Below are 144,179 nucleotides of genomic sequence, written 5' to 3' on the forward strand. Positions count from 1 at the left end.
CAGCCCTTAAAATATACCATCTACAATTCTACATCAAAACGAAATATTAACACACACACACACACACACACACACACAGACAGACAGGACCTATTACAACACCCTGCCAGTTATTGCGGAAAAGTAAATTGCCAAAAGAGAAAACATTGATTGATTGATTGATTGAAGAATTTATTAACAGTTTTCAGAATTTACAGTACATTTCAAGCACAAACTCAATACAAAGGCTGTTAACTGTGAGTGGACGACCCAATTAAGCATTACACTTGTTTCCAACAGGGTCCACCATGTTCAAATCATCAAAACATTTGTACAAATAGACACTTCTATAGACAGAACAGGAATTCATCAAAAAGGAGGTAAAAAGGGAAAAGAAATATATACAGTGAGGGGAAAAAAGGGGGGGGGCGGGGGGGATTCAGATTTTACGGGGGCCAGTTTCGAAATGCAGCCATCCGTAGGTGCCCTTTGAGAGCGGTTTTGAAGGAGTCAAGGGATTCGCATGTCTTAATGACAGTTGGTAGGGCGTTCCACATTTTGGTGGCATAGGAGCGAAAAGAATTTAGTCCCTTGTTTGTGCCGAATCTGGGTTGTACATGGTTCGTTGCACTCCCTCTGGTGTTGTGGGTGTGGACTTCGTTAACATTAAGGAAGTATCTAGACAGGTACATGGGTATCTTGGTGGTGTATCGAATCTTGTGGACCAGACCCATTGCAAGTTGCTGTACTCTGTCGTCGACCCTAAGCCATTCCAGCCTGTCGAAGTGGGCAGGGGTGAGGTGGGTTCGGGGGGCTAGATCAAGTAGGAGCCTGACCAGTTTGTTTTGGGAAGTCTGGAGCCTGGTTTTAAGGGCCTTTGAGGTGCTGTGGTACCAGGAGGTGCATGCATAGTCAAAGAAACCCTGTACAAGGGCTCCTGTTAAGGTCTTCAAGGTGTTTTTGTTGACCAGTGAGGAGATCCTGTAGAGGAATCTTGTTCTATGGTTGACTTTTTTGATTACGTTGGTGGCCATTTTATCACCGGAAAGATTAGCCTCCAGGATGGAACCTAGGTAGGTAATTTCATCTTTACGTGTGATAACATTGTCACCCACTCTAACCAAGAAGCCATTTGCCTTGCTGAGATTACTAATAGAGCCAAAGAGAATGGATTCAGTTTTTCCCAGGTGTAAAGATAGTTTGTTATCAGCGAGCCAGGTGCAGATTCTACCGAGTTCAGAGCTGAGGGCATTTTCAACCTGCAGTTTGTCCCTGTCCGAGACCAGCAGTGCTGAGTCATCTGCGAACAGGAACAAGTTGCAGTCACAGGCTGAAGTCATGTCGTTTACATATATTAGGAACAGTAGAGGCCCTAGTATGCTTCCTTGTGGAACGCCACAGCTCACTGGGAGGGGGGGGGACAGTGTTCCGTTCACTTCCACCATCTGTTCTCTCCCCTCCAGGTAGGATTGCATCCAGCTCACTGATGTGCTATCGAAACCAATTGCTTTTAGCTTGTTAACCAGTATGGAGTGGTTCACTGTGTCAAAAGCCTTTTGGAGGTCCAGCATGACCATGCCGCAGTATTTGCCAGCGTCCACCTCTTGTTTGATGTGGTCGCTCAAATAGAGAAGGCATGTGTCAGTGGAGTGGGATGTTCTGAAGCCAGATTGGAACTCGTACAATAATTTATTAGTGGCAAGATACTTTTCAACCTGTTCATAGACTATTTTTTCCATCACTTTCGAGATGGAACTAAGAATAGAAATAGGGCGGTAGTTGCCGGGGTCTAATTTACTCCCTTTCTTGTGCAAGGGGGTTACATATCTTCTAAACATACAAGGGGAAGGAAAACAAAAACTATGTTTCCGTTTGATGCCACATCAACTTTTACATGTTTCTGTCCAGTACTACCAGAGGTGCCCAAAGTTCAAACCAGCTCAACAAAATCTACCCAACGAAAAAAAATATTAAATTGTTGAAAATAGTTTAAATATGTACCCGAGGGGGCTTTGGAATAGTGGCACTGGCATAACATATAAGACAAATGCACTTGAAATGGTAAATTAGAGGGGGAGAAATGGAATAGGCAGGGTTTTTTACTTTAGTATTTAATTTGTAATGCTACCTACGTTTGTGCAGCTCTTTTTGATGTCAATCAATCAGGTCCCCTTAATTCAAGTTGCAGATGCCAAAAAGTTTATTTTAATATTTAAATTAAAGATTATTTAGGGGCATGTCATGTGATCTACCTGCACAGCCTTTGTGATTTACTGGTAGATCACGATCTAACTTTTGGGCACCCCTGGTCTACACTGTTAAGATTTTGAAATATGAAATAGGAGAGCTACACTGCCAGTCTTAACATGGGTCTGGAGACTAGTATTCTGGTGTAATTAATAAAGAATACAACTTGCACACAATATTTCTCAATTGCAGATTTAATGTGTATTGCTAAGCTTTTTATCAGACACCGGTTCAGACTCTGAGCATTAGAAATCTTTGAAAAACAATGAAACACAATATTCACATGTACAGTCATACAGTATAATATACAGTATATATACCGATGTCATCGCTAGGGACACATGCATCAGTAAGCAGGAACTGGGGATGGTAATGAAGTCTGGCGTGGCATTGTGAAATCCATGATCTCGACCGCTGTCGAAAAATGATGATGATATATACCGCATGGGGCAGGACTTAGTCTACTTCCAACTGCTGACAGGTCTGTGTTCTTAGGATCTTTAAAATGTACTGTTCCTTTGCTGCTAGCTGCTTCCGTAGCCACTCAGAGTTGCGTCTAAACTGAGACCCCCATAAAGTGTAACCGGAGCCTCTATGGTTACACTTTACTTGGGTCTCAGTTTCCTTTCTAACATACTTCAGCTGCTCCTTTAGCCAGAAGAAAGGACCCACTTTTCCTACTGGAAGAAGACCAGGGGTATAGGAATGTATATGTGGAATGTAGTCAGGGCACCCTGAGTCTCCTTCCAACTGCTGTCCTTGTATGCTTCTCTGACTTCCTATTTGTCCTTCCTTTTGTTCCGATTTAGTGACAGTATTGACGGCCATTTCTGTCCATTTCTGTCCAGTTTGGCCTTCACTCAGTGACAGGTCTGCGTTCGGATTTAGGATCATTAAAATGTACTGTTCCTTTGCTGCTAGCTGCTTCCGTAGCCACTCAGGATTGTGTTTAGGGAGGTCACAGTTTGCTAGAGCTATTCTAACACACTTCAGCTCGTCCTTTAGCAAAGTATAACCTTGGTCTATTCCTACTGGAAGAAGACAACGAATATAGTCTATTTCCATCACAAGTCTTTGTATGCTTATATAGCTTTCTTTTTGTCCTTCCTTTTTTTCTGCCATTTTCTTTTCTTCCATTTGGAATTCCGCTTTGGTGACCGTATTGACGGCAGATTGCTGTCCAGTTTGGCCTTCACTCAGTGAGTGAGAGTTCTGCTCTAGTCTCTTTAAAATATACTGTAGCTGCTTCTGTAGCCACTCAAAGTTGTTTTTAGGGCTACACTTTGCTTTGGTCTCAGCATGCTTTCTAACATACTTCAGTTGCTCCTTTAGCCAAAAGAAAGGACTCTGACTTTCTATTTGTCCTTCCTTTTGTTCTGCTTTGGTGACAGTATTGGCGGTGGATTGCTGTCCAGTTTGGCCTTCACTCAGCGACAGGTTTGAGTTACTTGGTGTTCGCTCCACTCCTGCTTGCTTTTCTCCTGTGATTTGATCGGAGGAAACCGGTTTGTTTACTCGAGCTATTAGCTTTCTAGCTTTATCCTTTTGCGAAATATGTTGATACCGCCTTTGCAGAAAATTAATGACGTGGATGGCTGATTTCTGTCCAGTTTGGCCCTCAGTCTCGGTCAGTGACAGATCTGTGTTGAAGTAAGAATGTCCAAGTGCAGTGTTGCAACCGGCAGGTGGATATGGATGAATATATGTATGAGGGTAAACATGGACATCCAAGGCTCCAGTGTCAGCAGAGGGACATAAAGGAGTCATTGAATCATTACAAAAAGCAGGGGGATAGGAGGACGAAGGTGGTGGGATGTCATTGGACCCATAGTTCAAGGAAACACAGTTGCTAGTGTCACTGTGGTAGGCACTGTACTCGGAGTGCTGGACTGAAGTATATGATGGAATTGCAGAAGTAGCATCGGAATTGTACATTGGTATTGCACATGCAGCATCAGGATAGGTAACAATATATTCTGGGTTCTCTAGATACTGATGGCGACCAGTAGAGCCATCTCTGGAAGCAATTATATTCTTTTCTCCATCTCGTTTTCTCCTTTGCTCTCTACTTCCTCTCTCTCTGCTTCTCTGTCTAAAGTGTAGACCGTATTCAGAACATTGTGTTTGTTTCCTGCTATCCCTGGAGGTTTTGCTGGGGGAATGCTGATGACGGGAGGGACTAGAACTAGGCCTGTCAGACACTGATGAAGAGGAACGACTGTGATCACTTCGTACATGCTGCTGACTTCTTTTGCTCAGAGCTGTCGCGTCCGACCTCAGTTCGGTTTCATTCTTCATACCATAGAGCCTCTTCTGTGTACGTTCTTCTAGTTTGCACATGTCATCTGCATCCATACTAAAACCAATTGCCTTCAGAATGTTCTGGAGATCTCCCTGATGCTGCTCCAGTTTGGGTTTCTTCTCTTCCACCACTGGGGGAGACATGGATCTACGACTAGAGACAAAATGGTAGTCGCCTCCGTTGTCACTCTGGGCGGATTTCTCCTCACGCTGGATGTTTCTTTTACATGCCTCGTTGGAAATATGTTGATTGAGCAGTTCAGTCGTCCTCTCTGCACTGCCAGACCGACGGTCCCTCTGCCCAGCTCCACATTGTAATCGTTGGCTGTCACTCTCGCACACACCTGACTTTTCCTTCACAACTGGGGTATGACTCTGCAGAAGACCCTGACCAGTAGGAGGATGCTCATTGTCATCAATGAGTATTCTATTCAGCATCTCAATGTCCACCCCTTTATTAAGTACACTGAGGAAACGCTGGAATCCTTCGACAGTCGAGTTCTTTTCCTCAACTGTGGTAGTAGGGCTCTGGCTGGGAGGTTGTGGTTTAACAGGGATCTGCCAAAGGGCACATGTAAGAAAACATCATTATCTGTTAAAGAGTGCAGCATGCATCAGGGAATTAAAACGTTGAGTGAGCTTCTCAGTACTTCAAAAGCTTAGTAATTTATTTTACATTTTCAAGAAATTGTTAGACATTATAGTTGCATGCCATGGCTGAGTATACGATTATGTTAATTGATGTTATGTTATGTCCTAATAAAGTGGCTGGTGAGTGTATAATATATTAATTGCGAATACATGCGTGGAGGTCAATAATTGTACAATAGTTAAGTGATAGTTTGATAAGTGTTCAACAAAGCTACAAACCTCCCCATGTGAATCCAATAAACCAGAATCACGGTGCCTGTTCATCAAAGCTTTCACTCTGAGTTTTAGAGGATGGTCATCTTTGTTCAGGGTTGACGAACTTGTCTTCTCCACAGGATTAGGTGGTGGAAGGTGGTCAGTTGGAGTGGAGAAGGCCTGGGCAGTTGGAAGGAAAATAGTTTGTTACACCATCAGATGCACATATACGGACATCTACACCACTAGATAACGTATGGTATGTAGGTGTAGGTCAAATATTAATAAAAAAAACACACCCGTGTGAAGTAAGTGGTGCAACTCCGTGTGGGGGTCCCCCAGGGGGGGTGGGGGTTCCAGACCCACAGGAACGCACCCAGGGTGCCGGCCCGACCCCAACCCGCCCGCGTGCGAAACGGTTGAGAAATGACAAAGTTACCGTGTGGGGGTCCCTCTACTGTACCATCTACTGTACTGTACTGTCACTGTACTATACTGGCACACCCAAAATCACCATATATACAGTTAATATATGCGTGTGTGTTTGTGTGTGTGTTAGGTTGCGCACAGGTGGTGAAAAACAACCATGCTGTTTTCGTGCTCAGACGCACCCAGCCAGCCACCCATCCACCCACCCACCCAGCCAGCCACACACATAGTCACTTAAGGAAGTGGTTGCACCACTTAAAAAATAAAAATAGATAATTCCTCAGTCCTCATAGTTGGAGACAATTAATAACACAAATGTTTTGGCTATGGAGCCTTCATCAGGGTCATAGCCGAAACACTGCATGATTAAATGTCACTATCTATGAGGACGGGGGGCAGACGTTAGTCCGACACACCAACTGTCCGACATGGGTGGCCACTGGCCAGTTAAGACTCACCCGTGGCTTCCAACTTTTGTGGACAGTTGAGACACAATTCTGTTTCTATAGACACAGTATGTCAGATAAATCAACCGTCCACTTAGCCGCAATTTGCAACACTAGATTATTTTTATAATGGGATGAATCTAGAGTTGCAAGACCATCCATTGACAGCCCATTCATCCAAATTGCATTTGCGATCTAAAATTGTACTTAGTTACTGTAGTACTTGAGTATTTATTCATTTATTTGACAGGGACAATGCACATTAATCAACACGTCATTTTTCAATTCCATGAAAATGGGGCAGAGTTCGCTAATTTTCATCTGTAGTCCGTGAGCAGGTTCTTAAAAGTGATGATAAAACTATCTATACAAAAAGCACATACAATACAATACAATACAATACAATACTACATTACAAAGACAAATAAACATGATACAGGGGACAGAAGAACCACCGTGGGATGTGAGAAATCAGAAATGACACCAGTGACAAATGGAGCTGATGATTACTCATGATCAGCGGGGTCGAGTCCGGGGGTGCTTGAGGGCTGAAGCACCCACTGACACAGTGGGCGCGTTCGGAAATAGCGCACTGAGCGCACTGTGCAATGCAAACTAATAGGCGAGTGCGCTCCCGCACTGGGGTGCGGGGCGGGGGGGCAACCACTGCCGTTATAAGAACTTTCCGTGCCTGCTCATGATTACAGAATACAGATTTGATTTGCTTTTAGCCAACTCTTAACACTCCCAACGCGGATCGCGTATCAATACGTTATCAATTAATCAAACGTCGGGTGCGGATCACGTATCAATACGTTTCAATCACTTTTTTATAGCATACTTTCATTCATCTTTTTACCCACCCGGACAATGAAGAACCATCGCCCTATCATTGTTGCTTAGTCCCGCTCACGTGATCAGAAAAAAAACCAAAAAAAAAAACCCCCCTCCCATCCTGAAAACAGGAGGGCGGGCCGCTTTACGTGTAGAAGCCACTAAGCCAGTCTAAAATGGGCGCGCCCATGGAATGATCCAGTCGGTGTATGAAAAGAATCAAATTTCACCTAACCTCGCCTCACCAGGCTTTCCTCCAGCTATTGGCTTTCACACAACACTATACTACTCGATTCCCCCCTCCCCTCCTGTTTCTCCTGCAGGAGGAGCCTTGCGACATGGGGGCTCTGTCCTGGCTGGCTCTGTCTCTCGGAAAAAAACAACCGATCGGCATTGCATTGCGTCTGCAACACACATGGACAGATGCATGTTTCCTTCTTCATACTGTAGCGAGCAAACGATCCCCGAGCCTACAATACTACGAACTAACCACCGTATCGACGGGCCGCCACGACAAGACAGTGTGCCGTTGGTGGATCACGTATCGCCATGCAGAACCGTCATAATCGGAGATCGCTCGGACGTGTGATTGTAACGCTTTTTTATTCATTATAATTGTAGTGATAAGACCGCAATGAACGCATCGGGGACGTAATCGACCCGGGTGTAATGTATAACGAACTTTTCCGCGTCCTAAACCGTGGTGTTGTGATCCGTTGTCGTTGACATCACAGCCGGGGGAATCTTTTTTTTTCCTCCATCGCCTCCAACCTGCATGCCCAGGCATGTTCTCTTGTTAGTAAATATACTTCACTAGCTTGAAAAACATAATCAGCTGATGATGACAACGCGTCTCACCGTTATACTATAGTTCTGAACCGAACGGTGAAATGGGACTTTTTATAGCCGTACGGATCAAGACTTTTGCTGCCCAATGTGCCCATGACCCCCCCCCCCCAATGTTACTGCGATCAAAACAATGAAAGCAGTGAGATAGATTAGGCGAGGCGGCAATCATCATCAAAAAGAAAGCATAGTTATGAAGGTTTATAGTCAGACATTGACAGGCAGATATAACAATAAACACAATAAATATGCTATACATCCTATACATCGAATGAAAGCCCTGAATGTGTACTTTTACGAGGAAAAGAGTAAACATTGATCCCATGTACAGTTTGTCATAAATTGGATACTGGGTGGATGCACATTGCGCCCACCAGATATAACTGCAGAGAAGACATGGACCCTAACTCAATATTCACAAAATAAGGCCTATAGCGACATATAAATACTATATACCGTATGAAACAGAAGACTCTCTGCTTTCATAAGAAAAAAACTTCTACTGTAGTAATAATAAAAATCACACCCATGTGAAGTGAGTGGTGCAATATGGGACAGAGTTGCACCGCTCACTTCACAGGGGTGTGATTTTTATTATTACTACAGTAGAAGTTTTTTTCTTATGAAAGCAGAGAGTCTTCTGTTTCATACGGTATATAGTATTTATATGTCGCTATAGGCCTTATTTTGTGAATATTGAGGAGTTCACGTCCATGTCTTCTCTGAAGTTATCTGGTGGGCACAAGCTGCATTCAATAACCAATTACTGTCTAACTGTAGATGGGATCAATGTTTACTGTTTTCCTCGTAAAAGTACACATTCAGGGCTTTCATTCGGTGTATAGGATGTATAGGATATTTATTGGGTTCAATTTTATATCTGCCTGTCAATGTCTCTGACTTTAAACCATCCATAACTCTGCTCGCTGTTCAAGATAACCACTTCCAGGCAAATGCAGGTGTTGCAAAAAGGTCAATATCTCCAGAATGGAACATGGTAAAATCAAAATGTATTTTTTTAATTGAAGTGGACAAGTTCAGCTTTCTTTTGATGTAGGCGTGTGATTCTCGCTATAAGAGAACATTTTACTGTGGGCCCCCGAACAAGGCCTTTGTGCAATGTTAAATGGCAGCAACATCCAAATAGGCCTGTTGAGATCTTCCAGCAATCAAAGTGTTAAGGTTGAATTTGAAGGTCAGATAGTTGGAGGCCTCTCTTACTTCTGTAGGGAGACTGTTCCAGTGATGGGAGGCACTAACAGAGAAGACTGTTTTACCAAACACACTACATCTGGTTGGCACTTCGCAGTCAGTATATATATGTAACTTAACACAGTATACATGTACTTACAGTAGTTGCTTTGCGCCACTGACCATCGGGCAACCTTCGTTGCATGATCCCATTCACCCTCTCTTTCAGTGGTCTGTTGATGTTGTTGTAGGCTGAAGAGCATTTAGTGCTGCTGGGGAAACCTACATCCTTTTCTCCTGTATTCATAAAGGGCAGAGTATTTCTCACGGAATACATGTCCACTTTGCCAGAGAGATCCCTGGAATCAGTCCTCCGTCTTGGGCTTTTCCATTGTATCTGGTGAGTGTATTGCCAGTCTGTAGGATCCATGTTTAAGTCTGTTCCAGACTGCCCAGGGATTATTACTGCATAACAAAACAAGGGGAAAACGTGAGGTTTAATCAGCAAACGTCCAACATAACAAACAACACACACAAAAACAACCAGAGTGTTAAATAATCTGCTAAAGGAGAATTCCATACTAAAAGGCTTTCTTACCTTTCTTTGTAGTTGTTACGTCCCCACCAAAGAGGCCCTTTTGTTACTTTGTGCAAAAGCTCCTTATTGGCTATTTCCCCTACCATAAGCCCTAAATGAATTGCATTGAATGGGAATTGAATGGGGCTATGGGGTGTTGTGCTAATTCGCTTATTTCCATCGCTCAAAATTATTATTTTGTATATATATCCTCTCTTCATAATGTAAATAATATCCCAAGCGGCACACTTTACTACTTATTTCGATGGAAATAAGCGAATTAGCACAACACCCCATAGCCCCATTCAATTCAATGCAATTAATTGAGGGCTTATGGTAGGGGAAATAGCCAATAAGGAGTTTTTGCACAAAAAAACACCTGGACCTCTTTGGTGGGGACGTAACGACTACAAAGAAAGGTAAGAAAGCCTTCTAGCATGGTATTCTCCTTTAAGTACTATAGACGAATAACAGTTTAAATCCAAATTGTATTCTGACCCCTCCACGTTAAGGCCTAGTTGTCCTGACCCCTTAGTGGGGACTTAAACTGTTATCTGTCTATAGTATTCATTGATCCTTTTGTAACTTTGAGAGAAACAAACCCAATTTGACTCCTATTTGTACACTTTCCTAGAGTTCTGATCAATTGAAAATTGTGTGCGTGTGTGTGTGTGGTAACAGTCAGTATGCAGTGCCAGTTGGTGCCACAGGGTGGTGCACTGCTCCCTTTTGTTTTGCTGTGTGTAGAAGATCTGACGTCACTTCCACTACATGCGTGTACTATGTTCAAGGATAGTCTAAGAAGGATGAGACGCGAAGACCGTACGGGCGACGCCATGTTGCTTTGGAAGGAAAGAAACATGCGCAGTTGTGCATGTCCAACTTCCTGGTCTCAACTGCGCATGTTTCTTTCCTTCCAAAGCAACATGGCGTCGCCCGTACGGTCTTCGCGTCTCATCCTTCTTAGACTATCCTTGACTATGTTAGCGCGCAGTGTGACTGTAGGCTCCGTTCACTTTTGTTTATGATATCCGTGCTGTCTGCCGTGAGACCTGGCTTAATATGGTCAATACTGAGTCAATGCTCTATTAGTTGGCTGCCAAATAAACCAGCTAGTGACATGCATCTGTGTCTGTGTGAATACCTGGACGACTGACATCTATTCTGCTGTATCCAGCCCACCATAGTCTACTCCCTGCTCAACACGTCACAATGTGTGTGTGTGTGTGTGTGTGTGTGTGTGTGTGTGTGTGTGTGTGCGCAGAGCTTGCATGTAATACCCTCCTCTGTCCCCAGATAACCAAGTTGCCAACCATTTGAAATGAAATTATTACTATATTTACCCAGGGTATCTGGGCTAAGCTCAATAACTTGTTTCCAGCCAGGCCCTGCTCATAGAACACATTTCATTCGTAGTGGTTCAATGCCTTGTTCAAGGGCACTTCAGCGGTGGTAATTCTAACGTGTCGGACCGCTGATTCGAACTGGCGACCTTCCGGTATCAAGACCGCTCCGCAATCCGTTCGGCCACCGCTGCCACGATTTGCTTACTGTAGCCCCTAATAAAAATACACAGGGGTCTTTCAACACAAAGGATCTCTAGAGAGGATAAAGGACAGGATCATCATCTCACACCTGGCTGGCCCTGGTATAGCCTCTTAGGGGCCATCCAGATGAGGACGATTTCGGTGTTTCTCGGGCAAGTAATTAGCCAGTAAATCAGTCCGAGTCTAAACAAGCATTGTTTAGGTTTAAAGGAATTCAGACCCTGACTCCCATTTGGCCACGTCAGTCACTCAGCTTGGCCATGCTTGAATTATCCTCGTTCAATCTACCGTGCTTTTGTTTCATAAAAATCCACCATAGACATGTTATGAGAGCTTCTGTCAAGACATTCTGTGCAGGTGATTCTTTTTCTAAGTGTTGGAGTTTGGAAGCACTCGTCGAAGTCACTGAACGTTATGCGTACGTACCCTACCACCTGTTTCGAATTTGCACATAATGCAGGAGGCAGCAGCGCGACCCGATAATAAAAACGAGTGTCTGATACTGTTAATAAATACTAATACTCAATCAATCAAATAATAAACAACTCACAGCTGTCTCCACTCTCCACTGAAGCGTCAATGCGTCGTGTCCATTTCACTTGACTTGTATCAAACAGTGACATTTAGCGGTTACAGGCAAATATACACTTCCACGGACGGTGCTTGTAAAAACTATTAATCTTTACCTTTAACGACCACGTTGACCATAAAAAGATTGACAAGAGGAAGAGAATTCTAAAAGCTTAGCCATTAGCACGACCCAACTTACTCTATGCGGTGTTTATAGGACAGTATACAGACAGACTGCAAATACGACGCCACCATGTGGACAATTTTACATCAAAATTCGTCCTACCAGGCTACCAAACATAAAAACTCATTATGCAGAATGGCCCATATTTCACAATAATTTGAATCATATATTATTGTAAATTGAATGTGTTCATTACTTTAATTGAATTGTATTTCATTTGAAAAGCAATAACCACAGGCTAGTACAACAAGGACTCAAGGAGGATTTAAGACATAATAAAGTGACATGTTAATGAAGGAATACAACTTAAAATATACCAGCATCTTATACTGGAACCTTTTCCAATAGCCAAGATTTTAATAAATGTTTGGTAGGCTATTTTAATTCCAATTTAATTGACAAACGCTGAGGAAGGCCATACAGGCCGAAACACGTCCGTTTTTCAGTCTCAGAGGTAAATAAAATCATTCCAAACACTTCATTTTAACATCTCCTCAGGCTTTTGTGTGAACGCAAGACAGTTTTTAAGTTGCTTAATGTAATATTTAGATATTTGATACTCAGTCAGATCCCCCCAACCTCCATTTTAACCATGATATTGTCCTAATGCGTGAAGGGGGACTTTATTTATTTGTTTTTTTCAATTACGGTTTTCTTTTATTTCATAGGCCTATAGACAATATATTTTCCAGTGAAGCAAAATGTGGCATCTGGCTATGAGGGAGGCAAACTCAACTAAATCTGCCTGAAATTGCCCACCACGGGAGACACGCCAAAAATAGCGACTAGGACTAAGTGGGTCCTCGGACCCCCAGGGGTCCTTTAGGGAGTTCCAGGGGGTCCCTAGCCGCAATTTGCAACGCTAGATTTTTTTATAATGGGATGAATCTAGAGTTGCAATACCCTCCATTGACTCCCCACTCATCCAATTTGGTTTGCGATCTGCTTGTCTTAAACGACGTTAAACTCACCAACATTGCAGCTGTAGTCCAAGCTTGAATTATCCTCTTTCAATCTGCCGAGCTTGTTTTTCATAAAAATCCACCGTAGACATGTTATGAGCTACTTTCTGTCAAGACATCCTCTGCAGGTGATTCTTTTTCTAAGTGTTGCAGTTTGGAAGCACTCGTTTTTGTTAACGGGTCGCGCTGCTGCCTCCTGCATTATGTGCAAATTCGAAACAGGTCGTACACAGGGCCGTTCAGTGACTTACGACGAGTGCTTCCAAACTCCAACACTTAGAAAAATCACCTGCACAGAATTTCTTGACAGATTTTTATGAAAAACAAGCTCGGCAGATTGAAAGAGGATAATTCAAGCTTGGACTACAGCTGCAATGTTGGTGAGTTTAACGTCGTTTAAGACAAGCAGATCGCAAACGCAATTGGATGAGTGGGGAGTCAATGGAGGGTATTGCAACTCTAGATTCATCCCATTGTAAAAAAATCTAGAGTTGCAAATTGCGGCTAGGGGGTCCCCAGCTAAATGATAGTTTGGAACCGAATGGACCCTTATGGAGCTGTAACTCTGAGTGTACAAATGGGGTTCAAAACTTTTGTTTGAACCAAAAGATATCAGGTACCCTAGCTTAATTAATATTCTGTGTAAGTGTGACATATTAATGTGACAAAGCCCTCGCTACTCTCACTGATGTTGAACTCCAGGCTGTCACCATCAGAGACCTTCACATTCCATCACCACACCACACAAGGTTACGACAGTGTACAAATGGAACCAAATAGAGTTAAATTAACATTGATTTTACAATATACATTGGGGTCCCAGAGATAGAAATGCCATTAAATAGGGGTCCTTAGCCTATTGCATATCAAACTGGGGGTCCTTGAAATGAAAATGGTAGAGAATCACTACTAAAGTCTTCTCTTATAGGGGTCCCTGGCATATCTTTTCAAATGGGGGTCCACGGGCTAATTAATTAGTGTCAAATCTGGGGGTCCTTGAAATGAAAACGTTGGAAAACCACTGGATAAGGGACATGGAGGTACCGGAAAGCCAAAAAAAAGTATTTCAAAAAGCGACAAATTTACAAACACAGACAGACAGGACAGGACCTATTACAACACCCTGCCATTTATTGCTGCAGAAAAGTAAAGTTCCAAAAGAGAAAACAGATCTTCTAAACATACAAGTTATTAGCCAGTAGCCACCTCAACTTTTACATAATGTTTCTGTCCAGTCAGTTCAAGATTTTGAAATATGAAATAATCTTTGAAAAACAATTTCCAATATTTTATACAGTATATACAATTATACAGTAACAGACCATAACATGGCATGGTCATAACAAATGCAAAACCAAACAGAAAAAAGACCAGCTCAGCTACTGTAAGTGTAAAACCATGTATACCACAAACATACTCTCCATCAACACTGAGCACTGTTTTAGGTTTTGTAACATAATGCAATGAATAACACAATTTACCTGTAATATAACATGTTAAGATCATCACCCTTCAATAAATAAATAAAAGGATGAATCACTATTGAATCTCTGGGCAAATTCATTTAAATTAAATGAATAAGTCCATAAACGTCCAGGGATATGACATACCCAACCTCCCTCGGCTCCCGCCTTATTTTCAATATTGATTACAAAAGATGTCATTTTTTTTTACACTGTACAAAACAAATATAGAAAACTTTACAATGCACTTGACCCTGACATACTTGGCCTAATTAACATACATACAGTAGTATGTTTTTTTTTGGTGCCACCACAATAACTGGTGGTGAACTAAGGCTCCTCTAAATACCTCTCAGTGAGGGAGTAAGGTCCTGGCCTGCCCCAGTAGTCCACAGCTCGAACCCTATAAACACCACCAACGTCCTTGTTGACTAGAAAATAAAACGCATTATAAAGAGTTAACATTACGTCCAAAGTAAACCATGCATAATGTCATGTTATTATCCCATGATGGTCCTTTCAAACTTGCAGCGATGAACAACATTTCAGCCAATCAGGAGAGAGTACCCATTTATCAGCTTCATTTTTTATAGTGTTTCCAAAATTGTCTGCTCATTTCTTTGTGTCATCACTTTCAAGTTCCCTTGTTTAAATCTGATGAGTTTAAAATTGGTATCCTGACCTGAAAATGCCTTTTCTGTTTCTGGAGAGAGATGGAGACTAGTCCTGTTACTGAACAAACACTCAATAGCAATAGAGCACCGAAGTCCTGACGTCACTGTCAGTAGAGGGCGTCAATCCACAGGTTTGTGTACTTTTTATTTGAATTGTAATCTCCATAGGGGGATTTTAGATCGCCTCATATAAGAACTGTGTTTGAAAAATATTCATATGGATATGAAGTATCGACTGAAGGTGGAAATGTACAAATATACCCAAAGAGTAACAAAATAAGCGTTAGAATCGAGTCAAACAACCCAGAGACTACATTTCCGGGTAGGCGGGTGGCTGCATCTGCCCGTCGCACAACAGAAACTGAATGTTAATTACGTGTATTTTTATTTTATTGATATTTAATGTTTCGTGGTTAGTACGAGTCGAGTCACCACCAGCTGAGCTTACGTCAACGAGGAATCTCAGGAACACAATGTGTTGACAGCTGGGCGTGACGTATATTAGCAGCGACATTGCCTTCATATGTAGTTTCAAGGCTTTTGCGGCCACATTAATTCCATTTTCTCCAGAAACTGGCTGTATTAAATATGAATGGACATCATTAACGACGCACAGCCACACCCTGACAGAAAGGCTGGGGCGGTCGGATTATTTTTCAAACACAGTTCTTATATGAAGCGACCTAAAATCCCCCTATGGGGATTACAATGCAAATAAAAAAATACATGAACCTGTGTATTGGCGCCCTCTACTGAAAGTGACGTCAGACTTCGGTGCTCTATGAGTACTATCAGAATATAAGAGCTATTTAACACTTATTTTAACCAAAGAGAGTCACTCACCCAACCTTTGATGCCAATATCTTCATTCAATTTTCCAACACACATTTTAAATTTTGTTCAAAGTTCTTACCAGGCGAGTAGACATAGGAAGTGAAAATGGTATTCCGGATGTTGATCCTGTGGTATTCCTTTTCCTCGTTGGCAAACTCCACTTCAAATGTCTTGATGCATCTATAGAGGCAAATTGACATTCTTATTTTTGCACATAAAACCTCATTCTTCCAAAAGCTTTCATTTCTCCAGAATATTTCATTGTGAAAGCAGTGAAAAAAACAAGTAGATTCACCCCCCCCCCCCCCCTCAAAAAACAAAAACAAAAAAAACAAGTATATTCTGTACACCTACTTGGAATCAACACAGTGGTCTGACCAGACAACCAACACTTGGCCCTTGGTGATCCTGATGAAGCGTAATCCATTGACCTGATGAAAGTATAAATAAATAAAATGAAATCTCCGTCATCAGCCCTTATCAAGACCATGCCGTAAAGCCAGTATGGACATTTCCGACATATTGACGTTGTCGTCAGCCATTGTCCGACGTGGCGTTGGTCGCGTTGTCCGACTATTACTAACCATATCCCTAACCCTCAGGGTTTCATTCGAAGGGAAATGACAGACTCAATCAAGCCCCTGTAGAACAAATTCATCAATGCTGACCTGTGTTGTTTTTGGCAGCAAATTTCTATTTTAGTTTTAGTCATAGTCTTTGGAATGAAACTTAATTTAGTTTTAGTCACATTTTGGTCACTTGGAATGTTTTAGTGTTAGTCTAGTTTTAGTCGACGAAATCTACAGTTGATTTAGTCGACTAAAATGTATTTTGGCGGGCCTTGATGCCGTCGTAATGACTGATTTTACACTTGCTGAAAATAGCAGATCTACAAGCTTACGTGTCACACTGCGACGCGAGAAACCAAGTGTAAAATGACTTGTCTTTTATTTATACTGGATCTCTTGTCCACTATAGTCCCTTCCTAACATTTTAGCCTAGTTTTTATTTGTTGACGAAATTGTCCATATATTTAGTCTTACCTTTAGTCATCATAGCTTAGTTTTCATTTAGTTTCAAGGTTAGTTTTCGCCAGTGGAAAAAGGTAGTCGACGAACATTGTTCGTCTTAGTATTGGTCGACGAAAACAACACTGCTGCTGACCTGGTCAGGTGGGGCGCTGGGCCGGGCACACACACGATGATAACACTGACCTGGTCAGGTGGGGCGCTGGGCCGGGCACACACACGATGATAACACTGACCTGGTCAGGTGGGGCGCTGGGCCGGGCACACACACGATGATAACACTGACCTGGTCAGGTGGGGCGCTGGGCCGGGCACACACACGATGATAACACTGACCTGGTCAGGTGGGGCGCTGGGCCGGGCACACACACGATGATAACACTGACCTGGTCAGGTGGGGCGCTGGGCCGGGCACACACACGATGATAACACTGACCTGGTCAGGTGGGGGCGCTGGGCCGGGCACACACACGATGATAACACTGACCTGGTCAGGTGGGGCGCTGGGCCGGGCACACACACACGATGATAACACTGACCTGGTCAGGTGGGGCGCTGGGCCGGGCACACACACAGGATGATAACACTGACCTGGTCAGGTGGGGCGCTGGGCCGGGCACACACACGATGATAACACTGACCTGGTCAGGTGGGGCGCTGGGCCGGGCACACACACGATGATAACACTGACCTGGTCAGGTGGGGGCGCTGGGCCGGGCACACACACGATGATAACACTGACCTGGTCAGGTGGGGCGCTGGGCCGGGCACACACACGATGATAACACTGACCTGGTCAGGTGGGGCGCTGGGCCGGGCACACACAAGATGATAACACTGACCTGGTCAGGTGGGGCGCTGGGCCGGGCACACACATGATGATAACACTGACCTGGTCAGGTGGGGCGCTGGGCCGGGCACACACACACGATGATAACACTGACCTGGTCAGGTGGGGCGCTGGGCCGGGCACACACACGATGATAACACTGACCTGGTCAGGTGGGGCGCTGGGCCGGGCACACACACACGATGATAACACTGACCTGGTCAGGTGGGGCGCTGGGCCGGGCACACACACGATGATAACACTGACCTGGTCAGGTGGGGCGCTGGGCCGGGCACACACACGATGATAACACTGACCTGGTCAGGTGGGGCGCTGGGCCGGGCACACACACGATGATAACACTGACCTGGTCAGGTGGGGCGCTGGGCCGGGCACACACACGATGATAACACTGACCTGGTCAGGTGGGGCGCTGGGCCGGGCACACACACGATGATAACACTGACCTGGTCAGGTGGGGCGCTGGGCCGGGCACACACACACGATAACACTGACCTGGTCAGGTGGGGCGCTGGGCCGGGCACACACACGATGATAACACTGACCTGGTCAGGTGGGGCGCTGGGCCGGGCACACACACGATGATAACACTGACCTGGTCAGGTGGGGCGCTGGGCCGGGCACACACACACGATAACACTGACCTGGTCAGGTGGGGCGATGGGCCGGGCACACACACGATGATAACACTGACCTGGTCAGGTGGGGCGCTGGGCCGGGCACACACACACGATAACACTGACCTGGTCAGGTGGGGCGCTGGGCCAGGCACACACACGATGATAACACTGACCTGGTCAGGTGGGGCGCTGGGCCGGGCACACACACGATGATAACACTGACCTGGTCAGGTGGGGCGCTGGGCCGGGCACACACACGATGATAACACTGACCTGGTCAGGTGGGGGCGCTGGGCCAGGCACACACACGATGATAACACTGACCTGGTCAGGTGGGGCGCTGGGCCGGGCACACACACGATGATAACACTGACCTGGTCAGGTGGGGCGCTGGGCCGGGCACACACACAGGATGATAACACTGACCTGGTCAGGTGGGGCGCTGGGCCGGGCACACACACACGATAACACTGACCTGGTCAGGTGGGGCGCTGGGCCGGGCACACACACGATGATAACACTGACCTGGTCAGGTGGGGCGCTGGGCCGGGCACACACACGATGATAACACTGACCTGGTCAGGTGGGGCGCTGGGCCGGGCACACACACGATGATAACACTGACCTGGTCAGGTGGGGCGCTGGGCCGGGCACACACACGATGATAACACTGACCTGGTCAGGTGGGGCGCTGGGCCAGGCACACACACGATGATAACACTGACCTGGTCAGGTGGGGCGCTGGGCCGGGCACACACATGGACGAGGAGGATGGAGGGCACAGGGAGCCGGGCCTTCAGCGTCAGAGTGTCCCCTGCAGGAACCGCTGAGGGGCCGTCAACCTGAGGGTCCTAATGACGACAACAACAACAACATTAGGCACTTAAACCAGTGGTCCCAGGGGACCACCAGTGGTCCTTGAGGGGGTTCCAGGCGGTCCCCAACTAAATGATGGAGAGTTGGTAACCAAATTACAGATCTTTAACTCTTGAGAGTGTAAAATGAAACCAAATGTTGGTTTCATTTTACACTCTCAGGAGTTAAATTATTGTTCAACATCTGCATTACTTAATTTACATGAAGTCTCCACAAATAGGGCATGTAGAAGAATTGTTATTTTTTATCAACGTTTGCCTGTTATCTCTCCTAATGGTACCAACATCAATACAGAATGGAATTGTAGACAACATCTTATGCAACAATAACAAAATAGTCTTTAGTTTGGGGTCCGAGAGGCTAAATGTCATCAAACGGTGGTCTGTGCTGAATAAATAATGGACCTCGACATGAAAAGGGTTGAAAACCACTGATTTAAACCCTATATACGTCATTGACTGGGCTCTCCCAGGGGTCCATTCAACACATGGACCACTCCTCTTTTCCTTCCAAATCTATTCACCGAAAAATAGCCGATCTACAAGCTCACGAATCTGTGAGATACTGTACCATTTTCACAGAATATTCACCTTTGTTACGACATGCCCAGAATAAGACGCGTTTATAAAGAGACTTCTGAACTGAGCCTTCAGTGTAACTGATATCTAGTAGTAGGTCTGCACAACAGTTCAGGCCATATGAAAATATTGCATTTAATTTCACGTAGAATACTCAATGTATTTGAATTAATATCAATAGGGATGAGAGATGTTAGCTGATTACATTATAGAGTTTGTCTGAAAAGAATCACACCCGTGTGAAGTGAGGGGCGCTGATATATTAAAGTCTAACTCATGTTGATTATAGGTGATGTAATGGTGATGTAAAACAAACGGTGCCAACACAAACATTAAATTCTCTTTATTGTTAATGGCATTTAATGTTTGTGTTAGCGACAAGATGACGTACATTTTCCCTTCATTGTCAATGGCGTTTTTAAAACAAACTAAAAACAAACATTAAACCTGTATATAGGAGGGGCTAGCGCCCCTCAAAAATAAAATACCTCTTTAGTCCTGAGCAGCCTGAACTGCTCTGCAGAAGGGTAGTCTGGACTGCCCATACTTTGCCACAGCTGATATGGGTTGGTTACGTTATTGTCCAGGTAATATGTGACATACACAAGCCCTAGGTGGTCAAAGACAACATGATCGAATGATACGTTTATTATTATTATTATTATTATTATTATTACTATTATTATTACTATGCCAAATGGGAGGACCTAATAGTGAAGGAAACTGCAGACCCATTCGCTGGTTGTGTTAAAAACTAAAAAGTTGTGATTCACCATTCATTTCCCCAAAATGGACACTTTTTGATTATGCATTAAACTCTTTGTCATGTGAGTTTAAACACATGAGTAAGATAGCGCACACAGACATTTTAATCTTACAACTTCATCTTTGATTGTACTTGTTTATAAAGCTCTCAATGTCCTCAATCTCTAAGATTATTAGTTATATTATATTATTAAAAGAGTATCATCATAAAAAGTACTCCAGTCCCATTTTGACCAATCCAGCCCGCAACCTAAGTGAGTGACTAAATGAGTTCGACACACCCAGCCTTAAACCAACCCTTCAGTCCCGCCAGTCCCGTCAGTGAGACGGTGATGTCGTCGGTCTGCGCGGAGGTGTGGTTGTCGTCACTGTTGTACACCAACACGGCGGCCTGCCAGCTGTCCGAGGTGCCTGCTACCGCAGGCCTGTGAGTAGAGGTGTAACGATACAGTAAGTAAGTAAGTAGCCTTGCCGAGCCATGAGGCCCATAGGGCAGGAGCCTATCTCCTGTTTCTGTAGCGTGAGGCAGCTTGATGTACAAGTACACCCCCTGGACATGACGCTAGTATGTCGCAGGGACATACCCCCAATCCAAACCATGCTGTCAAGCAGGGAGGCACTGGGTCCCATTTTTTAGAGTCTTTGGTATGACCCGGCCGGGGATTGAACCCCGACCTCCCAGTCTCAGGGCGGACACTCTAACCACACGGCCACTGAGCTGGTAACGATACAGTAACTGCATTGAAAACATTTAGATTTTTAACACTTTGTGTCGGGGGATTTTTCCGAATAAAAAACTGGGAGGTGAAATCTTCCCATTACTACATCGCGCTAATAAGTCTGATCTCTCTTTAGAAGCGCTAATATTCTAAACGAGAGGCACGAAGAAGTCAGAAGTTAGGACCGGACATCGGCGTTCTGATCAAAACCACGGACTAGATTAGATTCAGAGTAAATGAGGAAGATTGTCGGCCCGAAGACCAGGAAGTGAATGGCTGCGTGCGCAAGCAAAACAGCTCCGGGACGGACGGACACGGCGTTGCCTAGCAACGCTTTGAATGGATACAAATTGATTTTTAGCGATCGCATTTTTATATATTTTATATAATTAAAAAGGACTTAAAGACGTGTCCACATGTCCTAGGCGTCCTACGGGTGTAATTATGAAGACGTGTGGACATGTCCTGGGCATCAGAAGTATATCGAAATGTAAACTGCAACATTTACTTTGTATCGTATCGCAATGCAAATAATCTGTATTGAATGGTTTTGCAAATGCAAATATTCGATTGTATCAATACCAAGTTCTTGTTCGTTGTATTTGGCAATTTCAAGAAGAAAAAAGAAAAAGAGGGGTTTCATTACCTTTCCATTCAATATAGCTACACTTGGTCTATCGATAAATGTGTGTATTCTCTGTGTTCATGTCAAGGTTTGTCCATGTGTTCAAAAAATAATGTCTATGTATTTGCCACAGAATCACTGTGTTTACGTATTTAAATCCATATTCATACATTTTCCCCTAAAAAAAACCTGCAGTGTTTCACACAGATTGAATTTCTTTGCTAAATAGTTAATGTATCGATTTAAATCATTGAATCGGATCGCCATGAATGAACCAATATCGTCCATGGGTATCCGGAGAACTCGCCGGTTTACCAACTCGCCCGCAGGGAAAATTATTCATCCATGTCTTCATCGTTATGCTGACATGCTGTCTTCATCAGTGTAGTGTGTCAAAAACACAGATGTTATAGTTAATTTCCAAAGTGATCAAATTATTTTGTGCAATTAAATGGTCAGCTAGATCAGGGGTTCTCAACCCGTGGGTCGCGACCCCTCGGGGGGTCGCCAAATTATTTTAGGGGGTCCCCAAATTATTTTCGAAAAAAAATAATAATTATTTTCAAAAATAGCAGACCTACAAGAAAAAAGTTGTCTAAATCATGACAATTTTCGGAAAGATTTGAGGCACATTTTAACGATTTAAAAAACATAGCAGATCTACAAGCTCATAGCGCGCCACTCGGTGGCGCGCTATGAGCTTGTAGATCTGCTATTTTTCAATAGCTAAATTATAACAATGCTTAAAACACCAAAAGGGGTTCCCGCCCAAAATGGTTTAAGGTTATTGTAGCAGTCAATTTATATTGGGGGTCGGGAGGGGGCGGGGCGGGGGTCCCGAGACATTGCCAAAGCATTTCCGGGGGTCCCCGGCCAAAAACGTTGAGAACCCCTGAGCTAGATAATGATACAAAGTTGAGTATGTGAATACCAATGATAGTAGGCCTACCAATTCAGGATATTGTTTACTAATTGTTTCGGTACTTTGGTGTTTAGCATTCCCACTTCATCTAGTGTAAACTCTAAACAACTATCCTCTCTCTCTCACTCGATTCAATGCAATTTAAATGAAGGCGAAGTCAAACTAAATTGCACTAAACCGCGGCGAGTCGGCAAACTGGCGAGTTCTCCGGTATCCCGTCCATGTATCGTATCGTCAACCATGTATTGTGATACGCGTCGTATCGCTGTTAAAATGCATCGTTGCACGCGGCGGTGGCTCAGGGGTAGAGTGGCTGGATGGTAACCGCAAGGTTGCCAGTTCGAACCCGGGCTCCCCCAGAGTTAGTGTCGAAGTGTCCTTGAGCAAGACACTGAACCCCAAATTGCTCCCGATGTGCTGGCTAGTGCCTTGCATGGTTTCTGCCGCCATCGGTGTATGCATGTGTGTGTGAATGGGTGAATTGATGCACAATCTATGTAAAGCGCCTTGGATAAAGGCGCTATATAAATGCACCATTTTACGCCTAGTCGCCTACCTGTGAGCGCTGGCCAGAACTCCCACTGTGCTGCTGTTGCTGCCGGCTCCTCTTGAGTCGGAGTCCAGTACCTCAGCCTGCACCTGGGTTTCACCTTCAATGTGGATAGAGTCACACGGGGGGGGGGGCAGTGGGTTCATGGGTGCAAACCGGTCATAATTCATTTCAGTAGTAATCATTTAAACCAAAAACCGGCAGACAGAACCTCCCAAAGACAGAACGTCAGAACACGTCCCAAGTTAACCCATTCTGGGCAGGAACCCCTTTTGGTTTTTTAACTAAGCGTTATGTTATACTTTAGCTATTGAAAAATAGCAGATCTACAAGCTCATAGCGCGCCACCGAGTGGCGCGCTACGAGCTGGTAGGTCTGCTATTTTTGAAAAATCGTGAAAATGCGGCACAAATCTTTGAATATATATTCTTTCAGGGCGAAAGTTTTTTTTATTTCGACGTCAGGCCTAAAGTCAAAGGAGTTTGATTTGGTGGCAGACGGTGACATGCTCTTATTAGGAAATAAAACGTCTGGGTTTGCGAGGCTATGCTGTTATAGGCTGAAGGCCACTTTGGATGGATATCATGTCCAAAAGCACTCGTCTCGCACACACGTTGACACGTTCACTCTCACTCACTCACACTCGCACTCACAAACCACACGCTCATCTCCAAAAGTGTGTAACTATGCATATACCGAGCGCATAACCCAAAAGCCTGCGTAGTAGCTATGGACTAGTTTGCTACATTATAAAATAAACTGTAACTCGCGCCAAGACTTGTGACTGATAAATGTAATCTATCTCAGTGGTTTTCAACCAGTGGTTGAATTGCAGTGGTCCTGTAGGAGGTTCCAGGTGGTCCCCACAGCTACATGATGGAGAGTTGCTAACCAAATGGACCCTTGTAGATCTTTAACTCTTGAGAGCGTATAGAATGAAACCAACTGGACCCGTACGGGTCCATTTGGTTTCATTTTACGCTCTCAAGAAGTTACATTATTGTTAAAAGTCTGCATTACTTAATTTACAAGAAGTCTACACATGTAATTAGTGCATGTAGGCTACTGTAGAATAATTGTTATTTTGATCAAGGTTTGCCTGTTATCTCTCCTAATGGTACCAACATCAATACAGCAAAATCTTAATCCATCAATGAAATCTTATCCATTTACAACAAAATATTCCACGTTTTGGGTCCGAGAGGCGAATATCACCAAATGGTGGCCCGTGGCTCAAATGCCGAACAAATGATGGACCGTCCTTGACGTGAAAAGGGTTGAAAACCACTGATCTATTTAACCCATTCAGGCCTGACGTCGAAATTTAAAAAAAAAAAGTTTTCTAAATCATGACAATTTTCGGAAAGATTTGAGGCACATTTTAACGATTTTTCAAAAATAGCAGACCTACAAGTTCATAGCGCGCCACTCGGTGGCGCGCTATGAGCTTGTAGATCTGCTATTTTTCAATAGCTAAATTATAACAATGTTTAAAATACCAAAAGGGGTTCCCACCCCAAAATGGGTTAATGGTTAATGTGGTTAAACGCTAACGTGACATGGATGTGTTCCAGGTCTCAATGGATTAACCCATTTTGGGCGGGAACCCCTTTGTGTTTTAAGCATTGTTATACTTTAGCCATTGAAAAATAGCAGATCTACAAGCTCATAGCGCGGCACCGAGGCCTGACGTCAAAATTTAAAAATAAAAAAAGTCTTCTGAAAGAATATATATTCAAAGATTTGTGCCTCATTTTCACGATATTTCAAAAATAGCAGACCTACAAGCTCGTAGCGCGCCACTCGGTGGCGCGCTATGAGCTTGTAGATCTGCTATTTTAATAGCTAAAGTACAACATAATGCTTAGTTAAAACACCAAAAGGGGTTCCCGTCCAGCATGGGTTAAATGCTATGCATATGTACAGTATGTGACTTTGTTATAAACCGAAGGTACATTATGTCAGGAGATGTATAGTTCGCCCTTGGGTGTTTTAATATGTTCTAAGTTCTAACATGGCCCCCTTTGAAAAACATTTGGTCACCCCTGCCCTACACGGGGAGGACCCCACTAATTGACACCATTTGAAAACGGTATGCCAGGGACCCCCATGAGAGAAGATTTCTACGGCTCTAGCAGTGATTCTAAACCCGTTTAATTTCAAGGACCCCCCACTTTGACATGCATTAGTCTACAGACCCCCCCATTTAATGGCATTTCTATCTCTGAGACCCTCATTTAATATTGTCAAATCAATGTTAATTTAACTCTGAGAGTGTACAAATGGAACCAAATGGAACCACATTTGGTTCCATTTGTATGACTCTCAGAGTTACAGACCAATCAGGGTCCATTTGGACTCCCTCATGGACCCCTGGGGGTCCCCGGACAGTCCATGGCTCCTCACCTAGCAGAGCCAGCAGACCCATGGCGGTCAGGACAGGCTTTCTGATCAGCTGAACGTGCGGAGGGTGGCTGTTGTTGACCTGGAAGTAGGGATGCAAGTCATCGATTAATTCACAAATTGATCATTGATAACCTCGATCGATCGATTAACCGGTTAGTTGATAAGCTGCAGGGGTTTTTTTTCTTTCTTTTTTTAATTATCTGTGAATCTTAATTTCCTTCGATAATGTAACGTAAAAATCTACATTTTGCTGAACACTAAAGGCATATTATATTCCTTAATCAAATATGTATTTGACCATTTGAGATACAGGGCAAGGCAATGGCATCTTTAAAATTAAATGAAAAGTCTTGTCTGTCACGTCACAACCACAGACGTTTCTGTGGCTACCAAGGTGTGGGGGGGGGGGGGGGGGGGGGGGGGGGGGTTACCAGCCCACATGTGCGTTCCTTGACCGCAGACAGCATTGGGGTGGCTGTGGCTCAGGAGGTAGAGCAGGTCGTCCAAATATCCGTTGGTCGGCGGTTTGAATCCCGGCTCCTCCTCCTGTCCACATGTCGAAGTGTCCTTGGGCAAGACACACTGAACCCCTACATTGCCTCCAGTGGTTGCCACCATTGGTGTGTGAATGTGGGAAGTGAGGACGCAGGCGTTGACTGTTCGCCGCTTCACCTCCCAATGTATGGATGAATGGACCATTGTAAGCGCTTTGAGTAGGCATGTAGTTCATAGAAAAGTTTCAATTAATTGTTAACTGTTACGTTTAATTGAATACGGCGATTCATCGATTTTAGATTGGGTGCTGGGGAATCCCAATTTTTCCGAGAGTGCCAAACAGATGAGGGAGATTTTTTTTTATATGTTTATTTTGTGGCTTTCGCCTTTATTTTATGGATTTTTTAATGGAGGGACAGACAGTAGGCCGACAGGAAATGGGGAGAGGGATGGGGGGTGGTGACATGCAGTAAAGGCCGTCGGGATCGGGAGTCGAACCCGCGGCACACTGCCAGACTGGATTACCAGCCAAGGTGCCTGGACCGCTGAGCCACGGCCCAGGCCCAGATGAGGGCGATTTTACTTATTAACTTACGAAATTACTAAATTACGGATCTCGGACAAATTAAAGAATAAATAACCGTGGGCGCATCCACGTGCACGATATCGTGTGCACGTCAGATTAAAAGAAAAAAAGAAAAAAGGTTTTTTATTTTATTTTGTTTACGTCTTGGCACAGGTAGTACCCGCTGCTTAAAACGTAACCTAACGTTCCTGGCACAGATTGGGTTAATATTCTAAAAGAGATGCATGTGATTTTAGCGATCCCGTTTTATATCGATAAAAAAAGCCCTTAAGACGAGTCCACACGTCCCAGACACCCCACGGTTTTATTTGATAGGACCTGTGTGGACGTCCTGGCGTCAATGGGCATCATAAGTGCTAACATCCGTACCTGGAAGCGTGCGGTCAGGGTGCGCTGGGTGAAGGGGTACGGGTACCTGGAAGCGTGCGGTCAGGGTGCGCTGGGTGAAGGGGTACGGGTGGTAGCTGAGGAAGGCATTGTCGTTGCTCAGCAGCGTGTAGTTGACGCTCACGTCGGTGCTGCTGCGGTCGGCCATCAGCAACTCCTGGTGCTGGGAGATCACCTTCGGACAGAGAAATATACTGCTACTTAATGTCATATTGTCTCCTGGTGCTGGGAGATCACCTTCGGACAGATAAATATACTGCTACTTAATGTCATATTGTCTCCTGGTGCTGGGAGATCACCTTCGGACAGAGAAATATACTCCTACTTAATGTCATATTGTCTCCTGGTGCTGGGAGATCACCTTCGGACAGAGAAATATACTGCTACTTAATGTCATATTGTCTCCTGGTGCTGGGAGATCACCTTCGGACAGAGAAATATACTGCTACTTAATGTCATATTGTCTCCTGGTGCTGGGAGATCACCTTCTCGGACAGAGAAATACACTCCTACTTAATGTCATATTGTCTCCTGGTGCTGGGAGATCACCTTCTCGGACAGAGAAATACACTCCTACTTAATGTCATATTGTCTCCTGGTGCTGGGAGATCACCTTCTCGGACAGAGAAATATACTCCTACTTAATGTCATATTGTCAAAAGTGGGATAAGTACGGTGGCAGCCATGATGGCACCAAATGGGCTAAGCGTTATATATTGACTGACACTGACACGGCAAGGGTAAGGGAGTTGATTCACTGACTATATAAGCATTTCATGCTACACACGCTAACAATGTATATCCTGGGTCCACCCCATAGAACAGTTCCTATCAATAGTGAATGACTAATAGGGGTACTATCACAAAAAAGGATCCATCTGTAGCACTGTTGAGTTTTAACCCATTTAGGCCTGACGTCGACATTTTTTCAAATGTCTTTTTAAAATGCCTTTTTTTTCTGAGAAACCTCATGTTTCTATATCAGTGGATCTCAATATTTCATGTCAAGGACCCCAAAAATTCCGACCCCCCCATCTGAAAATATGTTGTTCCAGGGACCCCCCCCCCCCCCCCAGAAGCAAAGATTTGAGTTAAAAACTGAAACTCTGAAAGAATATTCGAAGATTTGAGGCACATTTTCACGACTTTTCAAAAATAGCAGACCTACAAGTTCATAGCGCGGCACTCGGTGCCGCGCTATGAGCTTGTAGATCTGCTATTTTCCAATAGCTAAAGCATAACATAATGCTTAAAACACCAAAATGGTTTAAATATATATAGCACCGAACATGTCAGCATAATCCTCTATGGTAAATGGTGCATTTATATAGCGCCTTTATCCAAGGCGCTTTACATAGATTGTGCATTACATTCACCCATTCATACACCGATTGCGGCGGAAGCCATGCAAGGTAGTAAGGTACCAACCAGCACATCGGGAGCAATTTGGGGTTCAGTGTCTTGCCCAAGGACACTTCGACATGTAGACAGGAGGAGCCGGGATTCGAACCGCCGACCCATGGATCATTGGACGACCTGCTCTACCTCCTGAGCCACAGTCGCCCCACACTGGCTCCCAAAGTGGGGTCCGGGGACCCCCCCAGGGGTCCTTGAGGGAGTACCAGGGGGTCCATCACCTGATGAAGGCCGCCTGCGGTCGAAACGTTGTGTCTTAACTATGGTGTTTCAATAAAAGAACACCATTGGAGCAATCCTGTGTGCGGACTCTCTTCTTTCCACAGTTCCAGGGGGTCCCCCAGCTGAATGATAGTTTGGAACCAAATGGACCCTTATGGGTCTGTAACTCTGAGAGTGCACAAATGGAACCAAATGGACCCTTATGGGTCTGTAACTCTGAGAGTGCACAAATGGAACCAAATGGACCCTTATGGGTCTGTAACTCTGAGAGTGCACAAATGGAACCAAATGGACCCTTATGGGTCTGTAACTCTGAGAGTGCACAAATGGAACCAAATGGACCCTTATGGGTCTGTAACTCTGAGAGTGCACAACTGGAACCAAATGGACCCTTATGGGTCTGTAACTCTGAGAGTGCACAAATGGAACCAAATGGACCCTTATGGGTCTGTAACTCTGAGAGTGCACAAATGGAACCAAATGGACCCTTATGGGTCTGTAACTGTGAGAGTGCACAAATGGAACCAAATTGACCCTTATGGGTCTGTAACTCTGAGAGTGTACAAATGGAACCAAATTGACCCTTATGGGTCTGTAACTCTGAGAGTGCACAAATGGAACCAAATGGACCCTTATGGGTCTGTAACTCTGAGAGTGCACAACTGGAACCAAATGGACCCTTATGGGTCTGTAACTCTGAGAGTGCACAACTGGAACCAAATGGACCCTTATGGGTCTGTAACTCTGAGAGTGCACAAATGGAACCAAATGGACCCTTATGGGTCTGTAACTCTGAGAGTGTACAAATGGAACCAAATGGACCCTTATGGGTCTGTAACTCTGAGAGTGCACAAATGGAACCAAATGGACCCTTATGGGTCTGTAACTCTGAGAGTGCACAAATGGAACCAAATGGACCCTTATGGGTCTGTAACTCTGAGAGTGCACAAATGGAACCAAATGGACCCTTATGGGTCTGTAACTCTGAGAGTGCACAAATGGAACCAAATGGACCCTTATGGGTCTGTAACTCTGAGAGTGCACAAATGGAACCAAATGGACCCTTATGGGTCTGTAACTCTGAGAGTGCACAAATGGAACCAAATGGACCCTTATGGGTCTGTAACTCTGAGAGTGCACAAATGGAACCAAATGGACCCTTATGGGTCTGTAACTCTGAGAGTGCACAAATGGAACCAAATGGACCCTTATGGGTCTGTAACTCTGAGAGTGCACAAATGGAACCAAATGGACCCTTATGGGTCTGTAACTCTGAGAGTGCACAAATGGAACCAAATGGACCCGTTACTCTCAGAGTTAAATTAACTTTGATTTTTACCAGACTGGAGAGGTGCCCGTGGGGACTCTACGGGGGTGCCCGTTGGGCACTGTGCCTACTTGGAATGCTGCCAGGTGGAAATGCAATGCCCCCACGCACCCAGTTATGTCCGTGTCCCTTTTATGGAGTTCTGTGTCAGCCATGCCCAAATATGGAGGGTTGGGATGTCAGAACAGGCCAGCTTGTGGAGTTCTGTGTCCAGGCATGCCCAAATATGTCCGTGGGGTAACGGTTCTCGAGTTGCATGGATTACAATACGTACGTACGTACGTACATACATACATACGTACGTACATACAGAGACTTGGTGCATTTATAGATAGATAGATACATTGGGGTTCCAGAGATATAAATGACATTAATTAATTAATGACATTAACCCATTCTGGGCGGGAAACCCTTTTGGTCTTAGCATTATGTTATGCTTTAGCTATTGAAAAATAGCAGATCTACAAGCTCGTAGCGCGCCACCGAGTGGCGCGCTACGAGCTTGTAGGTCTGCTATTTTTTTTAAAATCAAAGAACGACCGACATAGAAACGTAGCTTTTTCAGAAAACTGTCAGGATGTAGAAGACATTATTTTTTAGAATCTGATCTCAGGTCAAAATGGGTTAAATAGGGGGCCGTAGCCTAATTCAGGTCAAACCTGGGGGGTCCTTGAAATGAAAATGGTTGAGAATCACTGCCAGAGCCGTAAAAACCTTCTCTTATGGGGGTCCCCGGCATATCTTTTCAAATGGGGGGGGGTCCGCGGGCTAATTAGTGTCAATTTGGGGGTGGGGGGGGGGGGGGGGGTCCTTGACATGAACATTTTGGGAACCACTGCTCTACAGTGAAAAGTATTACGCGTTCGTAGTGCGTCCCGTTGCTGAAGCCCTACCTTCACCACCATGGCTGCATAGGTGACATCAGCTCTCCACGTGTGCGGCGTGGACCAGCCCACCAACGGGTCGGCCTCGTCGTTGTAGACGGGGAGGCTCCGGAAGAGAGGGAAGCGCTCCTGGATCTCCCTCACCGTCTGCACCTCCTGCTGCAGGATGGGCAGAGAGCATCCACCCCCCTGGAAGACAAGAAGCAAGGTTTTTACTCATATATATCATGACAGTACTGACCCGACGTCGAAATCTAGAAAATGTCTTATGAATCCCGACAGCTTTCTGAAATACCTATGTTTTCTATGTCAGTGGTGCTCAATATTTCATGTCAAGGACCCCCAGAATTATCTGTATTTGGCTGCGGACCCCCATCTGAAAATATGTTGTTCCAGGGACGCCCCGAGAAGCAAAGATTTGAGTTAAAAACCTGCGCTCTGAAAGAATATTTGCGCCACATTTTAACGATTTTTCAAATATAGCAGGCCTACAAGCTCATAGGCCTACAAGTTCATAGCGCGGCACTAAGTTGAGCTTGTAGATCTGCTATTTTTTTTTTTAAATTTGATGAGTTTAATAAAAAAAATCTCTTAAAACTTCTATTTTTATACACAGGTTTAATGTTTGTCTTTAGTTCAATGTTTGTTTTGTAAACGCCATTGACAATGAAGGGAATCTTTACGACGTCATAATGTACCTCATTACGTCTTATTGTCTCTTTATTGTTAATGGCGTTTAATGTTTGTGTTGGCACCCATGGTTTTACATCACCATTTACATCACCTAATCAACATGAGTTACTTTAATATATTAGCGCCCCTCACTTCACACGGGTGTGATTTAAAAAAAAATATATATATATATTTTTTTTTTTACATACTTTATTTAGACTTGTTTTATCAAATACAAGACACAACACAACAATACAATGGCACGCTTCCAGGTACCCGTACCCCTTCACCCAGCGCACCCTGACCGCACGCTTCCAGACAGAAAAGTAAGATTAACACTACATACAAGAGACACACACAAAAACAAAAAAACAAGGGGGACACATGGGTGGGATTGATGGCCATCAGAAAGCAGGGATAGCGCTGCAAGGAATATGGCATCCCCATTTTCTGGAACCTAGTTTGTGTATCCTGTCCTCCTGGCATGACGGATTTGTTCCAGCTCAGCAATGGAGAGCCACGAGGCAGAGAGCAAATCCTCTTTCTATTCTCCCCAGGAAGAACATAATTATCATCTAACAGTTTACATGAAGGCTGTGCTCTGGAGAGAAGCAGAGATGGGAGTGAGGTTTGAGGAGACTGCCGTTGATTCAATCTTTAACCAGAGGGGGGCATCAGAGGACCAGTCATCACCAGGAAAGGCCCTCTGCCAGGGCCCTTGCATTTGCAGCCCAATAGTGACTGGTTATAATTTAGCTATTGAAAAATAGCAGATCTACAAGCCTACATAGCGCGCCTCTCGGTGGCGCGCTATGTAGGTCTGCTATTTTTGAAAAATCGTTAAAATGTGCCTCAAATCATTCAGAAAATTGTCATAATTTAGAAAACTTTTTTTTTTAATTTCGACGTCAGGCCTGAATGGGTTAAATGTGACTCAGAGACAGTCATGGTGGCAAGACTAATTCAGGATAAGATGAGTTAATAGCACAGGCAGACTCTTCACATACTAGAGCATGTCTGAAATAAATGTCAGAGCTGAAATCGACATGTAAATATGAAATAAATGCTTAAACATGTATGTTAGAGTCCACAGAAGTGAACCTGTCAAGCCCGTTTTCTGAACTCGCTGTTTTCTGCAAGACATTACTCTATAAGCCATATCTCAATTTGAAGCTATGATTCTCTGCTTCCACATGACGTGAAAAAACGAAAATTTTAAAGAATTCAATGACTTAGCCTCGGTCAGAAACTCTCACAAATATTGGGAGGCCAATAAGGCCTCCTTCGCTACATCCTTCTGTAAGTGAGTTTTGGAAATGTGAGGCGTTTTATCCACCCATAAACATGAAGTAACTATCAAATCCAGTCGTTAAAAAAAGAAAAAGAGACAAAAGCAAAAAAGGGAGAATTTGGAACCGGTATTAAAAACCTTGACAGTGAAACCATCTTTATGGCATTGATGCGACCAATCATTGATAAAGGCAATAACTTCCAGTTTCTAATATTGCTTATTAAACTACCTCCCCCTGGCCAGCAGGCGGCGCCTGATGGAGGGGAAAGGAACTGGTCGGCATAACGTGTTCCCTCCACGCGCTACGTCCGGCCGGGGAAACTCTCCCCTGCCGGGTGAAAAGAATCAGCTTGGACTCCATGCATAGAAGGAAGCATGAGGTCAGTCCGCTGCCCTCCCCAGGTTGGCAGAGGAAGTGTAGCGCCCAGGATTACATTAGATAATTGACACTGGGTGAAAAAAAATGGGTTGCAAAATCGTGGGATAAACATTATATAAAGTAAATAAATATATATATTGCTTTTTAGCTTGTCTATCATGCCCAGGAAATGCACTCTCACCTTCTTATGCAGGGCGATATAGTCGAGGCGGACGCCCGTCTCTGCAGTGAAATAGTTGGTGCCGTTGTAGCAGTGCTGGAGCATGGCCCAGCAGTACGGTGAGTGGGGGGGGGAATGGCACGAGTCTCCCGGACCCCCAAACCTCAGAGCACTGCTGGCTGCCCGCAGGCCCTCTGAACACGCATCGTAGTAGTTCAAGAACCCTGCAAATCATGCCCAGTGTGCGTTTCATATTATACGGTATAGGTCAAAGAATTACTGGAACAAGCCATGGCATTTGGGTTTCCGGACAGCTCTGTAGACAGAGCTAACCTGACTCCGCCACATGGGGCAGCAGAGAGTACACTGGGTTCCCACCTCCTGCTCCCATCTGGGAACTCTCAGGCAGACTTGATGCCCGGCCACAAAACGGCCTGGCCAATCAGCAGCAGCTTCTAGCAGCTTCTAGCAGCAACAAAACGGCCTGGCCAATCAGCAGCAGCTAGAAGCTAGAAGCTGCTGCGTTTTGTGGCCGGGCATCAAGTCTGCCTGAGAGTTCCCAGATGGGAGCAGGAGGGGGGAACCCAGTGTACTCTCTGCTGCCCCATCTGGCGGAGTCAGGTTAAGACAGAGCAGTGGCTCACGAAAACGGCACTTTTTTGTTGTTGTTTTTCTTCTTTGTAATTATTCGTTTGGTCCAAAATATTGTGTTTGTTTTGTCGCTCTATACGATAAAAGACAGCCTCGTCGAGACGGCAGTTCTGCGCTCACCTTGAATTGACATGGTGATGTTGTCAAAATCATGGTTGTTGGGCTCATTCCAGGTCTCAAAATTCCACCGAGACACACTGCCCAGGCCATATCTGTCTGTGAAGTAGAATCAATCAAAGTAATGCTACGAAATACCAAGACAACATTCACACCCATACGACACTGATGATGCCTTCGACCCCCCGAAACATCTGTTATTGTTAATACTTTTCTCTTTGCTAGATATAATATTTTCAATTTGTGGTAATAATTACATGGTCCAGGTTTCATCCACTACATTTCGTTTTGGAATCGTAAACATGTAGTGCAAGTCATTGAATATAAATTATTTCAGGCCTGACGTCGAAATTAAAATAAATGTCTTCTAAATCTTTTCTATTTTCTATTCTAGTTTCTATATCAGTGTTGCTCAATATTTCATGTCAAGGACCCCAAAAATTATATGTAATTGGCCTCCGACCCCCATCTGAAAATATGTAGTTCCTGGGACCCCCCCAGAAGCGAAGATTTGAGTTAAAAATTTAAAATGCGCCAAATTTGCGCCACATTTTCACGATTTTTCAAAAATAGCAGACCTACAAGCTCGTAGCGCGCCACTCGGTGGCACGCTATGAGCTTGTACATCTGCTATTTTTCAATAGCTACATTATAACAATGTTTAACACCAAAAGGGGTTCCCGCCCAAAATGGGTTAACTCAAATCTTTGCTTCTAGTTTCGCAGGAAACAGCACATGCTTCTCGCCAGTTGTACTCACCAATGTACCTCCTGGCTGTGAGGTAGACCAGGTTCCTCCACTCAGTCACCTGTTGTTTGGACTCCAAGTTGGTGAAGTAGTTGGAGACGCTGCCCATGAGCTCAAAGCCTGCAGAGAAAGAAGTGGTTCATTTGCCAGGAACAGATGTGTTTTTTTCCCCTTCCTCTTTATGTGAATCACACATCATGAAAAACACAACTTTTCTTGGAAGGATTTTCAACCATGAAATAACAAAAAAACGGCAATCGTTTAGAATGGATCATTTTGAATTAAAGTCAAACTATGACTAGTAGTAGTACTAGTTGATTGCTATAAATGTATTGCATCTGTATAGTACTGTATACCAGTGGTTCCCAAAGTGGGGTCCGGGGACCCCCAGGGGTCCTTGAGGGAGTTCCAGGGGGTCCCCAGCTAAATGATAGTCTGAAACCAAATGGACCCTTATGGGTCTGTAACTCTGAGAGTGTACAAATGGAACCAAATGGACCCGTCCATAACTCTCAGAGTTAAATTAACATTGATTTTACAATATAAATTGGGGGTCCAAGAGATAGAAATGCCATTTAACACCCCGAACGCCCGGGGTTATTTAATCCATTAAATCATAGCGCCCAGCGATTTATAGCAGGAGAGCACATTTAGCGACGGACCGGATGCTATCCCGGATGTGGCTGAAGTGTAGCTGAAGTAGCCAAAACACTCTCGATGCGATCTTTTCTTAGAATTGGACGGAATGATTTAGATCAAGAGTTATTCACGTTTTAAGATTTTCGATCTCGTCGGCTAAAATGGGGGGGGGGGGACATTTTCGATGAACATCGAATGTTGCACAACAGACGCTCCCAGCCTGTGGAGCGATGCGATCGGTTTTGATATCAATAATCTCCGTCCTTTTGATCAATCTCCGTCCTGAGCGCTGGGCGTTACTAATTGATAGGGCGGGGAACTTTGTCCTTGCCGCTCAGGGTGTTAATGGGGGTCTGTAGACTAATGGATGTCAAACTGAGGGGTCCTTGAAATTAAAAGGGTTGAGAATCACTGCTAGAGCCGTAAAAATCTTCTCTTATGAGGGGTAAATCTGGCAAATCGTTTCAAATGGTGGTCCGCGGGCTAATTAGTGTCAGTCTGGGGGTCCTCGACATGAAAAACTTTGGGAACAACTGCTGTATACAATTACCGTCATAAACTTGAAAATAGGGGTGGGTTCAATTAATCAATACGGTAATAACCGCTTGCCGGTAATTGTATCGATACAGAGACTACCATGTCGATACAGCAGGAAATGCTGTATGTGACACGGCTTCAGTTTCTGCCCGACAGCTACGATATAATATATCGTAGCTGTCGGGCTACTATTATGATTAAAATCATTTGCATTTATCCATCAAAATATATAAATATTTTGTATTTCTTTACTTGCTTTTTGTTAAAGATTTCAGACAATATAATGTTTGTCAAAACATCGGCAATCAGTGGTCTAGGAATCTGCAAAATTCCTAGATTTAGTAGGAACATTATTCGAAACATTATTCGAAATCAACGCGGATCGTGATGCATATCGTATCGTGGCCTCTGTACCGTGATACATATCACAGTCGTTCCCAAACCTTTTCATGCCAAGGACCCTCAAATTGACACTAATTAATTAGTCTGCGGACGCCCATAAGAGAAGATTTTTACGGCTCTAGCAGTGATTCTCAACCCGTTTAATTTCAAGGATCCCCCAGTTTGACATTTGCATTAGTCTACGGAGCCCCATTTAATGGCATTTTCAATGACTTGAAAATCATGTTTTGAATGACCATAGCACTCAGAACAGTAAGTACTGTACCTGGCCGTAGGCCATTGACCCACAGGAGCTCAATCAGCTCATCCAGCTTAGTGAAATCGTACTGGACTCTTCCCTCCACATCTCTACAACAGTCACACAAACAAAGCAACACCTCAAAATGTATGCTACAGTCAAACATATACCGTCTCCTTGCTTCAAGTTCTAAATCAAATGCCACACCCTTGTAGACAGATTACAGCCGTAGTATTACGTTTGTCAGAGAATGCATGCAAATAATGATTGCTTATTTCTATAATGCCTTTTGTAGACGTTATAAAGGGTACCGTAGGTAGGCCTACAGACCATTAACCCATTCTGACCTGAGATCAGATTCTAAAAATGTCTTCTACATCCTGACAGTTTTCTGAAAAAGCCATGTTTCTATGTCAGTCGTTCTTCAATTTTTCAAAAATAGCAGACCTACAAGCTCGTAGCGCGCCACTCGGTGGCGCGCTATGAGCTTGTAGATCTGACATAGAAACATAGCTTTTTCAGAAAACTGTCAGGATGTAGAAGACATTTTTAGAATCTGATCTCAGGTCAAAATGGGTTAAACAAAAGAAGCCTGTCGGCTGCCGGACTATTCCCGGTACACGGAGTTCAGTACTTACTGTGCAGAGTTCAGTACTTACTGTGCAGAGTTCAGTACTTACTGTGCAGAGACCAGCTCCAGTTCAGTACTTACTGTGCAGAGTTCAGTACTTACTGTGCCGAGACCAGCTCCAGTTCAGTACTTACTGTGCAGAGTTCAGTACTTAGTGTGCAGAGTTCAGTACTTACTGTGCAGAGACCAGCTCCAACAGCCAGTGGATCCTGACCTGCTGGATGCCTTGGTGGGGAACTGAACCCACGTAGGCCAAGTTCAACTCCTGGTCCCTGCTCAGGTCAAACAGGTGAGCCTGGGTGTGTGGGAGCGGGGGGCTGGGAGAGGCCAGGAGACATGATGATGTTTTTCATTTACAATTTTTACAATATAGGCATTTAGCAGACATACAGTAAGCAAGAACAAAAAAAACATCAGATACATAAAATAAATAGTCATCATGAATCATACGTAAGCTAAGAACCTAACAGTGGAATGTCTATATAATGAAACTATACGTATATACTATATACAGCAGTGGTTCCCACCAAACCTTTTCATGTCAAGGACCCCCCAAATTGACACCAATTAGCCCGCAGACCCCCATTTGAAGAGATAAGCCAGGGACCCCCATAAGAGAAGATCTTTACGGCTCTAGCAGTGATTCTCAACCTGTTTAATTAAGGACCCCCAGTTTGACATGCATTAGTCTACGGACCGCCCATTTAATGGCATTTCTATTTCTGGGACCGTTAGAAGAAAAAAAGTCCTTATGCACACCTACAGCGGACAGGTGTGTTGGAAAACTGGAACTGGAGAGGTAGGGAAAAAAAAGGGATCCCGCACACAGTCTTCACTTACAGCAGGATTGGGCAACTTTGACGATGGAGAAGGCCACTATATTTCCACACTCACTCCAGAGGGCCACAGTGCATATTTATGTCGTAGCAAAAAATAGCCGATCTACAAGCTCAAAATGTGTCGCAATGCGACGCGTTTTGAGCTTGTAAATCGGATATTTTTGCTATATTTGAATTGAAAACCTGAATGTTTTTGCTATTTTTGAATTGGAATCCTGAAAAGTAACCTTTTTATTGAATTTCAAATGCATTTAGTTATAGTTATGTTAACTTTATGAACTGTTAACATAACTACATTACACAAACAGACAATGACATTTTAATACTAGTCATTAAGTACTAGTCATTTAATACTAGTCATGAAGTAATTAAAGCGGGTTTGGAATTGTAACAGCTGAAATCAATACTATATAAGTAGTCTGATATTAACATGCGGGCCGCATTAAGACTTACAGCATTAATTTGATTGAGCAACATTTGGGTCGTTCAGACCTTCATCAGGCATGAAGAAGAACTGACAGTCAGTCACTATAAGTACAACTCTGGGATCAGCGATCGGGCCAATCGGGTGACCCCAATTTATATTGTAAAATCAATGTTGATTCAACTCTGAGTGTACAAATGGAACTTCCACATTTACACTCTCAGAGTTACAGACCCATAAGGGTCCATTTGGTTCCTAACTATCATTTAGCTGGGGACCCCCTGGAACTCCCTCAAGGACCCCTGGGGGTCCCCGACTCCCACTTTGAGAACCACTGCTATAGAGTGCTATCTTAAAGGGATAGTTCAGATTTTTTTAACTTAAGTTGTATGAAATACTTGCCATTAATATAGTGGTTGCAACTGTATTAATTGATTGCCCGAGTCCCATGGTGGGAGTTCTGCTCTGGTTTTGGTGAAATATCAAGTAGTTCCGGTCATTTTGTGGGGGGCACTGGGGGCCACGCAGTAAAAGTAAATTAATCCACAAAACTAACGTAATTTGTATTGTTGACCTATTTCTAAAATATTAGTGCAACTTTCGTTCTTTTTTTACCCCTCTATCACACAGAACTATGTTTTTTGTGTCCATATCACTACGCCCAAAAAATAGTTCCATGTGATAGAGGGGTCAAAGTTGAACGAAAGTCGCGCTAATATTTTAGAAATAGGTCAACAATACAAATTACGTTCGTTTTGTGGATTAATTTACTTTTACTGCGTGGCCCCAGTGCCCCCCACAAAATGACCGGAACTACTTAATATTGACCAAAACCAGAGCAGAACTCCAACCACGGGACTCGGGCAATCAATTAATACAGTTGCAACCACTATATTAATGGCAAGTATTTCATACAACTTAAGTTCAAAAAATCTGAACTATCCCTTTAAGTTACAGAAGTTGAGCCTTTGCATACTCGCCTCGCCTGTAAGGCCGTCGAGGCTAGGGCAAGTGTTACGGGCTAAGATGGAGTCTGAAGAAGAGGTGGGTTTTCAGATTACGGCGGATCTGAAATCTGAAAACCCACCTCTTCAGACTCCCATTGCAATCAGAACCGCAGACTCACTCCTAATTTGGTGAGTGAGTCTGCGGTTCTGATTCTGATTGCAATGGGAAGTGCATTCCACAGTTTTGGAGCCAGAAGGGAGAACAGTGTGGAGCGTTGTTCCTTGCGTTTTTAGGGAAGGTACTTCCAGCTTCCCTGCGTTGGCTGGTCTGAGCGTGCGGGATTGTAGGGTTCGATTTGATATGGGGGTGCCCCCATACCTTTGGTTGCTTTGAATGCCAGCATTGATGGTTTAACGGTTAAACCATCAATGCTGGCATTCAAAGCAACCAAAGGTATGGGGGTTCCTGCCCAAAATGGGTTAACTTAACCCATTTTGGGCAGGAACCCCTTTTGGTGTTTTAAGCATTCTGTTATACTTTAGCTATTGAAAAATAGCAGATCTACAAGCTCATAGCGCGGCACTCAGTGCCGTGCTACGAGCTTGTAGGTCTGCTATTTTTGAAAAATCGTGAAAATCTTTGAATATTTATATTCATTCAGAGCCATGTTTCTAGCACAAATCTTTGCTTCTGGGGGGTCCCTTCCCTGGAAAAACATAATGCAGATGGGGGTCGGTAGCCAATTACATATACTTTTTGGGATCCTTGACATGAAATAATGAGCACCACTGATATAGAAACATAGGTATTTAAGAAAACTGTCAAGATTTAGAAGACATTTTTTTAAGTTTCAACGTCCAGGTGGTCCCAAGCTAAATGATGTAGAGTTGGTAACCAAATGGACCTTTGTAGATCTTTAACTCTTGAGAGCGTAATTTTACGCTCTCAAGTATTGTTAAATATCTCAATTACTACATTTACAAGAAGTCTACACAATTAGACAATGTAGAATAATTGTTCATTTGATCAACGTTTGCCAGTTTGTCATCTCTCCTAATGCAGGGGTTGCCCAACCCGTGGGTCGCGACCCCTCGGGGGGTCGCCAAATTATTTTAGGGGGTCCCCAAATTATTTTCAAAAAAATACGATTTTTCAAAAATAGCAGACCTACAAGCTCGTAGCTTGTAGATCTGCTATTTTTCAATAGCTAAATTATAACAATGCTTAAAACACCAAAAGGGGTTCCCGCCCAAAATGGTTTAAGGTTATTGTAGCAGTCAATTTATATTGGGGGTCGGGAGGGGGCGGGGCGGGGGTCCCGAGACATTGCCAAAGCATTTCCGGGGTCCCCGGCCAAAAACGTTGAGAACCCCTGTCCTAATGTACCAACATCAATTCAATAGGCCTACGCTATACACAGCACAGAATAACTTAAAATAGAGGGTATGCGCAGATCGAGTGGCAAAAAGTGAGTGACAAAGAGAAGTCAATGTTGTTTAAAGACATTTAATGCAATAAAATAGGACTTTTCTGTTTAGATGTATGAGTGTCAAGGCCAGAAAGACGTTTTTTTTGCCACCCTCTATAGTGGACATATAATCGTATACAACTGCTGAACTGCAACAAAATAGCTTTGGGTCTGAGAGGCTAAATGTTATCAAATGGCGATCCGTACGTGGCTTGCTGAATAAACAATGGACCTTGATATGAAACCATTCATTCATTCATTCGGTTAGGGGAAAAAAACTTTAAAAACTACACCACCACAAAACTACACCACCACACTGACGTATGCCGCTGACGTATTTCCTTTTTTGGGCTATATAGAAGTGTATATTCGTACGTCTCTAAATGTTTTGATGAATTGAAAATGGTGGACCCTCTTGTAAACAAGTGTAATGCTTCATGGTGTCGTCCACTCACAGTTAAACCGTGTTTGTATTGAGTTGTACTTGAAATGTACTGTAATTCTGCAAACTGTTAATAAATCAATCAATCAATGACCACAGTAAAAGTTCGAGTAGGATTGAATAAAGCACCCACCAGAAGCCTGTGCTGCTCCAGAAGTGTTTCAGCTCCCTCAGTGGTCTTCCGACATCTACTCTAATAACATGCGAGGATGCTAAAGTGCTGCTAATAATATATCCCAATAGCACTAAGAAAGTGACCGCTACATGCTTACACGGGAGCATGTTTTGAAATGGTTCCCCTCCTCGTCAGCTAGAAAAGAAAACGGAGCGAAATAAATTGTATAAACTGCAATGAAGTTGAATCGCAAAACATTCGCCTGCAATCATAGTGTCTCCAACTATGTGTCAATAGTATCGTTGTAATGTTCATAACTTTAAACATGGCATAGCTCGCCTCGGTTCAATAAAACAAAAACAACTTTAGTGAGTCAGCTGAGCTGAGCGCAATGATGATGTCATGGACACGCGTCAATAGGGCATAGCCTAGTGGGCGTGGTTTTCTGGTTCCACTGAAAAAATCGGCCATTCCCATAGAGATTTACAAAAATATTCAATATCGAGTTTAAGCCTAGAATCAATTAAGTTATCCAGGATCCTGGTGAATCATGACCATAAAATCTTTGATTCTGTGAAAAAAAGAAAAGAAAACTGCTAAAGGGTATTTATTATAGTATTATTTATTATATGTATAGTATATCATTAGGCTACCATTATCAGTAGCCTACCATTAAAAACCTATAAGGGAAAAAAAATAAAAATAATAATAATAATATTATGCTTTGAGAAGCATGTAGTGTGTCAAACTAGGGTTTTTTTATGATTCTGAATCCATTCCAAGCATTAGTTTTGCACAAAAACACTCATTGGGCTAAATATGGCCATAGCCCAAATGTGCTGACCTCATCATATTTGTCAAGACGGTTATGGCCATTTTTAGCCCAAGGAGTGCAAAACTAATGCTTGGAATGGATTCAGAATCATGAAAACCCCCTAGTTTGACACGTCACACATGCTGCTTAAAGAATGATGAAATTTAGAAAATATTTGCCTAATATAGGATGTCAATGGTGGCCATGCCGTACATGCCATTTTCTAAACTTTCCCCTCAGACAATTCCAGGCAACTTATTTTCTTTTATTCAGGATATATTGAAGTTTCAAAATCAGCTGAGTTTGGTTTTTTTGCAATTTGTTTGAGGTCAAATTACATTATTACTGGACTATATAGGCCTATATGGACAGGTCTTCCCCACCCGTCCTTCCTGTTCTGACATTCCATATGTTGATCTGACCTCATCAAAGCCTGTACACTCAAGACACGCTCCATATATGTTTTTGGTTTAAAGTGTTACATAGAAGTGTATTTGTACGTCTCTAAATGTTCTGATGAATTGATGGTGGACCCTGTTGTAAACAAGTGTAATGCTTTATGGTGTCGTCCACAGTTAACAGTTTTTGTATTGAGTTGTGCTTGAAATGTAATTGTAATGTAAATAAATACATCAATCAATCAATCAATCAATCAATCAATCAATATATTATGGCCAGTACAGAATTCATTCCATATGTTGATCTGACCCACTATGCCAGCAGTCTACCGCCAGTGCCCGTCACCCAGGCGGATGTGTGCAACGACCATTGGCCATTGGCCAAAGGGTGGCGCTATAGCACTCAATTGAAAATGCAAACGTTGAACAGGCATATCTCATGAACAGTTTGACCGTCAGCAATAAAACTTTGATACGCATATGCGTCTCCTCATGCCGAACAACTTTCGTGTTCTGACTTTTGACCTCTGACCTTTAGATCACCCACCATTTTGAATTATATGAAAAACAGATCAAATCTATCTTCTCCCGGGATCTTTGATCAAAATGCATGGAAATTGTGAACTTTGGACCTATATCGACAGAAATTCGGGAGTACAACCTCTTTAACCCTCTTATGGCCACCCTAATTAACAGTGGATTTTGCCTTCTACCTGCACTATTCATATTTGTAATTAATAATTTGAATGCCAATAGAAAAATCTGTGGCATACACACTATATCTCATTTATCTCATATATCGACACAAATTCGGGAGTACAATTTTTTTAAGTGAAAAATTAAGGTTTTACCATTTTTACCCTTTCGTGAATCAGCATGAAGGCCTTATACGGCCGTTTGTTTCTTTGCTGCTGGGGGAAATAAACAAGAATCCTATTGGATATAATGTGAGTGCTGGTATTCTTTTCTATGGACTGTTTCTACCAGAACCGTGCACCCGATACATTACTTTGAATTACTCAACTGACTCCTGAGTCTGTGTGTGTGTGTGTGTGTGTGTGTGTGTGTGTGTGTGTGTGTGTGTGTGTGTGTGTGTGTGTGTGTGTGTGTGTGTGTGTGTGTGTGTGTGTGTAAAAATAACCTCTTAACTCAATGTTAAAAATGTTAAAATGTATTCAATTTATACACACAAAGAAACATTCAAAACAAAAACAAGATCAGTGTTTCTTTCTACGTTGAGAACACTTATAGAAACAAATCCAAACGTGATTTCAACTAGCTTTTTAATTTTGTATTAGCAGTTTAAAAAAAAGTAGGCTACACCAGGGATTATTGCTTTTTGTTGCATCAATTGAAATCAAACAGCAGCACATTCCAATCCACTTTAAGCACATTTCTTAAGGTTTACAAAGTGCTGTACAGAGACTAAATACACTGTAAATCTAAAACACAAGAAAAGATCACACAGTATAAAAAAGAACATGCCACAACAAAGCCACGCAAAAACATAGACCTGCACAGAAACTCTCAAACGGAATTAAAAGCCAAGGTGTAAAGGTGGGTCTTAAGGCGCGATGGTGGGAGCCAGTTTGACATGGGAGGGATGGGGAGTTCCCATTCCCAACAGCCGCTTGGGCCTGGCCCTCCATGCAGCTGCTGGTGTCACAGCTCTGAAGCGTGGCTCTGCCTGGGGGGACATTACTCATGAGCAGTGGGTTGGCTCCCAGGAGCAGAGTAGGCCGGGGGTGATGGGTGGCCCTCTAATGCCGCTGGTGGCACGGCTTCTGGCTCCTCCTGCAGTGCCTCTTCTTCTTGGCCATCATCTGCTTGGTAATGCAGTGGAACGGAATGCACGGGGGACATGCCAATGCCAATGGTTTGGTGGGGAGGAGCCTGCAGGCCCTGGGCTGGACCAGCTGCGACATTATAGCAGACAAGCTGGCCCTGCTGGGAGGGACTTCTAGCCGAAGCAGAGTGCGTAGGCTGCTGGCCCTGGGTTTGACCAGTTGGAACATTAAAGCAGATAAGCTGGCCCTGGGATGGAACCGCCGAAGCAGAGTGGGTAGGCTGGCCCTGGGGTTGGCCTGGGTAGGTAGGCTGTCCCTGGGGTTGGCCAGGGTAGGTAGGCTGGCCCTGGGGTTGGCCAGGGTAGCGAGGCTGGCCCTGGGGTTGGCCAGGGTAGGTAGGCTGTCCCTGGGGTTGGCCAGGGTAGGTAGGCTGGCCCTGGGGTTGGCCAGGGTAGCGAGGCTGTCCCTGGGGTTGGCCAGGGTAGCGAGGCTGGCCCTGGGGTTGGCCAGGGTAGCGAGGCTGGCCCTGGGGTTGGCCAGGGTAGGTAGGCTGTCCCTGGGGTTGGCCAGAGTAGGTAGGCTGTCCCTGGGGTTGGCCAGGGTAGGTAGGCTGTCCCTGGGGTTGACCAGGGTACTGGCGGGGCACCTCTCGCTGGGGGTTTTGTTGTGGCACAGCTGGCTGGGGTAAGGGGAGAGGTTGTCCTTGCTGAAGAATTCCCACAGGCATGGTGGCTGGCTGAGGTAAAGCGTAGGCAGGCGTGTGGGAGTTGGCAGGGCCTGACACTCCAACAATGATGTCCTGGTGTGACTGCTGCTGCTGCTGTGGAGGCATGTGGTTGTTGGTGTCGATGTGGTTGTTTAAATAGATGTTGATCTGGGGGCCGGTAGGGGAGGACAAAGTCAGGGTTGGTGTCATTGGTATAGAACTAAAGACTGGTTGAAAGGAAAGTGAATCAACAGAGGGGATCACGTCTGGATCTGCAAAGACCTGAGAGTTGTCTGCTGATTGTGGTTGTGGTTGGTTTTTGATCGTGGCCAGAATCTGCTTAATCACGAGGCGTAGATTCTGCAATTGACCAAATAAACGAGAATAGTGCACATTAGAATAAGAACAATGGATATGCTTGTTTGTGTACTTTTAATGCAATTCATTACCTCTATACTAAATCAAGAAAGGTGCATTTTAAGCCACGGCATTTTCTATAAATGTATTTGAAAGATTTGGTGTAGAGGCGAAAAGGAGAGGTGTTACAGGGGCTTAAGATCATTATGTTTACAGCAGACTATGTACATTTAATGATTGTCGTGATTTGGAGTGAATTCTATTGAAACATCCATCACTCACCACCCTTAGGCCACTCCCCCCCCCCCCCCCCCCCCCCCCCAATCTAATTTTGAACCAAACAAATCCCCAAATCCCTAAAAGTTGTTTTTTTCGGAACTGGAACCAAAAAAATACATCTTCTTGCCCTGAAGTGCGAACCAAAGTGGGCGTGTCTGTCACTATTCAGGCTGGAAGATGCAGGTTGTGATATTATATATAAAACCATCATGAAAAATAAAGAACAGAACCAGTTCGAGAACCTATACGTTCTTTTGGTGGAAAAGGGGCCTTTGTTAGAGGGAGACTCTGAGGCCTCATTCACACGTACCAAACACCAATCAAGCAATGTTTGGTCGTTGTTTTGTTTTTTTGGGCCATGGCAATGCTTTTCCAATGGGAGTCACATGGTTTGATCAAACATTTGTGTTTGATTGCTGATTGCTCCCCCCTCATCAAACAAAAATGTTTGGTCAAACCATGTGACTCCCATTGAAAATGGATCGGAGCAGCAATTAAACAGCAATCAGACATCACACATGGACCGAACATTTGTTGTGTAGGTGTGTACGAAGCCTCAGGTTAGGTTTAGGGTGAGGGTTTGAGATAGGTCGTAGTTGTAGGACTAATGACTGGTCTAACCCAATGACTAGTCTAAACCAAAAACTGTCTAAACTAAGTACTGCACCCGCTTACATACATCGCACATCATTAGAGTACAAAACATGATGATTGTAATCACCTCTTCAGCGTCACTGGGGGTCCACGTAGGGGACAGCGTCAGGTCTGGTTCAGTGGTGCTATAATCTGCAGAGGGGATGACCTCTGGAACCGAGCTGGTACTATAGACTGCTGGAGAGTCAGAGTGAGAGGGGATGACCTCTGGAACCGAGCTGGTACTATAGACTGCTGGAGAGTCAGAGTGAGAGGGGATGACCTCTGGAACCGAGCTGGTAGGCCTACTATAGACTGCTGTAGAGTCAGAGTGAGAGGGGATGACCTCTGGAACCTTAGCAGAGCTGGTACTAGAGACTGCTGGAGAGGTAAGTGCATGAACGGAGGACAGAGATGCAGAGACCTGAGCGTTTTGTGTTGGGTTGGGTCTTGGTTGTTGTCTGTTGATCCGTTGCATCTCCGTCATGATGAGACGTAGCAACTGCAAAGCGACCACAATTATAGAAACACGCAGACGAGAAACACATTAGAATTAGAATAATATATATTCTCACATAATGAGCAGCAGGAAAGGTGTGTGATAAAGTATATAGCATTTTCCATAATTGTATTGGACAGGGTAATTTATTTTTAAGAGGAAATAATTGAATCGCTTGAACCCTTATTGGGTCCCTGCTTTTGGGAACGTCTGGTGAACATAGCAGATCTACAAAGCTCACAGCATATTGTGCTGCCATGTGGTGTGAGCTTGTAGAATTGGTGTAGAGCAGGGGTAACCAACCAGGGGTTCGGGAGCTACCAGTAGCTCGCACGAGCCATTCAAGTAGATCCCGGAGTGAGCGGGTGTAAGACTGACAGGCAAGCCAGCCATCACTACCAATACACAGAATGTGGATTTTGAATAGCTCGCAGTGATGGCCCCAGACATGTGTATCGAGTCATCAACTGCAGAGTTTGTTTGTTCTCTTGTTTGACCGCTATCCGTTGTGAACTTGTGATGCAAAACTAAAAACCCACAGAGCTAAACAGCCTCTCACTCACTAATATACCTACACAGGCAAGCAGTCTAATACATTTGTCTTAATATTTTGGCATTGATTATCAGTATTTATTCTTATTTAAACTATAGTGTTTGTGTGCACATGCATTGAGCCTGTCAAAGTGTTTTTTTAAACATAGCCTATTTTAGTGGTAGATCATGGCTTACAATTGGGAATAAAATGGGCTCTTGGGCTTGAAAATATATAGGAAACATGATGATCATCACCTCATCACTGCTAGGCAGGTACTGGTAGGCAGGGTAGGTTGGGTTAGTGTTAGTAGAAGGCTGCACATTAACAGATGGGAGGAGTGGTGGATTTGCAGGGACCTGTTGAAGCCCTGCCAGCACCAGACGTAGATTCTGCAAAATGACCATTTAGAACAAGAATCGTGCATTAGAATAAGAAAAATCCACATGTTCTTATATATGCTCTTAAATGCAATTCATGCAACTCTATACTCAAAACCAAGAAAGGTGTATTTTAACCCATTTTGAGCGGGAACCCCTTTTGGTGGTTACATACATTGTTATAATTTAGCTATTGAAAAATAGCAGATCTACAAGCTCATAGCGCGCCACCGAGTGGCGCGCTATGAACTTCTGCTATTTTTGAAAAATCGTTAAAATGTGCCTCAAATCTTTCAGAAAATTGTCATGATTTAGAACACTTTTTTTTTTAAAATCCCTTATCTGGACACCCGCTTAAAATAGCAGGTCTACAGGGTCACGCCACATTGCAAGTTACTTGCAACGTGATGTGAGCTTGTAAATCAAAGCAATTTTGGGAAAGGAAGGGGCCAAGGGGTTGACCCTCTATCGTGTGGAGTCTGGAACCCCCCCCCCCCCCCAATCAAGTATATATAGGCTCTGATTTAAGTGGTTAAAAGATCTTTACAGCAAACAATATGCACAATGATATGTTATGCAAGCTGATTGTGCTGCGATGAGCTGACAATCATCAGATTTGGCTGAATAGAGGGTATGCGCATGCATAAAGTGAGTGGCAAATCGAGTGGCAAAGTGACTTGGCAAAGTGAATTTAATGTCGTTTAACATCATTTAATGCAATCAAAGATTGACTTTTCTGTTTGGATGTACGGGCTGCCTATCAAGGCCAGACAAGTAGTTTTTTTGCCACTCAGTATAGGCGTTCCCGCATAACTTCCGGGTATGATGATGATGTCACGCGCATAGCATACCCTCCATTGATCACACATCACTACTACTAGTGTACAAAACAGGATGGTTATAATTTATACCACCTCATCACTGGCGCTGACACTGTTACTGAGACTGACGGAGCGTGCTCTGGCCATGGACTGTAGGGCTCTGGCGTGGACACGCCTCTCTGCAGCCTGCACAGACAGAGGAGCTGCATTAGAACCTTGCAGGGAATCATGATATCGGTAACACCTGGTATATGGCATATACACCACTATTTGGAAATCACCAGTGGTGGAAAAAGTACTCAGTTGTTTTACTTAAAGGGGGAAACCACCCATTTTCAACATTTTACTATGTCATTAATATACCTTAGAGCTGTTGTGTGGAAATAATAAAAAAGTCCCCCCATTCTGTGTTTCTTAGAACTGTAATTATGAAAAAAATCATTAACATGGTGAAACACATCTTGATGATGTCATCAAGATGTGTTTCACCATGTTAATGCTTTTTTTCAGACCTCTAGTTCTAGGAAACACAGAATGGGGGAACTTTTTATTATTTCCACACAACAGCTCTAAGGTATATTAATGACATAGTAAAATGTTGAAAATGAGTGGAATGCCCCTTTAAGTAAAAGTACCAATACTGCAATTTAGACCTACTACGTAACTTACAAGTAAAAGTATACGGAATTGAAAATGTACTTGAGTAAAAGTACAAAAGTATCGCCATCGAAATGTACTTAAAGTACTAAAAGTAAAAGTATTCATATTGCAGAATGTCCCATTTCACAAGTTCAAAATGTGTACAAAATCTATTGAAAATAGCCGATCTACAAGCTCTCAATGCGTTGCGTTGCGACGCATTGTGAGCTTGTAGATCGGCTATTTTCAAATGGACGAAATGTATAGTGTTGAAGTGGTTAATGTATGTTTTCTAATCAAAAGTGACTAGTAACTAAAGTTTTCAAATAATTGTAGCAGAGTAAAAGTACAAATTTTGGCTCCGAGATGTAGTGGAGTAGAAGTAAAAGTACTGGAAATTGGAAATACTCAAGTAAAGTACAAAAACCTCCAAATTGTACTTAAGTGCAGTACTTAAGTAAAAGTACTTAGTTACTTTCCACCACTGGAAATCACTAATTGGAAATCACTTACAGGCGCTGAGTGACCAGTGGTGAACAGAGCCACCAAAAAGACAATCAGTTTCATCTTTTCAACCGTATATAGGACTCTGCCATGAAGATGAAAAATAAACAGATTGTACAGTATGTGAAAAGATAACAATAGATACAATTAATAAAAGCACACACAAATGAAATAGGATTCACATAAGACAGTGACACAAGTAGCTTTGAGGTTGTTGTGAACTAGACTATAGTATACCATGAGTAATGAATCTAAAAGCAGTACCAAAGCGAAAATGGTATAGTGATATTATTATCTTACCTTGAATGATTTTGAGTCTATAATAAATGCTCCACACCAGGTAGATTAAAAAGTGAGATTATGTTTTGTGCACCAGATATATAAATGCTTCTCTGCCTGCTACATTCTCCAATCAGAAGTGCCAACAGCCACAAATATAGACAGACACAACGGATTTTAGACAGACATAACAGATACGACATCACTGATCAAATTTCATCGGAAACCACAGCTGGGTTATAGGTGTGCTGCACATTCATTTTTAATTAAATCAAGTCGGTTCCATTGCAACACTCCCCAAAGGGCTGTGGGTAACTTTAAGTTCAACCATAGATGCATACCAGACAGGGGCTGGTCAGGGAATTATCATTATCATTATTATTATCTTTGAATGTGCATTACCATAAAACCATTTGGTGGTTTGATTGCAGTATTCTGTCAAATATGTCCTACTTAATGGGAGATATGGTGGGTGATGAAACCTTTTTCCAGACATCCCCTTAGGGGATAAATTATGATGTACTGATCTCACTGTAGATATACTGCTATGGCCTCACTCACACGGTCGCAACAGATTGCTGTATGCTTGTTGTATACAAAGGGTGTGACACAGCTTGCCCCTATTCAGTATTTAAGTCCGACGTCATTTTGTAGTGCTACGTTACGTCCGGGTCCAAGTGGCACCAGCTCCGTCCGCATCTCATTCTAAATAGAATATCTAAACGCGTGAATCTTTTTACAATGACGTTATTTTTCAGAAAGGAAGCCATTGAGGGTTAAAATGGGTCTTAATGCTTCCAACTCGAGTAGAATTATTAATGTTTTGTACAAGTTTCCATGACAAAAAAAAATATGATGTGGAGACAATAAAGACTATTATTATCATTATTATTGAAGGTGGTAACAGTCCATTTGCTCAGTAAAATATTTCGGGGGCATATTTAGAATGTTTGCAGGCTTGAGTATGTTGAATCTAGTTTGCATTAATGAGGATTTAGTTGACACAATGAAATAAAATGGCGATATTATTCCGTGTGGGGCAGACGGCCTGTCACAGCCAGATTTGGGAGAGCAGCGCAGCTTTGTTGTTGCGAGGAAAGCGGTAAAATGAGACTTTCGTGGTTGTTTTCGTCTCAGATTTAGTCCGACGGAGCGTCACAGTATAACTCCATGGGGACACAAAAGCGTATATGGGGACACAAAAGTAGGACCCGGAAGTATCTCACGTGCTCGCGCTCACGTCACAGCTAAAATACTGAATGCATTTCCAATGGGAGTCACATGGTTTGACACAACATTTGTGTTGTATGAGGGGGAGGGGCGCAGTCGAAACACAGCTGAAAGCCATTGGAGCATGCATCAATGTTTTAAAGGTCTGAGTGAGGCCTATAAGTTCACAGGCGGTAACCACGAACAAACCACAAGACACATCTAATGTCTGATACAAACAGCAATGAAGTAGAGCAGGGCTACTCGACTTAACACATTTTGATGAATTGAACATGGTGGACCCTCTTGTAAACAAGTGTAATGCTTAATTGGGTCGTCCACTCACAGTTAACAGTCTTTGTATTGAGTTTGTGCTTGAAATGTACTGTAATTCTGCTAAAACTGTTAATACATATTTCAATCAATCAATCAAAAAGACCTGAGATCAGATTCTAAAAATGTCTTCTACATCCTGACAGTTTTCTGAAAAAGCTATGTTTCTATGTCAGCCGTTCTTCGATTTTTCAAAAATAGCAGACCTACAAGCTCGTAGCGCGCCACTCGGTGGCGCGCTATGAGCTTGTAGATCTGCTATTTTTCAATAGCTAAAGCGTAACATAATGCTAACACCAAAAGGGGTTCCCGCCCCAAAATGGGTTAAGATGGCTCAAGGGCCACTCAGCAAAGTCCAGGGGCCACAAGCTAAAAATGTCAGGATTATTTTTGAAACGTTTACACATTTATTTTGTAACAGCTATACGACTACGTCTAAAAATTAAGGAAACGCACAGTAAAAAGCAACATTTCCATCCATAAGGCCAAACCTCAGTGAACAAAAACATTGTGATTAATTAATGATGAAGTAATCTGAGTTCCCAGAAGTTTTATTTTTCGCCACTAGGGGGGCGAGAAAAACAATGATGAAGTTACAAAATGCACGAGGCTTCATTCACAAAATGTTAAAGTGAACATATTGAACAGATTATCAGGAAGAGAGCCAATCAGAAACCTTGGCTGACCAGAGATGTCTGCACACTGTTGAGGGTCCGAGATGTGGCATTTAAATCTGGGGACACCCAGACACAAAAAAATAACCTGGCTCGGGGCATCAGGGAAGCAAAGCGGCTGTATGGGCAGACACTCAACGGCTACTTCACGCACAACAACGACCCCAGGCGCTTGTGGCAGGGCTTTAGGACACTGTCCCCCCCAGCAGGTTGGCCACAATGGCCCCTCACTACCAGACAGACTCAATGACTTTCATGCACGGTTTGAGGTCAACAACATCACCGAGGCACAGATGCCCCCACCATCTCCCAGTGAGCAGAGGCTGCAGCTGTCGGCAGCTGGGGTAAAGAGGGCCTTCGCCAGCGTCAACCCACGCAAGGCAGCGGGACCGGATGGGATTCCTGGGCGTGTGGAGAGTGTGTAGTGCAACTTAAGGATGTTTTTTCAGACATCTTTAAAGATGGAGTGCCACAATTTTTGTATTTTTCCAGTTTTTCATGTGTCTATGAGGTGACAGTACTTCAGTAGACACCCTGGAGTCGTCGTTTTTATGTGCAATGATGTATTAACTTTGTATTCAGGGTTTCTTCCTGGAGGCTGAACCCTTGACAGTCAAACGGGCCAATGAAATAAACAGTAATATAGTGATATTATAGTCACATTATCAGCCCCTCCCCTAACCCCTCCGCCTTTATCATACAACTACAGCTGTGGGTGCGGCTTCAGTTCAGGTGGATCACCACCCATCACCGCCCACCAGGCAAACCAGGCATACTTAATGAACTGGTGGGCGTGCCCACATAAAAACATTTTAACAAATACTGTACACTTTTTTAAAAATAATTATACCTCCTTATATAACAATAAGACCTGATGATCATGTTTTAGGGTGGAACAAAACCACGGCACTCCATCTTTAATATATCGCTCGACGCTCAGCCAGGCAGTTGTGCTGCCCACCTGCCTCAAGAGCGCCACCATCGTGCCAGTGCCTAAAAAGCCAAACCCTACTGGTCGAAATGACTTCCGACCTGTGGATCTAACACCTGTGGCTTGTCCTACAACACATCAAGAGCAGCCTGCCTGCAGACCTGGATCCATTACAGTTTGCATACAGAGCCAATCGCTCCACAGACGACGCCGTCTCAACTGCACTCTACTCCAATAGAGGGTAGAAAGCTGGAATTGTCTTTTTGTCTTTTTCTTGAAATTGTATTAAAAGAAAAAAGAAAAATGAGGCTTGAATAACTGGCCGACAGAAACAAATAAACACACATTAATGTAAATGAGCATTTTTGCATAATGTTGAGACACGAGACAATTACTTTTCAGGTCGAGACCCAAATCAGACACTTAGTGTTTGCCCAGTGTAAATAGCAGATCTACAAGCACACAATGTGTCGCTTTGCGAGCTTGTAGATCGGCTATTTTCACTACTTCTTAATATAGTCTGTAATTGTATTCAGGCCTGATTTTGGTATATCAGTAATGTAGGCTAACGGTTTCACTACGGTTTCACTACTTCTTTTTTTATTGAAAACAAAAATATATATATTTTTTTTCTATTTTTTTTTATTGTAGGAAAAGAAAATGGGATTTTGGAAACAGTGACCTAGTCCTAGACAAATAGACTTGTTAAAGGACCACTTCACCACTTTTCAACCTATCTTCATAATAGGTCCTCACTAATAATCATGAAAAATTGGTGCAATTTCTTTCTACTCGGTCTGTGTCTCATAGGAGGGCTGTGGGCAGTTCAGAAACCGTCTTCCAGTGACGACATCGATGGGGAATACAAGCTAATAGAAACTGCAGGCTTTCTAGTCCTGAAAAGTTGCAATGCGAAAATGGAAGCCATCGTTCTCACGATAAAAAAATATTGTTTAAAAACAAATCTGCCTAATGATGATGTCACTGGAAGACGGTTTCTAAACTGCCCACAACCCTCCTATGAGACACAGACTGAGTAGAAAAAAATCGTGCCATTTTTTCATGATTATTAAGTGAGGACCTATTATATGAAGATAGGTTGAAAAGTGGTGAAGTGGTCCTTTAAGTTGTTCTACAGAATCTTTTTCCAAGGTGAAATTGGTTCCGTTTGGGGCAATATTCAGGACTGATTTTGGTGTATCATTCATCTAGTAAGTTTCACAAGTGAAAAATTCCTCTTGATAAAAACAAGCTTGTTTGTTACAATCCAACCTCATGTAGTTGTGATATCAAACCAAACCAAGCCAACAGTGGGGTCTACCATCCTACCGCAAGTAAGTTGTGCAATCTAGAGTTTCCAAATATTACAGTCTGCATGATTATGTGGTCACCTTCCGTATGTTGTGATTGGCTGAAATAAATTATAAAAAGAGGTGCAATAAAGCTGTCATCAGTCAAAAAACAAATTAGAGCGATTTTGAGAGTGAGAAGAGATCCGCAACAACTTAAGGTAAATCTGAATTTGTACCTGGCAATCTTTTTAAATATGTTACAGTATATGTGTATATGTCTGTTTTCATGCTTTCAGGATGTCATTTATTTGTATTTAAATGTGTTGTATGTCTATATGCCAGAATTCCTAACAGCCAAACAGCTGATCATGAAGACCATCATCTTCATCCTGGTGCCCCTGTGTCTCTGCCTGGCAGCTCCAGTGAGTTCATCTTGCCGTTTCACTATTTACTTTATTTCTACTTGTCAGAATGTCAGATCTTTATCTCTCTATTTTTTTTTTTTTTTAACTTCTTGTCGATCCAATATACTGTGTAATACTAAATACATATATACTGTATATTTATTATGTATAGGGCTGGTTGCATTGGGTCTAAACTAAACCGTCTAGATTTCAGGGAAAAAAGAAAAATCTTTGCCAAGCAGTGAAAAAAGAATAATCGTCAACGTAAGCTTTAAAGTCCATACTTTGGCCATCTAAAATGTGCGTTAGCCTTCATTCACTTATATTCTAGCATAGAATAGATTCAAACTTGATACAAAAACATGTCAAAATGAGATTAGCTTTACAATCTCTACAATAATTAATGACAAAACGTTACGTGTCCCAACCTTTTAATCTCGCATTCATGGAATTTCTTAGATTAGTTTGTTTTAATACAATTATTTATTTTTATTTAAAAAAAATAAAAAAAAGTTTGAAATATATTGAAAATGTAGGAAAAGAAAATGGTAGAATGAAAACGAGCAGTAGACCTACTTTAGAATCACTAACTACTGGGAGAGTGCAATACTTGAACCTTGATATATTTGCACAGTGTGGGTAGGATAATTATTTTTTGTACTATATACTGTATTTTTTGTACTATGAACTGTGTGTGTATGTATGTATGTAATGTATAACGCTGTCTCTTGGTGCCCAAGACAAATTTCTCCTCGGAGACAATAAAGGCTAATTGAGTTGAATTGAACTGCGCTGCACTATTCCTCATGCATTTCTCTTTTCTGTTCCGTGTTGTGCAGATGTCCGGTCCGGTTCAATCTGTACAGGACCATGGCATTCTCATGAGGATCCAGGTCACCAACGCTCATGCAACCAAACTCATGACGACGACGTACCCCGGCGTAGTCCACAGCTCTCTCCAGGGCGGTGGGCCCACACCGTACAGGGTGATCCCCGTGAATCCTACCAACCCCGCACCAGCGTTTCCATGGTTGTACTATTGCATCATGAACCCCGGGAGCTGCCAAATCCAAACCCCCACCTATTCGCATTACCCCAGCAGCCAGCCTCAAAGCCCCACCTATTTACATTACCCCAGCAGCCAGCCTCAAACCCCCACCTATTTGCATTACCCCAGCAGCCAGCCTCAAACCCCCACCTATTCTCATTACCCCAACAGCCAGCCTCAAAACCCCACCTATTTGCATTACCCCAGCAGCCAGCCTCAAACCCCCACCTATTCTCATTACCCCAACAGCCAGCCTCAAAACCCCACCTATTCGCACTACCCCAACATCCAGCCTATGATGCCCAACGTCGCTGTGCAGCCGCCGATCATCGTGTTTGCGTTTGAAAGAATACCAGTCCAGAACACCAACTCGACCAACGCCACCGACCCAAATCCACGACGCGGAGATCACAGATGAAGCTACAGAATTAAGCCTTCCTAAAAACGTGTCCACGGTCAATGGAAGACGACTCGCTGTTGGTTTTGATCTGCCGAATCTCTCGTCTCTGTAATAAAATGTATGACCAGCATTTTGTTCAAATTCAGTTGTGCTGCATATAGTTTGTGTGTGATTCCTCCTCAAGTGTGCCATGTTGTTATGCGTCTGCAGGCCTGATCCGACTGTGTACCGGTGGTGCGTCGGCAGCATACCGTGTTGACAACGTTGTAGCGTTGCATTGGCGCGCGCGGACACGCATGGAATAAACAAACACAAACTGTTACTGGGACGTTTATTCAAAAAAGTAGGGAGAATCAAGAAGGCATGAAAGGAAAAGAAAAAAGTGTTTTAGACATCATTTACAGTCGAACTTCAAAACGATATTGTTAAACATTGACAGTTATACACAATCCATTTACACAACCTGTACATCAAACATTGTTTTTTCTTTTTTTTTTTTTCTGTAACATCTTGCAAATTAATTTCGAAATAACTTAAATAGGTTTCTATGTAAAAAGTGCAAATCTTTATGCATGGGATGACGTCAGTAAGACCATGGCGATACAAGGACGACGCGGCGAGACGTGTTCTCGGCGTGTTGCTCGTCACTCCTTGCAAGGCATCAGAAAGCAGATTTCTTTAAGCACATGGTGTGAATTTGTAATCTTTTAAGAGGAGAACGTATGATATGCCAACAATACACATAATATGCCAAAAGCTTTGTTAAATACTTTGTACACCAAACCGTTTAGCCGATAACAATGATATAGCTCAGTCATAGCATATTGGCAATGCATTACTTTTCTTGTCAATAGTACATATAACGCATATCATTTTTATCATAAGCTCATATTCCAAGAATAGCTCACACGGGGGGGGGGGGGGGGGGGTATAATACGTTTATATAATGTATAATTACGATGCCTCGCAAACACCCCTTCCGTAGCAAAACGTTCATACATAGTTGCGAGGCGTTGTTGCGCACCAAAAAATAAAAAAATAGCAGTTCTACAAGCTCGCAATGTTGTTGCACGATCAACACCACAACGGGCCCTTGAACAGAGGATCCGAGGCTTCGTACAAACATATCAGACGACGCGTTTCATGGCCGCCACAATGCTTTTCCAATGGAAGTCACGTGGTTTGACCAAACAGTTCTGTGTGCGATGGGGGAGGGGGGGGGGCAATCAAACACAAGTGTTTGGCGCAACCACGTGACTTCCATTGGAGAAGCATCGGGGCGGCCACGAAACACAGGCAGAGCACAGCACAGTTGTTCTTTGTGTGTGTGTACGAAGCCTGAGAGACAGACGGGGGGGCCCTGTTTTCGTCAGTGCGTTACCTATACCCCCCCCCCCCCCCCCCCCTTACCTACACCCCTCCCGCGTCTTTTTCACCTAGCCGATCTACATCGACACGTTGTGAGCTTGTAGATTGGCTATTTGAACTATTTAAAAACGTTTTTTATTATTATATATATATATATATATATATATATATATATATATATATATATATATATATTAAAAAAAAGGCAAAGAAGTGGTAAGGTACTGGCGAAAATAGGGCCCAGAGTAAGAGTGTGTGTGTGTGTGTGGGGGGGGTCTTCAGTTCCTGTGGTCCTTCCCCCTCAGTTAGGCATGCATGTCTGCATGTATGTATGTCTGCACACCCCCCGGAATCAAATGAAAAAGCAATGACCCTTATGGTGTTCTGCGATTACGCACCACAGAGTCAAAAACAAACACGCATGTAGACATAAAAAAAAAAGAGAAAGGCATAATTACTCCTCAGTGAGTGGTGCACTGTCGTAGTGTTATCATCAAAAGAAAATCACAGAGCTGCTTTATTTTTATTTTTATAGAGTATGACAGGGAAATGGTGGGCAGTATAGCAGTAGTAGTACATGGATTACACAGGCTTTGGTTGACAGACTGAAGGGGGGGGGGGGGGGGGGGGGGGGGAGGGGGGTGAAGAAGAGGAGATTCCTCATAGTTACACCCGATTTATATTTGGTTGTGCTGCGCTGGGGTGTTTTGCGCACCACAAATCGCAGATCTACAAGCTCACACAATGTGTCGTGCGGTCACATGTTGTGAGCTGGTAGATCTGCTCATTTTGGGTGCACGGCGCGGGGCCTGCAACCAAGTATAAAATCACCCCTTTACAAGACCGGAGAATAAACTGTAAAAAAAAGGGGGGGGGGGGGGGGGGGGGGGGGGTGGTAAGGCTGATAATGTATATTGTCTACAAGCAAGAGGGGGGTTAAAATAATCCAGGCGTGCTTTTGGGCCATACGTGCGTCTGTCTCAAGTACATGCAAGCCAATGCAAAGAAAGAGAGAGAGAGACGAAACTGACACGTCATCATCATCATCACAAGGGGGGAGATTATTATACAGCATATTTCAGTTATGATCCACCAGTCACCATGTATTCTACTGGACTAGAGAATGGAATTCTGTGATGTCAATAAAAATGAAATCTGTTATTTTATTTTAGGCATTTACAATAAAATGGGAGAATAGCAAAAACAAAACAAACAAACAAACAAAAACACCACAAAATCCTAGTGTGTGTGTGTGTGTGTGTGTGTGTGTGTGTGTGTGTGTGTGTGTGTGTGTGTGGAGCGCATGCATGCGTGTGCGCATAACTACGACTTTTGCTCTGCGCCTGCAGCGGACTGAGCTGCACTCTCTGGTTTAAGGATCTGGTAGGTGATGAGGTACTCTGGGTAGGCCTGGAGAGAAAACCACAACAAATATGGCATTTCTAGCAAGAATAGAAAGAAAACAAGTGCATCTGATGGATCATCATCATCATCATAATAATAATAATATCTCTAGTATAAGATGGACTTAACCCATTTAGCCTTGAGGCCGATTCTAAAAAAATAATAATAATAAAAAATAAAAAAAAAGGGCTTCTAAATCGTGACCGTTTTGTGAAAAACCTTATGTATCTATGTCAGTGTTTCTCAAGGCCCCAGTGAGGCTATCCAACGTTGAGGCGCTCGGCCCTAGTGGTAAGAGCGGGGACTGCAGGTGGACCCGTGGAGTTATGACGAGGAAACCCCGTGCAGCTGGGGTTTAACATTGAGCGCCCGTTTGCACTTCCGCATTTTGGACACCAAATTTGGTGTCCAAATTCAGTCTCTATCCTTCTTTATACTCTTTGGTGTTTCTCAATCTATTTCATGTCAAGGACCCCAAAAAAATATATATGTAATTGGCCCGCCGACCCCCACCTGAAAATATGTAGTTTCCAGGGACAGATTTGAGTTAAAAACGTTCGCTCTGAAAGAATACATATTCAAAGATTTGCGCCACATTTTCACGATTTCGAAGATTCTTGGGTAGTCACGTGAATAGTCGACAACCACCACAGAGGCAAGGCAGACACTGAACTGCTTCAGTGTCCAGCAGTATTATAAAACCCCAATTTACAATTTATCGGTATATTTAATGTTTGATGAAGCAATAAAAATGCTTCATAAAAACAATGTTGGTGTTAAGAAGGATATAGAGGCCGGAATAAGTCACTTGTGTGGAGCCGTTGAGGTTGAATGGAGAGTCTGTTTACTGGGTCGAGGGAGCATGGCTTATACCGCTACATGCCAGTGTTGTTTTTGTCGACTAAAACTATGACAAAAAAAATGTTTGTCGACTACCTTCTTTCACTGACGAAAACTAAATAGAAACTAAATGAAAAACTAAGCTACGACGACTGAAACTAAGTCTAAATATATTGACAATTTCATCAAAAATAAAAACTAAACTAATTCGTTTTAACTAATAGTTAAAAGGACCACTTCACCACTTTTCAACCTATCTTCATATAATAGGTCCTCACTAATAATCATGATAAAAATGGCACGATTTCTTTTCCTACTCAAGGCCAAGCTACACCACGCTTTTCTCGCGCGTTTACCCTAAACGCGCGGCCCGCGCGTGCGTTTTTTAAAATAGGACTGGACCTAAATTCAACGCACGCGTTTATGGTAAACGCACGCGTTTCGTGCGCGAAAAGCCTGGTGTAGCCCGGCCGTCAGTCTGTGTCTCATAGGAGGGCTGTGGGCAGTATTAGAAACCGTCCTCCAGTGACATCATCATTAGGCAGATTTTTTTTTTTTTAAACAAGATTTTTTTATTAAAAATGTTTAGATTTTCATTATCGTGAGAACGATGGCTTCCATTTTCGCATTGCAACTTTTCAGGACTAGAAAGCCTGCAGTTTCTATTAGCTTGTATTCCCCATCAATGATGTCACGTGGAAGACGGTTTCTGAACTGCCCACAGCCCCTCCTATGAGACACAGACCGAGTAGAAAAAAATTGCGCCGTTTTTTCCTGATTATCAGTGAGGACCTATTATATGAAGATAGGTTGAAAAGTGGTGAAGTGGTCCTTTAGCCTACGGCCATTGGAGCGCATAACCCAATCCAAAGAAAACCCCAAAAAAAGAAGCCGAGTTCTGTCTCACCTGCTCTCCCCGATAGATGACGTACTCTGCATAGGCCAGGCCGTTAACACTGGGCCGCCCGATCACAGAGTGGTGACCCGGGGGAGCGTGAGCCATCTTCATGGCACTGAACTGGAGGAAGGACTTCCCCAGGGTCACTCTGCAGAACAGCATCTGCCTGAAAGAGAGAGAGAACAAGACCAGACGTCCGTCAGACGTTATTATGTATCCCACCGCAGTTCTAGGAAAGCCCCGCTGTGATTGGCCAGTAGTCGTTGTGATTGACAGTTCTCGTTTTTGCGACCAGTCATTAGTCTTACAACTACAACACATCTCAAACCCTCACCCTAAACCTAACCTCCCACGGGGCAGCACACCTAAACCTAACCTTAACCCATGTCTAACCAATGACTAATCTAAACTAAGTATGCACCCCCCTAAACCTAACCCGAACCCCCTAAACCCCCCTAAACCTAAAACGATACCTTCCCGGGAGCCAATCAGACACATGGTGAGGCGGGTCTACCCTAGAACGTTGGTGGGATTCATAATCACGCGTCCGTCAGGTAGGGCAGTGGTTCTCAAACCAACGACCCCCAAATTGACACTCATTAGCCCGCAGACCCCCCCCCCCCCCCCCCCCCCCATTTGAAAATATATGCCAAGGACCATAAGAGAAGATGTTTACGGCTCCAGCAGTGATTTTTCAACCATTTTCATTTCAAGGACCCTCAGTTTGACATGCATTAGGCTACGGAACGAACCCCCATTTAACCCATTCTGACCTGAGATCAGATTCTAAAAATGTCTTCTACATCCCGACAGTTTTTGAAAAAGCTATGTTTCTATGCCAGTGGTTCTTCGATTTTTCAAAAATAGCAGACCTACAAGCTCATAGCGCGCCACTCGGTGGCGCGCTACGAGCTTGTAGATCTGCTATTTTTCAATAGCTAAAGCATAACATCATGCTAACACCAAAAGGGGTTCCCGCCCAAAATGGGTTAACACTCCCCATCGCCCAGGACGAAGTTCTTTGTCCTTTCTATTAGTAACGCCCGACGCCCAGGACGAAGTAGTGTCCAAAAGACGAAGATTATTGATATGAGAACGGATCGCATGGCTCCATAGCCTGGGAGCGCCTGTTGGGCGATCCTCGGTGACGCGCAAGAGTGAGACGTCATCGGAAAAACTCCCTCCCCTGTTTAGCTGATGAAAACGAAAATCTTAAACCGCTCATAACTCGCGATCTAAATCATCCCGTCTAATTATGAAAAAAGATCCTGTGTTAGACGGCGCTCCGCGGTCCAGTCGCTAGTCGCGATAGATTTATTCTTGTCTCCCGTTGTTGTCAATCGACTCTAGAGTGGTGTGGTTATTGTTAGCTGCTACACACACACATCAACAACTTCCTCCGGTCCGTCCGGAAAAGGGGTCTGTGTTTATAAATCGAATGGGCGCTATAATGTAATGGATTAAATAACCCCGGGCAATTAAAGTGTTAATGACATTGCTATGTCTGGGATAGTATGTATATCGTAAAGTCAATGTACAAATGGTAACATTTGTGCACTCTGAGTTACAGACCCATAAGGGGCCATTTGGTTCCCAACTATCATTTAGCTGGGGACCCCCTGGAACTCCCTCAAGGACCCCTAAGGGGTCCCCGGAACCCACTTTGAGGACCACAGAGGTAGGGAATCCGAGAGAGGGATTAGAGAGTCTGTGGGCCCTTTTAACCCATTTTGGGCGGGAACCCCTTTTGGTGTTAGCATTGTGTTATGCTTTAGCTATTGAAAAATAGCAGATCTACAAGCTCGTAGCACGCTACAAGCTTGTAGGTCTGCTATTTTTGAAAAATCGAAGAACGACTGACATAGAAACATAGCTTTTTCAGAAAACTGTCAGGATGTAGAAGACATTTTTAGAATCTGATCTCAGGTCAAAATGTGTTAAAACCGTGCCTTGCTAGTTACATGGTGCTAGTCACCACCACAACCAATCTGTACTTCACGCTCAAAGGATGACAATTTAGGCATTTAGCAGACGCGGTAATACATCAAATATAAGGTCAAATGCACAGAAATAGTCATCTAGGATTCTAAGTAAACCAATAACCTATCATCAGTCTAACAGTAGGATATCTGTACACAACCTATATACTGTACACTGACAAATCTAATGCCTGGTAATAAATGATAAACATGCTTGTATAGAACTTCTCAAAAGCAGCGTTATACTTTCAGCGCTACAATTTGCTTCACACAAGAACTATAAAACAAACGCACATGTAGACATGGCACAGGACACAATTCATCGCTGCGAGGGTTGAAAAGAATAAAGCCGTTTCAGCCGCCTGTGGCCATCATCATAGTCTAATCATAGTCTATACTCTATATGTTAATGCGAGCTGCGAACTCCTAAACTTTTGCTCTCACATTCATACAGCAATGAGACCTGTTGTGGGGCATTTGTATTGTGCTAGGGAAAGGACATAGCGACATGTTTGAGCAGCAGTGGCAGTAAAAGCTTTTAACAAATTTAGACCAGAGGCCGATTCTAAAAAAAAAACTATGCTTCTTTTTCCTGGTTCTCAAACATTTTCATGTCAAGGAGCCCCACAATTGTATATGCATTTGGCCGCCGACACCCATCTCAAAATAGTTTTTTTTGCTAGGGACCTCCCAGAAGAATTAATAATGTTCGGCCACAGCTCACCTGTGGCATACGTAGCAGGAGCGGTCTTTGTGGGCGGGGCAGCCGGTGCCTCCTCCGATGCCATAAACATACTGGTTGCTCTTGGAAGAGTTCTCGGCAAAGTAGATGCCCGCTCCGAACATGCCCCCGATGTAGGCATGCCGCTCGTCGAAGCCTTTGTGGATGATGGCGTTTATGAACGGAGAGCCTTGGAAGAGGACACATGGCCACAGTTAGGAGCTGCACGATTCAGTTAGTGAGTTATGTTTTGATTATTCAAAAATTCATCATCCACCAATTGGGTATTGCGATATCATGACATGATGTCCTCGGAAATGCTAATTAACTTAAAAGGTGTATTCAGTGATATCACTTAATTCAAACATCACTTTTTGTTTTGTTGTGATAATCCTCCCTACTATAGAGAGCGCTGACCATATAAGGAGTTCCTCCCTGTCCCCAGTTAACACCTTGGAGGCGCAAGACGGAGATCACCGTCAAGTTCAAGTGCACGGTCAGTTGCCAGAGACGGCGATTGATTAATCTCCGTCAATTTGGGCTATGAAAACTGATCGCATCGCTCTACAGCCTAGGAGCGCTTGTTGCACAATCCTCGGTGTTGCACAACAGTGACACGTCATTGAAAATGTTCCCTGCCTGTTTAGCTGACGACAACGGAAATCTTAAAACATTCATAACCCGCGATCTAAATCATCCCGTCTAATTATGAAAACAGATCCTGTGTTTGACGGCCCTCTGCTGTCCAGTCGCTAGTCGCGATTAATTTATTCTAACCACCGCCGGTAAAAGTGGTCCGGGCGCTATAAACAATGGGCACATTTTATTAATGGATTAAATAGGCCCGGGCCCTCAAGGTGTTACCGTGTTTACCGTGGAAGAGCATTCTCTCATTGTGGTGGTTGTGGTTCTCGTCTGCGATCTCCTTCTGCCGATGTGTGTATCGCTCCCTCAGCTTCTTGTTCACCACCTTCTGGATCTGTGGGACAGCAACGTAACAAATTACACCTTTGCGGAAGAGCCCAGTGCTGTATCTGTAGGGGGAAAGAAAGTATTAATAATAATAAATGGGTCGTAAGTGAGCCTGCTCGAGCACTTTTATACATGCCACTGAGCATGGTATGATCAGGGTTTCCTGCACAATGTTATTGGCATGGCGCCGCGCCATGCTTGAATTAAATCGCGCCATGCTTAGCTGCAAAAAAAAAGAAAAAAGGGGGGGAGTTTTTTTTAGGGGGGCTAGTGAATCATGGTGTGTGTGATATGAAATGTCTCCCCCATTGCCTCCCCAGTGTCTGCCCAGTGCCTCCCCATTGCCTGCCCAGTGCCTCCCCATTGCCTCCCCAGTGCCTCCCCAGTGTCTGCCCAGTGCCTCCCCAGTGCCTCCCCAGTGCCTCCCCAGTGTCTCCCCAGTGCCTCCCCAGTGCCTCCCCAGTGTCTCCCCAGTGCCTCCCCAGTGTCTCCCCAGTGCCTCCCCAGTGTCTCCCCAGTGTCTCCCCAGTGCCTCCCCAGTGCCTCCCCAGTGTCTCCCCAGTGTCTGCCCAGTGCCTCCCCAGTGTCTCCCCAGTGTCTCCCCAGTGCCTCCCCAGTGTCTCCCCAGTGCCTGCCCAGTGCCTCCCCAGTGCCTCCCCAGTGCCTCCCCAGTGTCTCCCCAGTGCCTCCCCAGTGTCTCCCCAGTGCCTCCCCAGTGTCTCCCCAGTGCCTCCCCAGTGTCTCCCCAGTGTCTCCCCAGTGTCTGCCCAGTGCCTCCCCAGTGCCTCCCCAGTGTCTCCCCAGTGTCTGCCCAGTGCCTCCCCAGTGTCTCCCCAGTGTCTCCCCAGTGCCTCCCCAGTGTCTCCCCAGTGCCTGCCCAGTGCCTCCCCAGTGCCTCCCCAGTGCCTCCCCAGTGTCTCCCCAGTGCCTCCCCAGTGCCTCCCCAGTGTCTCCCCAGTGCCTCCCCAGTGTCTCCCCAGTGCCTCCCCAGTGTCTCCCCAGTGTCTCCCCAGTGTCTGCCCAGTGCCTCCCCAGTGCCTCTCCAGTGTCTCCCCAGTGTCTGCCCAGTGCCTCCCCAGTGTCTCCCCAGTGCCTCCCCAGTGTCTCCCCAGTGCCTCCCCAGTGCCTCCCCAGTGTCTCCCCAGTGCCTCCCCAGTGCCTCTCCAGTGTCTCCCCAGTGTCTGCCCAGTGCCTCCCCAGTGTCTCCCCAGTGCCTCCCCAGTGTCTGCCCAGTGCCTGCCCAGTGTCTCCCCAGTGTCTCCCCAGTGCCTCCCCAGTGTCTCCCCAGTGCCTCCCCAGTGTCTCCCCAGTGCCTCCCCAGTGTCTGCCCAGTGCCTGCCCAGTGTCTTCCCAGTGCCTCCCCAGTGTCTCCCCAGTGCCTCCCCAGTGCCTCCCCAGTGTCTGCCCAGTGCCTCCCCAGTGTCTGACTAAAACTTAAAAAAATCTAAATTGGCTGTCAAAATCAACACTGGCTGGTTGGTTCAGACCTTAATGATGTTGTATCTGCTGAACACGCCCCCCGCGTTGCCTCCGTCCCGGTGCTCGCGGATGGTGCTCTGCATCTGGGGAACGAAAGCCAAACATGGTTTAAAACCCATTCAGACCTGACATCGAAATAAAAAAAAGAAGTCTTCTGAAAGGATATATATTCAAAGATTTGTGCCGCATTTTTACGATTTTTCAAAAATAGCAGACCTACAAGCTCGTAGCGCGCCACTCGGTGGCGCGCTATAATCTTGTAGATCTGCTATTTTACAAATAGCTAAAGTATAACATAATGCTTAGTTAAAACACCAAAAGGGGTTCCCGTCCAGAATGGGTTAAAACCCATTCAGACGATTCAGAGGACGATTCTACAAATGTCTTCTAAATCCTGACAGTTTTCTTGAAAATGTTTCTATGTCAGTCGTTCTCCAACATTCTCATGTCAAGGACCCCAAACATTATATGTATTTGGCCTCCGGCCCCCATATATTGTTCCAGGGGACCCCTTTCAATAGCTAAAGTACACCATAATGCTTAAAACACCAAAAGGGGTTCCCGTTTTGAATCATGAATTTGGGAAAAATGTGGCTGGCAAATCACTCTTAATTCATCGTAAAAATATACTTGGCAGGTTAAATGGTTAAACAGGTGTATATTATGGTGAGTGAGAGAGTGAGTGAGTGAGTGAGTGAGTGAGTGTGTGTGTGTGTGGTGACCAAGGTCATAAAATACCAACCCCTTCTACACAACATCTCAGAGCTGGGCTATAGGTGCAGACTATTTGTCTTTATATTTGGCAGCCTATAGGGCAGGGGTCGGCAACTGAGATTGTCCTCGGGCCAATATTATTCCCAGACATTCCATCGCGGGCCGGCCGTCTGGCGCGTGCGCGCGCGCAGCGCGCGTGCGCCCGTGAAGGCGCGAAAAATTTCGGGTCTAATTCGGGTCTAATTCGGTCTAATTCGGGTCTAATTCGGGTCTATTTGACCAATATAAATCAACTTTTTTCTTTTTTTTTTGCTGGAAAAATATGGTGCTGACACGACGTTATGCTGCTTTCACACGGGCAGATGCAAAGCTACACTAGTACACCTAGTCACAGAACAGTGTCGTCGTTAAGCAGCAGGAGGATCCCACTGGCAGCACCTGTCCGTTTATCATTAGCACAACCACGAACGTCCAACACATATACAATGAATTACTCACCTAATGCTGCCTGCAGGTTCCATGTTTAATTCCAGCGGTGTGTAACCTACATTGTCTAAGTGACAGTTTTCATATTGTAAATATGGTCGCTAACGTGGGACTTTAAAAAAAAAAAAAAAAAAAAAAAAATCTCAAAATTATCTCACGGGCCAGATATTATTTCTGGGGGGCCAATTTTGGCCCGCGGGCCGCCTGTTGCCGACCCCTGCTATAGGGCATACGCACAGACTGGTTGTTAGAGGGTTCCAACAACTTGGGATGCCCAAAAAGGAGGCAAAAAGGCTGGCAAAGTATTGTGGTGTCTCTGCTATGATTGGCAGCCGTCATATATGGCGGAGACGCCGTCACTTATACCCATAGAGTACTGAGTACTGTTACTTATACCCATAGAGTACTGAGTGACATGCCTGTTGTTGTATCACGAACACACATGCCATGACTTTGCAGATGTAACTTGAATGCACCTATAATATTTGTGTCCTTGTTTGCATATCCTTTGTGTGGACATAAATAAATGGTTAAAATGCGTCCCGATTGTGATCCATTAACCCATTTTGGGGCGGGAACCCATTTTGGCGTTTTAAACATTGTTATAATTTAGCTATTGAAAAATAGCAGATCTACAAGCTCATAGCGTGCCACCGAGTGGCGCGCTACGAGCTTGTAGGTCTGCTATTTTTGGGGGAAAAAATGTGGCGCAAATCTTTGAATATAATCTTTCAGAGTCATTGTTTTAAACTCAAATCTTTGCTTCTGGGGGGGGGGTCCCTGGAACAACATATATTTTCAGATGGGGGTCGACGGCGGTCAATTACATATATTTTTGGGGGTCCTTGACATGAAAATGTTTGAGAACCGCTGACATAGAAACATGGGGTTTTTCAGAAAACTGGTAGGATTTAGTAGACATTTTGTAGAATCGAGCTCAGGTCTAAATGGGTTAAAAGAAGCTCACAGAGAGACTTAACCCCTTTTGGTGTTAGCATTATGTTATGCTTTAGCTATTGAAAAATAGCAGATCTACAAGCTCATAGCGCGCCACCGAGTGGCGCCCTACGAGCTTGTAGGTCTGCTATTTTTGAAAAAATCGAAGAACGACTAAAGGTGGCCTTACACTAGCCGATAATCGGGCATTTTTGAAGCTCGGGGGGTGTCCGACTCAATCGGGCACCCCCCGCGCGCGATCGGGATCGGCCCGAGCAACATCAAGAATGTTTGATATTTGCTCGGCCCCGCTCCGATTATCCTGTAGTGTATGGTGCTGTCAGATTTCAAATGCCCGATTATCGGCTAGTGTAAGGCCACCTTGACATAGAAACATAGCTTTTTCAGAAAACTGTCGGGATGTAGAAGACATTTTGTAGAATCTGATTTTAGGTCAAAATGGGTTAATTCAACTAACCTCCTCTTCAACAGATTGGCACTCCTTATCGTCAGTGGCAAGGTCGATAAGAATTGTGCCCTGACTGGCACAGTGGAATGTCAGGTATGGGTTGGCACCTGAGGGAGGGGAAAACACAGGTATATTCAACAAATGGTGGATTTGTGGTTAACACCTTAGAAGCCCGGAACTATTTAATCCATTTCATCCAGGGTGCCCATCATTTGAAGCGCACAGACCACTTTTACCGGCGCACCGGAAGCTGGTATGCATGTCTGTGTAGCAGCTAACAATAGCCACACCACTCTAGAGTCGATGGACAACAACGGGAGGTTGCGACTAGCGACTGGACCGCTGAGCGCCGTCTAACACAGGATCTTTTTTTCAGAATTAGATGGGATGATTTAGATCGGGAGTTATGATCGTTTTAAGATTTTCGTTTTCGTCAGCTAAACAGGCAGGGGAGATTTTCGATGACGTGTCACTTTTTGACACGTCATCGGATCGGGCAACAAGCGCTCCAAGGCTCTAGAGCGATGCAAACGGTTTTGTTTTCATTAATCTCCATCTTGTTTATCAATCTCCGGCTTGGGCACTTGACCGTGACCTTGAACTTGGACGGAGAACTCCGGCTTGGACATCCAAGGTGTTAATAAGTTAACAATAAAAGAAAGCAAAGTGAAATCGTGAAAATGGGCACAAATATTATTTCACAGCGAACATCTTTAACTCAAATCTTTGCCTCTGGTGGTCACTGGAACAAAATATTTTGAGATGGAGGTCGGCAGCCGAATGCGTGTCATTAAATAGTTTGAGAACCACTGATATGCAAAAATAGGTTTTTCAGAAAACCGTCAGGATTTAGAAGACTTTGTTTTTTTTAAAGAATCGGGGTCCTCGGGTCGTAATGGATTACAAGAGGTCAATAGGCCTATCTCACAGCCCGTTTTTCACGCCCACTTCCGGTAAATAGTGGTGACTTTAACATGGGCATTTACACGTTTTTTTCTCTGGAGAATCTAAGTACATTTTCTAATGTAAAAATGTGACAGACCAATATTATTATGAAGCAAACAAGATGGTAAATCAGGTCGAGCAGATAGAACAAACCTTACCTTGAGAAAACAAAAGTTGTAGACTTCTTAAATAACCTCTTTTAACATGTAGCGTCTATGGAGTGACGTCACGCTATCACCACTAACCCCGAAAGGGGGCGTATTTAGGGGGGCGGGGAAATTCTGTGAGATAGGCTTATCTCTGATGATAATGTGTGACGGCAACAAGGTTGACAGGTCCAGTGTTGTTTTTGTCGACTAAAACTAAGACTACCTTTTTTCACTGACGAAAACTAAATGGAAACTAAATGAAAACTAAGCTATGATGACTAAAACTAAATGTATTGACAATTTCGTCAACAGATCAAAACTAGACTAAAATGTTAGGAATGGACTAGTGGACAAGAGATCCAGTATAAGTCCTTTTACACTCGGTTACATGCTGAAAATAGCCGATCTACAAGCTCACAACGTGTCGCGCTGCGACGCGTTGTGAGCTTGTAGATCGGCTATTTTCAGCAAGTGTAAAAGCACTCATTACGACAACATCAATGCCCGCCAAAACACATTTTAGTCGACTAAAATCAACTGTAGATTTAGTCTACTAAAATCTTGTGACATTTAGGTGACTAAAACTAAAGACCAACACTAAAACATTCCAGGTGACTAGAATGTGACTAAAACTAAATGAAAACTATTCATTAGACTATGACTAAAACAACGATTCGCTGCCAAAAACAACACTGTTGTATATATATATATGGGGGCGTTCTTCACCTTGTTGACCGCCCAGCAGTCTCTCGACGCCCTTGATGAGTTTGTGCCGGTGGCCGTAGGCGTTGATCCCGATCTCCTTGAGCTCCTCGTGGCCCATGTCCACCAGCACGTCCAGGGTGATCTGGAATAGGACGCAGTTTTAGTCGACGGCAGCAGCAGTTGATTTCGTCGACTAGAAACCGAGACGAAGAACGTTTCCGTCGACCACCTTTTTTTCCTCCACGGACGAAACTGAATGAAAACTAAGCTACGATGACTAAAGCTAAGACTATATATACTGACAATTTCGTCAACAGATAAAAACTAGCGCGACACGTTGTGGGCTTGTAGATCGGCTATTTTCAGCAAGTGAAAAAAAACACTGCCAAAATACATTTTGTTCGACAAAAGCAACTGTAGATTTGGTCGACTAAAATCTTATGATATTTAGTCGACTAAAACTAGACTAAACACTCAAACATTCCAGGTGACGAAATTGTGACTAGAACTAAATGAAAACTATTCAAGAGACTATGACTAAAACTAAAATTTGCTGCCAAAAACAAGACAGATGGACAGAGTATAGTTAACAGGAATTGGAGAGGGGGGGGGGGATCTAAAATGCTATTTAACAAAAACTGTATTGTAATTTAATATTCATTCACTGTTGACTTTCTTATACTAGTGCGATGCCCGTCAGAATTAAGCAATATTACACGAGAGGGTGTTTTTTTTTTTTATATATATAATTTTTATCCCACGATTTTGTAACCCATTTTTCACCCCTGTGTCAATTATCTAATGTGATCCTGGGCTCTACACACCCTCTGCCAACCTAGTCCCCATATATGGGGGACATGGGGAGAGCAACGGACTTGAACTCATGCTTCCTGAGACGGTGTGGTTTAACGTGATTATTGCCACGACAGTGATGCGGTTGGTGCAGTTGGTTTTCGGACCTGTTCCCGCTCAAAGATGTCCCTGAGGTGCTCCAGGCCCAGACTCTTCAGGAACTGACTGATGTTCATGTCCAGCATCGCCACTAGAACAACAAACATGGCACAACAAGTGTTAAAAGATACCATTACATCAGTACCAGGACACCAAACCTTAACCAACACCAAGGATCACTTCAATAATGAGCAAGGGGTTAAAAAAATAAAACAATCACACCTAAACGTTTAGGGTTGTTCACAATTATTACATAATCGTCTAATCGCGGGATTGCGGGAACCCCCTTTTGGTGTTTTAAGCATTATGTTATGCTTTAGCTTAGCCATTGAAAAATAGCAGATCTACAAGCTCACAGCGCGGTAACGAATGCCGCGCTGAGCTTGTAGGTCTGCTATTTTTGAAAAATCGTGAAAAATGTGGCGCAAATCTTTGAATATAATATTCTTTCAGAGCGAACGTTTTTGAACTCAAATCTTTGTTTCTGGGAAGTCCCTCGGACTACATATTTTGAGATTGGGGTCCGAGGGGCCAATTTAAATGACATATAATTCTGGGGCTCCTTGACCTGAAATAGTTTGTGAGAACCACCGACATGGAAACCTACTGTAGGTTTTTCCAGAAAACTGTCAGGATTAACTAAGTACTTTTACTTAAGTACTGTACTCAAGTACAATTTTGAGGTATTTGTACTTTACTTGAGTATTTCCAATTTCCAGTACTTTTACTTCTACTCCACTACATCGGAGCCAAAATTTTTACTTTTACTCCACTACAATTATTTGAAAACTTTAGTTACTAGTTACTTTGGAGATTTTCATTTTGATTAGAAAACATACATTAACCACTTCAACCCTATACATTTCGGCATTTGAAAACAGCCGATCTACAAGCTCACAATGCAACGCGACGCATTGTGAGCTTGTAGATCGGCTCTTTTCAATAGATTTTCTAAACATTTTGAACTTGTGAAATGGGACATTCTGCGAGAATGAGTACTTTTACTTTTAGTACTTTAGTACATTTTGATGCCGATACTTTTGTACTTTTACTCAAGTACATTTTCAATTCCGTACTTTTACTTGTAACAAAGTAGTTCTAAATTGCAGCATTGGTACTTTTACTCAAGTAAAACAATTGAGTACTTTTTCCACCACTGCCGCATTTGTAGAATCTTCTCTCAGGTCTAAATGGGTTAATAATAATAATAATAATAATACCAAAAAACACACGTACTCATCCCTTCCTTGAGGTCGGTTCCCGTGGCTCCGTCCGCGACCCCGGAGGAGGCCCCGGCGCCGGCCCCGCCCCCGGCGGCGGCCAGCTCGTTGAGCGGCCCCGACAGGTTGTCTATGCTGCTGGCGGCCGACAGGCAGGAGGGCGTGGAGGCCGGGGAGATGACCGACGCCGCGCTGACCACCGTGGCCTGGGGCTTGAAGCAGCTGGGCAGGGCGTCGGGGGGCATGGCGTCCATCAGCAGGGCACGGATGTCGTCGGCCTATTCGATTGATTTTTGATTGATTATTTATTTTCGTGTCCTGCACACAATGCGCCCAACCCTCATGGGTTTACTAGACACCATTTCACAATTGCATTTACAGCATGTTTACATTACATAATTCATTACATTTACAGCATGTTTACATTACATAATTCATTATAATTTACAGCATGTTTACATTACATAATTCAGTGCATTACAACTCAGATTTATACAGAGTACTCTGTCTTCTTTCCCAAGCTTGACAAATAAAATGTGCCAGAGCAAATGTCCCTTTTGGCAAAACATATCTCCATTTTTACATAGTAATTTAACCCATTTTGGGCGGTAACCCCATTTGGTGTTAGCATTATGTTATGCTTTAGCTATTGAAAAATAGCAGATCTACAAGCTCATAGCGCGCCACCGAGTGGCGCGCTACGAGCTTGTAGGTCTGCTATTTTTGAAAAATCGAAATACCACTGACATAGAAACATAGCTTTTTCAGATTTTTTTAAGAATCTGATCGCAGGTCAAATTGGGTTAAATCTAGGAAATCCCCACAGATAGAAGACATCTTATTAACCAAAATATCCCTCGTGTCATCATACTTAAGAGCACCAGGGGTGGGCAACTGTAAAGTTGGGAGACAGGGGGCCCACCATATTTCCACCCTCACTCCAGAGCAGTGTTGTCTTTGGCAGCACATTTTAGATTTTTAGCCGTAGTGTCTCTTGAATATTAAGTTTTTTAATATTAATATTTAAGTTTCGGTCACATTTTAGTCACCCGGAATGTTTTAGTGTTTAGTCTAGTTTTAGTCGACTAAATATCCTAAGATTTTAGTCGACTAAGTCTACAGTTGATTTAGTCGAACAAAATGTATTTAGGCGGGCCTTGATGCCGTCGTAATTTTTTTTCACTTGCTGAAAATAGCCGATCTACAAGCCCACAACGCGTCGCAGTGGGCTTGTAGATCGGCTATTTTCACTAATTGTAAAATGACTCATACTGGATCTCTTGTCCACTAGTCCCTTCCTAACATTTTAGTCTAGTTTTTTTAAGTGTTGACGAAATTGTCAGTATATTTAGTCCTAGTTTTAGTCATCATAGCTTAGTTTTCATTTCGTTTTCGTCAGTGAAAAAAAGGTAGTCGACGAACATTTTTCGTCTTAGTTTTAGTCGACGAAAACAACACTGCTCCAGAGGGCCACATTGCATATACTGCAAAAAATAGCTGATCTACAAGCTCAAAACGCTTCACACTGCGACGCGTTGTGCGCTTGTAGATCGGCTATTTTCAGCATTACGACGGCATCAAAGCCCGCCAAAACACATGTCCGACTAAATCAACCGTAGATTTAGTCCACTAAAAATCTTGTGCCATTCAGCCGACTAAAACTAGACTAACACTAAAACATTCCAGGTGACAATTATTTTTGACTAAAACTAAATTAAATCTATTCAAGAGACTAATGACTTAACCCATTTTGGGCGGGAACCCCTTTTGGTGTTAGCATTATGTTATGCTTTAGCTATTGAAAAATAGCAGATCTACAAGCTCATAGCGCGCCACCGAGTGGCGCGCTATGAGCTTGTAGGTCTGATATTTTTGAAAAATCGAAGAACCACTGACATAGAAACATAGCTTTTTCAGAAAACCGTCAGGATGTAGAAGACATTTTTAGAATCTGATCTCAGGTCAAAATGGGTTAAAACTAAAAATAAATAAAAAATTGCTGCCAAAACAACAACAACAACACCGTGGGTGGTGGCGTGCCAGCGGGCCTTACCGTGGCGAGGTCCAGGGCCGTCTGGCCTTCCTGGTTCTTCATGGTGGGGTCGGCGCCGTGCGCCAGCAGCAGGGCACACAGCTGGGTGCGACCCTTCTGCGCCGCCTCGTGGAGCGGCGTGAACGCCCACTTGTCCGTGGCGTTCACACACGTGTTGTACTTGATCAGCAGAGCTGCGATGTCCACGTGCTGCAGGGGAGAGAGAGAGAGAGAGAGAGAGAGAGATGGACGGAGGAAATATTAACAGAAACGAACGGAATGGGCACTTCCCCCCACAAAAAATAAAGTGGTGCTCAAAGCCGCTTCAGGACGGTTAGTTCGTTCGTTCGTACATTGCGGTGAGGTGACGCGGCGAACAGTCGACGCCCGCGCGTCCTCAGTCACTTTCCCACGTTCACACACCAACGGTGGTGAGCTAGCCACCGACCGACTCATTGGAGGAGGCAATGTGGGGTTTTAGTGTCTTGGGCCAAGGACACTTTGACATTTGGACAGGAGGAGCCGGGATTCGAACAACCGACCCACGGATCATTGGACCATTGGTCTGGGCCAAAAACTGCCCCTCAATGTCGTTTCTGAGATACAGGGCTTTGAATGCAGGGCTTAGAATGGAAGTGGATGCGCGCGCATTTTCAAAATGGCCGCGGCCACTGTCCTACTTTGATGTTGTTGCGTTAGCTTTCGGTGGCTAACGATACAAATCGGATCAAAACATGGATTAAAGAATGTAAAGCCTGGAACACGAGAGCTGTGCAAAAAGCTTGAATTATCCTCTTTCTACCTGCAAAGTGTTTGTGTCATAAAAGTCCACTGTAGACTTGTTATGAGCTACTTCCCGTCAAGAAATTCCTTGCAGGTGAAGTATTGGAGTTTGGAAGCACTCGTTTTAAGTTAAAGCAACCTCCTGCATTATGTACAAATTCAAAACACCTGGTACGCATCATGGACTGTTGAGTGATATACAACGAGCACTCCCAAACTCTTGACACTTAGGAAAAAAAAATAACCTGCACAGAATTTCTTGACAGGAAGTAGCTCATAACATGTCTACGGTGGATTTTTATGAAACAAAAACTTACTTTACAGATTGAGGATAATTCAAGCTTTAATTCAAGCTTTCCGTACAGCTGCAATGTTGGCGAGTTTGACGTTGTTTAATACAATCAGATAGGACTTTTCTGTTTGGGTGAATGGGCTGTCTATGGGAAGTTGCGCTTAGTTAGCACCTTGCTGGCAAGATGGGCGAGGTCTGAATATCGTCAATAGGAGGCTGCGCTGTGCAGACAGAGGGATGTAACATAGTGCGACTGACCCCATAGGAGGCTGACACCATAGGAGGCTGCGCTGTGCAGACAGAGGGATGTAACGTAGTGCGACTGACCCCATAGGAGGCTGCGCTGTGCAGACAGAGGTATGTAACATAGTGAGACTGACCCCATAGGAGGCTGCGCTGTGCAGACAGAGGTATGTAACATAGTGCGACTGACCCCATAGGAGGCTGCGCTGTGCAGACAGAGGTATGTAACATAGTGAGACTGACCCCATAGGAGGCTGCGCTGTGCAGACAGAGGTATGTAACATAGTGAGACTGACCCCATAGGAGGCTGCGCTGTGCAGACAGAGGTATGTAACATAGTGAGACTGACCCCATAGGAGGCTGCGCTGTGCAGACAGAGGTATGTAACATAGTGAGACTGACCCCATAGGAGGCTGCGCTGTGCAGACAGAGGTATGTAACATAGTGCGACTGACCCCATAGGAGGCTGCGCTGTGCAGACAGAGGGATGTAACATAGTGCGACTGACCCCATAGGAGGCTGCGCTGTGCAGACAGAGGTATGTAACATAGTGAGACTGACCCCATAGGAGGCTGCGTTGTGCAGACAGAGGGATGTAACATAGTGCGACTGACCCCATAGGAGGCTGCGTTGTGCAGACAGAGGGATGTAACATAGTGCGACTGACCCCATAGGAGGCTGCGCTGTGCAGACAGAGGGATGTAACATAGTGCGACTGACCCCATAGGAGGCTGCGCTGTGCAGACAGAGGGATGTAACATAGTGCGACTGACCCCATAGGAGGCTGCGCTGTGCAGACAGAGGGATGTAACATAGTGCGACTGACCCCATAGGAGGCTGCGCTGTGCAGACAGAGGTATGTAACATAGTGCGACTGACCCCATAGGAGGCTGCGCTGTGCAGACAGAGGGATGTAACAGTGCGACTGACCCCATAGGAGGCTGCGTTGTGCAGACAGAGGGATGTAACATAGTGCGACTGACCCCATAGGAGGCTGCGCTGTGCAGACAGAGGGATGTAACATAGTGCGACTGACCCCATAGGAGGCTGCGCTGTGCAGACAGAGGGATGTAACATAGTGCGACTGACCCCATAGGAGGCTGCGCTGTGCAGACAGAGGTATGTAACATAGTGCGACTGACCCCATAGGAGGCTGCGCTGTGCAGACAGAGGGATGTAACATAGTGAGACTGACCCCATAGGAGGCTGCGCTGTGCAGACAGAGGTATGTAACATAGTGCGACTGACCCCATAGGAGGCTGCGCTGTGCAGACAGAGGGATGTAACATAGTGCGACTGACCCCATAGGAGGCTGCGCTGTGCAGACAGAGGTATGTAACATAGTGAGACTGACCCCATAGGAGGCTGCGTTGTGCAGACAGAGGTATGTAACATAGTGCGACTGACCCCATAGGAGGCTGCGCTGTGCAGACAGAGGGATGTAACATAGTGCGACTGACCCCATAGGAGGCTGCGCTGTGCAGACAGAGGTATGTAACATAGTGAGACTGACCCCATAGGAGGCTGCGCTGTGCAGACAGAGGTATGTAACATAGTGCGACTGACCCCATAGGAGGCTGCGTTGTGCAGACAGAGGTATGTAACATAGTGCGACTGACCCCATAGGAGGCTGCGCTGTGCAGACAGAGGGATGTAACATAGTGCGACTGACCCCATAGGAGGCTGCGCTGTGCAGACAGAGGTATGTAACATAGTGCGACTGACCCCATAGGAGGCTGCGCTGTGCAGACAGAGGGATGTAACGTAGTGCGACTGACCCCATAGGAGGCTGCGCTGTGCAGACAGAGGTATGTAACATAGTGCGACTGACCCCATAGGAGGCTGCGCTGTGCAGACAGAGGGATGTAACATAGTGCGACTGACCCCATAGGAGGCTGCGTTGTGCAGAGGGATGAGGCCTCCTTTGTCCTGGGCGTTGACATCCGCCCCATGCTCCAGCAGGTACTCGGCCACCTCCAGGTTGTTGTAGCCAGCTAGAGACGACCAGAACAGAGAACACATTTTCACTGGGGCTGTCGTCATCGTCGTCTATTCATTATTTGAGGTAATCACAATCATTTTGGCATAATCGTCATAATGGTCAATTTGTATTTATTATTTTAACCCGTTTAGATCGGAGGCCGATTATATAAAAAAAAAAAAGTCTTCTAAATCTGAAAAACCTATGTTTCTGTGTCAGTGGTGCTTAACCTTTTTCATGTCAAGGACCCCCAGAATGATCTGTATTTGGCTGCGGGGCCCCCCATCTGAAAATGGGGGGGGGGGAATACAAAAAATATGTAGTTCCAAATAAAAGGGTGGGCAGAGATTTTTGATATGAACAGAGGCAGGGGATAGGGGATGTTTCGGGTGGGATCTGATCACAGGCCAGACAGAGATCTTAACTGTCCACTACCCCTTTTCTACAAATCTACTGTGCGTATGTCATGAGGAACAAGCATCGGTTAACCCATTCTGGTCGGGAACCCGTTTTGGTGTTTTAACTAAGCATTACGTTATACTTTAGCTATTGAAAAATAGCAGATCTACAAGCTCATAGCACGCCAGCGAGTGGCGCGCTACGAGCTTGTAGGTCTGCTATTTTTGAAAAATTGTGAAAATGCGGCACAAATCTTTGAATATATATTATATATTCTTTCAGAAGACTTTCTTTATTTCGACGTCAGGCCTAAACCCGTTTTGGTGTTTTAACTAAGCATTACGTTATACTTTAGCTATTGAAAAATAGCAGATCTACAAGCTCATAGCGCGCCACCGAGTGGCGCGGTACGAGCTTGTAGGTCTGCTATTTTTGAAAGAAATGCGGAACAAATCTTTGAATATATATTATATATTCTTTCAGAAGACTTTTTATTTATTTCGACGTCAGGACTAAATGCTTTAATATACCTGCTAGGTGCAGCGGTGTGGAGTTGAATGGTTTAATATACCTGCTAGGTGCAGCGGCGTGGAGTTGTGTGGTTTAATATACCTGCTAGGTGCAGCGGTGTGGAGTTGAATGGTTTAATATACCTGCTAGGTGCAGCGGTGTGGAGTTGAATGGTTTAATATACCTGCTAGGTGCAGCGGTGTGGAGTTGAATGGTTTAATATACCTGCTAGGTGCAGCGGTGTGGAGTTGAGTGGTTTAATATACCTGCTAGGTGCAGCGGTGTGGAGTTGAATGGTTTAATATACCTGCTAGGTGCAGCGGCGTGGAGTTGTGTGGTTTAATATACCTGCTAGGTGCAGCGGTGTGGAGTTGAATGGTTTAATATACCTGCTAGGTGCAGCGGTGTGGAGTTGAATGGTTTAATATACCTGCTAGGTGCAGCGGTGTGGAGTTGTGTGGTTTAATATACCTGCTAGGTGCAGCGGTGTGGAGTTGAATGGTTTAATATACCTGCTAGGTGCAGCGGTGTGGAGTTGTGTGGTTTAATATACCTGCTAGGTGCAGCGGTGTGGAGTTGTGTGGTTTAATATACCTGCTAGGTGCAGCGGTGTGGAGTTGAATGCTTTAATATACCTGCTAGGTGCAGCGGTGTGGAGTTGCGCCCCTGGGTGTCTCGGCAGTTGATGTTCTCGGGGGAGCAGAGCTTCTGGACGCGGGCCAGGCAGCCCTTCTTGGCAGCGTCCAGCAGAGCAGCGTCGCCTCTCAGCAGGTCCTGGATGTCCGTGTCGCCGTCCTTCACCATGTCCAGGGGCATGTTCCCATCGCGGTTCTTCTTAGTGGGGTCCGCTCCGTGCTGTGGAATGAGAACACACACACACACACACACACACACACACACACACACACACACACACACACACACACACACAAACAACTCATAGTTAACACTCCGAACGCCCGTGGTTATTTAATCCATTGTAGCCAAAACACTCGATCGACAACAACGGGAGGTATGATTAAATCCACCGCGACTAGCGACGGGACCGCGGTGGGCCGTCTAAGACATGATCTTTTCTTAGAATTAGACGTTATGATTTAGATCAAGGGTTATCAACGTTTTAAGATTGTCGGTCTCGTCGGCAAAAAACGGGGGAGGGGGGGGGGGGGGTCATTTTCGATGACGTCCCACTGTTGCGCAACATCGAGTGTTGCGTAACAGGCGGCTCCCAGGCTGTGGAGCGATGCGATCCGTTTTGATATCAATAACCTCCGTCTTTTTGATCAAACTGTGAATAGAAGACGGGACCCTTTTCCGCCGGGGTTGAACTTGGTTCGGTTCTTTTTTCCCCTCCATTTTTTCCTCTCCACCGAAAATTAATTTGTTCAGACCCATGAAAGTTGGTTTTGAAAAAAAAAAAAAAAAAAAGGCCACCGGTTCCGTGAAAGCAAGGGCCTTTCTCGGCCCCACCTCTCTCCCTGTGTTTTAGGATCCAAGATGGCCGCAGCACCAGGAGGGGGTGGCCTTACTGGGCTGCGTTCACAAATTCAAGACACCTGTCTTGCGTTTGTCTTGTGTCTGTGTTTAATGGCCACTCCAATGCATTTCCAATGGAAGCCCATATGGTTTGACCAAACATCAAAGATGTGTTCAGACACAAGTGAGGTGTCAGACACAAGGCAAGTGTCTTGAACGCAGCCCAGTAAGGTCATATGTCGACCCCGCCCGCTCACCTCTGCCCCACCCCCTCCTGGTGCTGCGGCCATCTTGGATCCTAAAACACAGGGAGAGAGGTGGGGCCGAGAAAGGCCCTTATTGGCTCCAAGAATCTAGAACGCAAAGTTCTTTCGGCGGAATAGGGGCCACAGTAACTCGGAAGGGAAATCAATCCAGTTTTCTGTCCATCTTCAATTTTTTTTTAGCAGAACCTAAAGATGCTCTTGGGTTGTGTGAATTATTAGCCATCATGTCCTTGCATGTCCATCACAGCACCTGCATATCAGTGAGAAGCTCACCTTCAGCAGCAGTTTGCAGATCTCATATTTGCCTTTGGCTGCAGCCTCGTGAAGGGGGGTGAACTTCCACAGGTCAGCCACGTTGACCGAGGCCCCGTGTCTGACCAGCAGCTCTGCCACCTCGTAGTGGCCATAGGAACAGGCATTATGTAGAGGCACCAGCCCACTGGGGGAAGAGGACATAGGAACAGGCATTATGTAGAGCAGGGGTTCTCAACCCGTGGGTCGCGACCCCTCGGGGGGTCGCCAAATTATTTTAGGGGGTCCCCAAATTATTTTTCAAAAAAAAAAAATATATATTTTCACGATTTTTCAAAAATAGCAGACCTACAAGCTCGTAGCGCGCCACTCGGTGGCGCGCTATGAGCTTGTAGATCTGCTATTTTTCAATAGCTAAATTATAACAATGCTTAAAACACCAAAAGGGGTTCCCGCCCAAAATGGTGGTGCAACTACGTCACATACTAACCATAGCAACCATGCTCATTCTTTTGGTACGAACACGGGTACACGGGTACAAAGCCAGTTGTTGGCGTGGTTTGCACCACTCAAAAATACATGTAATTTAATAAATATAAGAAAAAGAAATATGTTTGGCATCTGCCACTTGAATTAATGTGGCTTGATTGCTTGACATCACAAGGGGCCTGTCAGCTCAAACCCACAATGCAACAGGCCTACTTTCTTTTCAAGAGTGTACCCAAAAAGCCCTAGCAAACGTTGTGTACGTAGAGTACAGACGGACCCACCCCTTGTCTTTAGTGTGTACGTAGAGTACAGACGGACCCACCCCTTGTCTTTAGTGTGTACCTAGAGTACAGACGGACTCACCCCTTGTCTTTAGTGTGTACGTAGAGTACAGACGGACCCACCCCTTGTCTTTAGTGTGTACGTAGAGTACAGACGGACCCACCCCTTGTCTTTAGTGTGTACGTAGAGTACAGACGGACCCACCCCTTGTCTTTAGTGTGTACGTAGAGTACAGACGGACTCACCCCTTGTCTTTAGTGTGTACGTAGAGTACAGACGGACTCACCCCTTGTCTTTAGTGTGTACGTAGAGTACAGACGGACCCACCCCTTGTCTTTAGTGTGTACCTAGAGTACAGACGGACCCACCCCTTGTCTTTAGTGTGTACCTAGAGTACAGACGGACTCACCCCTTGTCTTTAGTGTGTACGTAGAGTACAGACGGACTCACCCCTTGTCTTTAGTGTGTACGTAGAGTACAGACGGACTCACCCCTTGTCTTTAGTGTGTACGTAGAGTACAGACGGACTCACCCCTTGTCTTTAGTGTGTACGTAGAGTACAGACGGACTCACCCCTTGTCTTTAGTGTGTACCTAGAGTACAGACGGACTCACCCCCTTGTCTTTAGTGTGTACCTAGAGTACAGACGGACTCACCCCTTATCTTTGGCGTGAACGTCGGCTCCGTGGTGCAGCAGGTACTCCACCACCGCCACGCGGTTGTAGCCCGCCGCAAAGTGCAGCGGCGTGGAGTGACGTCCCTCCAGGTCCCGACAGTTGACGTTCTGGGGCGTGCACAGTTGCTGCCGTGGGCGGGTCGATTGAGACAACGTGGGAGAAACAACAAACAAACATTAGTAACTGCATCCTTAGTATCAATATTATATCCATATCATGATATTAACCCATTTTGGGGCGGGAACCCCTTTTGGTGTTAGCATTATGTTATGCTTTAGCTATTGAAAAATAGCAGATCTTACAAGCTCATAGTGCGCCACCGCTACGAGCTTGTAGGTCTGCTATTTTTGAAAAATCGAAGAACGACTGACATAGAAACATAGCTTTTTCAGAAAACTGTTATTTTCAAACAGACATTTTTAGAATCTGATCTCAGGTCAAAATGGGTTAAGACTGGATATGGTCTGTGATATTGCACTATTGTGATATGGCATAAAGGTGTTCTATACAAAATATGAATATCGGATCGGGGGAAAAATTGGTATCGGCAGACACTCAAAACTAAATGATCAGAATCGGATCGGGAGCTAAAAAGAGATTAATAAACGGGAACGGAACATCCCTAATTGCGGTCTAGGGTTTTATCAGATCTGCTATCCAGAATGCCTTGCAAATAGATCTAATTACTAATATTACAGGTGACCAATGCTTATGAAGAGCAAGGCTCAGACACGATACAACGATCTTAAGTTACAATGATCACGAATATTTCAGACCATATCACAGGTGTTACAGAGAATTTTTAACCCATTTTGGACTGAGGTCGATTAACAAAAAGGCTTCTAAATCCAAAAAAACATGTCAGTGGTGCTCAACCTTTTTCATGTCAAGGACCCCCAGAATTATCTCTATTGGGCCACGGACCCCCATCTCAAAATACGTCGTTCCAGGGACCCCCCAGAAGCAAATATTTGAGTTAAAAATGTTCGCTCTGAAATATATATTCAATGATTTGCGCCACATTTTAACGATTCTTCAAAAATAGCAGACCTACAAGCTCGTAGCGCGCCACTCGGTGGCGCGCTATGAGCTTGTAGATCTGCTATTTTTCAATAGCTAAAGTATAACATAATGCTTGAAACACCAACAGGGGTTCCCGCGTCGAATGGGTTTTAAGACAAAGGCATGAGAGAGACAAAACTGACAAAGGATTGAGAGAGAAACTAGTGAATTCTGATATCAGATTATAGATATACTGTAGATATAAAAAAGAAAATAGATGGAAAATAGATTGGCCGCCGACGTTCGTTGGAGCGGCGTGAATCGACGTGAGGGCGGAAGTGCGCCGGAAAGGCACGATGCGCCACGCCACGCTGCCACTCAAGTGACTACCGGCCAGTCACCGCGAGTCTTTTCCGGGACTTGACAAGACCCAAAACGTCCGCTCTGTGACGCCACGTGGAAGCTTCTGTGAGGCACTATAGTCTCACGTTGCCAGACTGTTGCCTCTCGCAATAGTCGTCTGGCTACGCGAGTCTAGTGGAGCGCTAGCCTGGAACTCACCTATGCTTTTTATGGCATAGGCAGCTCCCGGCAGGATCCGCCGGCAGAAACTATGCGCAGCTGCTAGACATGAGACTAATTAATTAGAGAGTGAGAGGAGTGTGTGTGTGTATATATATGTGTGCGTGTGTGTGTCAATTTAACAAAGGTGCAGACGATCAGAAATCAGCAGAGAGTGAGCGACGTTTGCGCTACTCTATGCCGAATTGAAGTGGACTCGGACCCAGACTTTTTTTTTCTCCCTGGAAATAAAAACGTCTGGGTTTCCGAGGATAGTGGAGCGCCAACGTGGAAAGCTTGCCCTCGCTTGTGTAGACACAGCCCAAGAGCCGAAGGAGGCGTCTACCTTTCCATCTCTATTGGTAATGAGAGCCGTTTGACCACCGCAGTAATGATTGCTGCCCAGGGCAGATTCATGCAAACAGGGCAGGGGAAGAAAAAAGTGTCCAGACCAGATTTTCCCGTCTTACCTGCACTGTGTCCAGATCGCCAGCTTTGGCTGCTTCTAAGAATCGGTAGTCCACATCAGAGTTGCGCGTGGGAACGTTTTCTAAGTACACAGGGGGAGATACAAGAGCAAAGAGTAAGCGCAGGGTAACCATAAGCCCCGACTATTCCATTAAATATTTAGGTGCATCATCTTTTTGCATAATGAAAACCCATCTGTTACTTTTAATACAGGAATAATCTAATCAAAAATGTTATAAACAGAATAACACTACCTACTTCCTCCACAGGTGTTACTGATGATACTCATTAAGGCTCTGTTCTATTTAGTGTGCAGTGGTTCTCAAACATTTAAATTTCAAGGACCCCCCTAACTCCGAGAGTGTACACATGGAACCAAATGGACCCGTAAGGGTCCATTTGGTTCCATGTGTACACTCTCAGAGTTACACGCCCGTACGGGGCCATTTGGAACCCACTCAAGGACACTTTGAGACCCACTGGTGTAGCAAGTGTCTCCAGTTATCCTGTTTGACCAGAATGGAACAAAGCCTTCATTAGTATCATCGGCAACACCTGTGAAGGAAGTAGGGACTAGTCGACTAGTTGTTGAACTTCCGATTATGTAAAAAATAAAAAATCTTTTTTTTTTAAATAAATATGTGTACATTTAAAAACTGTGTACATTGGTGACTATAACTATAATCTACCTGATCTTGAGGCCTACAAAATAAAAAGAAAAAAGAAAAAAATCAACTAGTATCAACAAGGTCGACTAGTGTATTTACTAGTCAACTAGTTGCTTAATGCCCTGGTTCACCGTTGAGGATCTGTTGCACGGCCTCGTTGCCCATCTGCGCGGCGGTGAAGCCCTGGAGGGACACGATGGACGGGTCGCCCCCGTAGCTCAGCAGCAGACGGCACGTCTGGATGTGGCCCGCCAGCGCCGCCCGGTGGAGCGCCGTCTGGCCCAACGTGTCCACCGCGTTCACCTGGGAGAGGGAGGGAGCGAGGGCGGGCGGAGGAGGGTCCACGTCAGGGCAACATCCAAGCCAAGTGTCGTTTTTGCCAGCAAATGGATTGATTTTTAGTTTCAGTCATAATAATAAGTCTCTTGGATAGTTTTCATTTAGTTTTGGTCAACATTTTGGGTCACCTGGAATGTTTTAGTGTTTAGTCTAGTTTTAGTCGACTAAATATCGTGAGATTTCCGTCGACTAAATCCACAGTTGATTTAGTCGACTAAAATGTCTTTCGGCGGGCCTTGACGCCATCGTAATGGCTGATTTTACACTTGCTGAAAAAGTGCAGCCAAGTGTAAAATGACTTATACTGGATCTCTTGTCCACTAGTCCCTTCCTAACATTCTAGTCTAGTTTTAATGTGTTGACGAAATTGTCAATATATTTATTTTTTTTGCAACTGAATGGCTGTAAAGTCGAAATTAAGAGTTTACATATAGTACACATAGTACATGCATACACCTTCCCTAATGATTATATCTGGTTTCAGTATTTATTTATGGCAGACCTGGGCATTGTACGGCCCGCGGGCCAAATACGGCCCGCCGGCTGACTCTGACCGGCCCGCGAAAGATTACTTGATAATCAGAAAATAAAACATACTTTCTAATTACCTTATGGGTGGACCGTGGACTAAAACCGCATCGCTTTTATTTTGAAGCCCATGCATTCTCACAGTGCACACAATCTGCACGTCAACTGTGCACGTGAATTGCGTGTGATTGAGAACCTGTCTTCCTTCCTTTACCCCCCTCATATGTGAAAATGTCGGCTTTTTGGATTTATTGTTGACAACAACGTCGGTGAATGCAAATAGCCATGAAGCATGCAGCTCTCCAACACGGTAGGCGCAGGCGCATGCTTTGATTACCAAACTTCCTCGCAGAAGTTAAAACCCATTATGCTTCATTGCTTTATTTAACCCACTCTAACGCGCCTCGCCAATAAAGTTAAGATGTTTTAAGATGCTGCATCGTAAGGCGTTGTTGCACCCAGAATGTGGCATGCTTCTGAAGTTCAGAACGCTTGGGCGATGCGCCGTGAGCTTGTGGATCGGCACACTCGATCGACACCGTTGTACCACAAAGTAAATCTGGCAGAACGAACGTGCACACATCAACATACAGCGCCTGCCAGGCTGCCAAGTCTCAACAATACCATCACTGGTTGGCTTATTATTGTTTTCAGAACGTTGATGTTTAATGGTTGTGAGTCAACACTCGCTGATAGTAAGCATGGGTTGTGAAAGTGACACCTCCAGTGTCCTCCGAATGGAACAGAGAGCTACCTCTAATGTTCTCATTGTTAAAAGAAAATGCTAGTATTTACAGGACTTGAAACTTAAACAAAAACATAGTTTTCAACTGGGAAACGAAACGTCTCAAGCCTGCAAGTAGAAAGTAAAAAAATCACACCCATGTGAAGTGAGGGGCGCTCTTATTGTACATCATCATGATGTAAAATAATAATTTGAGTCAAATGTTTCACATTTTGTTTACCATTGCTTTGCAAAACAATGCCATTTACTGCTTTTTATACAGAAATAAAATTGATATTATGCATAATTAAGTTCAGCCTTTTGGCCCGGCCCTCCAACATATTTTCTGTTTCTCATTTGGCCCCTTGGGAAAAATAATTGCCCACCCCTGATTTATGGTGTATTGTCTCTATTATTAAGGTTATTGTAGCAGTCAATTTATATTGGGGGTCGGGAGGGGGCGGGGGTCCCGAGACGTTGCCAAAGCATTTTCGGGGGTCCCCGGCCAAAAAGGTTGAGAACCCCTGCCTTAGCACCATGTTTCTACATGGATGAATTGAAGAAGCCAGTACCTTAGCACCATGTTTCTACATAGATGAATTGAAGAAGCCTACCTTAGCACCATGTTTCTACATGGATGAATTGAAGAAGCCTACCTTAGCACCATGTTTCTACATGGATGAATTGAAGAAGCCTACCTTAGCACCATGTTTCTACATGGATGAATTGAAGAAGCCTACCTTAGCACCATGTTTCTACATAGATGAATTGAAGAAGCCTACCTTAGCACCATGTTTCTACATGGATGAATTGAAGAAGCCTACCTTAGCACCATGTTTCTACATGGATGAATTGAAGAAGCCTACCTTAGCACCATGTTTCTGCAGGACCTCCAGGATATCGTTATGAGCGCGCTCTGCGGCGACATGCAGTGGAGTCATGAAGCTGCAGACGAGAAAAGTTAAAGTGATGAGAAATACAACATGAAGTCGTGTTTTCTTGGAATACATTTTACGTGCTAGGTTTTCCTTAAAAAAAACAAAACAAAAAACGCCCACATTTTCTCTTCTCTTTCGAGAAAGAAAACAAACCAGTAGATTGTCATGATGGTCGTCTTACTCTTTGTTCTTCTCATTGATGTTGGCGCCTTTACGCAAGAGCAGCTCTGTGACCTGTTTCCGTTTGGGGTGAGGGGAAGCTACCGCACAGTGCTGCAATACACAGAAACAACATTGTGTCACATAATGTTTTAGGGTTTTTTTCTGACATGTGGTTTCTGACACGCACACGCAACACACACACACGCACACGCACACGCACACACAGAGTTTGTGTGTTCGTTTTGCCTCTTGCCTTTGACAGGAGGAAAAACGAATAGTTTACTGTAGTTGGATTAGCCTGTGGTGATGTCAGTGAGCTATGACCTATCTATGACGCGACATTCTTTTTTTTTTTAAATAATTTTTATCCCACGATTTTGCAACCCCGTTTTTTTCACCCAGTGCCAATTATCTAATGTAATCCTGGGTGCTACACTTCCTCTGCCAACCTGGGGGGGGGGCAGCGGACTGACCTCACGCCTCCTTCTATGCATGAGGAGTCCAAGCTGCTTCTTTTCACCTGACAGGGGGGGGGGGGGATTTCCCTGGCCGGACGTAGCACGTGGAAGGAACACGTTATTCCGACCAGTTCCTTTCCCCTCCATCAGGCGCCCCGGGCTGGCCAGGGGGAGGAGGTAGTTTTAGAGACCAGGATTTGAAGCAACATTCTAAATCCTACATGGGTTGTGCTTATAACCGCGCCACCGCTTCTGTGGCCGACACGGAGCGTAAAGTGCCTCTTCGCCTACAACTGCGGACTAGACCTAAATATATATCAACCCATTTTGGGCGGGAACTCCTTTTGGTGTTTTACACATTATGTTGTAATTTAGCTATTGAAAAATAGCAGATCTACAAGCTCATAGCGCGCCACCGAGTGGCACGCTACGAGCTTGTAGGTCTGCTATTTTTGAAAAATCGTGAAAATATTTATTTCAGAAAACTGGAGGATTTAGAAGAATTTTCTTAAATTTCGACGTCAGGCCTGAATGGGTTAACCGCGGGTTGGAGGCCCCGCCATCTCAAGCGAACTTGAGCCACCACCGAGCGAGCGAGTTGCCGTGTCGAACGTTGCGAAGCTCGCTCCGCCGACTCGGGGCCGCTGGGCGAGTTGCGACCCGACAGGCAGAGAATGGTCAATAGTGTTCCGTCGAGAGCGCTTTGCCCCCCCGACTGCCCCTCAAACTGGCTACTGGCCAATCACAGCGGACATGACCTTTGACCCACGTCAAAGGCTAAATCAGCGCGGGGGGGGGGGGGGGGGGGGTTTAGGCAAGTGTTTTTTTCTTGTTCTCATCTCACCAGAGCGGTCTCGTTGGTCTGGGGGTGCTTGAAGCTGATGATCTCCAGAGCCAGGGTCTTCTTCACCTTCGCCATGTCAGCCTCTCGTGCGGCCTGGAGCAGCGAGTGACCTTTGAACTCATCTGCGCGTCACGGGGGATAGAAGAGCAGAGTGATTACCGGGTGAATGAACGGGGCTTCGTCATCCATTGTGGCTTTGAAGAAGAATCAAGTGTCAAGTCACTGTGTGTTGTTGACTTAAGGAGAATTCCATGCTAGAAGGATTTCTTACCTTTATTTGTAGTTGTTACGTCCCCACCAAAGAGGTCCAGGTGTTGTTTTGTGCAAAAGCTCATTATTGGCTATTTCCCCTACCATAAGCCCTCAATGAATTGAATTGAATGGTTGTTGTGCTAATTCGCTTATTTTCATCGCTCAAAAATCTAATTTCTTTGTATATATCCTCTCTTCATAATGTAAATAGTATCCCAAGCGGCACACTTTACTACTTATTTTGATGTAAATATGTGAATTAGCACAAAAACCCAATGCCCATTAGGGGAAATAGCCAATAATGCACTTTTGCACGAAACACCTGGACCTCTTTGGTGGGGACGTAACAACTACAAATAAAAGAAAGCCCTCTAGCATGGAATTCTCCTTTAATTAGCATTAGCCATTAGCACTGTAACCATGAGGTGTCGATGAGAGGACTTTAATCATACACAGAATATAATGTGTGTATGCGAGTCAGAGGTTGGCGTTGCACACCTTTATGTAAGAGAAAGTTAATTACTTGCGCAAGCAGAGCGTGCAAGTACTGCAATCGGCTGTTGTCCACTGGCCAATAAGGTTTGGTGATTGGCTGGGTATGTATGTATGTATGTATGTATTTGGTTAAAATGGGTAAGGTTTTAAAAAAGGCAAAAGCATGCTCTGTTGCACTGGCCTAAAAGTGGGTCCTCTAAAACTGCTTCAACTTCTGAGAATGTGTGTTTGGTTCATTAGCCACCAGATGGCATACCTTATAAGTATGTATGTATGTCTGTATGTCTGTATGTATTTAAAAGGGGGGCTTTTTTGTAAAATCCCAGCCTACAATACCTTAATATATTTAAAATCCAAAGTAAGGTTACCAGTGAAGGGCAACCTGCCTATTCACTGGGGACTATGCAAGGCAGAGGCGTCCACCCCCCTGAGTCCAAGTTAGACTAGACCGCATACCTAATGTATGTATGTATGTATGTATTTGGTTAAAATGGGTAAGGTTTTAAAAAAAGGCAAAAGCATGCTCTGTTGCACTGGCCTAAAAGTGGGTCCTCTAAAACTGCTCCAACTTCTGAGAATGTGTGTTTGGTTCATTAGCCACCAGATGGCATACCTTATAAGTATGTATGTATGTCTGTATGTCTGTATGTATTTAAAAGGGGGGCTTTTTTGTAAAATCCCAGCCTACAATACCTTAATATATTTAAAATCCAAAGTAAGGTTACCAGTGAAGGGCAACCTGCCTATTCACTGGGGACTATGCAAGGCAGAGGCGTCCACCCCCCTGAGTCCAAGTTAGACTAGACCGCATACATAAGTATGTATGTATGTATGTATGTATGTATGCATGTATGTATGCATGTATGTATGTATGCATGCATACATGTATGTATGTATGTATGTATGTATGGCCCGTAGCACTTATGTAGACTTAGATAGCATTTTACACAGACTTATAGCATGTTACGTAGACAGCAGTAGAATTTCATTTTAAGCACTTTATAGTATATAGTATAGTATGTATAGTTTATATGTATGTATATGTATTTCATTATATAGATATTCCACTGTTACGTTCTTAGCTTACACATGTTTCATGATAACTACTTTTATGTATGTGAATTATTGCCATGCTTTTTTGTTCTTGCTTATTGTAAATTGCTCTGGATTAAGAGCGTCTGCCAAATGACTAAATTGTATGTATGTATGTATGTATGTATGTATGTATGTATGTATGTATGTATGTATGTATGTATGTATGTATGTATGCATGCATGCATGCATGCATGCATGTATGTATGCATGTATGTATGCCGGGGTAAGAATGGTGGTCCCTTATTGGCTGTTGATGGTGACGTAACTAAGGTACGTTTCAAGGCTGGTATAAGGTCAACAACGGGTCTAAAGGATTTAGAACAGCAGTTGTAATAGACATTAATGAGTACCACAGACGAATAACAGTCTAAGTCCACACTATTGATCCATAATATATAAATGATAGATAAGGGTTCAGGACACCGAGGCCTTTTCGTGGAGGGGTCAGTCTGAAATTTGGACTTAGACTGTTTTTCGTCTGTGGTACTCAACTGTTAGTGGCAGTAATTGCGCGCTCTGCCTGCGCACAAGTAGGCCACATGGCCTAGTTGTGTGCAAGGCGCAAGTTGGCACCTCGACAAGAGTACATTTCTAGTTCTGACTAGGGTTGTCCCAAATATACAGAATCTGATCTGGAGCAAAAATAAACTTGATCGGAACATCCCAATATTATATCCACACAGGTGAGCCTCTCCTTGAGCTGTGGCATGGGTGCCGTGGGAGTGAGTGTGTGTGTGTGTGTGTGTGTGTGTGTGTGTGTGTGTGTGTGTGTGTGTGTGAGTGAGTGAGTGAGTGAGTGAGTGACACTCACAGGTGAGCCTCTCCTTGAGCTCCGGCGTGGGCGCCATGTCCACGGCACTCTTGCTGTGACAGTTGAGCAGCGTGGGGTCGGCCCCGTGGCTCAGCAGCAGGGAGCACACCTCCACGCGGTTCTTGGACGCCGCCTCGTGGAGCGGCGTGAACTGCCACAGGTCCATGGCGTTGACACACGCTCCATGCTACACACACACACACACACACACACACACGAAAGAATATATATTTCTTTTTCAAAAATAGCAGATCTACAAGCTCATAGTGGGGCACTCAGTGCCACGCTATGAGCTTGTAGATCTGCTATTTTTCCCAACAGCTACAGTGCCGCGCTACAAGCTTGTAGGTCTGCTATTTTTGAAAAATCGTGAAAGTGTGGCGCAAATCTTTGAATTATATTCTTTTCAGAGCTAACGTTATGTAGTTCCAGGGGGGGGGTCCCTGGAACTACATATTTTCAGATGGGGGTCGGTGGCCGATTACATACATAATATTTGGGGGTCCTTGACATGAAAATGTTTGAGAACCACTGACATAGAAACGTGGGTTTTTCAAGAAGACTGTCAGGATTTAGACGGCATTCGTAGAATCGTCCTCACATCTAAATGGGTTAAAGGATAATTCCATGCTAGAAGGCTTTCTTACCTTTATTTGTAGTTGTTACGTCCCCACCAAAGGGGTCCAGGTGTTATTTTGTGCAAAAGCGCATTTTTGGCTATTTCCCCTACCATAAGCCCTCAATGAATTGCATTGAATTGAATGGGGCTATGGGGTGTTGTGCTAATTCGCTTATTTCCATCGCTCAAAAATCAATATATATCCTCTCTTCATAATGTAAATAGTATCCCAAGCGGCACACTTTACTACTTATTTCAATGGAAATAAGCGAATTAGCACAAAAACCCAACCCCCACTGAGGGCTTATATTAGGGGAAATAGCCAATAATGCACTTTTGCACAACTACAAATAAGAGGTAAGAAAGCCTTCTAGCATGGAATTCTCCTTTAATGGGATAAACTTAGTTGTATGATGAATAACTTAACAGATCTTTTGTTGTAGAGCTCAGCTTGTAGAGGTGGGCTGCACTGTCATGGCTAGAATGTTCGTCTTAATAATTTTGCTTGTTTTTAAAATTTAAATTCATTAGGTTTGTTCTTACTTTGAGAAGAAGCTCGGTGACCTCAAAGTGACCATAGGAACAGGCATTGTGAAGAGGAACCAGGCCCCTGCGGATGGAAGACCAGTTAGTAGTTAGTGACATAAGCCTCACACGCCTCATCAAATAGCCATGGTCCGCACGCGTCTTAAATCGGGACCGATCACGTCATTTTTCAGATTATCGGAATAGGATCGGCAGCAAAAAAGAAAAAAAACACATGATCAGGACATCCCTAGTATCAATATTATATCCATATCTTGGATTAGACAAGATAACAAGTAAGACGCGCGAACGTGGGAAGCGAACGCAGCTCGTAATTTTTTAAGATTTTTTTAAGTTACGTTTTTTTTTAACGTTTTTTCTTTTTAAGTTTTTTTTAAGTTAAGTTTTTTTTATTAAGTTAAGTTGTTTGTGTGTGTGTGTGTGTGTATGTGTGCGTGCGTGCATGTGTGTGTGTTTTTGTGTGTGATACAGCTGCGCCCTCTGGTGGCGGGCGGGTGGTGTTACAGCGTGACACACAGACATGATCGGCTGGGTCTCATAGTAAATGCTCACTGCGTTCGCAATTAGTGGATAAGGGCTGCAATTTGTGGATATTGTACTATTGTGATATGGAATAAACGTGTTCTATAAAAATATAAATATCGGATCGGGGGGGGGAATCGGTATCGGCAGATCGGGAGCAAAAAAGGAAAACGTGATCGGGACATCCTACAAAGAGTGGTGGGAAAAGTACTCAATTGTTTTACTTGAGTAAAAGTACCAATACTGTAATTTAGAACTACTTTGTTACAAGTAAAAGTACGGAATTGAACATGTACTTGAGTAAAAGTACAAGTATCGGCATCAAAATGTACTTAAAGTACTAAAAGTAAAAGTACTCATTGTGCAGAATATGCCATTTCACAAGTTCAAAATGTGTACAAAATCTATTGAAAGTAACAGATCTACAAGCTCACAATGCGTCGCGTTGCAACGCATTTTGAGCTTGTAGATCGGCTATTTTCAAATGGCCGAAATGTATAGGGTTAATGTTTTCTAATCAAAATTAAAATCTCTAAAGTAACTATAGTAACTAAAGTTTTCAAATAATTGCAGTGGAGTAAAAGTACAAATTGTGACTCCGAGATGCAGTGGAGTAGAAGTAAACGTATTGGAAATACTCAAGTAAAGTACAAATACCTCATAATTGTACTCAAGTACAGTACTTAAAGGACCACTTCACCACTTTTCAACTTCTCTTCCTATAATTGGTCCTCACTAATGTTCATGATAAAATACCACCATTTTTTCCTACTCAGTCTGTGTCTCATAGGAGGGCTGTGGGCAGTTCCGGAACCCGTCCACCAGTGACATCATCGATGGTGAATCCAAGCTAATAGAAACTGCAGGCTTTCTTTTCCTGAAAAGTTGCAATGCAAAAGTTGAAGCCATCGTTCTCACGATAATACAAATCTAAATATATTTTAAAACAAATCTTGTTTAAAAAAAAATCTGCCAAATGATGATGTCACTGGTGGACGCGTGTCCGAACTGCCCAAAGCCCTCCTATGAGACACAGACTGAGTAGGGGAAAAATGGTGGTGTTTTATCATAAACATTAGTGAGGACCAATTATATGAAGACATGTTGAAAAGTGGTGAAGTGGTCCTTTAAGTAAAAGTACTTTGTTACTTTCCACCACTACAAAAAAGAGCCAACCCTTACCCTTTGTCTTTGGCGTGAACGTCGGCGCCATGCTGGAGGAGGAGCTGCACAATGCGGACGCGGTTGTAGCCGGCTGCCAGGTGGAGCGGGGTGGACTGGACGAGAGACCAACACAACGTTAGAACAGCCACACGAACCAGACAGACTAGGCTTCCCAATGCACACCCCCATAACTCTTCCTGCTCCCAGAGTAATCTATTAAGAGAGTGGTGACACGCTTTGATCTCGCCGCAAAGCGGGTGGTGCCTATGGGCGATAGTTCCAAACATTGCTCCTATGGCTGGAACTATTCCATTGAGATAGAATGAGCACGTCCGCATTCCATTGTTGCAATGGGAGTCAACGGGAGTGTCATTACTCTCTTTTTATACTACTCTGCCTACTCCCAGGGGACGCTTCCCTATACTTCCTTCACCTGCAGGTGTTACCGATGATACTAATTAACCCATTTAGGCCCGACGTCGAAATTATATATATAAAAAAAAAGGGTCTTCTAAATGCTGACGGTTTTCTGAAATACCGACATGTTTCTGTATCAGTGGTGGGGCTCGGTATTTCATGTCAAGGACCCCAAAAATGATATGTAATTGGCCGCCGACCCCCCCATCTGAATATATGTTATTCCATGGAACCCCTCAGAAGCAAAGATTTGAGTTAAAAACGTTCGCTCTGAAAGAGTATATTCAAGTTTTGTGCTGCATTCACATTTTTTTTTTAATAGCAGACCTACAAGCTCATAGCTACAAGCTCATAGCTACAAGCTCATAGCTACAAGCTCATAGCGCGGCACCGTGTGCCGCGCTAGGGTGCTGCACAACAGCAGCACCCTAGACTCTGTTTGACCATAATGGAACAGAGCCTTCATTAGCATCATCGGTAACACCTGTGAAGGAAGTATAGGGGAAGAGGCCCAAGTTCTTTCCCCAAATGGCGCGTGTGCATATAGAGCCCATTGGCTTGGACGTTCGCTCAGCGCTTCCTTCAGGAAGCCAGGCAAGGGAGCGGGCGGCTGATTAGGGCAGAAAGCAGTGTGCTGCACCAGGCTATACGCTCTCGGTGAGTTGCGGATGAATGGCGAATGCTCGATGACAGAATGTGATTCTGGGCCGACGAAAAAACCCAGCGGCAAATTCACTGGCCGTCGTTGGTTAATGCCTCTGACGTTGATGACAACATTGCTATAGGGCAGGACAAACTGCAGGACCATTATTGACCTATTATTATTATTATCCGTCAACCAGGTGGGCTAAATAAAGCGGGAAAATGAAATCTTCCTACTGTAATGGAAGATTAGAAAAAAAAAAAAAAAAAGGAGATGCAAGTGTTATGTAGTGCCGCTTATCTGTATGAGCTGATGCAACACTTGATTACATTATAAATAAGGCTCGATGGAGATTGGAGCAGGTACGATGAGCAGGCTATGTATGCCAGTGTGTTTTAGTAAAGCACCAATTTTGCAGGAAACAAAAAAAAAAGAACCCAAAAACAAAATCAGGTGGTTTCATTTCAGCGTTCAGCCCCCCCGTCAATTCAAAACGGCAATGTTAGTTTGAGCAAAGCCATGGAAACAGATTCCAGTAACAGTCATAATAATTATGCTATACCACTATCTCTCAGGTCTAAGCTCAGGCAACGATTTCACAGTCATCCAGGGGGGGGGGGGGGGGGGGGGGGGGGGGGGAAGAGAGAATCATTCAATTCATCCATTCATTCAAATTCCCATGCACCGAGATCAATGCAGTGACCAGCAAGCCGACAGTAACACGTGATCATTCAGTGGTGTTGGATGGCACACACGAGCAAGAAGTCTGATTCGTTACCAATGAATGGCAGCACAGCATACAGAAATGTTGCAGTGAAATGATTCCCCCCCCCCCCCCCCCCCCCACACACACTTATTATTGAATACCAGCTGGACCAAAATAATTCACAAGGACACATACAAGAACCAACTGACAAAAATGCAAGGGCAAGGCCTACAGGCATGCATGAATGATCATTTGTTTGTTTTTTAAAAAGAGAAAAATAAAATTGACTTAAATAGCAAAAGTGACTTGAACAGTCGGAGGAGGTGTGGGTGAGTGCGAGAGCTTCGGAGGGTGCAGGAGAGGTGCTCATGGAAGCAGGCATTAAGAATTAGAAATTTTGTGCTCCTCTCCAAAATGTGAAAAAAAAGTTAAGGTTGAGAGGTTGTCACCACAACACCAACTCACAATTGCCACACACTCGCTGTGTACACAAACATTCTCAACACACACACACACACACACACACACACACACACACACACACACACACACACACACACACACACACACACACACACACACACACACACACACACACACACACACACACACACACACACACACACACACACACACACACACACACACACACACACACACACACACACACACACACACACACACGATTGGGGTGGGAAAGATGGAAGTGACCCGTGCACCCAGGTCCATGATGTGCAATTAACAAGTGACAGCCAGCTCATCGGTCATGTAAAAAAATAAAAAATAAAATAACTATGGATTAAAAGAACAAAAAACAAAAAAAACAAAAAATCACAACAGTGCATCAATCAAGTGGCTGTTATCAAGGTTAACTTACCAGCATTTTTTGGGATGTTGACTGATCGACAAATGTTGCCAGAGTCACACGGAAAACAAAACGAAACAAAAATTACAAAATGGCAGCATCTTTTTCACAGCAATCCTACCCTTCTCTTTTTTATTCAGTGAAAGTGAACCACACAGGTCTAAGCTTCTAAAACCACCGTTTCCGACCCATCAAATGACATATCTGATGAGACACCAGAAGTAAGAGGAATCACTAAGTAAAATGGCTTTGTGGGGGAAAATGCGACTTCTCGTCGGCCGGCTCTCTGGAGAAACTCCGCGAGTACACAAGGACTCGGCGATAACGCGCCCCTTACAAAACCAAAAAGCAGTGTCAACGTGAAGGTTCAGGCTCATCTCCTGTACACCTGAAAAAGGCGCTCTTGGTACAGAGTTGGATTCTATTTTGTTCATCTGCTTTTCTAGGTCATGGGGCGTGTCGGTTTGAAGCCCCCAGTATAACCCATTTAGACCTGACCTCAAAATATTTAAAAAAATCTTCTAAATCCTCCAGTTTTCTGAAATAAATATTTTCACGATTTTTCAAAAATAGCAGACCTACAAGCTTGTAGGGCGCCACCGAGTGGCGCGCTATGAGCTTGTAGATCTGCTATTTTTCAATAGCTAAATTATAACATAATGTTTAAAACACCAAAAGGAGTTCCCGCCCAAAATGGGATAAATCCCAGTCATGGGAAACCTTTTGGCATTTCAAGTGACGCTCGTACTTCACGAGCGTCGTGGCGCAACTTCGGCCTGTTTCTTTTGCGACTACTACATTTACGGAGCAAACGTGTACATAAATGTTCAGATTTCAAATATAAAAAAAAGGGATAATATGTGCATTCCGCATTGTTCAATAAAAAGCTTTTTTAGCGCCAGTTTCTCCGTTTTTTTTCGCCGTCGGCTTTCAACTACGCGCCCATATTAGGGCTTTAAGCAACTAGTCGACTATTCAACTAGTCGACTAGTAAATCCACTAGTTGACCTTGTTGGTACTAGTTGTAGGCCTCAAGATCAACTAGAATGCTACATTATAGTCACCAATGTACAGTGTTTAAATGTACAAAAGTATGTACAAAACATTAAAAAATATATATATATTTTTTTTACATAATAGGTAGTTAACCCATTTAGGCCTGACGTCGAAATAAAAAAAAAGTCTTCTGAAAGAATATATATACAAGATTTGTGCCGCATTCACGATTTTTCAAAAATAGCAGACCTACAAGCTCGTAGCGCGCCAGTAGATCTGCTATTTTTCAATAGCTAGAGTATAACATAATGCTTAGTTAAAACACCAAAACGGGTTCCCGTTCAGAATGGGTTAAACAACTAGTCGACTAGTAAACTAGGCAACTAGTCAACTAGTAAAAGTGAAAGCCCTAGCCCCTATCGGTTAGGAGGCGTGTTGCACTCTTGATACACTGGGTGCGTTCGATATAGGCACACAGTGACCGGAGTCCGGAGTGACCGCACTGCCAATAAAAGTGTGCTCCCGTGCCAATAAAAGTGTGCTCCCGGTGTGCAACTGTTCCGAACACACCCCATCTTGAGGAAAATAGCCGGGGCAGGCGGATTAAGATGCTTTTTAATCCGCGGGTGCTAAATGGCCGGCCAGGCAAAAATCCTAACATCCGTTGGAACTTCATACTTTATATCAGGGGTTCTCAACGTTTTTGGCCGGGGACCCCCGGAAATGCTTTGGCAATGTCTCGGGACCCCCGCCCCGCCCCCTCCCGACCCCCAATATAAATTGACTGCTACAATAACCTTAACCCATTTTGGGCGGGAACCCCTTTGTGTTTTAAGCATTATGTTATAATTTAGCTAATGAAAAATAGCAGATCTACAAGCTCATAGCGCGCCACCGAGTGGCGCGCTACGAGCTTGTAGGTCTGCTATTTTTGAAAAACCGTGGAACCGGTTTTTTTTTTTTTTTTAATAATTTGGGGACCCCCTAAAATAATTTGGCGACCCCCCGAGGGGTCGCGACCCACGGGTTGAGAACCCCTGCTTTATATGAACGTTTGCTTTGTAAATGTAGCGGTCGCCAAAAAAAGAACAGGCTGAAGTTGAGGCGGTCATGTTTCAGGGCTAGTCCGGCAGTTCCTTCCCCCCGACTGGTCAGGGAAAGTGGAAGTGCACCGAACACTGAAGTGCAGAGAGGAGAGTTCTTAATGCTGATCCATTTCTGCCTCGTTATAATGGCTTAGTTCATGCAAAATCAGAACAGGAGAGATGGGGAAACGAATAAAGCAATGACTGATGGTTAAAAAAAAAAAAAGGGGGGGGGGGGGGCTGGAAACATTTGGTTGGCGACAATCGAAAATGAGCCATGATGGGAATGAAATGCAGCCACCGAGGGACACGGGTAAGCAAATCGGTGAATTCAGGATGGATGATGATTATGCTACCTATTGCAATAAATATGTAATTTCTTATTTATTGCAGACAAAAGCCTTGTTGACAGCTCAGAGGTGGATCATCAATGGCTCGCTGTTGATGGGTAAATATGAGAGCGAGAGATATAAAGACTGTGCCAATAAAAGGATGGAGTTGTATGCAAAGAATGACAAAAAGAAAGTGCACTGCAAGACAGCACAGGACATTTAAGACATCAAATTGGAGAGTGCACTACACAGTAGTGCATCAGGGTGTCTTCTTTACCGCTCGGAAATCTCAATTCCTCCACGGGGCAAAAACGCAGACGCTAAACTAATCCCAAACAACAAAAACCTAATCTCCTCTAGATGGTACACACTGCTCATTCCAACTGGAAACCCGCCTGACTATCTTTCCTTCCTACAGTGTCCCGTCTAAATACATTAAAATGCTACATATTTGTATCAAAATCTATGACATGAAATGTATATAAACAAAAACAAACACTTTAATTTCATTGTTTTGATTGCATTTTCTTGGAGGTTTCTGTGTACAGTATGTATTTAATGTGTACAAAGTATAAGGCATTTCCCTTCCTGCCAATCAAATGTCCTGTTTGGCCAATAAATAGTTTAGGTTTCAAATAGTTTAGCTTATAGTCCATAATAGAACGTAATTTCATCGTTAGAAACTAAAGTGAAACGGTTGCTACCTGGACACAGACAGGAGTCCACCTCCACTCCTGGTAGACCAGTGGTGGAAAGTAACTAAGTACTTTTACTTAAGTACTGTACTTTAGTACAATTTTGAGGTATTTGTACTTTACTTGAGTATTTCCAATTTCCAGTACTTTTACTTCTACTCCACTATCATCTCAGAGCCAAAGTTTTTACTTTTACTTCACTACAATTATTTGAAAACTTTAGTTACTAGTTACTTTGGCGATTTTAATTTTGATTAGAAAACATTAAACACTTCAACCCTATACATTTCAGCCATTTGAAAATAGCCGATCTACAAGCTCATAATGCGTCGCGACGCATTGTGAGCTTGTAGATCTGCTATTTTGGGCTATGTACTTTAAGTACATGTTGATGCCGATACTTTTGCACTTTTACTCAAGTACATTTTCAATTCCGTACTTTTACTCGTAACGGAGTAGTTCTAAATTGCAGTATTGGTACTTTTACTTAAGTAAAACAATGGAGTACTTTTTCCACCACTGGTAAACAAATTGAGACCGGAATAGCCTACTTCAGTCTGCCCAATAAACACGTCTATTATGGATTGGATAGTGTCCTTCCAAATCATACCAGAGTGAGAATGGGCTCTATGGCCTCACTCAGACCTTTACTGCATTGCTGTATGCTTTTGGATGAATGTTGTGTAGTGTCATGGCCGCCCCAATGCATTTCCAATGGGAGTCACATGGTTTGACACAACATTGTGTTGTATGAGGGGGAAGGGCGCAGTCGAAACACAGCTGAAAGCCATACAAAAGCTTGTAGTCCAAAATGTAGTCCAAAAACCATGTGACTCCCATTGGAAATGCATTGGGGCGGCCATGACACTCACAACATTGACAGTGGCCATGCCACTCACAACATTCACAATGCATTAAAGGTCTGAGTGAGGCCTATGCGCACACAACTCTTCCTACTTCCTGGGCCCTTCCCTACTACCTTCACAGGTGTTACCGATGATACCACTTGACTTAACCCATTCAGGCCTGACCTCAAAATTAAAAAAAAAAATCTAAATCCTCCAGTTTTCTGATATAAATATTTTCACGATTTTTCAAAAATAGCAGACCTACAAGCTCGTAGCGCGCCACTCGGTGGCGCGCTATGAGCTTGTAGACCTGCTATTTTTCAATAGCTAAATTATAACATAATGTTTAAAACACCAAAAGGGGTTACCGCCCCAAAATGGGTTAAAGCTGCTATAAGCAATATATGTCAACATTTTTTTTTTTTGGTATTCAGACACCTAGCAATGGGTAGAACGCTCCCAAAAACGATTTAGTCTCTGTGACACATCTAGGGGGGCCGCAATCTGCATTCAAAGATGTTCCTAGAAGCTTTGTCATTGGTCGGAGAAAAAAAACCCTGGTCGCAATGACTAACCAATCCGGAAGTAGACAGGCAAATCGACCAATGACAAAGCTTCTAGAAAAATCTTTGAATGCAGATTGCGGCCCCTAGATGTGTCACAGAGGCTACTTTTTTTGGGAGAGTTCTACCCATTGCTGGCTGCCTGAATACCCTCCCCCCTCCATTAAAATAATTTAAAATACATTGACATATTATTGCTTATAGCAGCTTTAACCCATTCAAAACGGGAACTCCTTTTGGTGTTTTAACCGTTATTTTATACTTTAGCTATTGAAAAATAGCAGATCTACAAGCTCGAAACGAGGCACTGAGTGCCGCACTACGAGCTTGTAGATCTGCTATTTTTGAAAAACCCGTAAAAATGTGGCGCAAATCTTTGAATGTATATTATTTCAGAGCGTACGTTTTTAACTCATATCTTTGCTTCTGGGGGGGGGGGTCACTGGAACTACATATTTTCAGATGGGGGTTTACATATCATTTTGGGACTCCTTGACATGTAATAGTTTGAGAACCACTGATGTCGAAACATAGGTTTTTCAGAAAACTGTCATGAATTGGAAGACATTTGTAGAATCAGCGTTTCCATCCATTTAATGTAGAGTCGTTCTCAAACTTTTTCATTTCAAGGACCCCATAACTCTGAGTGTACAAAAGGTTCCATTTGTACACTCTAGAAATTACACACCTGTCCTGTACAGGGCCATTTGGAACCCACTCAAGGACCCTTTTGAGACCAACACGCACAGTAGCAGCACCCTGGACTCTGTTTGATCAGAATGGAACAGAGCCTTCATTAGTATCATCGCTAACACCTGTAGGGAACGGGCCCAGGTTCTTTCCAAAATGGCGTGTGTGTGTGTGCAGAGCCCATTTTCAGCCACGAGAGAGAACAACAGAGAACCATAATCCCTCAAACTTTAATAGACAGAGCATGGGCCTCGCGCAACAGGAAAACACGACTGATCCAATGGCGTTTTGTGCAACTCCAAGTGTTGTTATAACATGAAGGAGGAAGGACATGGAGATGAAGAGTTGAACCCACACAAAGGAGGGTTAATATGACAGGTGAGGTTAAGGGAATGACGACACTTTAATGATATGGGGGGGGGGGGATGGGTTTTAGAGAATGGGTCTGCCAGTATGGCCACACATGCAACCATTAAAGAAAAACTTTTCCTCCCCAAAAATGATGAAAAGTAATAGAACTATTGACCCCTGCCGTTTCAAAATGACACCAATTCTTTCTGTGTGGTCATTTGCATTACATATTATTACATAAAAGGACAATAAAACCTTCTTGTGCGGCGTCCCGAGCTTTGTCTTCTAAATAAAATAAAATAAATCGGTTGCTGCATACCATATTGTGTTTATTCTATAATTATTATGTTATTATGTTGCAGACCATGTCACAGCGACATTCTGCTGCCTGGACCTGTCCTGTATGCGAGTGACAAATAAACCGCTCTTTCTTCTCTTCATCCTTGAATATGTTTCTGCCCATTTATTTTGCCGATTACTAATCGTCGTAACCAATGCTCATCTTCTTTACATTTTACCAGTGTGTGTGTAGGGAAATAGGGGGCAATCACACCAAGGAGCGTCTCGAAGCAAAACCATCGTTTCCCCCAAATTCCCACGGTATTGCACATCTGGTGCATGCTCCTCTCTTGTGCCACGTTTTTTTTTTTTTTTTTTATCATTTTGGGCATGCCCATTTTAAACATTTTACTATGTCATTAACCCATTCAGGCCTGACGTCGAAATAAAAAAAAAACGTTCGCTCTGAAAGAATATATATTCAAAGATTTGTGCCGCATTTTTACGATTTTTCAAAAATAGCAGACCTACAAGTTCATAGCGCGCCACTCGGTGGCGCGCTATGAGCTTGTAGATCTGCTATTTTTCAATAGCTAAAGTATAACATAATGCTTAGTTAAAACACCAAAAGGGGTTCCCGCCCAAAATGGGTTAAAAGCTATAATATGACACAGATGCGTCCTCAGGTCTAAATGGGTTAATATACCTTAGAGCTGTTAAAAAAGTCCCCCCATTCTGTGTTTCCTAGAACTGTAAGTATGACAAAAAAATCATTAACATGGTGAAACACATCTTGATGACATCATCAAGATGTGTTTCAACATGTAAATGATTTTTTTCAGACCTCTGGTTCTAGGAAACATAGAATGGGGGGACTTTTTTTATTATTTCCACACAACAGCTCTAAGGTATATTAATGACATAGTAAAATGTTGAAAATGAGTGGAATGCCCCTTTAAAGTTTAAACATTCTTCTTTTTTTTTATGCAAAGCTCCTTCCCGTTTTGACAATGGCAAAAGCTCACGAAAATGTGATATTAGATTTTAGATATTAGATCTACTTTAATTATTTGTTTTGTTTCCCTGCGATTCGTCACTTGATCACCTGGCTACGCATGTAGGTCCTTCGCAGACAAGACACACCACGCCCGTTTCTCCCAATGGCTTTGCCACGGCATTTATTAAACGTCTGCACTAGGGCATTCACTTCTAGTCATTTTTACTAGTTGACTAGTTGCCTAGTTTACTAGTCGACTAGTTGTTTAACTACCTATTATGTAAAAAATAAAATAAATTAAAAAAATAAACTTTTTTTTTTTTTTTGGAAATAAATATTTCTACATTGAAAAACTGTGTACGTGGTGACTATAACTATAATCTACCTGATCTTGAGGCCTACAAAATCTGGGGAAAAAAATATATATATTCTTTTTCTTATCAACTAGTCAACTAGTACCAACAAGGTCGACTAGTAAACTAGTCGACTAGTTGCTTAATGCCCTAGTCTGCACCGGCAGCCAGCGACGCCCTCAGTGTGATCACCCCCCTTACTGTTCATGTGACAAAATAAATATATTAGTAATATAGTGTATACTTTGTCAGTGCTATATATATATATATATTGTGCTACTGTCGCAATTTATATTCCCTTTAATTTTTCTTAATCTTAATCCAGAAATCCTCTCCATGTTACACACAGATTCTAATCCTCAACCCTCTCCATCATCACATACTGTTGTCATAATCTGGAATCTTCTTGTTGACTTTGCAGCTGTATATTCTTCACGCAATAAAAACGAACAGAATCACAGAATTTACAATGTAATTGTTACAGCTACGTACGCGTGGAATTTACACATTTTTTTTCACGCCAAAACAAATGTGGGATGACGTTCTCTTACCTTGCGGCCATCGCTGGCATGACAATTGACGTTTAGCGGAGTCAGCAGAGCCATCAGCTTCTCCTCATTTCCACTCCTTTGTCGTCACATTGATATTAAAAAGAGACACAATAGAGAATGTAAGTAATAATTAAGGATGTTGTACAGTTGGGTGCCACCGATATTGTCCCTTATCATTTGACCCATTTAGGCCTGACCTCAAAATTTAAAAAGATCCTTCTAAATCCTCCAGTTTTCTGAAATAAATATTTTCACGATTTTTCAAAAATAGCAGACCTACAAGCTCGTAGCGCGCCACTCGGTGGCGCGCTATGAGCTTGTAGATCTGCTATTTTTCAATAGCTAAATTATAACATGTTTAAAACACCAAAAGGGGTTCCTGCCCAAAATGGGTTAACTGTCCTTTTGCGCGGATCACGCAAACCTCAGCAAAAAGAAAAGGACAATATCGATGGCCTCCAACTGTATGCCAAAAGAAAAACGTGTCGCCATCTCGTGGCCTCAATGCACTTTAGAGTTGTATTCAATAAATAAGAGGACATTTGATAAACATTAACCCATTTTGACCCGAGATCAGATTCTAAAAAAATGTCTTCTACATCCTGACAGTTTTCCGAAAAAGCTATGTTTCTAAAACGGTTAGTCCCAATACTTGATTCTGATTGGCTGGTTACCGTCACGTGACCGGTGTAAATTCCACCGATAATCCACACCTTCAATCACTTTGTATCATCCTGCAGCCTTGTAGACCAGGGGAGCACTTGATTGCCTTACACACGCTGGCCGTGCGGGCGTGCAAGCACCGCCCGCACTCATATGACTGTGACTGTGTGGCTCCAGGCGGCCCCGTAAAGACATCAAGCGCTATTCTCCCGTCACATAGTCTATGAATCTCTGAATTGAATAGTTTTATGAGGTTAATATTGCTATATGTTTGTAACCGTTTTAGAAAAGCAATAAGCCACTCGAGGCCCCAGCTTACCGGGTATTTTACAATGGCTGGGGGGGTAGAAGACCCTCCGCTCCGTGTCAGGTCTGCCTATGCCCCCAGCCATTGTAAAATACCCGATAACCTGAGACCTCTCGTGGCTTATTGCTTAATTCTATGTCAGTCGTTCTTCGATTTTTCAAAAATAGCAGATCTACAAGCTCATAGCGCGCCACGAGTGGCGTGCTATGAGCTTGTAGATCTGCTATTTTTCAATAGCTAAAGCATAACATAATGCTAACACCAAAAGGGGGTTCCCGCCCAAAATGGGTTAAACGTTGTTGGGATCACAGGAAATGGAAAAGAACCTGATAAAACTGTCACCCACCTTGCAGCTTCGAGGAGCTCATCCTTTTTATATTCACCTGTGTGTCGAAGAAAATTTTGTTAATTTACTTGTATATTAATACACAAAAACAATGTATGCAGGAACACCTACTGAGTGGCAAAAACACTACTTTCTGGCCTCGACAGCCCCATACGTCCAAACTGAAAAGTCCCATCTGAACCCATTTTGGACTGAGGTCGATTAAAAAAAAAGGCTTCTAAATCCTAACATTTTTCTGAAAAACCCATGTTTCTATGTCAGTGGTGCTCAACCCTTTTCCATGTCAAGGACCCCCAGAATTATCTCTATTTGGCCACGGACCCCCATCTCAAATTATGTAGCTCCAGGGACCCCCCCCCAGAAGCAAATATTTTAGTTCAAAATGTTCGCTCTGAAATATATATATTCAATGAGTTGCGCCACATTTTAATAATTTTTCAAAAATAGCAGATCTACAAGCTCATAGCGCGCCACCGAGTGGCTATTTTTCAATAGCTAAATTATAACATAATGTTTAAAACACCAAAAGGGGTTCCCGCCCAAAATGGGTTAAACAATGTTAAACAACTCACTTTGCCACTCAACTTCGCCACTCGATTTGCCATTGACTTTATGCAAGCGCATACCCTCCAATGGTGTGCCACTGCTTGGCAGGCAAAGTCATGCGTTTTAATGTGCCTTTACCAACCTTCCTTTATAAAAAAGTGTTAAATTAATGTCATGTGATGAAGCAAGCCGCTTCCCCCCCCCAACACCCATGTCTGCTCTTTGCACTGACCGCTCTGGAAGGTCCCCTTGTCTACAATTTACATGACTTTAGGGGTGTCCCTGGAACAACATATTTTGACATGGGAGTCCGTGGCCAAATACAGATAATTCTGGGGGTCCTTGACATGGAAAAAGGTTGAGCACCGCTGACACAGAAACATAGGGTTTTCAGAAAACGGTTCAGGATTTAGAAGCCTTTTTTTTTTTTTTTTTAATCGACCTCAGTCCAAAATGGGTTAACAGTGCAGCTGTATACTCGACAATAACGAACATCGCAAAACACTGATGAAGGCTGGACAGCCGAAACGTCTGTCTTGATCTGCCATGCCGCCGCGTGCGATCCCTCACCTCTTTCATGATGTTATTTTGAGTGGATTAGCGCACCAGAAATTTTATTGGCCTAAAATATTGTCTATATACACACACATTCATGAATCCACTTGCTGACCGGCTGTCGGCATTGAGCATTTTGTTTAATAGGGGTTTATATGTGACCATATCATTAACATCCTATATATGTATGTGTGCATGCATGCACACACATATATATATATATACACATATATATCCTATTTCAAGCATTCGTTTTGCACAAAAAACAGCCATAGCCACTTGCCCAAATTCCCCAAAATGTGCTGACCTCATCACATTTGTGATGATCGCAATGGCCGTTTTTAGCCAAAGGAGTGTTTTTTTGTGCAAAACTAGTAATGCTTGGAATGGATTCATTTGGAAAACCACCCAGTCCGCCCCGGTAACAAAATGTGCACATGCACGCTCTACAGTGGGGGGAAGTGCAACAGGCCAACAGCATGTGCACCCACCCGCCCCCACTCGATCATGATTGGAGGAAGGCCCCTCTCATCCTGATTGGATGAAGGCTTTGCCACCCGCCACCAAAACTGAAACTAGGGTTTTTTTTGACCCCAGGGGCTCACTGGGGACAGGGAGGAACTCTTTATATGGTCAGCACACTCTATAGTAGGGAGGATTATCCAGAAAAAAAGAAAAAATAAGTGATATTTAGATTAAGTCAAATCACTGAATATACCTTTAAAGCATAATGCCTTATATAGGATGTCAATGGTATGGTCACCAATAAACCCCTATAAAAAAAGTTGCTCCATACTGAACAGCCGGTCAGCAAGTGGATTCATGAATGTGTGTATATAGACAATATTTTAGGCCAATAAAAAAAAAAAACTATATACCAAATTTCCCAGTCCACAACCCCCGGCTGCCGGACTACTAACTGCATGGCATGCGTACGCATGCTTTACATGTGTACGCATGCTTTACATGTGTACGCATGCTTTACATGTGTACGCACAAAACTAGTTTGTTTACTTTAATTGGCCCCATTTTGTATTATTTTGAACTCATTTAGCGCCAACACCCCCATCTGGTGTCTGAATTGTGTAATAATAATTTGTCTAAATCACACACTCGGAAAACAGGGAGTCAGGAAGTAAATATTTGCTATACAACGGGTATATACAAAACATACATTTTGTAAACGGGGATCATATCGTTGTAAACCATGTGTAAACCATAATCAATTTATATTAGAATAGGCGTCAAAAGGCGATCTCGTCGGTAAAAGTAATAATTAGAATTACAGAATACAGAGAACGGACAAAACCGATTTCCTATAATGTTTAGATGTGTCCAGTCTCTCTGGATAATTGCATCCGCTAGTACAATAAATGCCTTTAACACCCATTTAGACCTGAGAGCAGATTCTACAAATGTCTTCTAAATCACGACAGTTTTCTGAAAAACGTACGTTTCTATATTGGTGGTACGCACACCATTTCATGTCAAGGACCCCCAACGCGTATATGTAATTGGCCGTGGACCCCAATCGCAAAATATGCTGTTCCAGGGACTCCCCCAAAAGCAAATATTTTGAGTTAAAAACGTTCGCTCTGAAAGATACAGGTATATATAAATTGGAAAGATTTGCGCCACATATTCATGATTTTTTTTTTTTAAATAGCAGATCTACAAGCTCGTAGCGCGGCACTCAGAGCTTGTAGATCTGCTATTTTTCAAAAGCTAAAGTATTAACATAAACAAAAAGGGGTTCCCGTCCTGAACGGGGTTAATGGACTGACCTGTGAGCACAGCCTTAGCAGAGGGGTCAGCCAGGTCCAGCGCTGACTTGCCATCTGTATTGCGGATGTTAGGGTCTGCCCCGTGCTGGAGGAGCACTGTAAGGAGAGGAAAAGTAGAATCAAAAAAAGAAAATGTAGGTTTATTATACATAATAAATACTGAATGCACTATATGCCTTGCAATTGTCTTGCCAACTGTACATTATGAGAACCACAGTTCCAAGCATTATTGCATTATTGCTATCCCTCGAGCATTACTCGAGGGATAGCATTTCGATCCCCTGTTACACTTTTTTAGGAGTTCAGGGAACTGTGAAAGAATTAATAAACTCATATTTGTTCCCCTGCACCCCGACCCACCCCCTGCCATTTTCTTCCCAATTTAGTCATTGCCAACTTTCCATGTGTACTGTAGACATGTGTACCTATGCTTTCTATGGCATAGGCAGCTCCCGGCAGGATCCGCCGGGATAATCTAGACGCAGCTGCAGGACAGGAGACTAATTAATTAGAGCGATAGAGAGAGAGAGGAGTGTGTGTGTGCGTCAATTTAACAAAGGCGCAGACGATCAGAAATCAGCAGAGTGATCGACGTTTGCGCTACTGTATGCCGACTTGCAATGGACTCTTTTTTTTCTCTCCCTGGAAATAAAAACGTCTGGGTTTCCGAGGCTATGTGTACTGTGGTTCCTGTTGGTGCCAAATTATGCCATTGTTAAGATTTTCTTTTTTTGGGGGGGGGGGGCTTTTTGTATGCCTTTATTGATAGGGTACCGTTAGACAGGAAAGGGGGAGAGATGGGGGGTGGGGGGAGACATGCGGCAAAGGCCGACAGGCTCGAACCCGCGACACGCCGTCAGGCTGGATTACCAGCCTAGGTGCCTGGAGCGCTCAGCCGTAGCCCAGGCCGCCAAATGCCATTGTTGGCACAAGGGATGGTATGTAGGGTTCCATCTTGCGCCACCCTTATCCCTACTCCCTAAACTTATTTGCCATTTTTTATGATTTTGAAAATCATTTAAAAAAAATAGTTCAACTAGCCAATCTACATCTACACGTTGTGAGCTTGTAGATCTGAGCTATTTGAACTATTTTAAAAGGTTTTTTAAAATAGTAAAAAAAAAATGGCAAAATAAGTTTAGGGATAAGGGTTAAGATATAGCAAGATATAGCCCGTAATCTACCATGTGCGTCTTTTTATATTTAGAATAAAAAAATGAAGCATTCTAAAGAAGTCATGATCACAGATCCTAGACGTAGCTCATATTTTGCAGTCCACTGTATGTATGTGTATATATATATATACACACACACACACACACAGTATATATTATATTATTTATTTATTTAGTTCTTAATTATTCCTGTCGAAAGTTTAAAAACAACGATTTAATCCTTACCAATGCACACGTCTATCTTTCCCTTGATGGCGGCCTCGTGCAACGGGGTGTAGTTCCAGTTGTCCCGGGCGTTGGGGTCCGCGCCCTGACACAGGAGGAGGCTGACCACCTCGGCGTGGCCGAAGGAGCAGGCGTTGTGCAGGGGAATGAGCCCTCCGTCGTCCCGGGCGTGCACGTTGGCCCCTGTCTGGAGGAGGTGCTCCACCACGTCTTTCCTGCCAAAACCTTAAAAGAAGAAGGGGGGGGTTCAATCAGTGTTGTTTTTGTCAACTAAAAACGATGACAAAAAAAATGTTTGTCGACTGCCTTTTTTCACTGACGTAAACTAAATGGAAACTAATAGAACTGAAAACTAAGCTATGACGACTGAAACTAGGACTGAATATATTGACAGTTTCATCGACAAATAAAAACTAGACGTTTAGGAAGGGACTATAGTGGACAAGAGATCCAGTGTAAGTCATTTTACACTTGGTTGCATGCTGAAAATAGCAGATCTACAAGCTCACATCGCGCTGCGACGCATTGTATTGTGAGCTTGTAGAACTTGCTATTTTCAGCAAGTGTAAAATCAGTCATTTTGACGGCATCAAGGCCCGCCGAAATACATTTTAGTCGACTAAATCAACTGTATATTTAGTCGACTAAAATCACATGACACTTAGTCGACTAAAACTAGACTACCACTAAAACATTCAAGGTGACTGAAATATGACTAATCCTAAATGAAGTTTCAGTCCAAAGACTATGACTAAAACTAAAATAGAAGTTTGCTGCCAAAAACAACACTGGGTTCAATTCAAATGTACATTCATTAGCACACATTTTTAGCAGGTTTCCAAACGCCTAATTTGGTGGTTTTCCGGGTGCATGTTTTTAGTTAGACATTAGACATACAGACAGACACACCTTGAGTCAGACACCCTCCCCAAACCCTAACCTAACCCCACAGGTGAGTTTTAACCCGCCACTCATGCCGGGAGCCACGGGTGATTTTTAAGCTGCAGCACAGGTGATTTTTAACACATTCCATCCACAGGACGTCTGGAAACGTCGTAGGGAATCAGAGTAAAAGCGGCCATGTCTTTCCGGCACCCCAGAGCTCCTATTTTGAAGGAATCCCGGGAATAATTGTGTTAACCCACAGGATGGGTGATTTTCAACCCACAGCACGGGTTTGTCCGACTAATGACTGTAGTATGGCTAACCAACGGGCCACAAACCACCATTTGATGAGACTCAGCCTTGCAGAACCAGAACAAATGGATTTCCTTGTCGTTGAATAAGATTTTGTCCACAATGCCATGCTGTATTGATGTTGATTAGAAGAGACAATAGGCAAACGATCAAAATAACAATGGTTTTACATTCTCTAAATAGTGTCAGACTTCTTGTAAATTAAGTAATGCAGATGTTTATACAACTATTGAACTCTTGAGAAAACCTAATACGGGTCCATTTGGTTTACCAACTCTCCACCATTTAGCTAGGGGACCACCTGGGAACCTCCTCAAGGACCACTGGTACTTTACTTACTTTATTTGGACGGGACAGAGTAGTATATTAATGAACATTTAATAAAACAAATTAGCGTAAATACACAGGATTTAGCAGAGATGCTAATTTCCATCCGTGGTCCCCGGACCACTGGTTGAAAACCACTCTAATGCAGGACAATTTAAAGGTAGCTCATATTTAACCCATTTCGACCCGGTACCAGATTCTACAAATGTCTTCTAAATCATAATAGTTTTCAGAAAAACTTTCTATATCAGTTGTTCTCAAACTATTTCATGTCAAGGAGCCCCAGAACTATCTGTATTTGGCCGCTGACCCCCATCTGAAAATTTGTTGTGTGTGTGTGTGTGTGTGTGTGTGTCCCCCAGAAGTACAGATTTGAGTTAAAGTTAAAAACTCTCTCTCTGAAGGAATACATATTCAAAGATTTGCGCCACATTTTCACAATTTTACAAAAATAGCAGACCTACAAGCTCGTAGCCCTATGAGCTTGTAGATCTGCTATTTTTCAATAGCTAAAGTATAACAATGCTTAAAACACCAAAAGGGGTTCCCGCCCAAAATGGGTAAAACACGGTACCTCGTCCCAGTTCCATCCAAATAATAAGGCCACTTCTCTTGTTACTACGGTATAATGCTACAGCAAAATATTATTTGGGCAGGCAATAAATAAGTTACCTACATGGGGTCCTTGAGGGAGTTCCAGGGGGTCCCCAGCTAAATGATAGTGATAGTGTACAAATGGAACCAAATGGACCCTAAGGGGTCCATTTGGTTCCATTTTGTACACTGTGAGTTAAATTAACATTGATTTTACAATATAAATTGGGGGTCCCAGAGATAGAAATGCCATTAAATGGGGGGTCTGTAGATTAATATGCATGTCAAACTGGGGGTCCTTGAAATTAAACGGGTTGACAATCACTGCTAGAGCCGTACAAATATTCTCTTATGGGTGGTCCCTGGCATGATATATTTTTAAATGGGGGTCCGCGGGCTGATTGTCAATTTGGGGGTCCTTGACATGAAAGCGTTTCGGAACCACTGACCTACACCATTTTAATGAATGATGGTATAATTGCTTATCGTAAAATGTATGTTTTTATGGGTTAGGGGTGTTTTCATGTCCGTTTTTATTGGACCCCGAGTCTGAACAAATACAGTTGATTGATTGATTGCGCTCATTCATGTTCCAGAATGTTCTACAAAAGTGATGCACATTCCCAACATTCAAAATTACATCATCAAATTCAATCATTTTAGTATGAAATATTACTACACTTTAGTACACTATTGTTATTACACAAATATATACACATTGTACATACATAAATACACTGTAATTTTTAATTCTTCTTCCATTTCTCCATTAAGGTTTTTTTCTTGGGAGTTTTAGCTTAGAGTGTAATTTTGTTTCTTTTCCTTTTGAGGCCTTATCTGTGTTCAAGTGCTATACATAAATAAGAAATCTGGGATCTCAGCGTTTTCTCTGTATTTTAAGCTACTGGAGTAAGTACGATGAGTACAATATAAACTGTAACATCTTCTTCCACTGTAGGCCTAATTAATTGTAGTTCTGGCAACTTTATAGCCATTAGTGCTGCACAATTACGGTAATCGAAAAAGGATCCAGATCTAGATTCAGACCTATGCATCTCATTTTGTGAAGAATCGTGAAGAATCTTGCAGCACTAGTTAGTTACTCGTTAATGTTCTGCATAGGTCTGTTTTTTTTATATAAATATTTTCATGGAAAAAAGGAGAATCTCAATTCTTGTGGAGGAAAGTCGAGATTCACATTTGAGCAAGAATCGTGCTGCACTAATAGCCATCCAAAGAGATGGTGTTTTCAACGATAAAATGTGCGCTTGAACCACACAGCTTTAATAAAAAATAAAAAAAGGTCGGATACTGTACAATCCTGAAAAAAATAGCATGTGTTCGTAAACTTTTGATTTTTAGATAGCAAACATGCTATTTCGATCATTCATCTGATCATCCCCGTCATATGAAGGACCCCAATGGAAACAAGCCATATGCTTGCTTTCTTACTTACTTTGTCAGTGCTTTTTTCTGAAAAAACTGCTGATAAAGTATTCAATCAATCAATCATAATTCAAAATAAATGTACGTTTTACTCCAGTGTTTACAAACATCATCGTAAACCAATGTAAACAAACCTGTTACAGCCCAATATATAAACCAAATACCGTTTTTAAATAATTAATTCGTTGAGTCCTAGAGCCTAGCCTACGTTTACTGTGCTTTTGTTGTTGTTGTTGTGGTTGCCATCCTTTTTGTTTACGTTTGGAGCCTAACCCTGGTTGCTTGGGGCCTTTACTTTAAAGCACCTCTCTGACAGAAAATTACAGACCCACTGTAGTTAGTAGTAGTAGTAGTAGTAGTAGTTAAGTGCTAGTTACAACAAGAACTGGCTGTTGTGTTTCTTTCGCATCCTTTCACATTTATACGGTCAAATGTATACTTCCGAACAAAAATTACACCAGTTTTTACTGCCTCACCTAAAGCAATCAGTGCTCTTGGGATTGTTACGTTTTGTATTTTTCAACTAATCTAAAATGTATCTTGGCTGGGGAGAGATAGAGGGGGGGGGGGCCTTAACAGTAGGCCCCACGCAGCACTGTAAGCTGGGGGCTAGTGGCAGGATAGCGTTTACTTTTCTTCTACCACTTTATTATTTAGTAGCAACAAACCCCCAGAAGGTTGACATCGCATTATGTACTTATTTTGTGAATCACAAAAAGGGAAATAACGTCGACCACCGTTATCACGAACCATTACGAGCATGTAACTCTATGATTACGATGAGGGGGGGGAAAAAAAAATGTTAGCCCCGTCGTTAGCTGCAAAACAAACTGCTACCATTTTTTATTTTTTTTGCTATGCTTACCCGCAGCGAAGTGAAGGGGGGTAGATTTGCGGCCGGCCATGTCCTTCGCGTTCACGTTCACCGAATCCACGAGCCTCTTGACCCGAGACACGTCTCCGTTTCGGCACGCCTCGAACAGCTCCCTGAACGCCCCGCCGATGCCACCGCTACCGCCGCCGCTGCTACTGCCGTCGCTGGCCGGGCTCGTGGCACCGGAGCCGGGGCTCGAGACGCTCGAGCTGCCGCCGCCGCCCCCCGAGGTTGTTGTGGTGGTGGTGGTGGTGGTGGCGGCGGAGCTGCTGCTGCTCCCTGCGAGCAGCAGCAGCGCTGCCGCCGCCGATGATGATGATGGCGGCGGCGGAGGCTCCGGGGAGGCCACGGCTCCCTCGATCCCTCCGTTGCATTCTCGCTCGCAGTCCGGCGGCGGCGGCACCGACGCCAGGAGAGCCGCCATCATCATCGGCGGCGGAGGAGAGCCCGGCCCCGTCGTCGGTCCGCCGGGTCCGACCGAGAGAGAGGTGGTGGTGTTGTTGTTGTTGCGGCCGGGTGGGGACTGTTGTATGGTGCTTTGCTGTTGTTGCTGCTGCTGCGAAGAGCGTCGAGACACCGCCATTATCGCAGGCAGGCACTCGATCTTCTCTCTTCGACAAGAAGCCAGAGAGGGGCCAACAATAATAACAGCCTACTGGCCTCACTCACTGATGCTCCGTTTCCTGTGAAAGTGCTCGCTGCTTCCGGTTGTTGGGGAAGCCTCTCCACCAAGCAATTGGTTTCGATAGCACATCAGTGAGCTGGATGCAATCCTACCTGGAGGGGAGAGAACAGATGGTGGAAGTGAACGGAACACTGTCCCCCCCCTCCCAGTGAGCTGTGGCGTTCCACAAGGAAGCATACTAGGGTCTCTACTGTTCCTAATATATGTAAACGACATGACTTCAGCTTGTGACTGCAACTTGTTCCTGTTCGCAGATGACTCAGCACTGCTGGTCTCGGACAGGGACAAACTGCAGGTTGAAAATGCCCTCAGCTCTGAACTCGGTAGAATCTGCACCTGGCTCGCTGATAACAAACTATCTTTACACCTGGGAAAAACTGAATCCATTCTCTTTGGCTCTAATAGTAATCTCAGCAAGGCAAATGGCTTCTTGGTTAAAGTGTGTGACAATGTTATCACACGTAAAGATGAAATTACCTACCTAGGTTCCATCCTGGAGGCTAATCTTTCCGGTGATAAAATGGCCACCAACGTAATCAAAAAGGTCAACCATAGAACAAGATTCCTTTACAGGATCTCCTCACTGGTCAACAAAAACACATTGAAGACCTTAACAGGAGCCCTTGTACAGGGTTTCTTTGACTATGCATGCACCTCCTGGTACCACAGCACCTCAAAGGCCCTTAAAACCAGGCTCCAGACTTCCCAAAATAAACTGGTCAGGCTCCTACTTGACCTAGCCCCCTGAACCCACCTCACCCCTGCCCACTTCGACAGGCTGGAATGGCTTAGGGTCGATGACAGAGTACAGCATCTTGCAATGGGTCTGGTCCACAAGATTCGATACACCACCAAGATACCCATGTACCTGTCTAGATACTTCCTTAATGTTAACGAAGTCCACACCCACAACACCAGAGGGAGTGCAACGAACCATGTACAACCCAGATTCGGCACAAACAAGGGACTAAATTATTTTCGCTCCTATGCCACCAAAATGTGGAACGCCCTACCAACTGTCATTAAGACATGCGAATCCCTTGACTCTTTCAAAACCGCTCTCAAAGGGCACCTACGGACGGCTGCAATTCGAAACTGGCCCCTGTAAAATCGGAATCCCTCAAACACGAACGCAAGGACAACACAAGAGACGGTCGCGGCCACACAGCCAACTCAAGGTATGGCCACTGAGCCGACTTGGGGACCCAACGCAAGGACAACACAAGAGACGGTCACGGCCACACAGCCAACTCAAGGTACGGCCACGGAGCCGACTTGGGGACCCAACGCAGCTCCTCCAAGGAAACAAACAAATTAACGGAGCTGAACGTGAATCCCCCCCACCGCCCACCCCTTTGTTTCCCCTCACTGTATATGTCTCTTTTCCCTTTTTACCTCCTTTATGATGAATTCCTGTTCTGTCTATAGAAGTGTCTATTTGTACGTCTCTAAATGTTTTGATGATTTGAACATGGTGGACCCTATTGGAAACAAGTGTAATGCTTAATTGGGTCGTCCACTCACAGTTAACAGCCTTTGTATTGAGTTTGTGCTTGAAATGTACTGTAATTCTGCAAACTGTTAATAAATTCTTCAATCAATCAATCAATCAAACTCTATTATTATTACTCTTGTCAGCTCAGCTGAGCTGCAGCTGTTTTCTTTTCACCGTAGTTCTATTACTTATAAACTAATTATAGAGAAGGTTTTCAACTCCCTGCAACAGTTAAAATGAATTACAATGATGAACCTATATATTTTGTCCTGTATACATCATGATGTGGAATACAAATGCTCAACCGGTGTTTACAAATCACTAGTCTTTTTTAGTACAAATCACTAGGTTTTTTAATAAAATAAGAATTTTTGGGGACTTTTTGCCTTTATTGACATAAACTAGGTTGACAGGAAACTGGGAGAGAGATGGGGGGGGGGCACAGCAAAGGTCGTCAGGATCAGCACTCGAACCCGCGACACGCTGTCAGGCTAGGTGCCCAGACCACTAGGCCGGCCCGGGCCCATCCATCCACGCTTATCCGTAGTTGGGTCGCTGGGGCAACAGCTCCACCAGGGAGCTCCAGAGTCCTGACTTCCCTCTCCAGAGCAACATTAGTAACTGGGAGATCCCATTTTGGAGATCCCTCCACCCTCCCATCTGGTCTCCTAGCATGCATCGAGGACCTCCCTATAGAGCGTCCCCTTTCATGCCGACGAGAGACCCAGAAGTGAATTCCCTGTTTTTCCAAAAAGTATTTATTTAAAGACGTTTAGGCCACGGACAAAGACAACTCGAGTTGTGACAAATCATGACAACAAACACAATATTTTGGGCCGAACAAATAATTACAAAGAGGAAAAACAACAAAAAAAAGTGTTGTAACCTGCTGTTTTTTTTCTTTCTTCGTTCTCGTTTGTTGTCATGATTTGTCACAACTCCTCGAGTTGGCTTTGTGCAAGATTTAAAAGGTCTTTAAATAAATACTTTTTATTTAAAGACCTTTTCTATGGGGAAAATTAACGGGGAATTACTTCCTGGTAGGGATGCACAATATAATCGGTAGCATAATCGGAATCGGCCATATCGGCCATAAAATGCCATATCGGTATCGGAACGGTCTCAAAATAATAATTAATTGGTTTTCACCAGCAAAAAAATATATATAAAATGAAAAATGTAAAAATCCATCAATGAGTTCAATATAAATCAAGTTTCTAGTACCTCTAGTCTAGAACAAAAGCCAAATCAAATATGATCTCTTAAGTAATAATTAACATTTTTTACATTTAATTTGTGTACTCATCTCATTCAGTAATCATTCAGTTGTGAAAACAGACACTTGGAAAAAGAGTATAGGCTATTTATTGATTGATTGAATACTTTATTAACAGGCTTTAGTCCATGCCCCCTAGGGCCTAGCTATAGGATTGTTTCCATTGTGGTCCTCTGTACTGTATAATATCGGAATCGGTCATGATCGGTATCGGCAGATATGACCCTGCAAATAATCAGAGATCGGATATCGGTCATAAAAAATGGCACCAAAAGTAATCAGAAAAGTCAACCAAAGAACAAGATTTCTATATCCTCATATAGTCACTCAGTAGGAACACATGCGGACACAAGCTGGAGGACTCACCAATGTCATTTCGACGATGCATGCACCTCATAGTGTGCTAGCACCAATGAAGGCATTAAAAACATATAGCTTCGGACCTCTCAAAACAAACTGGTCAAGTCTTACTTGGCCTCACACAACCCCTGCTCATTATGCTATGGTGGGATGGCTCAGGATAGAGGACAGACAGAGCAAAACAACGTGCAACGCCAACAGACCTGGACTTCAAGATCCTCGAGGGAACAGGGAAGTGAAAGAAATTAAAGGGGAAAACCACCCATTTTCAACATTTTACTATGTCATTAATATACCTTAGAGCTGTTGTGTGGAAATAATAAAAAAGTCCCCCCATTCTGTGTTTCCCAGAACTGTAATTATGAAAAAAATCACACCCGTGTGAACTGAGTGGTGTAAGGTCTTATAGCATGTATGACGTAATGAAATCATGTCTGACGTAATGAAATCACACCCGGGTGAACAGGGTGAACATAGCAACCATGCTCATTTTTTCTGCACTAACAAAGCCAGTTGTAGGAGTGGTTTAATGAAATCACACCCGGGTGAACAGGGTGAACATAGCAACCATGCTCATTTTTTCTGCACTAACAAAGCCAGTTGTAGGAGTGGTTTACACCACTCAAAAATCATTAACATGGTGAAACACATCTTGATGACATCATCAAGATGTGTTTCACCATGTTAATGATTTTTTTCAGACCTCTAGTTCTAGGAAACACAGAATGGGGGGGACTTTTTTTTATTATTTCCACACAACAGCTCTAAGGTATATTAATGACATAGTAAAATGTTTAAAATGAGTAGAATGCCCCTTTAAGACACACACAGACACAACACCAGAGGGAGCTCCACTGAGCTCAATCAACCCAGATTTGGCCCAAACACACACACACAGGACGGATTAACCCCCAAGAGGGCCCCTGGGCCGGTCATTTTTGCAGGGCCCCCATAGCGCGTGTGCGCGCAACATTTTCGTGTTTTTATCATCTTTTTGACCTAAATTTAACAAAATCAATGGCCAATGAAGGACCCTTTTCAGGGCGGCAAACCTAGTACCGCACGGTCCAATTTCCCCGAAAGGCCCCTGAGAGCCAAGGGCCCCTGGGCCACGGCCCCACTGGCCCAATGGCTAATTTGTCCCTGGCTATTCCCATATTGCTTGTTCAGCAACAGAGCTCTCTCACTGCCTTTACTGCGTGATCACCCCCCCATCTCTCTCCCCATTTCCTGTCAGCCTATACTTTCATCTATCTCTCTATCGATAAAAAGACAAGGCGAAAGCCAGAAAAAAGAAAAGTAAATATTTAGTCGACTAAGGGCCGATTCATACTCCTATTTTAGAGCCGAATAAAAGTCGGTTCGGCGCTGTAGAGCCTACAATGTGACGTCATCTGAGGTTCGGGGGGGGGCGGGTACCGTCCTAAAGTCGGCTCTTTGGTGCTACTGAAAGTTTCTGACGAGCCGAAATCATTTCGGCACTACAGCGCCGAAACAGCGGTAAAATAGGAGTATGAATCGGCCCTAAGACTAGACTGAGACTAAACAATTTCAGAAGAATAAATAGGTCATACATCACAGTCTGTGCTCGGCCAATCAAATCAACGCTTAGGGGTACACACAAAGCTGGCATCGGAGTGGCTAGTGTTGATTTCCTCGACTAAAACTAAGACGAAAAATGTTCCTCAACTACCCTTTTCCACTGACGAAAGGAAAACTACATGGAAACTAAATAAAAACTAAGCTACGATGACTAAAACTAAGACTATACATATATACTGACAATTCCGTCAACAAATAAAAACTAGACTAAAATGTTATAAAGGGACTAGTGGACAAGAGATCCAGTATAAGTCATTTTACAATTAGTTGCATGCTGAAAATAGCCGATCTACAAGCCCACGTTGGCTTGTAGATCGGCTATTTTCAGCAGGTGTAAAAACAGTCATCACGACGGCATCAAGGCTGAAATGTATCAAAATACATTTTGTTCAACTAAATCAACTGAAGATTTAGTCGACTAAAATCTTATATTTTGTCGACTAAAACTAGACTAACACTAAAACATTCCAGGTGACTAAAATGTGACTAAAACTAAATGAAAAACTATTCAAGAGACTATGACTAAAACTAAAATAAAAATTTGCTGCAAAAAACAACACTGCGCCGCTCAAACATAGCAGATCTACAAGCTCACAAAGGAAGTTATCGGGAGAGGCCCCATTTCTTTCCCAAACTGGCTGTTGTGCATTGGGGTTTGGGTCGCCATGGTTACCCCACAGGGTCAGAGCATGAGTCCAGTCCAGGTGTCACAGACCATGACATGATGACAGGGATATATATACTGAAAAAAGGAATACAATGCAAAAATTGTTACATGTCACTGTTACATCATATACCAGTGTATATGATGTCACTGTAACATCATACACCAGTGTGTATATAAGGAATCACATTCACAAATCATTTGCACTCATCATTTATCTTCATCATATACACGTGTGTCATCGTCATATGCGATTGGATAGCATTGTCATTATGACACGCATATAACTAAAAGTATAAAAGGATTACAGTCAGAGACTTAAGTTGGCAGAATATCTTCAAAAGCAAATTATAGAGCTTTTCATTGGAGGTTTCCATATCCCGGTTAAGTTCGTAATCGTATCGAACACCACTGGGTCCTAACTAAATAACCAGCATTAGTCGAGCTATTTTTCATGGTCGGCTCAGACTAATGCTGCTTGGTTTTCTATACTCGACTTCATTCAGTTCTCGCGGGCTTCAGGGCTTTTCTAAGGCGCCATGTTAAAAGTTTTAACAGAGAGGAGGATGAACGCGGCCCGACGTGTAAACTTAAAACGGGGGTTCATTGGGCTCTGTGCGGTCGCCATCATCATAGTCGTCATGGTGGCCAGCTACACAGCCACAGCCACAGCCACACGTGCCACCACATTCCCTGTCTCCTCCTCCACCATCACCCCTCTCCTGGGCACGCCGCACTTCATGATTTCGGCCTACGCGGACGACAGGGCAGACGGCTGGGACGTGCGCGTCATCTCCATTCTCAAGAAAGACGCCACGGTGCCTCTCCACTGCGTGTTCGTCTGCGGCGACGGCTACCTGTCCAAGAGCACTCCCGCCAGCTTCCAGGGAGACATGGGTTTTGGTTTTCCCTTTGAGCCTAGGTTTGTCATGTGTCGGATCCCGACGACTTGTGTCGACCCCACTCACGTCACCCTCTCGGTCCGCGCGGACGTCGGCGAAGAAGCTCTCCGGCAGAGCTTCCTCCCCATACGTAACCGGAAGACGGAAGGCGGGACGGAGGAGGAGCCCCAGGTGGACTTCACGGTGTGCATACCCACCCTGTACGGAGACTACAACAACGTGCTTCAGTATGCGCAGGCCCTGGAGATGTACCGACTGCTGGGTGTGGACAGGGTGGTCCTCTACAACACCAGCTGTGGGCCGGACCTCGACAGGCTTCTCCAAGCCTACGTACGGGAAGGCTTTGTGGAGGTGGTTCCCTGGCCGATAGACAAACACATCACACCGTCCAGGTGGTGGAAATATCTGGAGCACGGCGAGGGGGACCTGCACTACTATGGCCAGATGGCCACACTCAATGACTGCATGTACAAAAACATGAAGAGCTCTCGCTACGTCCTGTTGCACGACATAGACGAGATTATCCTACCGTATCGCCATGACAACTTGACGGCTCTGGTGAGCGAACTCCGAAAGCAGCAACCACAGGCTGGGGCGTTCCAATTTCGGATGGACTTGTTCCCGCATGACCGCGTCAAAGCCTTCCGTCCTCCCCAGTGGGAAGGGGTGCCAGGGATAAATATTCTGGAGCACATCTATAGACTAAACACCGATGGCCACCAATGTGGCGGCCAGAAGATGATAGTTCAGCCAAAGATGGTGGAAGAGGCCTCAGTGCACTGCACGGTAAAACAGTTTGGGGATTCTTATCAAGTCCCTGCAGATGTGGCTCGAGTTATGCACGTCCGGAGTTGCGTGCAAGGCGTAACCAAACCGCCCCATATCCTACCGGCCTGCAAAGGGCAGCCGCACGTTGACACCAGGCTGTGGGATTTTAGTGAGAAGCTGATCGCCAGTGTGGACCAGGCTCTGGGGAGAGCAGGGATGCTGAGGACCAGGCTCTGGGGAGAGTAGGGATGCTGAGGACCAGGCTCTGGGGAGAGTAGGGATGCTGAGGACCAGGCTCTGGGGAGAGTAGGGATGCTGAGGACCAGGCTCTGGGGAGAGTAGGGATGCTGAGGACCAGGCTCTGGGGAGAGTAGGGATGCTGAGGACCAGGCTCTGGGGAGAGTAGGGATGCTGAGGACCAGGCTCTGGGGAGAGTAGGGATGCTGAGGACCAGGCTCTGGGGAGAGTAGGGATGCTGAGGACCAGGCTCTGGGGAGAGTAGGGATGCTGAGGAGAAACGCGTAGAGAGCATGATGGAGCATGGACCCAGCTGCCAGGGCTGGACTGGGACAAAAATTCGGCCCGGTCATTTTCGCGTGAATTTGGCCCAGACCGGCACACCACAACCAGCGCGCAGATAGCAGGAACTCTGCTGCCCCGCTATGTCGAGGCACACACAAACAAACAAGCCCTAATACCACCACTTTTACAGAACAACATAAATGATACAAACCAACAGACAACTACACACAACCCTTTGAAGAGGGTTTTTTTTTTCACTCACTGATACAGGTACAGTGAAATTATCATGATGGCACTGGCAGAATGGCCTGCCGCCTATTGGCCTGCCTACGGTCGTGGCCCATCGGGAATATGCCCGGTACGACCTGTGGCTAGTCCAGCCCTGCCAGCTGCACAGCCTGGAACGTACGATCTTACATTACGTACGTTTTTTTGCAATCTTTGTTCCTACTCTCACATGAAGTGGTCATGAAGTGTAGGGACATCAAACTTTCAAATCAAACTTTATTTGTATTGCACATTTCCAACGACCGAGGTCGAACGAAAGTGCTTCACATCACAGAGCATAAAAACATACATAGAAGCAAAAAGAAGACTCCGCGGCGCGTAGGTGGTTCATGGCCAGCATGGACTCCGCGGAGCGTAGGTGGATCACGGCCAGCATGGACTCCGCGGAGCGTAGGTGGTTCACGGCCAGCATGGACTCCGCGGCGCGTAGGTGGTTCACGGCCAGCATGGACTCCGCGGAGCGTAGGTGGATCACAGCCAGCATGGACTCCGCGGAGCGTAGGTGGTTCACGGCCAGCATGGACTCCGCGGAGCGTAGGTGGTTCACGGCCAGCATGGACTGAGCGGAGCCTAGGTGGTTCACGGCCAGCATGGACTGAGCGGAGCCTAGGTGGTTCACGGCCAGCATGGACTCCGCGGAGCGTAGGTGGTTCACGGCCAGCATGGACTCCGCGGCGCGTAGGTGGATCACGGCCAGCATGGACTCCGCGGAGCGTAGGTGGTTCACGGCCAGCATGGACTCCGCGGCGCGTAGGTGGTTCACGGCCAGCATGGACTCCGCGGAGCGTAGGTGGATCACAGCCAGCATGGACTCCGCGGAGCGTAGGTGGTTCACGGCCAGCATGGACTCCGCGGAGCGTAGGTGGTTCACGGCCAGCATGGACTGAGCGGAGCCTAGGTGGTTCACGGCCAGCATGGACTCCGCGGAGCGTAGGTGGTTCACGGCCAGCATGGACTCCGCGGCGCGTAGGTGGTTCACGGCCAGCATGGACTCCGCGGAGCGTAGGTGGTTCACGGCCAGCATGGACTCCGCGGAGCGTAGGTGGTTCACGGCCAGCATGGACTGAGCGGAGCCTAGGTGGTTCACGGCCAGCATGGACTGAGCGGAGCCTAGGTGGTTCACGGCCAGCATGGACTCCGCGGAGCGTAGGTGGTTCACGGCCAGCATGGACTGAGCGGAGCCTAGGTGGTTCACGGCCAGCATGGACTCCGCGGCGCGTAGGTGGTTCACGGCCAGCATGGACTGAGCGGAGCCTAGGTGGTTCACGGCCAGCATGGACTCCGCGGCGCGTAGGTGGTTCACGGCCAGCATGGACTGAGCGGAGCCTAGGTGGTTCACGGCCAGCATGGACTCCGCGGCGCGTAGGTGGTTCACAGCCAGCATGGACTCCGCGGAGCGTAGGTGGTTCACGGCCAGCATGGACTCCGCGGCGCGTAGGTGGTTCACGGCCAGCGCGGAGCCTAGGTGGTTCACGCTCCAACGACTCGGATATGGGTTGACGACTCCCAACAATGGGGACTCGAACAGCTGCTGCCCACGCATTGAGCATCAGGGCTGCTACGGCGGGATCACTGGGGGTTACCGTCGACCTGGTCGTAGTGTACAAGGTGGTTGTAGTACATGGGAATCCAGGCCAGCCAAAGTAGAATGCTCTCAAACCCCATTTTAAAGATAAAGCAGCCATCTCAACGCCACATCTCCTGACGTGGGGGGAATGGCGATGACTCTCTGACGAGGACATCCATGATAATGTTGTGGGCATGGGCCAGGCAAAAAGCACCCGAAAGTGTCAGAACTATCGACGTGCAGCGTGTGGTGAGGTCCCAGTGCATGACCGTATAACAAAGCCCAAGAGTGAACACCAAATAGATGACAAGCAGGGCCATCAGACACCTCCTTCTTCCTGACCGTCAGAGATGGGCCGTTGAACATGAGGATGGAGAGGAATTTGGCGACATTTTCACATGCCCAGATCAATGCCCCCCAAGGAAGGAACAAACCATTCAACAGAGCATACACCACAGATCCCACCATGGTCAACCGACTGGCTGCACACCTGCCTGCAAACATAGACAGACAGACAAAAACATTGCAGACTTGAGGTTATTTTCTGTGTGAAGGATATTATCTGTCCAATGATTTCTTGTTGTACAGCAGCTTTCAGCTTTATGTCTGGTTGGCATAAGAAACACTTTATTCAAAAAACTTAATGAAATGTATTTCATCCACAATCATATTATACAACCATTTTTCAAATAGTGTTTATTTTTCTTCTTCTTCAAAAATAAATAAAAACAAAAAAGAGACATGAGTCAGAGAATCATTCAATCCATGCCGCTACAAAATCTGGTCGCAAGGGAATAATATATTCCACCCAATTTGACCAAAACTTTATAAATTTCTCCTTCTGCAGTCTGAGAGAGAAAGTGATCTGTTCCATATTATACATATCATTTACTATATCTATCCATTATTTTATGGTGGGGGCCTCGGGAAGCAACCAGTGTCGTGTAAATACTTTTCTACATGCAGATATCAGAATACCGAATAGGTATTCATCAGATCTTCCCATCTGGAAATGTGCATGTCCCCAAAAAAATGTAGTAAACTCTAAGGGCAAATTTGCACCAAATATAAAATGATAATAACGTCAACGGTTTTGGACATAGGCCTACAAGGTTTCCACCCGACAGCAATACATCTTTGGTTCTCCATTCAAGAGACCTTGAAGAATGAATAGAGTTACTCCCTGATACAATGTGTCTGGTATAATCGTGGGAATGAACTGCCATTGAGTGGGTGGAATTGGCCCAGGAGGTAGAGTTTGATCCCCAGTCCAGCTCCCACTGTATGTGTTGAAGTGTCCTTGAGCAAGACATGCTAACTTCTCCACATGGGCAATTTGGTGCCTTGCATGGTGTCCTCTGCTGGTGATGTGTGAATGTACAGTAGCACACATTGTAAAGCCCTTAAATAAAGGTGCTACATGAATGCACCATTTACGTGAATGTGTGATTGATATTTCTCTGTGTGTAGCCTGAAAGAAGGCTCCCTTTTATTGGCATAGAGGGGCGGATCAAACTAGCGCTGGAAAAAGACATGGGCTCCCTATTGGTTCACAACGTCACTTACAGTAACAGTAGGTCACTTCGTGCCACGCAGCGAGCTTGTACATCTGCTATTTTTGAAGAAGTGTGAGAAGGCATTTGTAGAATCGACCTCAGAGAACTGTTGTTTTGCATCGCTGTGTCTTGTTTCTATTCCCACCTCTCTCTCTCTCTCTCTCTCTCTCTCTCTCTCTCTCTCTCTTGCAACATTTGTATACACTCTTTGGAGTTATACGCATTTTACTGTGCAGAGAAAAGAACCACGGAGAGACCCTGTGACACAACACACACACACACACACACCCTACAACTATAGAAGAAGACACCTGGTACTACTCTGTGATCATAACTATCTATGGATGCGATAGGTATTGAAAGAGAAAGAAGGAAGAACAGCCTGCTTTCAGCCCTTCCTGTGTAGAGGTCCATGTTAGTGTGGTTGCCTAACAGGGCAACCAACCAGTCTATAGTCAGAGCCACATTTTTTACTTTTACTTCACTACAATTATTTGAAAACTTTAGTTACTAGTTACTTTGGTGATTTTAATTTTGATTAGAAAACATAAATTGCCCAGGCGGTGGCGTAACCGTCTGGGCACCCGACTGGTAATCCAGTCGCAGTGTGCCGCGGGTTCGACTCCCGAGCCCGACACGGCCTTTACTGCATGTCTTCCCCCATCTCTCTCCCGTTTCCTGTCAGCCTACTGTCTGTCCCTTCAAAAAACCAATAAAAGGCGTAAGCCGCAAAAAAAAAAAAAAAAAAACATAAATTAACCACTTCAACCCTATACATTTTGGCCATTTGAAAATAGCCAATCTACAAGCTCACATTGTGAGCTTGTAGATCTGCTATTTTCAATAGACTTTGTACACATTGAACTTGTGAAATGGGACATTCTGCAATACGAATAATTTTACTTTTAGTACTTTAAGTACATTTTGATGCTGATACTTTTGTACTTTTACTCAAGTACATTTTCAATTCCGTACTTTTACTTGTAACGGAGTAGTTCTAAATTGCAGTATTGGTACTAATTGTTAAGTAAAACAATTGAGTACTTTTTCCACCACTGTATGCCTATCCGTTGGCCAGGTATAGCAGTGACTCATCACAATCAAAATGGCGCGCCCACCGAATTTGCATACCAAAGGTGCGAGGTTTGCATGCCCTATTGGCAATTGCCCAACTTTATTTATAGAGCAACCCCAAAAAATGTGAGTTTTATTATTCTGCCCCTTGGGAGGTCATGTGGGTCAATACATCATCATCATCATACTTTACTTAGCAACCACACTTGCAATTTCCCTTGAATGTATTATTTACCATTGTTGCAGACTCTTGGATCTACATACTGTAGCTTCTAATTATTATCTCATGTTTTACTGGCATTGAACCAAAAAGCCGAGGTTTGAAATCAGCAGTTCGCTCATGGCATCAGTATTGGGTGGCAGGCAGCTACAGTATGGAGCTATACAAAACCGTTATCATGTGGTTATGCCATGCAGAAAAACCCCCCCAAAAAAACAGGAAGGAAGGCTAACTTGTGGTTGAAAAATCTACAAACCGACCCTTCTGTGCCCAAAGAAACCATGCAGGTCTTTAAGTGGAATAATGTCATATTTATAGACAAGAAAACAACAACATCAATACCAAAACAATGTACAACAATATAATCATGACCAAAACAAATAAATACAGGTCCTACTGTGCTGGTAACAGTGCACTGCTTGGTATACATGGGTGGGTATGCAAGTAGTGGTTAGAAATGAGAATTACCGTAAGTGTGGGGTGGGGCTGTTAGACCTTGAACATGTACCGCAAACAACTGCTGCTGCCTTAAATAAAGGACCTTCACTTGTACTTCACACTGTAGGAGCATCGGGCATATCATATCCCACCAAGGTAAGGTGTGAAATTATAAACACAACTACACCCAATTTACCGTTTAGTTTGACTTGTGAGAGCATTGTTTTGAGTAGATGCAAATATTTACACATTGTACAGTATCACAAATAGTAGATATTTATAGTACGATAGTCAGTAGGCTATGCATATAAGGTGCATGAAAATGTAACATCATGCGCAGAATCTTTTACCCACCTATTGTAACTGCCACAGTAAGGCAAGGCAAGGGAACTTGATTTACAGCACCTTTCATAGACCGGGGAAACTTAAAGTGGTTCTCAAACATGTTCATGTCAAGAACCCCTTAAATGAATATTTCTGAATATCTGAATAAAATCAAATAGCCTACAATCAAAGTGCAGCAGTGCACTTCTGATTGTATAAAGGGACACTAATAAAATAGATAGTGCTGGTGCCAACTTAAGCTTAAACTAAGTTTAGGCTTATGATGTTCCTACTTAGATAAGAGACAACACACCCACTCTAGCCATTTAATAAAATAAAATAAAATATGTTTTTTTTAAATAATTAAATTAATTATGAAATATGGATTGTGGTAACTTCAGACCTTTAAAAGGAAGTGGCATTTGTTCCTCAGCTAGAAACTATATACAATAGTTACGTTATAAGTTATAATTTCTGACAGGGAGATATAGGTATAGATGTAGCCTGTAGGTCTTCTCAACATTGTGTTTCCTTTTTTTGTTGTCACTGCTTCAACTAAGAAATCCAATATTTCTAGATAGTTCACTTTCACCACCTGATGGCATGCAGTTGTTTTTGGTTACAGGCAGCTCATAATAACCAAACAGATAATCTGTAGACATATTGGGACGCACCCAGACACATGAAGTTACAACAACATTCCCAGGTTTCTTTCAAAATCTGGTGGGAAGGCGGGCAAATTATCTAGAAGTGCACTCAATCTCTCTTGGGGGAGCGCACCAAAAATGGCTCGATGAAACCTGCCCACCACAAGACCTTTTTTTTTACAAAAATATTTAGATTTTTATTATCGTGAGAACGATGGCTTCCATTCCAGTCGCATTGCAACTTTTCAGGACTAGAAAGCCTGCAGTTTCTATTAGCTTGGATTCCCCTTCGATGATGCCACTGGTTGACGGGTTTCTGAACTGCCCACTGCCCTCCTATGAGACACAGACAGAGTAGAAAAGAATTGTGCCATTTTATCATGATTATCAGTGAGGACCTATTATAGAATAAAGATGAAGGTTGAAAAGTGATGAAGTGGTCCTTTAAATTAAAATATTTGAGACTACAGGAATAATACTTAAGATGGAGACATTCCCCAGTGAATGGGGAATATGTTCCGTTTTGATAAAAATGCAAAAGGGTATATCTGACCCCTCTAACCTAAGCATCTTTCTTGCAGGAGTCGCATATTTGCTATACTATGTGCAGTGTGCTTCTGGACTGCCTGGAATATATACCTGAGCATCAATGCCTACCTCTACAACTACATCCTTACCCATCCTCATCATTCTCCTCTTCCTTTTCTCCTCATATCTGCTCCACCGCAACTTGCGGGACCAAAACCGTCACATGAGGCATCGGCGTCGTCCAGATGCCCTTCGAAAGAACCTCACCGTTCTTCTGTGGCACTGGCCGTTTGGTCGCTCCTACAGCCTCGCGGGAGACACGTGCAGGGACATGTACAACATCAGCAACTGTTTCCTGAGTGACAACTCCTCCGTCATCTCCACAGCCGATGTGGTGGTCTTCCACCATCACGAGCTGAGGACAGGGCGCTCATCCCTGCCTCTCCGCCTCCATCGCACGGCCTCCCAGCATTGGGTGTGGCTGTCATTGGAACCACCCATCCACAATGGAAACCTCGCCCGTTACAATGGCCTCTTCAACTGGACCATGAGCTACCGCCGCGATGCCGACATATTCATACCTTACGGAAAGACAATTCCATGGGGTGGCTACACGCCCGTTGTGGCCCCTCAAAACCGGTCTTGCCTTGTGAGCTGGGTGGTCAGCATGAACAGATCCAAACAGGTGCGGACGGGTGTTTATCAAAGTCTAAAGAAACATGTCCCCATCGAGGTGTATGGGCGCTGGAACAAGAGACCCCTGTCAGACAAAAACCTGCTGCCTACGATTGCACGCTGTCATTTCTACCTGGCATTGGAGAACTCTAGAAGCACCGACTATATTAGTGAGAAGTTATGGAGAAATGCCTTCCAAGCTGGAGTGGTGCCGGTGGTTCTTGGCCCCAACAGGCCTACGTATGAGGCCCTGGCACCTCCTGGCTCCTTCATCCATGTGGATGATTTTAACAGCACCGCAGAGCTGGCTGCTTATATCGAGAACCTCTCTTCAGATAGGAAGGCCTATGAGGTGTATTTCAAATGGCACCGTACTCACAGCATCAAGACCTATACTGACTGGAGAGAAAGACTGTGCCAAATCTGTGTAAACTACAATAGATTAGCAACTCACAAGGTGTACTATGACCTGGACAAATGGGTTAATAGCTAGGAAACAATTTGTCTTTTGGTATGTTAGGATCACTGAAACATATTGATTGTATGAGCATTTGCAAAGCTGAATTTGATATAAATCTGAGATAACAAGCCTGCCCACAATGCATGTGTGGCAAGCTATTGTAATCACTCCTGTCCTGTCTATATACCCTGCTCACATGCATGTGTGGTGGCATGATATTGTAATTACTGAGTCCTGTGACTATGAACTATATAATGACTATGAAAATTACTCAACAAAGGAAATTTGGTGGTAATGTTGCCCTATACCCATTCTGGGCGGGAACCCCTTTTGGTGTTTCAAGCATTATGTTACACTTTAGCTATTGAAAAATAGCAGATCTACAAGCTCACCGAGTGCCGCGCTATTTTTGGAAAAGCGTGAAAATGTGGCGCAAATCATTGAATATATATATTCTTTCAGAGCGAACGTTTGTAACTCATATCTTTGCTTCTGGGAGGTCCCTGGAACAACATATTTTCACATGGTGGTCGGCGGCCACATTTTTTGGGGTCCATGATGACATGAAATATTGAGCACCACTGATAAAGAAACATAGGTATTTCAGAAAACTGTCAGCATTTAGAAGACATTTTTTTAAATGTTGACGTCAGGCCTAAATGGGTTAAGGTGCATACCACATATAGGGTCTGATGCAGCCTGACAGACAGAGTTGCGGGTTTGATTCCTGATCCAGGCGACCCTTGCAGTTGCTGCGTGTCACTCCCTGTTTCTCTCTCCCTGTTTCTGCTCAATATTAGTGTGGTTCACTATAGGCCAGCAGGCTGAGGATATATGTTATTGCACTCCAGCGCTTAAATAGTTTAAAAACGTTTAAATCGTGCAATAACTCTCTATTCTCCGCTCCCATTGGCCAGCGATTCGGAACTCTTCTCAAGGCATTTGTGCACTTTGCCCTCATCTGATTGGACAGTATGCGACGCCGATGACACACCCAACTCAACTCTTCAAAATTGAACAATATTCCTATAGATGTGTGTGTGTGTGTGTGTGTGTGTGTGTGTGTGTGTGTGTGTGTGTGTGTGTGTGTTTCTCCAGAGGAATACAGGACGAGTAGGGACCTAAACACAGCGAGAACCAAAATTGGCCAGTTTCCAAAATGTTTATCAGATCAAATAGATTTTCAACTTACACTTCTTAATGCTGGAAATGACTGGATGAACACACGTTTTGTAACAATTTGTGAAACAAATAGAAAATGTCATTAAAAAAATGATATGTATTTGGCAAGATATTTTTGGGGGCTTTTTTTTTTAGAGAGAGAGATGGGGAATGACGTGCAGCAAAGGTCGTCAGGATCGGGAGCACTACATTTGATTTTAGTTTTAGTCATAATCTTTTGAATAGTTTTCATATAGTTTTAGTCACATTTTAGTCACCTGGAGTGCCTTAGGGTTAGTCTAGTTTTAGTTGACTAAATGTCATGTAATTTTAGTCGACTAAATCTACAGTTGATTTAGTCGACTAAAATGTGTTTTGGTGGGCCTTGATGCTGTCGTAATGACTGATTTTACACTTGCTGAAAATCTACAAGCTCACAACGCATCACGCTGCGACACATTGTGAACTTGTAGATCGGCTATTTTCAGCATGCGACCAAGTGTAAAATGACTTATACTGGATCTCTTGTCCACTAGTCCCTTCCTAACATTTTAGTCTAGTTTTTATTTGTTGACGAAATTGTCAGTATATTTATAGTCTTAGTTTTAGTCATCATAGCTTAGTTTTAATTTAGTTTCCATTTAGTTTCCGTCAGTGAAAAAAGGTAGTCGACGGACATTTTTCGTCTTTGTTTTAGTCGACGAAAACAACACTGATCGGGAGTCGAACCCACAACGACACGCTGTGCCCGGGCCTAACCCTAACCCGGGCCGTTACACTAGCCACCCAGGCCGTGACTGGCATGGCATGTTTGATGGACGGATTCACAGTGCCCAACAGGGCAATGCTATTTCGGAACTCTTTACCCTTATATCACCCCTTATATACCCTTAGATATCGCAGATATTAAAGGTAAAAATGCACTTAAAAAAATAGGCATAATTGTGATAAATCGTGATAATGGTTTATTTCACAACCATTGTGAATAACTTGACATTTTGTTTGGTGTAAATACCAAATCAAGTATGTCTCTATAATTAGGGTCAGGCCTATTCTCTGTCTCTATATGAAAGGGAGGTACTTTAATGTTCACTAACGCAGTCAATACTAGTGCATAATTGCTTTATTTCAACATTCATTTTTCCCCCCGTTACCTTTACCATTATTTTTTTTATTTTGTTCACTCATTAACAGTGTTTATTTGCTTCATTCTATTTTATTTTTGGATTCTTTTCTGTTACATTTACTAGTATTTTGCTTTCGTGTATTCTATGTTTGTATATTGTTTGGCGTAGCCGTTTGTAACAAGGAGGAAACCTAAATAAACCAAACTAAACCAAGCCAAATGGCCGCTAAAACACAGCTGAAACAATGGTAACATCTACTGGTCATCGATTGTTATTACACAGGTGTTGACCTTCCGAGGCACTTGCCCAATGCCCATGTTCCACTTGCTCAAAGGTCATGCCCACTTGCCCAAAGTAAATCGTCCATTATAAAATGATAGGTAAAATTTGAATTACCGGTTCAATGTAACACTTTTTTACTTTCCGGGGCTGTGCAATAATACCTATTTGTTTTATGCCAAATTCCTACATACTGTAGCTACGAATGGGACTACTGACTATGGGAAAACAGCACATATTAGGTAAACAACTTATTTTACATCCCACAGAACAGAAGACAGAGCGCTCTGGCCACGTTCAGGCGTATCTCGTGTTGCGTTTATAGATGGTTGCGTCCACTCTCAAATCGAGCACTTGCCTGGTCGGGCAACCTGAATAGAAAGCAAACCTCTACCTGCCCAAAAGTTTTATTTGACCTGCCAGGGGCAGGAGGGAAGCCATTTAGTGTCAACGCCTGATTACAGATATATCTGTAAATAGTTTGAAAGCTATGGGTAACCTTGTAGTGTCAGTTGTAAACATCTGATAGCAGCACTAAAGTTAAAATTCATATACCTCTAATATAGTGGGTCGGACCAAAGTTTTCTGAAAAACCTATGTTTCCATGTCAGTGGTGCTCAACCTTTTTCATGTCAAGGACCCCCAGAATTATCTGTATTTGGCCGCCGACCCCCCCATCTGAAAATATGTTGTTCCAGGGACCTCCAAGAAGCAAACATTTGACTTAAAAATGTTCGCTCTGAAAGAATATATATTCAAAAAAAAATTGCACGTTTGCGCCACATTTTCACGATTTTTCAAAAATAACAATCTCGTAGCGCGGCACCGAGAGCTTGTAGATCTGATATTTTTCAATAGCCAAAGTATAACATAAGGCTTAAAACACCAAAAAGGAGTTCCCGTCCAGAATGGGTTATAACTTTTAATCCAAAACGTATTCCTTTCCTCCCACAGATCACACAGCAGACCACACCGAAGTCACTCCCACGAATATAAATGTTTATTTCTTTAATTTCCTTCTCCATCCCAATGCATGCTGAACAATAATGTTGGTGGTAAAAAGAAGAGTACTCGTCTCCCAGTGAATATATAACTTAACGTGTTCAAATATTTCAGCCTGGAAAAAACAGTCTCTAGAGAGGCTCCGTAATAACAAGAGAGCATGAATCAACAGGACGACACGTTCATTAGGAGGAAAAAATTGTCAAAACCAAACGAAGACAAGCAGCTCAATCCTAACAGTTATTTTTCTTTTTTAATATCAACATTGGAAAATATATGAATAAAACACTGAATAAATTAAAATGAGATGAAAATGTGAAAATTTTAAACAATTTCCCCATTCACTCAACAATACATCTACACCAATTAAGCGAGTGGATTAGACTCCCGTTAAATGGTCATCGTCCTCCATCCGTGTTGTTCAACGAGCTCGACGGAAGTCTTTTAAAACACAGTTTAAAGGACCACTTCACCACTTTTCAACTTCTCTTCCTATAATTGGTTGCAATGCAAAAGTTGAAGCCATCGTTCTCACGATAATAAAAATCTAAATATATTTTAAAACAAATCTTGTTTAAAAAAAGATCTGCCTAATGATGATGTCACTGGTGGACGCGTGTCCGAACTGCCCAAAGCCCTCCTATGAGACACAGACTGAGTAGGACAAGAATGGTGGTGTTTTATCATGAACATTAGTGAGGACCAATTATATGAAGAGATGTTGAAAAGTGGTGAAGTGGTCCTTTAAGATCACCTGACATGGCAATACACTCCCCAGTGTCTACTGTAGATATATAAAGATATTGTTTCTTTTGAAGTCATCACACTCGAGTATCCATCTCTTTTACAGGTCATGTACAGAAGTGTGGGAGAGCCGAGAAGTTGAAAAGCAGTAGGAATAGGTCGGATGGAGGAGCTACAACGCAGGCAGCAGCTTTCCTGAGAGACGACAGTTGTAGGACACTTTTAAAAGAAAGGCTTCCGAACACATTTCTGAATGCATTTCCAAATCCCCCATGGTTTTTTACAGACCTACATTTTTAGAATACATCTTTAGAATAAGCTTTGGAGATTTTTTAATTTGATCGTCATTCAGTAGTACACAGTCAAATCCTCAGTGCTAATTTAACTCCAAGAGTGTACAAATACAATAATAATACACTCTCTGAATAACAAAATGATAAAATTACACTGTGGAGTTTGCTGCGCATGTTACAGCAGGGGTTCTCAACGTTTTTGGCCGGGGACCCCCGAAAATGCTTTGGCAACGTCTCGGGACCCCCGCCCCGCCCCCTTCCGACCCCCAATATAAATTGACTGCTACAATAACCTTAAACCATTTTGGGCGGGAACCCCTTTTGGTGTTTTAAGCATTGTTATAATTTAGCTATTTAAAAATAGCAGATCTACAAGCTCATAGCGTTCCACCGAGTGGCGCGCTACGAGCTTGTAGGTCTGCTATTTTTGAAAAATCGTGAAAATAAAATAAAAACCCCCCCCCTTTTTTTTTTGAAAATAATTTGGGGACCCCCTCAAATAATTTGGCGACCCCCCGAGGGGTCGCGACCCACGGGTTGAGAACCCCTGTGTTACAGGATCAAAGTGGCTGGGTAATGGTGCCGTCAACAAAGTCAGGTTCGTTGTGGAAAGGCTCCATATACCTGAAGAGCATTCTTTACAATGACACATATGTCAAATTATAGTGGGGATACTTATACTAAATCGAATTTGCAGCCATTGTATTGTGATTCGACAAGATTTGTTCCAGAGTTCTCTGTGCAATGATTGGCATGATTACTTCTTCTTTTTTTTTTTGGAGAAAATATATTAGGGCTGTGAATCTTTGGGTGTCCCACGATTCGATTCCGATTCTTGGGGTCACGATTCGATTCAAAATCGAATTTAAATTCAAAAGCATTTTTTTTCCAGATTCAAAACGATTCTCTATTCAAATTTCAAAATGATTCTCGATTCAATACATAGGATTTCATCACAATCTACTCCAGCCAACTGAAGTGACTACAGTAACTTGAAAATGACTGAAGACATGATGTTTACTGTGATTAGAGTAAGCTTACATTTCATATCACAAACACCATGTAGTGAAAACTCGTGTAACTGTAACCAGAAAAAAAAATTCTAAAAAAATAAAAAAATAAAAATCGATTTTTGGAAATTATGAATCGATTTTGAATCGTTCATAACGGGAATTCGAATCGATTTTTTTTTACACCCCTAAAATATATGTTTTTAGTAAGGTAGGAAGGTACTGCAGGGAGGAACCCACGGAATAGTCAACACGGGGAAGCAAAAATAAAGAAATAAAAAAGGTTCAATATCTGACACGGCACTCGGGAATCTAGAGGAACGTGTGGACACAGTCGGACACATTGGTTTAAGTGACGGGTACCATTTTCTTTCCTGCGCACGTTTTAGCAGCTATATACAGAAGATCACAGACCATGGGGACAAGCCATGTTGGTCAGATCTATGTACATGAGGAGATCTCTCTGTTTCAGAGTTTATATTAGGTCAAATATTTTTCAAATTCCTTTGAAATCATTCAAGTTAAATTAATCTATATATATATATATATATATATATTATATACGTATATAAATATCATAAGCAAGTTTGCACAAGAAACTTGTAAGTGTGGTAAATGCATATCGACTTCCAGTTGTCATAACACAGCGTCATCAATTCATTTCATGCATAGAGGAACTAGACTGAGATTACGATGGCTACATTAACAGTGTTTACAGACCACGCCCATTGCGTGTGTGTGTGTGTGTGTGTGTGTGTTGTCGTGTCCATGAAATAGATGAATAAAAACACATCCGTTCTTAAAAAGTACTAAACTTAAACCTTGGTATAGTGAGACATTTTATATTTCCTCCGGTCAATGTGAATCAAGTCATTAGAGAGAAGCAGCCATCGGTGACTTGATGGAGACACTTGACTCTGGTTTCATTGGCATCTAAAGAAATTGCACTATACCCGTTTACCCTCCATTTTGTACGCACGCACCCACCCCACGCCCCACAGGATGAGTCATAGCCCTGGTCCAGCGCGTCAGCGAGTTCTCTACTATTAAAGGCCCTGCCGGGAACGCCTCTGCTTCACACCGACAACAAGTTCCACTGCCGTTCCGAGGGGTCCGACTTTAGTAAAAAATAAACTAAACGACTTTGCTACTTACCGAAACTTACCGTTTTGTGTCGTTCAATATTATTATTTTCAGCGCCCTCGTACAGATCTGGTCAATGGGTAATTTAACCCATTTCGACCGAGACCGATTCTACAAAATGTCTTCTAAATCCTGACAGTTTTCTGAAAAACCTCTGTTTCTATATCAGTGGTTCTCATACTATTTCATGTCAAGGATTTATATGTAATCGGCCGCCGACCCCCATCTGAAAATATGTAGTTCCATGGACCCCCCCCCCCCCCCCCCCCCCCCCGAAGCAAAGATTTGAGTTAAAAACGTTGGCTCTGAAAGAATATATATTCAAAGATGTGCACCACATTTTCACGATTTTTCAAAAATAGCAGACCTACAAGCTCATAGCGCGGCACTCGGTGCCGCGCTATGAGCTTGTAGATCTGCTATTTTTCAATGGCTAAAGTATAACATAATGCTTTAAAACACCAAAAGGGGTCCCCCGCCCCGAGAATGGGTTAAGTAGCAATGTAGTTTAGTTTATTTTTTTTGACTGAAGTCGGACCCCTCGAGCGGCAGTGGAACTTTGTTGTTGGTGTGAAGTAGAGGTGTTCCTGGCAGGGCGTTTGGGAGAGAACTCGCTAACTAACGCACTGGACCAGGGCTAGATGAGTCATAGCACATACCCTGTATCAACAGAGGATGCAACAGTCAATAACAAACATTCCGTCAGACAAAAGGGTATTCCTGACCTCAAGTTCCGTTGACATGAACACTGTTATTATACGACGAGCAACAAAAATAGCCAATATACAAGCTTGTAGATCTGCTATTTTTGAAACACTTTTCTGACTTGAAAATGGTCTAAATGTCCAAAGTAGGGATGCCACGTTGAAAAATGGTTAGAGGGGGGAGGGGGGGGGGGGTCAGCAAACGAAAAAGAAAATAAATACAAGGTTTAAAAATATATATACACCGGTATATAAAAAAGAAAAGAAAGAAGACTGTATCGCCGGGCACAAAGGGAATGACATCCTGTCTGTGTCACTGTGCGAAGGGGAGGTGTTTGGGTCCCAGAGTTGAGTACTGTCCCGAGAGAAGAGAAATAAAAGGCCAGTAGCCAATAGTCCTATTTTCTGCCTTCTGCTCCTCCCAATCCAGCATTTACATGACATCCCGTCCTGGCGCACACTGCACTGATGTTGTTGTTGTTGTTGGTGTGTGCGCGAGTACATAGGTATATAAATGAGTATGAGGACAGCTCATTTGGGTAGGGCGTATAATGTGTGTATAATGTGTGTATGCGTGCGTGCGTGTGTGTGTGCGCGCGACGTGCATGTGGTGGGATTGTGTGTCGTGTCGTGAGTTTCAGAACGTTACTTATGGAACCTCTGATGGTAAAGGGTAGAGTCGTCGAACAACGGGTTCTTCACCTCCATTTCCCCCGTCTGCAAAGAAGACATGAAGGAGTTGAGTGACCTCAAAATTTTAAAAAAAAATCTTCTAAATCCTCTGGGTTTTCTGAAATAAATATTTTCACGATTTTTTCAAAAATAGCAGACCTACAAGCTCGTAGCGCGCCACTCGGTGGCGCGCTACGAGCTTGTAGATCTGCTATTTTTCAGTAGCTAAATTATAACATAATGCTTTAACCCATTGAGACCTGGAACGCATCCATGTCACGTTAGCGTTTAACCACATTAACCATTAACCCATTTTGGGCGGGAACCCCTTTTGGTGTTTTAAACATTATGTTATAATTTAGCTATTGAAAAATAGCAGATCTACAAGCTCATAGCGCGCCACCGAGTGGCGCGCTATGAACTTGTAGGTCTGCTATTTTTGAAAAATCGTTAAAATGTGCCTCAAATCTTTCCGAAAATTGTCATGATTTAGAAAACTTCTTTTTTTAAATTTCGACGTCAGGCCTGAATGGGTTAAAACACCAAAAGGGGTTCCCGCCCAAAATGGGTTAAAAAAAAAAAAACTATGCAAAAACAGACAAAAAAAAAAAGAATTCAATAAAATAATTTAAAGGAAGGTTCATTACAATAGGCATTAAATGGGAACTACAATTCTAAATCATTTAATTAACCACTCTATACCAATCTTGCCTTGCCCCTTATCCCTAAACGTATTTGCCTTTTTTTTTTACCATTTTGAAAAAAAAACAACAACTTTAAAAATAGTTCAAATAGCCAATCTACAAAAGCTCACAATGTGTCGATGCAGATGAGGCTAGTTGAACTATTTTAAAATGTTTTTCAAACTAGTACAACATGGCATATACGTTTAGTTTAGGAATAAGGGGTGGTAACGTGTTGCAACGTTATTATGTTTACCCCCCCAGAATAGGGAAGCGAGAGTTAGTGTGGTTAACAATTATACTAAATGCTTTTTTGTAGGGGCAGTAACAAACGCGCTTGTACTGTATGCAGTGGCGTGCACAGACATTTAGAGGGGCAGGTGCTCAAGTTAAAAAAGGGCACCTTGTGCAGCGCGTGGAACCGGCCGGTTGCCTTAATCCATTTTGGGCGGGAACCCCTTTTGGTGTTAGCATTATGTTATGCTTTAGCTATTGAAAAATAGCAGATCTACAAGCTCATAGCGCGCCACCGAGTGGCGCGCTACGAGCTTGTAGGTCTGCTATTTTTTTTAAATAAAAATAAAATAAAAAGTTTTTTTTTTTTTTCAAAAGGGCACATTGCCAAAAGGGCAGGGGGTGCTCTAGCACCCCCTAGTGTCTATCTGTGCACGCCACTGACTGTATGTATGTAGTACCTTATTGGTGACATTACAAAAGACCCCATCTTATCCATTTTTGCCATGGACGTACAAAATGAAAGGATGGCACTGACGGACAAGGCCAGGTCACATTAGCAGTGTTGATTTCGTCAACTAAAACTAAGACGAAAAATGTCTGTCGACTACCTTTTTTCACTGACGAAAACAAAATGAAAACTAAGCTATGATGACAAAACTAAGACTAAATATATTGACGATTTCGTCAACAAATAAACTCGACTACAATTTTAGGAAGGAACTAGTGGACAAGAGATCCACTAGAAGTCATTTTACACTTGGTTGCATGCTGAAAATTGACGATCTACAAGCTCACAACGCGTCACAGCGTGACACGTTGTGAGCTTGTAGATCGGCTATTTTCAGTCATTACGACGAGGCCCGCCAAAATACATTTTAGTCGACTAAATCAACTGTAGATTTAGTCGACTAGACTAGCACTAAGACATTCCTGGTGACTAAACTAAGGATACGGATACTATTTTTTTCTGAAAAACCTCATGTTTCTATATCAGTGGTTCTCAATATTTCATGTCAAGGACCCCACAAATGATATGTAATATGCCCCCCCCCCCCCCCATCTGAAAATATGTCGCCCCAGAAGCAAAGATTTGAGTTAAAAACTGAAACTCTGAAAGAATATATATATTCAAAGATTTGAGGCACATTTTCACGATTTTTCTAAAATAGCAGACCTACAAGTTCAAGTGTAGATCTGCTATTTTTCAATAGCTAAAGTATAACACTATAACTATAAAACACCAAAAGGGGTTCCCGCCCAAAATGGGTTTAATACAAAGTGCAACAGTTAGTTAGTTACTCACGGGGGCAAGTCCAGGGCACTCGTACACGGTGAAATCTCCATCCTCATTCTCCTCGTCTGATGTAGCCCCCGAGTCCGAAACCTTTGGCTCATCTCTTTGTCTGGAGAAGGAGACACGCACACAGTTTAACAATTTGTTTCTACTCCACACACGCAGGGAAAGCATAGAGGGTAGGGCATTCACTTCTAGTCATTTTTACTAGTTGACTAGTTGCCTAGTTTACTAGTCGACTAGTTGTTTAACTACCTATTATGTAAAAAATTAAATAAATTAAAAAAACAACGTTTTTTTTTTTTTTTTTTGGTAAATAAATATGTGTACATTGAAAAACTGTGTACATGGTGACTATAACTATAATCTACCTGATCTTGAGGCCTACCAAATCGGGAAAAAAATAAAAAATATAAACTTTTTTTTTCTTATCAACTAGTACCAACAAGGTCGACTAGTGGATTTACTAGTCGACTAGTAAACTAGTCGACTAGTTGCTTAATGCCCTAGAGGGGACACAACTATATCAGGTGCAAGTAAAGCTTACATTCACAAACTCATGGATGCTGTATGTATGTCCTCATGATACAACACGCATGTCACTCAGCACTCCATGGGCACAAGTAGCGGCGGCTCCGCCTATATATGGCAGCAGTAGCCTCGGAAACCCAGACGTTTTTATTTCCAGGGAGAAAAAGAAAAGTCTGGGACCGAGTCCCCTTCAATTCGGCATAGAGTAGCGCAAACGTCGATCACTCTCTGCGGATTTCTGATCGTCTGCACCTTTGTTAAATTGACGCACACACGCACACCCGTACACATACTCCTCTCTCTCTCTCTCTGTCGCTCTAATTAATTAGTCTCATGTCGCGCAGCTGCGTCTAGATTCTCCCGGCGGATCCTGCCGGGAGCTGCCTATGCCATAGAACAGTGCTTCCCAAACCTTTTCATGTCAAGGACCCCCAAATTGACACTAATTAGCCTGCGGACCCCCATTTGAAAAGATATGCCAGGGACCCCCATAAGAGAAGATTTGTACGGCTCTATAGCAGTGATTCTCAACCCGTTGAATTTCAAGGACGCCCCAGTTTGACATGGATTATTCTACGGACCCCCATTTAATGGCATTTCTATCTCTGGGACCTCAATTTATATTGTAAAATCAATGTTATTTTAACTCTGAGAGTGTACAAATGGACCCGTTAAGGTCCATTTGTACACTCTCTGAGTTACAGACCCATAATGGTCCATTTGGTTCCAAACTATCATTTAGCTGGGTCCCCCCTGGAACTCCCTCAGGTACCCCTGGGGGTCCCCGGACCCCACTTTGGGAACCACTGCCATAGAAAGCATAGGTGGACCCCAGGCTATGGCAGCAGAGACAGCACAGTATTCTCGCGTGCGCACGCGCACACGCACACACGCGCGCGCACACACACACACACACACACACACACACACACACACACACACACACACACACACACACACACACACACACACACACACACACACACACACACACACACACACACACACACACACACACACACACACACACACACACACACACACACACACACACACACACACACACACACACACACACACACACACACACACGTGTCCCCGTTTTTCCTACCCGATTTCGCACCATTGAGGGGTGGGAGGGGCTGGGGGCCGTCTGGACTTGAAGGACAACGTAGGGACCGTATACAAACGTCGGCAAAAACAGAAGCGCAACACGAGGATAAAGGATTTTCCATAACTGTCTTAGACTCTTGGTTGATGGGGGCTGATTTGGGAAATGGCATTTGCCATATAATGCTAATAATATGGGAGGTCGGGGAGAAGCAAACCACGCCTACTATATTTAGGAGACCATTTGTAGGCTTTGTGTACCATTTCGCTCCAATGAAGTTCGCCCATATTCATAAATAGACCATCTTTGGCTCTACTCACTTCTCCAGGGACAGCATCTGTTGTTTCTGGTGTTGGTAGTGGTACATCTGAGCGCTGTGGGCCAGCTTCTTATCCCCAGGGTGTTCGTAGTGGTACACCTGAGCGCTGTGGGCCAGCTTCTTATCTCCAGGCTGTGGCACGTCACATGATACAAATACAGTTGGGTGCCACCGATATTGTCCCTTATCATTTGACCCATTTAGGCCTGACCTCAAAATTTTTAAAAATCCTTCTAAATCCTCCAGTTTTCTGAAAAAAATATTTTCACGATTTTTCAAAAATAGCAGACCTACAAGCTCGTAGCGCGCCACTCGGTGGCGCGCTATGAGCTTGTAGATCTGCTATTTTTCAATAGCTAAATTATAACATAATGTTTAAAACACCAAAAGGGGTTCCCGCCCAAAATGGGTTAACTGTCCTTTTGCGCAGATCACGCAAACATCAGCAAAAAGAAAAGGACAATATCGATGGCCTCCAACTGTATGTCA

The 144,179-nt window shown here is 43.8% G+C and overlaps 4 protein-coding genes and 1 long non-coding RNA gene across 10 annotated transcripts in view; 1 reads left to right on the forward strand and 4 right to left on the reverse strand.

Annotated features, from left to right (window-relative positions):
* Positions 1-1,988: 1,988 nt before the first annotated feature.
* On the reverse strand, positions 1,989-12,029 carry LOC306933555. The gene is made up of 4 exons (XR_013791244.1): positions 11,794-12,029; positions 9,280-9,584; positions 5,398-5,553; positions 1,989-5,085 (listed from the first exon to the last, which is right to left on the reverse strand). It is a non-coding gene; the product is annotated as an uncharacterized lncRNA (long non-coding RNA).
* Positions 12,030-14,067: 2,038 nt separating this feature from the next.
* On the reverse strand, positions 14,068-42,252 carry idua (alpha-L-iduronidase). Of its 3 annotated transcripts, XM_079515231.1 has the most exons (16): positions 41,905-42,252; positions 37,827-37,967; positions 37,047-37,129; positions 35,216-35,323; positions 34,460-34,555; positions 33,710-33,912; positions 31,196-31,375; positions 27,366-27,512; positions 25,870-25,948; positions 23,470-23,563; positions 20,945-21,072; positions 20,371-20,492; positions 19,154-19,279; positions 16,285-16,361; positions 16,010-16,110; positions 14,068-14,853 (listed from the first exon to the last, which is right to left on the reverse strand). In XM_079515231.1, exons 1-16 carry the CDS (start codon positions 42,051-42,053, stop codon positions 14,753-14,755), a joined length of 1,935 nt encoding a protein of 644 aa, XP_079371357.1. In that variant the 5' UTR covers positions 42,054-42,252; the 3' UTR covers positions 14,068-14,752. The 3 variants fall into 3 exon arrangements, with proteins under 3 accessions (XP_079371357.1, XP_079371358.1, XP_079371359.1); XM_079515232.1 differs by lacking the exons at positions 37,827-37,967; positions 41,905-42,252 and adding an exon at positions 37,700-37,710; XM_079515233.1 differs by lacking the exons at positions 37,047-37,129; positions 41,905-42,252 and having other exon boundaries at positions 37,827-37,956.
* Positions 42,253-57,119: 14,867 nt separating this feature from the next.
* LOC306934681 (poly [ADP-ribose] polymerase tankyrase-2-like) lies at positions 57,120-116,101 on the reverse strand. Of its 4 annotated transcripts, none has more exons than XM_079517356.1 (29): positions 115,321-116,101; positions 110,892-111,116; positions 109,492-109,587; positions 106,607-106,643; positions 105,291-105,366; positions 97,563-97,583; positions 94,938-95,032; positions 94,528-94,632; positions 93,231-93,297; positions 92,069-92,255; positions 89,416-89,537; positions 88,133-88,224; positions 87,880-87,958; positions 85,554-85,725; positions 84,757-84,836; positions 82,703-82,872; positions 81,297-81,462; positions 79,917-80,136; positions 78,276-78,385; positions 75,095-75,283; positions 73,058-73,319; positions 71,830-71,912; positions 70,892-71,012; positions 69,081-69,178; positions 66,475-66,549; positions 64,889-64,994; positions 64,019-64,205; positions 61,325-61,481; positions 57,120-59,583 (listed from the first exon to the last, which is right to left on the reverse strand). In XM_079517356.1, the coding sequence occupies exons 1-29, from the start codon at positions 115,910-115,912 to the stop codon at positions 59,497-59,499; spliced, it is 4,077 nt and encodes a 1,358-aa protein (XP_079373482.1). In that variant the 5' UTR covers positions 115,913-116,101; the 3' UTR covers positions 57,120-59,496. The 4 variants fall into 4 exon arrangements, with proteins under 4 accessions (XP_079373482.1, XP_079373483.1, XP_079373484.1 ...); XM_079517357.1 differs by having other exon boundaries at positions 82,703-82,848; positions 115,321-116,099; XM_079517358.1 differs by lacking the exon at positions 94,528-94,632 and having other exon boundaries at positions 115,321-116,099.
* Positions 116,102-130,510: 14,409 nt separating this feature from the next.
* LOC306933370 (alpha-(1,3)-fucosyltransferase 7) lies at positions 130,511-131,413 on the forward strand (the record flags this gene model as incomplete). Its single annotated transcript, XM_079515575.1, has 1 exon — positions 130,511-131,413. Exon 1 carries the CDS (start codon positions 130,577-130,579, stop codon positions 131,411-131,413), a length of 837 nt encoding a protein of 278 aa, XP_079371701.1. The 5' UTR covers positions 130,511-130,576.
* Positions 131,414-138,557: 7,144 nt separating this feature from the next.
* Positions 138,558-144,179, reverse strand: part of npdc1b (neural proliferation, differentiation and control, 1b) — a 62,009-nt gene continuing 56,387 nt past the window's right edge. The window contains exons 7-9 of the mRNA XM_079517393.1: positions 143,692-143,822; positions 141,739-141,838; positions 138,558-139,560 (exon numbers count right to left, since the gene is read on the reverse strand). Coding sequence (XP_079373519.1) covers positions 139,489-139,560; positions 141,739-141,838; positions 143,692-143,822 — 303 coding nt within the window. The 3' untranslated portion in view covers positions 138,558-139,488. The remainder of the gene's footprint in view (positions 139,561-141,738; positions 141,839-143,691; positions 143,823-144,179) is intronic.

The sequence above is a fragment of the Electrona antarctica genome (assembly GCF_951216825.1).
Source record: "Electrona antarctica genome assembly, chromosome: 12".
Classification (NCBI taxonomy): Eukaryota; Metazoa; Chordata; class Actinopteri; order Myctophiformes; family Myctophidae; genus Electrona; species Electrona antarctica.

Coding starts and splice junctions, on each gene's coding strand:
- idua (XM_079515231.1), bottom strand. CDS start 42,053: ATGCTCCCGTGTAAGCATGTAGCGGTCACTTTCTTAGTGCTATTGGGA. Junction 33,913..34,459: donor CATCACCATGTCAATTCAAG/GTGAGCGCAGAA, acceptor CATGATTTGCAG/GGTTCTTGAACTACTACGAT. Junction 19,280..20,370: donor GGCTGCTCAGGACTAAAGAG/GTATTTTATTTT, acceptor TGTCGTCATTAG/GACCCTCAGGTTGACGGCCC.
- LOC306934681 (XM_079517356.1), bottom strand. CDS start 115,912: ATGGCGGTGTCTCGACGCTCTTCGCAGCAGCAGCAACAACAGCAAAGC. Junction 81,463..82,702: donor GTTCACGCCAAAGATAAGGG/GTGAGTCCGTCT, acceptor CTCTTCCCCCAG/TGGGCTGGTGCCTCTACATA. Junction 66,550..69,080: donor GCCAATCTGTTGAAGAGGAG/GTTAGTTGAATT, acceptor TTCGTTCCCCAG/ATGCAGAGCACCATCCGCGA.